The sequence below is a fragment of the Callithrix jacchus genome, chromosome 16 (genome assembly GCF_049354715.1).
Source record: "Callithrix jacchus isolate 240 chromosome 16, calJac240_pri, whole genome shotgun sequence".
Taxonomy (NCBI): Eukaryota; Metazoa; Chordata; class Mammalia; order Primates; family Cebidae; genus Callithrix; species Callithrix jacchus.
In genome coordinates this window covers 8,600,761-8,744,939 of record NC_133517.1, presented here as the reverse complement: position 1 = coordinate 8,744,939, position 144,179 = coordinate 8,600,761, and positions in this window count along the sequence as shown.

The window sequence follows — 144,179 nt, the reverse complement described above, 5'->3', positions numbered from 1 at the left end:
GATTTACAGCTATTTGGGAAATGCTTGCATTTGGCTGGGAAAAGGCGTTTTGCGCTTCTTCACAGAAAGGGTTTAGAAAATCCTGCAAACACACATCAGTTTAACTCAATAAGTTCAACGGACACATTGAAGGCCGTTCTGTTAGGTTGCTCCGTTTTGGTTTTAGAAGCAGATATTTCTCCAAACCGCGTTTACTTTCATTCACTCTGGCATATCAAAACCCAGCTCCGAGAAGCAACGTGCTTCTCACTCTCTGTATCTAGAGGCAGATTCAACTCCCTTAGCTAAGCGAACACCCAGCAAAGCTGTCTGAAGGATACGTTCGTTTTGTGTTTCAGACGGAGATTTACAGCTATTTGGGAAATGCTTGCTTTTGCCTGGGAAAATGCGTTTTGCGCTTCTTCACAGAAAGGGTTTACAAACTCCTGCAAACACACATCAGTTTAACTCTGTAAGTTGAACGCACACATTGAAGGCCGTTCTGTTAGGTTTCTCCGTTTTGGTTTTAGAAGCAGATATTTCTCCAAACCGCGTTTACTCCCATTCACTCTGGCATATCAAAACGCAGCTCCGAGAAACAACGTGCTTCTCACTCTCTGAATCTAGAGGCAGATTCAACTCCCTTAGCTAAGCGAACACCCAGCAGAGCAGTCTGAAGGATACGTTCGTTTTGTGTTTCAGACGGAGATTTACAGCTATTTGGGAAATGCTTGCATTTGGCTGGGAAAAGGCGTTTTGCGCTTCTTCACAGAAAGGGTTTAGAAACTCCTGCAAACACACATCAGTTTAACTCTGTAAGTTCAACGGACACATTGAAGGCCGTTCTGTTAGGTTGCTCCGTTTTGGTTTTAGAAGCAGATATTTCTCCAAACCGCGTTTACTCACATTCACTCTGGCATATCAAAACGCAGCTCCGAGAAGCAACGTGCTTCTCACTCTCTGAATCTAGAGGCAGATTCAACTCCCTTAGGTCAGCGAACACCCATAAGAGCAGTCTGAAGGATACGTTCGTTTTGTGTTTCAGACGGAGATTTACAGCTATTTGGGAAATGCTTGCATTTGGCTGGGAAAATGCGTTTTGCGCTTCTTCACAGAAAGGGTTTAGAAACTTTTGCAAACACACATCAGTTTAACTCTGTAAGTTGAACGTACACATTGAAGGCCGTTCTGTTAGGTTGCTCCGTTTTGGTTTTAGAAGCAGATATTTCTCCAAACCGCGTTTACTCCCATTCACTCTGGCATATCAAAACGCAGCTCCGAGAAGCAACGTGCTTCTCACTCTCTGAATCTAGAGGCAGATTCAACTCCCTTAGCTAAGCGAACACCCAGCAGAGCAGTCTGAAGGATACGTTCGTTTTGTGTTTCAGACGGAGATTTACAGCTATTTGGGAAATGCTTGCATTTGGCTTGGAAAATGCGTTTTGCGCTTCTTCACAGAAAGGGTTTAGAAACTCCTGCAAACACACATCAGTTTAACTCTGTAAGTTCAACGGACACATTGAAGGCCGTTCTGTTAGGTTGCTCCGTTTTGGTTGTAGAAGCAGATATTTCTCCAAACCGCGTTTACTCCCATTCACTCTGGCATATCAAAACGCAGCTCCGAGAAGCAACGTGCTTCTCACTCTCTAAATCTAGAGGCAGATTAACCTCCCTTAGCTAAGCGAACACCCAGCAGAGCAGTCTGAAGTATACGTTCGTTTTGTGTTTCAGACGGAGATTTACAGCTATTTGGGAAATGCTTGTTTTTCCTGGGAAAATGGGTTTTGCGCTTCTTCACAGAAAGGGTTTAGAAACTCCTGCAAACACACATCAGTTTAACTCTGTAAGTTGAACGCACACATTGAAGGCCGTTCTGTTAGGTTGCTCCGTTTTGGTTTTAGAAGCAGATATTTCTCCAAACCGCGTTTACTCCCATTCACTCTGGCATATCAAAACGCAGCTCCGAGAAGCAACGTGCTTCTCACTATCTGAATCTAGAGGCAAATTCAACTCCCTTAGGTCATCGTACACTCAGCAGAGCAGTCTGAAGGATACGTTCGTTTTGTGTTTCAGACGGAGATTTACAGCTATTTGGGAAATGCTTGCTTTTGCCTGGAAAAATGCGTTTTGCGCTTCTTCACAGAAAGGGTTTAGAAACTCCTGCAAACACACATCAGTTTAACTCTGTAAGTTGAAGGAACACATTGAAGGCCGTTCTGTTAGGTTGCTCCGTTTTGGTTTTAGAAGCAGATATTTCTCCAAACCGCGTTTACTCCCATTCACTCTGGCATATCAAAACGCAGCTCCGAGAAACAACGTGCTTCTCACTCTCTGAATCTAGATGCAGATTCAACTCCCTTAGGTCATCGTACACTCAGCAGAGCAGTCTGAAGGATACGTTCGTTTTGTGTTTCAGACGGAGATTTACAGCTATTTGGGAAATGCTTGCTTTTGCCTGGAAAAATGAGTTTTGCGCTTCTTCACAGAAAGGGTTTAGAAACTCCTGCAAACACACATCAGTTTAACTCTGTAAGTTGAAGGGACACATTGAAGGCCGTTCTGTTAGGTTGCTCCGTTTTGGTTTTAGAAGCAGATATTTCTCCAAACTGCGTTTACTTTCATTCACTCTGGCATATCAAAACGCAGCTCCGAGAAACAACGTGCTTCTCACTCTCTGAATCTAGAGGCAGATTAAACTCCCTTAGCTAAGCGAACACCAAGCAGAGCAGTCTGAAGGATACGTTCGTTTTGTGTTTCAGACGGAGATTTACAGCTATTTGGGAAATGCTTGCATTTGGCTGGGAAAAGGCGTTTTGCGCTTCTTCACAGAAAGGGTTTAGAAACTCCTGCAAACACACATCAGTTTAACTCTGTAAGTTCAACGGACACATTGAAGGCCGTTCTGTTAGGTTGCTCCGTTTTGGTTTTAGAAGCAGATATTTCTCCAAACCGCGTTTACTTTCATTCACTCTGGCATATCAAAACGCAGCTTTGAGAAGCAACGTGCTTCTCACTCTCTGTATCTAGAGGCAAATTCAACTTCCTTAGCTAAGCGAACACCCATCAGAGCTGTCTGAAGGATACGTTCGTTTTGTGTTTCAGACGGAGATTTACAGCTATTTGGGAAATGCTTGCATTTGGCTGGGAAAAGGCGTTTTGCGCTTCTTCACAGAAAGGGTTTAGAAACTCCTGCTAACACACCTCAGTTTAACTCTGGAAGTTGAACGCATACATTGAAGGTCGTTCTGTTAGGTTGCTCCGTTTTGGTTTTAGAAGCAGATATTTCTCCAAACCGCGTTTACTCCCATTCACTCTGGCATATCAAAACGCAGCTCCGAGAAGCAACGTGCTTCTCACTCTCTGTATCTAGAGGCAGATTCAACTTCCGTAGGTCAGCGAACACCCAGCAGAGCAGTCTGAAGGATACGTTCGTTTTGTGTTTCAGACGGAGATTTACAGCTATTTGGGAAATGCTTGCATTTGGCTGGGAAAATGCGTTTTGCGCTTCTTCACAGAAAGGATTTAGAAACTTTTGCAAACACACATCAGTTTAACTCTGTACGTTGAACGCACACATTGAAGGCCGTTCTGTTAGGTTGCTCCGTTTTGGTTTTAGAAGCAGATATTTCTCCAAACCGCGTTTACTCCCATTCACTCTGGCATATCAAAACGCAGCTTCGAGAAGCAACGTGCTTCTCACTCTCAGAATCTAGAGGCAGATTCAACTCCCTTAGCTAAGCGAACACCCAGCAGAGCAGTCTGAAGGATACGTTCGTTTTGTGTTTCAGACGGAGATTTACAGCTATTTGGGAAATGCTTGCATTTGGCTGGGAAAATGCGTTTTGCGCTTCTTCACAGAAAGTGTTTAGAAACTCCTGCAAACACACATCAGTTTAACTCTGTAAGTTCAACGGACACATTGAAGGCCGTTCTGTTAGGTTGCTCCGTTTTGGTTTTAGAAGCAGATATTTCTCCAAACCGCGTTTACTCCCATTCACTCTGGCATATCAAAACGCAGCTCCGAGAAGCAACGTGCTTCTCACTCTCTAAATCTAGAGGCAGATTCAACTCCCTTAGGTCATCGTACACTCAGCAGAGCAGTCTGGAGGATACGTTCGTTTTGTGTTTCAGACGGAGATTTACAGCTATTTGGGAAATGCTTGCTTTTGCCTGGGAAAATGCGTTTTGCGCTTCTTCACAGAAAGGGTTTAGAAACTCCTGCAAACACACATCAGTTTAACTCGGTAAGTTGAACGCACACATTGAAGGCCGTTCTGTTAGGTTGCTCCGTTTTGGTTTTAGAAGCAGATATTTCTCCAAACCGCGTTTACTTTCATTCACTCTGGCATATCAAAACCCAGCTCCGAGAAGCAACGTGCTTCTCACTCTCAAAATCTAGAGGCAGATTCAACTCCCTTAGCTAAGCGAACACCCAGCAGAGCAGTCTGAATGATACGTTCGTTTTGTGTTTCAGACGGAGATTTACAGCTATTTGGGAAATGCTTGCTTTAGCCTGGGAAAATGCGTTTTGCGCTTCTTCACAGAAAGGGTTTAGAAACTCCTGCAAACACACATCAGTTTAACTCTGTAAGTTGAACGCACACATTGAAGGCCGTTCCTTTAGGTTGCTCCGTTTTGGTTTTAGAAGCAGATATTTCTCCAAACCGCGTTTACTCGCATTCACTCTGGCATATCAAAACGCAGCTCCGAGAATGAACGTGCTTCTCACTCTCTGAATCTAGAGGCAGATTCAACTCCCTTAGGTCATCGTACACTCAGCAGAGCAGTCTGGAGGATACGTTCGTTTTGTGTTTCAGACGGAGATTTACAGCTATTTGGGAAATGCTTGCTTTTGCCTGGGAAAATGCGTTTTGCGCTTCTTCACAGAAAGGGTTTAGAAACTCCTGCAAACACACATCTGTTTAACTCTGTAAGTTCAACGGACACATTGAAGGCCGTTCTGTTAGGTTGCTCCGTTTTGGTTTTAGAAGCAGATATTTCTCCAAACCGCGTTTTCTTTCATTCACTCTGGCATATCTAAACGCAGCTCCGAGAAGCAACGTGCTTCTCACTCTCTGTTTCTAGAGGCAGATTCAACTCCCTTAGCTAAGCGAACACGCAGCAGAGCAATCTGAAGGATATGTTCGTTTTGTGTTTCAGACGGAGATTTACAACTATTTGGGAAATGCTTGCATTTGGCTGGGAAAATGCGTTTTGCGCTTCTTCACAGAAAGGGTTTAGAAACTCCTGCAAACACACATCAGTTTAACTCTGTAAGTTGTATGCACACATTGAAAGCCGTTCTGTTAGGTTGCTCCGTTTTGGTTTTAGAAGCAGATATTTCTCCAAACCGCGTTTACTCCCATTCACCCTGGCATATCAAAACGCAGCTCCGAGAAGCAACGTGCTTCTCACTCTGAATCTAGAGGCAGATTCAACTCTTTTAGGTCATCGTACACTCAGCAGAGCAGTCTGAAGGATACGTTCGTTTTGTGTTTCAGACGGAGATTTACAGCTATTTGGGAAATGCTTGCATTTGGCTGGGAAAATGCGTTTTGCGCTTCTTCACAGAAAGGATTTAGAAACTTTTGCAAACACACATCAGTTTAACTCTGTAAGTTGAACGCACACATTGAAGGCCGTTCTGTTAGGTTGCTCCGTTTTGGTTTTAGAAGCAGATATTTCTCCAAACCGCGTTTACTCCCATTCACTCTGTCATAACAAAACGCAGCTCCGAGAAGCAACGTGCTTCTCACTCTCTGAATCTAGAGGCAGATTCAACTCCCTTAGCTAAGCGAACACCCAGCAGAGCAGTCTGAAGGATACCTTCGTTTTGTGTTTCAGACGGAGATTTACAGCTATTTGGGAAATGCTTGCATTTGGCTGGGAAAATGCGTTTTGCGCTTCTTCACAGAAAGGGTTTAGAAACTCCTGCAAACACACATCAGTTTAACTCTGTAAGTTCAACGGACACATTGAAGGCCGTTCTGTTAGGTTGCTCCGTTTTGGTTTTAGAAGCAGATATTTCTCCAAACCGCGTTTACTTTCATTCACTCTGGCATATCAAAACCCAGCTCCGAGAAGCAACGTGCTTCTCACTCTCTGTATCTAGAGGCAGATTCAACTCCCTTAGCTAAGCGAACACCCAGCAAAGCTGTCTGAAGGTTACGTTCGTTTTGTGTTTCAGACGGAGATTTACAGCTATTTGGGAAATGCTTGCTTTTGCCTGGGAAAATGCGTTTTGCGCTTCTTCACAGAAAGGGTTTAGAAACTCCTGCAAACACACATCAGTTTAACTCTGTAAGTTGAACGCACACATTGAAGGCCGTTCCTTTAGGTTGCTCCGTTTTGGCTTTAGAAGCAGATATTTCTCCAAACCGCGTTTACTCCCATTCACTCTGGCATATCAAAACGCAGCTCCGAGAATGAACGTGCTTCTCACTCTCTGAATCTAGAGGCAGATTCAACTCCCTTAGGTCATCGTACACTCAGCAGAGCAGTCTGGAGGATACGTTCGTTTTGTGTTTCAGACGGAGATTTACAGCTATTTGGGAAATGCTTGCTTTTGCCTGGGAAAATGCGTTTTGCGCTTCTTCACAGAAAGGGTCTAGAAACTCCTGCAAACACACATCAGTTTAACTCTGTAAGTGGAACGCACACATTGAAGGCCGTTCTGTTAGGTTGCTCCGTTTTGGTTTTAGAAGCAGATATTTCTCCAAACCGCGTTTACTCACATTCACTCTGGCATATCAAAACGCAGCTCCGAGAAGCAACGTGCTTCTCACTCTCTGAATCTACAGGCAGATTCAACTCCCTTAGGTCAGCGAACACCCATCAGAGCAGTCTGAAGGATACGTTCGTTTTGTGTTTCAGACGGAGATTTACAGCTATTTGGGAAATGCTTGCATTTGGCTGGGAAAATGCGTTTTGCGCTTCTTCACAGAAAGGGTTTAGAAACTTTTGCAAACACACATCAGTTTAACTCTGTAAGTTGAACGCACACATTGAAGGCCGTTCTGTTAGGTTGCTCCGTTTTGGTTTTAGAAGCAGATATTTCTCCAAACCGCGTTTACTCCCATTCACTCTGGCATATCAAAACGCAGCTCCGAGAAGCAACGTGCTTCTCACTCTCTGAATCTAGAGGCAGATTCAACTCCCTTAGCTAAGCGAACACCCAGCAGAGCAGTCTGAAGGATACGTTCGTTTTGTGTTTCAGACGGAGATTTACAGCTATTTGGGAAATGCTTGCATTTGGCTGGGAAAAGGCGTTTTGCGCTTCTTCACAGAAAGGGTTTAGAAAATCCTGCAAACACACATCAGTTTAACTCTGTAAGTTCAACGGACACATTGAAGGCCGTTCTGTTAGGTTGCTCCGTTTTGGTTTTAGAAGCAGATATTTCTCCAAACCGCGTTTACTCACATTCACTCTGGCATATCAAAACGCAGCTCCGAGAAGCAACGTGCTTCTCACTCTCTGAATCTAGAGGCAGATTCAACTCCCTTAGGTCAGCGAACACCCATAAGAGCAGTCTGAAGGATACGTTCGTTTTGTGTTTCAGACGGAGATTTACAGCTATTTGGGAAATGCTTGCATTTGGCTGGGAAAATGCGTTTTGCGCTTCTTCACAGAAAGGATTTAGAAACTTTTGCAAACACACATCAGTTTAACTCTGTAAGTTGAACGCACACATTGAAGGCCGTTCTGTTAGGTTGCTCCGTTTTGGTTTTAGAAGCAGATATTTCTCCAAACCGCGTTTACTCCCATTCACTCTGGCATATCAAAACGCAGCTCCGAGAAGCAACGTGCTTCTCACTCTCTGAATCTAGAGGCAGATTCAACTCCCTTAGCTAAGCGAACACCCAGCAGAGCAGTCTGAAGGATACGTTCGTTTTGTGTTTCAGACGGAGATTTACAGCTATTTGGGAAATGCTTGCATTTGGCTGGGAAAATGCGTTTTGCGCTTCTTCACAGAAAGGGTTTAGAAACTCCTGCAAACACACATCAGTTTAACTCTGTAAGTTCAACGGACACATTGAAGGCCGTTCTGTTAGGTTGCTCCGTTTTGGTTTTAGAAGCAGATATTTCTCCAAACCGCGTTTACTCCCATTCACTCTGGCATATCAAAACGCAGCTCCGAGAAGCAACGTGCTTCTCACTCTCTAAATCTAGAGGCAGATTCAACTCCCTTAGCTAAGCGAACACCCAGCAGAGCAGTCTGAAGTATACGTTCGTTTTGTGTTTCAGACGGAGATTTACAGCTATTTGGGAAATGCTTGCTTTTTCCTGGGAAAATGGGTTTTGCGCTTCTTCACAGAAAGGGTTTAGAAACTCCTGCAAACACACATCAGTTTAACTCTGTAAGTTGAACGCACACATTGAAGGCCGTTCTGTTAGGTTGCTCCGTTTTGGTTTTAGAAGCAGATATTTCTCCAAACCGCGTTTACTCCCATTCACTCTGGCATATCAAAACGCAGCTCCGAGAAGCAACGTGCTTCTCACTCTCTGAAATTAGAGGCAAATTCAACTCCCTTAGGTCATCGTACACTCAGCAGAGCAGTCTGAAGGATACGTTCGTTTTGTGTTTCAGACGGAGATTTACAGCTATTTGGGAAATGCTTGCTTTTGCCTGGAAAAATGCGTTTTGCGCTTCTTCACAGAAAGGGTTTAGAAACTCCTGCAAACACACATCAGTTTAACTCTGTAAGTTGAAGGAACACATTGAAGGCCGTTCTGTTAGGTTGCTCCGTTTTGGTTTTAGAAGCAGATATTTCTCCAAACCGCGTTTACTCCCATTCACTCTGGCATATCAAAACGGAGCTCCGAGAAACAACGTGCTTCTCACTCTCTGAATCTAGAGGCAGATTCAACTCCCTTAGGTCATCGTACACTCAGCAGAGCAGTCTGAAGGATACGTTCGTTTTGTGTTTCAGACGGAGATTTACAGCTATTTGGGAAATGCTTGCATTTGGCTGGGAAAATGCGTTTTGCGCTTCTTCACAGAAAGGATTTAGAAACTTTTGCAAACACACATCAGTTTAACTCTGTAAGTTGAACGCACACATTGAAGGCCGTTCTGTTAGGTTGCTCCGTTTTGGTTTTAGAAGCAGATATTTCTCCAAACCGCGTTTACTCCCATTCACTCTGTCATAACAAAACGCAGCTCCGAGAAGCAACGTGCTTCTCACTCTCTGAATCTAGAGGCAGATTCAACTCCCTTAGCTAAGCGAACACCCAGCAGAGCAGTCTGAAGGATACCTTCGTTTTGTGTTTCAGACGGAGATTTACAGCTATTTGGGAAATGCTTGCATTTGGCTGGGAAAATGCGTTTTGCGCTTCTTCACAGAAAGGGTTTAGAAACTCCTGCAAACACACATCAGTTTAACTCTGTAAGTTCAACGGACACATTGAAGGCCGTTCTGTTAAGTTGCTCCGTTTTGGTTTTAGAAGCAGATATTTCTCCAAACCGCGTTTACTCCCATTCACTCTGGCATATCAAAACGCAGCTCCGAGAAGCAACGTGCTTCTCACTCTCAAAATCTAGAGGCAGGTTCAACTCCCTTAGCTAAGCGAACACCCAGCAGAGCAGTCTGAATGATACGTTCGTTTTGTGTTTCAGACGGAGATTTACAGCTATTTGGGAAATGCTTGCTTTTGCCTGGGAAAATGCGTTTTGCGCTTCTTCACAGAAAGGGTTTAGAAACTCCTGCAAACACACATCAGTTTAACTCTGTAAGTTGAACGCACACATTGAAGGCCGTTCCTTTAGGTTGCTCCGTTTTGGTTTTAGAAGCAGATATTTCTCCAAACCGCGTTTACTCGCATTCACTCTGGCATATCAAAACGCAGCTCCGAGAATGAACGTGCTTCTCACTCTCTGAATCTAGAGGCAGATTCAACTCCCTTAGGTCATCGTACACTCAGCAGAGCAGTCTGGAGGATACGTTCGTTTTGTGTTTCAGACGGAGATTTACAGCTATTTGGGAAATGCTTGCTTTTGCCTGGGAAAATGCGTTTTGCGCTTCTTCACAGAAAGGGTTTAGAAACTCCTGCAAACACACATCAGTTTAACTCTGTAAGTGGAACGCACACATTGAAGGCCGTTCTGTTAGGTTGCTCCGTTTTGGTTTTAGAAGCAGATATTTCTCCAAACCGCGTTTACTCACATTCACTCTGGCATATCAAAACGCAGCTCCGAGAAGCAACGTGCTTCTCACTCTCTGAATCTACAGGCAGATTCAACTCCCTTAGGTCAGCGAACACCCATCAGAGCAGTCTGAAGGATACGTTCGTTTTGTGTTTCAGACGGAGATTTACAGCTATTTGGGAAATGCTTGCATTTGGCTGGAAAAATGCGTTTTGCGCTTCTTCACAGAAAGGGTTTAGAAAATCCTGCAAACACACATCAGTTTAACTCGGTAAGTTGAACGCACACATTGAAGGCCGTTCTGTTAGGTTGCTCCGTTTTGGTTTTAGAAGCAGATATTTCTCCAAACCGCGTTTACTTTCATTCACTCTGGCATATCAAAACCCAGCTCCGAGAAGCAACGTGCTTCTCACTCTCTGTATCTAGAGGCAGATTCAACTCCCTTAGCTAAGCGAACACCCAGCAAAGCTGTCTGAAGGATACGTTCGTTTTGTGTTTCAGACGGAGATTTACAGCTATTTGGGAAATGCTTGCTTTTGCCTGGGAAAATGCGTTTTGCGCTTCTTCACAGAAAGGGTTTAGAAACTCCTGCAAACACACATCAGTTTAACTCTGTAAGTTGAACGCACACATTGAAGGCCGTTCCTTTAGGTTGCTCCGTTTTGGTTTTAGAAGCAGATATTTCTCCAAACGGCGTTTACTCCCATTCACTCTGGCATATCAAAACGCAGCTCCGAGAATGAACGTGCTTCTCACTCTCTGAATCTAGAGGCAGATTCAACTCCCTTAGGTCATCGTACACTCAGCAGAGCAGTCTGGAGGATACGTTCGTTTTGTGTTTCAGACGGAGATTTACAGCTATTTGGGAAATGCTTGCTTTTGCCTGGGAAAATGCGTTTTGCGCTTCTTCACAGAAAGGGTTTAGAAACTCCTGCAAACACACATCAGTTTAACTCTGTAAGTGGAACGCACACATTGAAGGCCGTTCTGTTAGGTTGCTCCGTTTTGGTTTTAGAAGCAGATATTCTCCAAACCGCGTTTACTCACATTCACTCTGGCATATCAAAACGCAGCTCCGAGAAGCAACGTGCTTCTCACTCTCTGAATCTACAGGCAGATTCAACTCCCTTAGGTCAGCGAACACCCATCAGAGCAGTCTGAAGGATACGTTCGTTTTGTGTTTCAGACGGAGATTTACAGCTATTTGGGAAATGCTTGCATTTGGCTGGGAAAATGCGTTTTGCGCTTCTTCACAGAAAGGGTTTAGAAACTTTTGCAAACACACATCAGTTTAACTCTGTAAGTTGAACGCACACATTGAAGGCCGTTCTGTTAGGTTGCTCCGTTTTGGTTTTAGAAGCAGATATTTCTCCAAACCGCGTTTACTCCCATTCACTCTGGCATATCAAAACGCAGCTCCGAGAAGCAACGTGCTTCTCACTCTCTGAATCTAGAGGCAGATTCAACTCCCTTAGCTAAGCGAACACCCAGCAGAGCAGTCTGAAGGATACGTTCGTTTTGTGTTTCAGACGGAGATTTACAGCTATTTGGGAAATGCTTGCATTTGGCTGGGAAAAGGCGTTTTGCGCTTCTTCACAGAAAGGGTTTAGAAAATCCTGCAAACACACATCAGTTTAACTCAATAAGTTCAACGGACACATTGAAGGCCGTTCTGTTAGGTTGCTCCGTTTTGGTTTTAGAAGCAGATATTTCTCCAAACCGCGTTTACTTTCATTCACTCTGGCATATCAAAACCCAGCTCCGAGAAGCAACGTGCTTCTCACTCTCTGTATCTAGAGGCAGATTCAACTCCCTTAGCTAAGCGAACACCCAGCAAAGCTGTCTGAAGGATACGTTCGTTTTGTGTTTCAGACGGAGATTTACAGCTATTTGGGAAATGCTTGCTTTTGCCTGGGAAAATGCGTTTTGCGCTTCTTCACAGAAAGGGTTTACAAACTCCTGCAAACACACATCAGTTTAACTCTGTAAGTTGAACGCACACATTGAAGGCCGTTCTGTTAGGTTTCTCCGTTTTGGTTTTAGAAGCAGATATTTCTCCAAACCGCGTTTACTCCCATTCACTCTGGCATATCAAAACGCAGCTCCGAGAAACAACGTGCTTCTCACTCTCTGAATCTAGAGGCAGATTCAACTCCCTTAGCTAAGCGAACACCCAGCAGAGCAGTCTGAAGGATACGTTCGTTTTGTGTTTCAGACGGAGATTTACAGCTATTTGGGAAATGCTTGCATTTGGCTGGGAAAAGGCGTTTTGCGCTTCTTCACAGAAAGGGTTTAAAAACTCCTGCAAACACACATCAGTTTAACTCTGTAAGTTCAACGGACACATTGAAGGCCGTTCTGTTAGGTTGCTCCGTTTTGGTTTTAGAAGCAGATATTTCTCCAAACCGCGTTTACTCACATTCACTCTGGCATATCAAAACGCAGCTCCGAGAAGCAACGTGCTTCTCACTCTCTGAATCTAGAGGCAGATTCAACTCCCTTAGGTCAGCGAACACCCATAAGAGCAGTCTGAAGGATACGTTCGTTTTGTGTTTCAGACGGAGATTTACAGCTATTTGGGAAATGCTTGCATTTGGCTGGGAAAATGCGTTTTGCGCTTCTTCACAGAAAGGGTTTAGAAACTTTTGCAAACACACATCAGTTTAACTCTGTAAGTTGAACGTACACATTGAAGGCCGTTCTGTTAGGTTGCTCCGTTTTGGTTTTAGAAGCAGATATTTCTCCAAACCGCGTTTACTCCCATTCACTCTGGCATATCAAAACGCAGCTCCGAGAAGCAACGTGCTTCTCACTCTCTGAATCTAGAGGCAGATTCAACTCCCTTAGCTAAGCGAACACCCAGCAGAGCAGTCTGAAGGATACGTTCGTTTTGTGTTTCAGACGGAGATTTACAGCTATTTGGGAAATGCTTGCATTTGGCTTGGAAAATGCGTTTTGCGCTTCTTCACAGAAAGGGTTTAGAAACTCCTGCAAACACACATCAGTTTAACTCTGTAAGTTCAACGGACACATTGAAGGCCGTTCTGTTAGGTTGCTCCGTTTTGGTTGTAGAAGCAGATATTTCTCCAAACCGCGTTTACTCCCATTCACTCTGGCATATCAAAACGCAGCTCCGAGAAGCAACGTGCTTCTCACTCTCTAAATCTAGAGGCAGATTCAACTCCCTTAGCTAAGCGAACACCCAGCAGAGCAGTCTGAAGTATACGTTCGTTTTGTGTTTCAGACGGAGATTTACAGCTATTTGGGAAATGCTTGTTTTTCCTGGGAAAATGGGTTTTGCGCTTCTTCACAGAAAGGGTTTAGAAACTCCTGCAAACACACATCAGTTTAACTCTGTAAGTTGAACGCACACATTGAAGGCCGTTCTGTTAGGTTGCTCCGTTTTGGTTTTAGAAGCAGATATTTCTCCAAACCGCGTTTACTCCCATTCACTCTGGCATATCAAAACGCAGCTCCGAGAAGCAACGTGCTTCTCACTATCTGAATCTAGAGGCAAATTCAACTCCCTTAGGTCATCGTACACTCAGCAGAGCAGTCTGAAGGATACGTTCGTTTTGTGTTTCAGACGGAGATTTACAGCTATTTGGGAAATGCTTGCTTTTGCCTGGAAAAATGCGTTTTGCGCTTCTTCACAGAAAGGGTTTAGAAACTCCTGCAAACACACATCAGTTTAACTCTGTAAGTTGAAGGAACACATTGAAGGCCGTTCTGTTAGGTTGCTCCGTTTTGGTTTTAGAAGCAGATATTTCTCCAAACCGCGTTTACTCCCATTCACTCTGGCATATCAAAACGCAGCTCCGAGAAACAACGTGCTTCTCACTCTCTGAATCTAGATGCAGATTCAACTCCCTTAGGTCATCGTACACTCAGCAGAGCAGTCTGAAGGATACGTTCGTTTTGTGTTTCAGACGGAGATTTACAGCTATTTGGGAAATGCTTGCTTTTGCCTGGAAAAATGAGTTTTGCGCTTCTTCACAGAAAGGGTTTAGAAACTCCTGCAAACACACATCAGTTTAACTCTGTAAGTTGAAGGGACACATTGAAGGCCGTTCTGTTAGGTTGCTCCGTTTTGGTTTTAGAAGCAGATATTTCTCCAAACTGCGTTTACTTTCATTCACTCTGGCATATCAAAACGCAGCTCCGAGAAACAACGTGCTTCTCACTCTCTGAATCTAGAGGCAGATTAAACTCCCTTAGCTAAGCGAACACCAAGCAGAGCAGTCTGAAGGATACGTTCGTTTTGTGTTTCAGACGGAGATTTACAGCTATTTGGGAAATGCTTGCATTTGGCTGGGAAAAGGCGTTTTGCGCTTCTTCACAGAAAGGGTTTAGAAACTCCTGCAAACACACATCAGTTTAACTCTGTAAGTTCAACGGACACATTGAAGGCCGTTCTGTTAGGTTGCTCCGTTTTGGTTTTAGAAGCAGATATTTCTCCAAACCGCGTTTACTTTCATTCACTCTGGCATATCAAAACGCAGCTTTGAGAAGCAACGTGCTTCTCACTCTCTGTATCTAGAGGCAAATTCAACTTCCTTAGCTAAGCGAACACCCAGCAGAGCTGTCTGAAGGATACGTTCGTTTTGTGTTTCAGACGGAGATTTACAGCTATTTGGGAAATGCTTGCATTTGGCTGGGAAAAGGCGTTTTGCGCTTCTTCACAGAAAGGGTTTAGAAACTCCTGCTAACACACCTCAGTTTAACTCTGGAAGTTGAACGCATACATTGAAGGTCGTTCTGTTAGGTTGCTCCGTTTTGGTTTTAGAAGCAGATATTTCTCCAAACCGCGTTTACTCCCATTCACTCTGGCATATCAAAACGCAGCTCCGAGAAGCAACGTGCTTCTCACTCTCTGTATCTAGAGGCAGATTCAACTTCCTTAGGTAAGCGAACACCCAGCAGAGCAGTCTGAAGGATACGTTCGTTTTGTGTTTCAGACGGAGATTTACAGCTATTTGGGAAATGCTTGCATTTGGCTGGGAAAATGCGTTTTGCGCTTCTTCACAGAAAGGATTTAGAAACTTTTGCAAACACACATCAGTTTAACTCTGTACGTTGAACGCACACATTGAAGGCCGTTCTGTTAGGTTGCTCCGTTTTGGTTTTAGAAGCAGATATTTCTCCAAACCGCGTTTACTCCCATTCACTCTGGCATATCAAAACGCAGCTTCGAGAAGCAACGTGCTTCTCACTCTCAGAATCTAGAGGCAGATTCAACTCCCTTAGCTAAGCGAACACCCAGCAGAGCAGTCTGAAGGATACGTTCGTTTTGTGTTTCAGACGGAGATTTACAGCTATTTGGGAAATGCTTGCATTTGGCTGGGAAAATGCGTTTTGCGCTTCTTCACAGAAAGGGTTTAGAAACTCCTGCAAACACACATCAGTTTAACTCTGTAAGTTCAACGGACACATTGAAGGCCGTTCTGTTAGGTTGCTCCGTTTTGGTTTTAGAAGCAGATATTTCTCCAAACCGCGTTTACTCCCATTCACTCTGGCATATCAAAACGCAGCTCCGAGAAGCAACGTGCTTCTCACTCTCAAAATCTAGAGGCAGGTTCAACTCCCTTAGCTAAGCGAACACCCAGCAGAGCAGTCTGAATGATACGTTCGTTTTGTGTTTCAGACGGAGATTTACAGCTATTTGGGAAATGCTTGCTTTTGCCTGGGAAAATGCGTTTTGCGCTTCTTCACAGAAAGGGTTTAGAAACTCCTGCAAACACACATCAGTTTAACTCTGTAAGTTGAACGCACACATTGAAGGCCGTTCCTTTAGGTTGCTCCGTTTTGGTTTTAGAAGCAGATATTTCTCCAAACCGCGTTTACTCGCATTCACTCTGGCATATCAAAACGCAGCTCCGAGAATGAACGTGCTTCTCACTCTCTGAATCTAGAGGCAGATTCAACTCCCTTAGGTCATCGTACACTCAGCAGAGCAGTCTGGAGGATACGTTCGTTTTGTGTTTCAGACGGAGATTTACAGCTATTTGGGAAATGCTTGCTTTTGCCTGGGAAAATGCGTTTTGCGCTTCTTCACAGAAAGGGTTTAGAAACTCCTGCAAACACACATCAGTTTAACTCTGTAAGTGGAACGCACACATTGAAGGCCGTTCTGTTAGGTTGCTCCGTTTTGGTTTTAGAAGCAGATATTTCTCCAAACCGCGTTTACTCACATTCACTCTGGCATATCAAAACGCAGCTCCGAGAAGCAACGTGCTTCTCACTCTCTGAATCTACAGGCAGATTCAACTCCCTTAGGTCAGCGAACACCCATCAGAGCAGTCTGAAGGATACGTTCGTTTTGTGTTTCAGACGGAGATTTACAGCTATTTGGGAAATGCTTGCATTTGGCTGGAAAAATGCGTTTTGCGCTTCTTCACAGAAAGGGTTTAGAAAATCCTGCAAACACACATCAGTTTAACTCGGTAAGTTGAACGCACACATTGAAGGCCGTTCTGTTAGGTTGCTCCGTTTTGGTTTTAGAAGCAGATATTTCTCCAAACCGCGTTTACTTTCATTCACTCTGGCATATCAAAACCCAGCTCCGAGAAGCAACGTGCTTCTCACTCTCTGTATCTAGAGGCAGATTCAACTCCCTTAGCTAAGCGAACACCCAGCAAAGCTGTCTGAAGGATACGTTCGTTTTGTGTTTCAGACGGAGATTTACAGCTATTTGGGAAATGCTTGCTTTTGCCTGGGAAAATGCGTTTTGCGCTTCTTCACAGAAAGGGTTTACAAACTCCTGCAAACACACATCAGTTTAACTCTGTAAGTTGAACGCACACATTGAAGGCCGTTCTGTTAGGTTTCTCCGTTTTGGTTTTAGAAGCAGATATTTCTCCAAACCGCGTTTACTCCCATTCACTCTGGCATATCAAAACGCAGCTCCGAGAAACAACGTGCTTCTCACTCTCTGAATCTAGAGGCAGATTCAACTCCCTTAGCTAAGCGAACACCCAGCAGAGCAGTCTGAAGGATACGTTCGTTTTGTGTTTCAGACGGAGATTTACAGCTATTTGGGAAATGCTTGCATTTGGCTGGGAAAAGGCGTTTTGCGCTTCTTCACAGAAAGGGTTTAGAAACTCCTGCAAACACACATCAGTTTAACTCTGTAAGTTCAACGGACACATTGAAGGCCGTTCTGTTAGGTTGCTCCGTTTTGGTTTTAGAAGCAGATATTTCTCCAAACCGCGTTTACTCACATTCACTCTGGCATATCAAAACGCAGCTCCGAGAAGCAACGTGCTTCTCACTCTCTGAATCTAGAGGCAGATTCAACTCCCTTAGGTCAGCGAACACCCATAAGAGCAGTCTGAAGGATACGTTCGTTTTGTGTTTCAGACGGAGATTTACAGCTATTTGGGAAATGCTTGCATTTGGCTGGGAAAATGCGTTTTGCGCTTCTTCACAGAAAGGGTTTAGAAACTTTTGCAAACACACATCAGTTTAACTCTGTAAGTTGAACGTACACATTGAAGGCCGTTCTGTTAGGTTGCTCCGTTTTGGTTTTAGAAGCAGATATTTCTCCAAACCGCGTTTACTCCCATTCACTCTGGCATATCAAAACGCAGCTCCGAGAAGCAACGTGCTTCTCACTCTCTGAATCTAGAGGCAGATTCAACTCCCTTAGCTAAGCGAACACCCAGCAGAGCAGTCTGAAGGATACGTTCGTTTTGTGTTTCAGACGGAGATTTACAGCTATTTGGGAAATGCTTGCATTTGGCTTGGAAAATGCGTTTTGCGCTTCTTCACAGAAAGGGTTTAGAAACTCCTGCAAACACACATCAGTTTAACTCTGTAAGTTCAACGGACACATTGAAGGCCGTTCTGTTAGGTTGCTCCGTTTTGGTTGTAGAAGCAGATATTTCTCCAAACCGCGTTTACTCCCATTCACTCTGGCATATCAAAACGCAGCTCCGAGAAGCAACGTGCTTCTCACTCTCTAAATCTAGAGGCAGATTCAACTCCCTTAGCTAAGCGAACACCCAGCAGAGCAGTCTGAAGTATACGTTCGTTTTGTGTTTCAGACGGAGATTTACAGCTATTTGGGAAATGCTTGTTTTTCCTGGGAAAATGGGTTTTGCGCTTCTTCACAGAAAGGGTTTAGAAACTCCTGCAAACACACATCAGTTTAACTCTGTAAGTTGAACGCACACATTGAAGGCCGTTCTGTTAGGTTGCTCCGTTTTGGTTTTAGAAGCAGATATTTCTCCAAACCGCGTTTACTCCCATTCACTCTGGCATATCAAAACGCAGCTCCGAGAAGCAACGTGCTTCTCACTATCTGAATCTAGAGGCAAATTCAACTCCCTTAGGTCATCGTACACTCAGCAGAGCAGTCTGAAGGATACGTTCGTTTTGTGTTTCAGACGGAGATTTACAGCTATTTGGGAAATGCTTGCTTTTGCCTGGAAAAATGCGTTTTGCGCTTCTTCACAGAAAGGGTTTAGAAACTCCTGCAAACACACATCAGTTTAACTCTGTAAGTTGAAGGAACACATTGAAGGCCGTTCTGTTAGGTTGCTCCGTTTTGGTTTTAGAAGCAGATATTTCTCCAAACCGCGTTTACTCCCATTCACTCTGGCATATCAAAACGCAGCTCCGAGAAACAACGTGCTTCTCACTCTCTGAATCTAGATGCAGATTCAACTCCCTTAGGTCATCGTACACTCAGCAGAGCAGTCTGAAGGATACGTTCGTTTTGTGTTTCAGACGGAGATTTACAGCTATTTGGGAAATGCTTGCTTTTGCCTGGAAAAATGAGTTTTGCGCTTCTTCACAGAAAGGGTTTAGAAACTCCTGCAAACACACATCAGTTTAACTCTGTAAGTTCAACGGACACATTGAAGGCCGTTCTGTTAGGTTGCTCCGTTTTGGTTTTAGAAGCAGATATTTCTCCAAACCGCGTTTACTCCCATTCACTCTGGCATATCAAAACGCAGCTCCGAGAAGCAACGTGCTTCTCACTCTCAAAATCTAGAGGCAGGTTCAACTCCCTTAGCTAAGCGAACACCCAGCAGAGCAGTCTGAATGATACGTTCGTTTTGTGTTTCAGACGGAGATTTACAGCTATTTGGGAAATGCTTGCTTTTGCCTGGGAAAATGCGTTTTGCGCTTCTTCACAGAAAGGGTTTAGAAACTCCTGCAAACACATCAGTTTAACTCTGTAAGTTCAACGGACACATTGAAGGCCGTTCTGTTAGGTTGCTCCGTTTTGGTTTTAGAAGCAGATATTTCTCCAAACCGCGTTTACTTTCATTCACTCTGGCATATCTAAACGCAGCTCCGAGAAGCAACGTGCTTCTCACTCTCTGTTTCTAGAGGCAGATTCAACTCCCTTAGCTAAGCGAACACCCAGCAGAGCAGTCTGAAGGATATGTTCGTTTTGTGTTTCAGACGGAGATTTACAACTATTTGGGAAATGCTTGCATTTGGCTGGGAAAATGCGTTTTGCGCTTCTTCACAGAAAGGGTTTAGAAACTCCTGCAAACACACATCAGTTTAACTCTGTAAGTGGAACGCACACATTGAAGGCCGTTCTGTTAGGTTGCTCCGTTTTGGTTTTAGAAGCAGATATTTCTCCAAACCGCGTTTACTCACATTCACTCTGGCATATCAAAACGCAGCTCCGAGAAGCAACGTGCTTCTCACTCTCTGAATCTACAGGCAGATTCAACTCCCTTAGGTCAGCGAACACCCATCAGAGCAGTCTGAAGGATACGTTCGTTTTGTGTTTCAGACGGAGATTTACAGCTATTTGGGAAATGCTTGCATTTGGCTGGAAAAATGCGTTTTGCGCTTCTTCACAGAAAGGGTTTAGAAAATCCTGCAAACACACATCAGTTTAACTCGGTAAGTTGAACGCACACATTGAAGGCCGTTCTGTTAGGTTGCTCCGTTTTGGTTTTAGAAGCAGATATTTCTCCAAACCGCGTTTACTTTCATTCACTCTGGCATATCAAAACCCAGCTCCGAGAAGCAACGTGCTTCTCACTCTCTGTATCTAGAGGCAGATTCAACTCCCTTAGCTAAGCGAACACCCAGCAGAGCTGTCTGAAGGATACGTTCGTTTTGTGTTTCAGACGGAGATTTACAGCTATTTGGGAAATGCTTGCTTTTGCCTGGGAAAATGCGTTTTGCGCTTCTTCACAGAAAGGGTTTAGAAACTCCTGCAAACACACATCAGTTTAACTCTGTAAGTTGAACGCACACATTGAAGGCCGTTCTGTTAGGTTGCTCCGTTTTGGTTTTAGAAGCAGATATTTCTCCAAACCGCGTTTACTCACATTCACTCTGGCATATCAAAACGCAGCTCCGAGAAGCAACCTGCTTCTCACTCTCTGAATCTAGAGGCAGATTCAACTCCCTTAGGTCAGCGAACACCCATCAGAGCAGTCTGAAGGATACGTTCGTTTTGTGTTTCAGACGGAGATTTACAGCTATTTGGGAAATGCTTGCTTTTTCCTGGGAAAATGCGTTTTGCGCTTCTTCACAGAAAGGGTTTAGAAACTTTTGCAAACAAACATCAGTTTAACTCTGTAAGTTGAACGCACACATTGAAGGCCGTTCTGTTAGGTTGCTCCGTTTTGGTTTTAGAAGCAGATATTTCTCCAAACCGCGTTTACTCCCATTCACTCTGGCATATCAAAACGCAGCTCCGAGAAGCAACGTGCTTCTCACTCTCTGAATCTAGAGGCAGATTCAACTCCCTTAGCTAAGCGAACACCCAGCAGAGCAGTCTGAAGGATACGTTCGTTTTGTGTTTCAGACGGAGATTTACAGCTATTTGGGAAATGCTTGCATTTGGCTGGGAAAATGCGTTTTGCGCTTCTTCACAGAAAGGGTTTAGAAACTCCTGCAAACACACATCAGTTTAACTCTCTAAGTTGAACGCACACATTGAAGGCCGTTCTGTTAGGTTGCTCCGTTTTGGTTTTAGAAGCAGATATTTCTCCAAACCGCGTTTACTCCCATTCACTCTGGCATATCAAAACGCAGCTCCGAGAAGCAACGTGCTTCTCACTCTCTGAATCTAGAGGCAGATTCAACTCCCTTAGCTAAGCGAACACCCAGCAGAGCAGTCTGAAGGATACGTTCGTTTTGTGTTTCAGACGGAGATTTACAGCTATTTGGGAAATGCTTGCATTTGGCTGGGAAAATGCGTTTTGCGCTTCTTCACAGAAAGGGTTTAGAAACTCCTGCAAACACACATCAGTTTAACTCTCTAAGTTGAACGCACACATTGAAGGCCGTTCTGTTAGGTTGCTCCGTTTTGGTTTTAGAAGCAGATATTTCTCCAAACCGCGTTTACTCCCATTCACTCTGGCATATCAAAACGCAGCTCCGAGAATGAACGTGCTTCTCACTCTCTGAATCTAGAGGCAGATTCAACTCCCTTAGGTCATCGTACACTCAGCAGAGCAGTCTGGAGGATACGTTCGTTTTGTGTTTCAGACGGAGATTTACAGCTATTTGGGAAATGCTTGCTTTTTCCTGGGAAAATGCGTTTTGCGCTTCTTCACAGAAAGGGTTTAGAAACTCCTGCAAACACACATCAGTTTAACTATGTAAGTTGAACGCACACATTGAAGGCCGTTCTGTTAGGTTGCTCCGTTTTGGTTTTAGAAGCAGATATTTCTCCAAACCGCGTTTATTCCCATTCACTCTGGCATATCAAAACGCAGCTCCGAGGAGCAACGTGCTTCTCACTCTCTGAATCTAGAGGCAGATTCAACTCCCTTAGGTCATCGTACACTCAGCAGAGCAGTCTGAAGGATACGTTCGTTTTGTGTTTCAGACGGAGATTTACAGCTATTTGGGAAATGCTTGCTTTTGCCTGGAAAAATGCGTTTTGCGCTTCTTCACAGAAAGGGTTTAGAAACTCCTGCAAACACACATCAGTTTAACTCTGTAAGTTGAAGGCACACATTGAAGGCCGTTCTGTTAGGTTGCTCCGTTTTGGTTTTAGAAGCAGATATTTCTCCAAACCGCGTTTACTCCCATTCACTCTGGCATATCAAAACGCAGCTCCGAGAAACAACGTGCTTCTCACTCTCTGAATCCAGAGGCAGATTCAAGTCCCTTAGCTAAGCGAACACCAAGCAGAGCAGTCTGAAGGATACGTTCGTTTTGTGTTGCAGACGGAAATTTACAGCTATTTGGGAAATGCTTGCATTTGGCTGGGAAAATGCGTTTTGCGCTTCTTCACAGAAAGGGTTTAGAAACTCCTGCAAACACACATCAGCTTAACTCTGTAGGTTGAACGCACACATTGAAGGCCGTTCTGTTAGGTTGCTCCGTTTTGGTTTTAGAAGCAGATATTTCTCCAAACCGCGTTTACTCCCATTCACTCTGTCATATCAAAACGCAGCTCCGAGAAGCAACGTGCTTCTCACTCTCTGAATCTAGAGGCAGATTCAACTCCCTTAGCTAAGCGAACACCCAGCAGAGCAGTCTGAAGGATACGTTCGTTTTCTGTTTCAGACGGAGATTTACAGCTATTTGGGAAATGCTTGCATTTGGCTGGGAAAATGCGTTTTGCGCTTCTTCACAGAAAGGGTTTAGAAACTCCTGCAAACACACATCAGTTTAACTCTGTAAGTTGAACGCACACATTGAAGGCCGTTCTTTTAGGTTGCTCCGTTTTGGTTTTAGAAGCAGATATTTCTCCAAACCGCGTTTACTCCCATTCACTCTGGCATATCAAAACGCAGCTCCGAGAAGCAACGTGCTTCACACTCTCTGAATCTAGAAGTAGATTCAATTCTTTTAGGTAAGCGAACACCCAGCAGAGCAGTCTGAAGGATACGTTCGTTTTGTGTTTCAGACCGAGATTTACAGCTATTTGGGAAATGCTTGCTTTTGCCTGGGAAAATGCGTTTTGCGCTTCTTCACAGAAAGGGTTTAGAAACTCCTGCAAACACACATCAGTTTAACTCTGTAAGTTGAACGCACACATTGAAGGCCGTTCTGTTAGGTTGCTCCGTTTTGGTTTTAGAAGCAGATATTTCTCCAAACCGCGTTTACGCCCATTCACTCTGGCATATCAAAACGCAGCTCCGAAAATGAACGTGCTTCTCACTCTCTGAATCTAGAGGCAGATTCAACTCCCTTAGGTCATCGTACACTCAGCAGAGCAGTCTGAAGGATACGTTCGTTTTGTGTTTCAGACGGAGATTTACAGCTATTTGGGAAATGCTTGCTTTTGCCTGGGAAAATGCGTTTTGCGCTTCTTCACAGAAAGGGTTTAGAAACTCCTGCAAACACACATCAGTTTAACTCTGTAAGTTGAAGGCACACATTGAAGGCCGTTCTGTTAGGTTGCTCCGTTTTTGTTTTAGAAGCAGATATTTCTCCAAACCGCGTTTACGCCCATTCACTCTGGCATATCAAAACGCAGCTCCGAGAAACAACGTGCTTCTCACTCTCTGAATCTAGAGGCAGATTCAACTCCCTTAGCTAAGCGAACACCAAGCAGAGCAGTCTGAAGGATACGTTCGTTTTGTGTTTCAGACGGAGATTTACAGCTATTTGGGAAATGCTTGCATTTGGCTGGGAAAAGGCGTTTTGCGCTTCTTCACAGAAAGGGTTTAGAAACTCCTGCAAACACACATCAGTTTAACTCTGTAAGTTCAACGGACACATTGAAGGCCGTTCTGTTAGGTTGCTCCGTTTAGGTTTTAGAAGCAGATATTTCTCCAAACCCCGTTTACTTTCATTCACTCTGGCATATCAGAACGCAGCTCCGAAAAGCAACGTGCTTCTCACTCTCTGTATCTAGAGGCAAATTCAAATCCCTTAGCTAAGCGAACACCCAGCAGAGCTGTCTGAAGGATACGTTCGTTTTGTGTTTCAGACGGAGATTTACAGCTATTTGGGAAATGCTTGCATTTGGCTGGGAAAAGGCGTTTTGCGCTTCTTCACAGAAAGGGTTTAGAAACTCCTGCTAACACACCTCAGTTTAACTCTGGAAGTTGAACGCATACATTGAAGGTCGTTCTGTTAGGTTGCTCCGTTTTGGTTTTAGAAGCAGATATTTCTCCAAACCGCGTTTACTCCCATTCACTCTGGCATATCAAAACGCAGCTCCGAGAAGCAACGTGCTTCTCACTCTCTGAATCTAGAGGCAGATTCAACTCCCTTAGCTAAGCGAACACCCATCAGAGCAGTCTGAAGGATACGTTCGTTTTTTGTTTCAGACGGAGATATACAGCTATTTGGGAAATGCTTGCATTTGGCTGGGAAAATGCGTTTTGCGCTTCTTCACAGAAAGGGTTTAGAAACTTTTGCAAACACACATCAGTTTAACTCTGTAAGTTGAACGCACACATTGAAGGCCGTTCTGTTAGGTTGCTCCGTTTTGGTTTTAGAAGCAGATATTTCTCCAAACCGCGTTTACTCCCATTCACTCTGGCATATCAAAACGCAGCTCCGAGAAGCAACGTGCTTCTCACTCTCTAAATCTAGAGGCAGATTCAACTCCCTTGGCTAAGCGAACACCCAGCAGAGCAGTCTGAAGTATACGTTCGTTTTGTGTTTCAGACGGAGATTTACAGCTATTTGGGAAATGCTTGCTTTTTCCTGAAAAAATGGGTTTTGCGCTTCTTCACAGAAAGGGTTTAGAAACTCCTGCAAACACACATCAGTTTAACTCTGTAAGTTGAACGCACACATTGAAGGCCGTTCTGTTAGGTGGCTCCGTTTTGGTTTTAGAAGCAGATATTTCTCCAAACCGCGTTTACTCCCATTCACTCTGGCATATCAAAACGCAGCTCCGAGAAGCAACGTGCTTCTCACTCTCTAAATCTAGAGGCAGGTTCAACTCCCTTAGCTAAGCGAACACCCAGCAGAGCAGTCTGAATGATACGTTCGTTTTGTGTTTCAGACGGAGATTTACAGCTATTTGGTAAATGCTTGCTTTTGCCTGGGAAAATGCGTTTTGCGCTTCTTCACAGAAAGGGTTTAGAAACTCCTGCAAACACACATCAGTTTAACTCTGTAAGTTGAACGCACACATTGAAGGCCGTTCTGTTAGGTTGCTCCGTTTTGGTTTTAGAAGCAGATATTGCTCCAAACCGCGTTTACTCCCATTCACTCTGGCATATCAAAACGCAGCTCCGAGAATGAACGTGCTTCTCACTCTCTGAATCTAGAGGCAGATTCAACTCCCTTAGGTCATCGTACACTCAGCAGAGCAGTCTGGAGGATACGTTCGTTTTGTGTTTCAGACGGAGATTTACAGCTATTTGGGAAATGCTTGCTTTTGCCTGGGAAAATGCGTTTTGCGCTTCTTCACAGAAAGGGTTTAGAAACTCCTGCAAACACACATCAGTTTAACTCTGTAAGTGGAACGCACACATTGAAGGCCGTTCTGTTAGGTTGCTCCGTTTTGGTTTTAGAAGCAGATATTTCTCCAAACCGCGTTTACTTTCATTCACTCTGGCATATCAAAACCCAGCTACGAGAAGCAACGTGCTTCTCACTCTCTGTATCTAGAGGCAGATTCAACTCCCTTAGCTAAGCGAACACCCAGCAAAGCTGTCTGAAGGATACGTTCGTTTTGTGTTTCAGACGGAGATTTACAGCTATTTGGGAAATGCTTGCATTTGGCTGGGAAAAGGCGTTTTGCGCTTCTTCACAGAAAGGGTTTAGAAACTCCTGCAAACACACATCAGTTTAACTCTGTAAGTTCAACGGACACATTGAAGGCCGTTCTGTTAGGTTGCTCCGTTTAGGTTTTAGAAGCAGATATTTCTCCAAACCCCGTTTACTTTCATTCACTCTGGCATATCAGAACGCAGCTCCGAAAAGCAACGTGCTTCTCACTCTCTGTATCTAGAGGCAAATTCAAATCCCTTAGCTAAGCGAACACCCAGCAGAGCTGTCTGAAGGATACGTTCGTTTTGTGTTTCAGACGGAGATTTACAGCTATTTGGGAAATGCTTGCATTTGGCTGGGAAAAGGCGTTTTGCGCTTCTTCACAGAAAGGGTTTAGAAACTCCTGCTAACACACCTCAGTTTAACTCTGGAAGTTGAACGCATACATTGAAGGTCGTTCTGTTAGGTTGCTCCGTTTTGGTTTTAGAAGCAGATATTTCTCCAAACCGCGTTTACTCCCATTCACTCTGGCATATCAAAACGCAGCTCCGAGAAGCAACGTGCTTCTCACTCTCTGAATCTAGAGGCAGATTCAACTCCCTTAGCTAAGCGAACACCCATCAGAGCAGTCTGAAGGATACGTTCGTTTTTTGTTTCAGACGGAGATATACAGCTATTTGGGAAATGCTTGCATTTGGCTGGGAAAATGCGTTTTGCGCTTCTTCACAGAAAGGGTTTAGAAACTTTTGCAAACACACATCAGTTTAACTCTGTAAGTTGAACGCACACATTGAAGGCCGTTCTGTTAGGTTGCTCCGTTTTGGTTTTAGAAGCAGATATTTCTCCAAACCGCGTTTACTCCCATTCACTCTGGCATATCAAAACGCAGCTCCGAGAAGCAACGTGCTTCTCACTCTCTAAATCTAGAGGCAGATTCAACTCCCTTGGCTAAGCGAACACCCAGCAGAGCAGTCTGAAGTATACGTTCGTTTTGTGTTTCAGACGGAGATTTACAGCTATTTGGGAAATGCTTGCTTTTTCCTGAAAAAATGGGTTTTGCGCTTCTTCACAGAAAGGGTTTAGAAACTCCTGCAAACACACATCAGTTTAACTCTGTAAGTTGAACGCACACATTGAAGGCCGTTCTGTTAGGTGGCTCCGTTTTGGTTTTAGAAGCAGATATTTCTCCAAACCGCGTTTACTCCCATTCACTCTGGCATATCAAAACGCAGCTCCGAGAAGCAACGTGCTTCTCACTCTCTAAATCTAGAGGCAGGTTCAACTCCCTTAGCTAAGCGAACACCCAGCAGAGCAGTCTGAATGATACGTTCGTTTTGTGTTTCAGACGGAGATTTACAGCTATTTGGTAAATGCTTGCTTTTGCCTGGGAAAATGCGTTTTGCGCTTCTTCACAGAAAGGGTTTAGAAACTCCTGCAAACACACATCAGTTTAACTCTGTAAGTTGAACGCACACATTGAAGGCCGTTCTGTTAGGTTGCTCCGTTTTGGTTTTAGAAGCAGATATTGCTCCAAACCGCGTTTACTCCCATTCACTCTGGCATATCAAAACGCAGCTCCGAGAATGAACGTGCTTCTCACTCTCTGAATCTAGAGGCAGATTCAACTCCCTTAGGTCATCGTACACTCAGCAGAGCAGTCTGGAGGATACGTTCGTTTTGTGTTTCAGACGGAGATTTACAGCTATTTGGGAAATGCTTGCTTTTGCCTGGGAAAATGCGTTTTGCGCTTCTTCACAGAAAGGGTTTAGAAACTCCTGCAAACACACATCAGTTTAACTCTGTAAGTGGAACGCACACATTGAAGGCCGTTCTGTTAGGTTGCTCCGTTTTGGTTTTAGAAGCAGATATTTCTCCAAACCGCGTTTACTTTCATTCACTCTGGCATATCAAAACCCAGCTACGAGAAGCAACGTGCTTCTCACTCTCTGTATCTAGAGGCAGATTCAACTCCCTTAGCTAAGCGAACACCCAGCAAAGCTGTCTGAAGGATACGTTCGTTTTGTGTTTCAGACGGAGATTTACAGCTATTTGGGAAATGCTTGCTTTTGCCTGGGAAAATGCGTTTTGCGCGTCTTCACAGAAAGGGTTTAGAAACTCCTGCAAACACACATCAGTTTAACTCTGTAAGTTGAACGAACACATTGAAGGCCGTTCTGTTAGGTTTCTCCGTTTTGGTTTTAGAAGCAGATATTTCTCCAAACCGCGTTTACTCCCATTCACTCTGGCATATCAAAACGCAGCTCCGAGAAACAACGTGCTTCTCACTCTCTGAATCTAGAGGCAGATTCAACTCCCTTAGCTAAGCGAACACCCAGCAGAGCAGTCTGAAGGATACGTTCGTTTTGTGTTTCAGACGAAGATTTACAGCTATTTGGGAAATGCTTGCATTTGGCTGGGAAAAGGCGTTTTGCGCTTCTTCACAGAAAGGGTTTAGAAACTCCTGCAAACACACATCAGTTTAACTCTGTAAGTTCAACGGACACATTGAAGGCCGTTCTGTTAGGTTGCTCCGTTTTGGTTTTAGAAGCAGATATTTCTCCAAACCGCGTTTACTCCCATTCACTCTGGCATATCAAAACGCAGCTCCGAGAAGCAACGTGCTTCTCACTCTCTGAATCTAGAGGCAGATTCAACTCCCTTAGGTCAGCGAACACCCATAAGAGCAGTCTGAAGGATACGTTCGTTTTGTGTTTCAGACGGAGATTTACAGCTATTTGGGAAATGCTTGCATTTGGCTGGGAAAATGCGTTTTGCGCTTCTTCACAGAAAGGGTTTAGAAACTTTTGCAAACACACATCAGTTTAACTCTGTAAGTTGAACGCACACATTGAAGGCCGTTCTGTTAGGTTGCTCCGTTTTGGTTTTAGAAGCAGATATTTCTCCAAACCGCGTTTACTCCCATTCACTCTGGCATATCAAAACGCAGCTCCGAGAAGCAACGTGCTTCTCACTCTCTGAATCTAGAGGCAGATTCAACTCCCTTAGCTAAGCGAACACCCAGCAGAGCAGTCTGAAGGATACGTTCGTTTTCTGTTTCAGACGGAGATTTACAGCTATTTGGGAAATGCTTGCATTTGGCTGGGAAAATGCGTTTTGCGCTTCTTCACAGAAAGGGTTTAGAAACTCCTGCAAACACACATCAGTTTAACTCTGTAAGTTCAACGGACACATTGAAGGCCGTTCTGTTAGGTTGCTCCGTTTTGGTTTTAGAAGCAGATATTTCTCCAAACCGCGTTTACTCCCATTCACTCTGGCATATCAAAACGCAGCTCCGAGAAGCAACGTGCTTCTCACTCTCTAAATCTAGAGGCAGATTCAACTCCCTTAGCTAAGCGAACACCCAGCAGAGCAGTCTGAAGTATACGTTCGTTTTGTGTTTCAGACGGAGATTTACAGCTATTTGGGAAATGCTTGCTTTTTCCTAGGAAAATGGGTTTTGCGCTTCTTCACAGAAAGGGTTTAGAAACTCCTGCAAACACACATCAGTTTAACTCTGTAAGTTGAACGCACACATTGAAGGCCGTTCTGTTAGGTTGCTCCGTTTTGGTTTTAGAAGCAGATATTTCTCCAAACCGCGTTTACTCCCATTCACTCTGGCATATCAAAACGCAGCTCCGAGAAGCAACGTGCTTCTCACTCTTTGAATCTAGAGGCAGATTCAACTCCCTTAGGTCATCGTACACTCAGCAGAGCAGTCTGAAGGATACGTTCGTTTTGTGTTTCAGACGGAGATTTAAAGCTATTTGGGAAATGCTTGCTTTTGCCTGAAAAAATGCGTTTTGCGCTTCTTCACAGAAAGGGTTTAGAAACTCCTGCAAACACACATCAGTTTAACTCTGTAAGTTGAAGGAACACATTGAAGGCCGTTCTGTTAGGTTGCTCCGTTTTGGTTTTAGAAGCAGATATTTCTCCAAACCGCGTTTACTCCCATTCACTCTGGCATATCAAAACGCAGCTCCGAGAAACAACGTGCTTCTCACTCTCTGAATCTAGAGGCAGATTCAACTCCCTTAGGTCAGCGAACACCCATCAGAGCAGTCTGAAGGATACGTTCGTTTTGTGTTTCAGACGGAGATTTACAGCTATTTGGGAAATGCTTGCATTTGGCTGGGAAAATGCGTTTTGCGCTTCTTCACAGAAAGGGTTTAGAAACTCCTGCAAACACACATCAGCTTAACTCTGTAAGTTGAACGCACACATTGAAGGCCGTTCTGTTAGGTTGCTCCGTTTTGGTTTTAGAAGCAGATATTTCTCCAAACCGCGTTTACTCCCATTCACTCTGTCATATCAAAACGCAGCTCCGAGAAGCAACGTGCTTCTCACTCTCTGAATCTAGAGGCAGTTTCAACTCCCTTAGCTAAGTGAACACCCAGCAGAGCAGTCTGAAGGATACGTTCGTTTTCTGTTTCAGACGGAGATTTACAGCTATTTGGGAAATGCTTGCATTTGGCTGGGAAAATGCGTTTTGCGCTTCTTCACAGAAAGGGTTTAGAAACTCCTGCAAACACACATCAGTTTAACTCTGTAAGTTGAACGCACACATTGAAGGTCGTTCTGTTAGGTTGCTCCGTTTTGGTTTTAGAAGCAGATATTTCTCCAAACCGCGTTTACTCCCATTCACTCTGGCATATCAAAACGCAGCTCCGAGAAGCAACGTGCTTCTCACTCTCTGTATCTAGAGGCAGATTCAACTTCCTTAGGTCAGCGAACACCCAGCAGAGCAGTCTGAAGGATACGTTCGTTTTGTGTTTCAGACGGAGATTTACAGCTATTTGGGAAATGCTTGCATTTGGCTGGGAAAATGCGTTTTGCGCTTCTTCACAGAAAGGATTTAGAAACTTTTGCAAACACACATCAGTTTAACTCTGTACGTTGAACGCACACATTGAAGGCCGTTCTGTTAGGTTGCTCCGTTTTGGTTTTAGAAGCAGATATTTCTCCAAACCGCGTTTACTCCCATTCACTCTGGCATATCAAAACGCAGCTTCGAGAAGCAACGTGCTTCTCATTCTCAGAATCTAGAGGCAGATTCAACTCCCTTAGCTAAGCGAACACCCAGCAGAGCAGTCTGAAGGATACGTTCGTTTTGTGTTTCAGACGGAGATTTACAGCTATTTGGGAAATGCTTGCATTTGGCTGGGAAAATGCGTTTTGCGCTTCTTCACAGGAAGGGTTTAGAAACTCCTGCAAACACACATCAGTTTAACTCTGTAAGTTCAACGGACACATTGAAGGCCGTTCTGTTAGGTTGCTCCGTTTTGGTTTTAGAAGCAGATATTTCTCCAAACCGCGTTTACTCCCATTCACTCTGGCATATCAAAACGCAGCTCCGAGAAGCAACGTGCTTCTCACTCTCTAAATCTAGAGGCAGATTCAACTCCCTTAGGTCATCGTACACTCAGCAGAGCAGTCTGGAGGATACGTTCGTTTTGTGTTTCAGACGGAGATTTACAGCTATTTGGGAAATGCTTGCTTTTGCCTGGGAAAATGCGTTTTGCGCTTCTTCACAGAAAGGGTTTAGAAACTCCTGCAAACACACATCAGTTTAACTCTGTAAGTTGAACGCACACATTGAAGGCCGTTCTGTTAGGTTGCTCCGTTTTGGTTTTAGAAGCAGATATTTCTCCAAACCGCGTTTACTCCCATTCACTCTGGCATATCAAAACGCAGCTCCGAGAAGCAACGTGCTTCTCACTCTTTGAATCTAGAGGCAGATTCAACTCCCTTAGGTCATCGTACACTCAGCAGAGCAGTCTGAAGGATACGTTCGTTTTGTGTTTCAGACGGAGATTTAAAGCTATTTGGGAAATGCTTGCTTTTGCCTGAAAAAATGCGTTTTGCGCTTCTTCACAGAAAGGGTTTAGAAACTCCTGCAAACACACATCAGTTTAACTCTGTAAGTTGAAGGAACACATTGAAGGCCGTTCTGTTAGGTTGCTCCGTTTTGGTTTTAGAAGCAGATATTTCTCCAAACCGCGTTTACTCCCATTCACTCTGGCATATCAAAACGCAGCTCCGAGAAACAACGTGCTTCTCACTCTCTGAATCTAGAGGCAGATTCAACTCCCTTAGGTCAGCGAACACCCATCAGAGCAGTCTGAAGGATACGTTCGTTTTGTGTTTCAGACGGAGATTTACAGCTATTTGGGAAATGCTTGCATTTGGCTGGGAAAATGCGTTTTGCGCTTCTTCACAGAAAGGGTTTAGAAACTCCTGCAAACACACATCAGCTTAACTCTGTAAGTTGAACGCACACATTGAAGGCCGTTCTGTTAGGTTGCTCCGTTTTGGTTTTAGAAGCAGATATTTCTCCAAACCGCGTTTACTCCCATTCACTCTGTCATATCAAAACGCAGCTCCGAGAAGCAACGTGCTTCTCACTCTCTGAATCTAGAGGCAGTTTCAACTCCCTTAGCTAAGTGAACACCCAGCAGAGCAGTCTGAAGGATACGTTCGTTTTCTGTTTCAGACGGAGATTTACAGCTATTTGGGAAATGCTTGCATTTGGCTGGGAAAATGCGTTTTGCGCTTCTTCACAGAAAGGGTTTAGAAACTCCTGCAAACACACATCAGTTTAACTCTGTAAGTTGAACGCACACATTGAAGGTCGTTCTGTTAGGTTGCTCCGTTTTGGTTTTAGAAGCAGATATTTCTCCAAACCGCGTTTACTCCCATTCACTCTGGCATATCAAAACGCAGCTCCGAGAAGCAACGTGCTTCTCACTCTCTGTATCTAGAGGCAGATTCAACTTCCTTAGGTCAGCGAACACCCAGCAGAGCAGTCTGAAGGATACGTTCGTTTTGTGTTTCAGACGGAGATTTACAGCTATTTGGGAAATGCTTGCATTTGGCTGGGAAAATGCGTTTTGCGCTTCTTCACAGAAAGGATTTAGAAACTTTTGCAAACACACATCAGTTTAACTCTGTACGTTGAACGCACACATTGAAGGCCGTTCTGTTAGGTTGCTCCGTTTTGGTTTTAGAAGCAGATATTTCTCCAAACCGCGTTTACTCCCATTCACTCTGGCATATCAAAACGCAGCTTCGAGAAGCAACGTGCTTCTCATTCTCAGAATCTAGAGGCAGATTCAACTCCCTTAGCTAAGCGAACACCCAGCAGAGCAGTCTGAAGGATACGTTCGTTTTGTGTTTCAGACGGAGATTTACAGCTATTTGGGAAATGCTTGCATTTGGCTGGGAAAATGCGTTTTGCGCTTCTTCACAGGAAGGGTTTAGAAACTCCTGCAAACACACATCAGTTTAACTCTGTAAGTTCAACGGACACATTGAAGGCCGTTCTGTTAGGTTGCTCCGTTTTGGTTTTAGAAGCAGATATTTCTCCAAACCGCGTTTACTCCCATTCACTCTGGCATATCAAAACGCAGCTCCGAGAAGCAACGTGCTTCTCACTCTCTAAATCTAGAGGCAGATTCAACTCCCTTAGGTCATCGTACACTCAGCAGAGCAGTCTGGAGGATACGTTCGTTTTGTGTTTCAGACGGAGATTTACAGCTATTTGGGAAATGCTTGCTTTTGCCTGGGAAAATGCGTTTTGCGCTTCTTCACAGAAAGGGTTTAGAAACTCCTGCAAACACACATCAGTTTAACTCTGTAAGTTGAACGCACACATTGAAGGCCGTTCTGTTAGGTTGCTCCGTTTTGGTTTTAGAAGCAGATATTTCTCCAAACCGCGTTTACTCCCATTCACTCTGGCATATCAAAACGCAGCTCCGAGAAGCAACGTGCTTCTCACTCTCTGAATCTAGAGGCAGATTCAACTCCCTTAGGTCAGCGAACACCCATCAGAGCAGTCTGAAGGATACGTTCGTTTTGTGTTTCAGACGGAGATATACAGCTATTTGGGAAATGCTTGCATTTGGCTGGGAAAAGGCGTTTTGCGCTTCTCCACAGAAAGGGTTTAGAAACTTTTGCAAACACACATCAGTTTAACTCTGTAAGTTGAACGCACACATTGAAGGCCGTTCTGTTAGGTTGCTCCGTTTTGGTTTTAGAAGCAGATATTTCTCCAAACCGCGTTTACTCCCATTCACTCTGGCATATCAAAACGCAGCTCCGAGAAGCAACGTGCTTCTCACTCTCTGAATCTAGAGGCAGATTCAACTCCCTTAGCTAAGCGAACACCCAGCAGAGCAGTCTGAAGGATTCGTTCGTTTTGTGTTTCAGACAGAGATTTACAGCTATTTGGGAAATGCTTGCATTTGGCTGGGAAAATGCGTTTTGCGCTTCTTCACAGAAAGGGTTTATAAACTCCTGCAAACACACATCAGTTTAAGTCTGTAAGTTCAACGGACACATTGAAGGCCGTTCTGTTAGGTTGCTCCGTTTTGGTTTTAGAAGCAGATATTTCTCCAAACCGCGTTTACTCCCATTCACTCTGGCATATCAAAACGCAGCTCCGAAAATGAACGTGCTTCTCACTCTCTGAATCTAGAGGCAGATTCAACTCCCTTAGGTCATCGTACACTCAGCAGAGCAGTCTGAAGGATACGTTCGTTTTGTGTTTCAGACGGAGATTTACAGCTATTTGGGAAATGCTTGCTTTTGCCTGGAAAAATGAGTTTTGCGCTTTTTCACAGAAAGGGTTTAGAAACTCCTGCAAACACACATCAGTTTAACTCTGTAAGTTGAAGGCACACATTGAAGGCCGTTCTGTTAGGTTGCTCCGTTTTGGTTTTAGAAGCAGATATTTCTCCAAACCGCGTTTACTCCCATTCACTCTGGCATATCAAAACGCAGCTCCGAGAAACAACGTGCTTCTCACTCTCTGAATCCAGAGGCAGATTCAAGTCCCTTAGCTAAGCGAACACCAAGCAGAGCAGTCTGAAGGATACGTTCGTTTTGTGTTTCAGACGGAGATTTACAGCTATTTGGGAAATGCTTGCATTTGGCTGGGAAAATGCGTTTTGCGCTTCTTCACAGAAAGGGTTTAGAAACTCCTGCAAACACACATCAGCTTAACTCTGTAAGTTGAACGCACACATTGAAGGCCGTTCTGTTAGGTTGCTCCGTTTTGGTTTTAGAAGCAGATATTTCTCCAAACCGCGTTTACTCCCATTCACTCTGTCATATCAAAACGCAGCTCCGAGAAGCAACGTGCTTCTCACTCTCTGAATCTAGAGGCAGATTCAACTCCCTTAGCTAAGCGAACACCCAGCAGAGCAGTCTGAAGGATACGTTCGTTTTCTGTTTCAGACGGAGATTTACAGCTATTTGGGAAATGCTTGCATTTGGCTGGGAAAATGCGTTTTGCGCTTCTTCACAGAAAGGGTTTAGAAACTCCTGGAAACACACATCATTTTAACTCTGTAAGTTGAACGCACACATTGAAGGCCGTTCTGTTAGGTTGCTCCGTTTTGGTTTTAGAAGCAGATATTTCTCCAAACCGCGTTTACTCCCATTCACTCTGGCATATCAAAACGCAGCTCCGAGAAGCAACGTGCTTCACACTCTCTGAATCTAGAAGTAGATTCAATTCTTTTAGGTAAGCGAACACCCAGCAGAGCAGTCTGAAGGATACGTTCGTTTTGTGTTTCAGACCGAGATTTACAGCTATTTGGGAAATGCTTGCTTTTGCCTGGGAAAATGCGTTTTGCGCTTCTTCACAGAAAGGGTTTAGAAACTCCTGCAAACACACATCAGTTTAACTCTGTAAGTTGAACGCACACATTGAAGGCCGTTCTGTTAGGTTGCTCCGTTTTGGTTTTAGAAGCAGATATTTCTCCAAACCGCGTTTACGCCCATTCACTCTGGCATATCAAAACGCAGCTCCGAAAATGAACGTGCTTCTCACTCTCTGAATCTAGAGGCAGATTCAACTCCCTTAGGTCATCGTACACTCAGCAGAGCAGTCTGAAGGATACGTTCGTTTTGTGTTTCAGACGGAGATTTACAGCTATTTGGGAAATGCTTGCATTTGGCTGGGAAAAGGCGTTTTGCGCTTCTTCACAGAAAGGGTTTAGAAACTCCTGCTAACACACCTCAGTTTAACTCTGGAAGTTGAACGCATACATTGAAGGTCGTTCTGTTAGGTTGCTCCGTTTTGGTTTTAGAAGCAGATATTTCTCCAAACCGCGTTTACTCCCATTCACTCTGGCATATCAAAACGCAGCTCCGAGAAGCAACGTGCTTCTCACTCTCTGAATCTAGAGGCAGATTCAACTCCCTTAGGTCAGCGAACACCCATCAGAGCAGTCTGAAGGATACGTTCGTTTTTTGTTTCAGACGGAGATATACAGCTATTTGGGAAATGCTTGCATTTGGCTGGGAAAATGCGTTTTGCGCTTCTTCACAGAAAGGGTTTAGAAACTTTTGCAAACACACATCAGTTTAACTCTGTACGTTGAACGCACACATTGAAGGCCGTTCTGTTAGGTTGCTCTGTTTTGGTTTTAGAAGCAGATATTTCTCCAAACCGCGTTTACTCCCATTCACCCTGGCATATCAAAACGCAGCTCCGAGAAGCAACGTGCTTCTCACTCTCTGAATCTATAGGCAGATTCAACTCCCTCAGGTCATCGTACACTCAGCAGAGCAGTCTGAAGGATACGTTCGTTTTGTGTTTCAGACGGAGATTTACAGCTATTTGGGAAATGCTTGCATTTGGCTGGGAAAATGCGTTTTGCGCTTCTTCACAGAAAGGATTTAGAAACTTTTGCAAACACACATCAGTTTAACTCTGTAAGTTGAACGCACACATTGAAGGCCGTTCTGTTAGGTTGCTCCGTTTTGGTTTTAGAAGCAGATATTTCTCCAAACCGCGTTTACTCCCATTCACTCTGGCATATCAAAACGCAGCTCCGAGAAGCAACGTGCTTCTCACTCTCTGAATCTAGAGGTAGATTCAATTCTTTTAGGTAAGCGAACACCCAGCAGAGCAGTCTGAAGGATACGTTCGTTTTGTGTTTCAGACCGAGATTTACAGCTATTTGGGAAATGCTTGCTTTATCTTGGGAAAATGCGTTTAGCGCTTCTTCACAGAAAGGGTTTAGAAACTCCTGCAAACACACATCAGTTTAGCTCTGTAAGTTGAACGCACACATTGAAGGCCGTTCTGTTAGGTTGCTCCGTTTTGGTTTTAGAAGCAGATATTTCTCCAAACCGCGTTTACGCCCATTCACTCTGGCATATCAAAACGCAGCTCCGAGAAGCAACGTGCTTCTTACTGTCTGAATCTAGAGGCAGATTCAACTCACTTAGGTCAACGAACACCCAGCAGAGCAGTCTGAAGGATACGTTCGTTTTGTGTTTCAGACGGAGATTTACAACTATTTGGGAAATGCTTGCATTTGGCGGGGAAAATGCGTTTTGCGCTTCTTCACAGAAAGGGTTTAGAAACTCCTGCAAACACACATCAGTTTAACTATGTAAGTTGAACGCACACATTGAAGGCCGTTCTGTTAGGTTGCTCCGTTTTGGTTTTAGAAGCAGATATTTCTCCAAACCGCGTTTACTCCCATTAACTCTGGCATATCAAAACGCAGCTCCGAGAATGAACGTGCTTTTCACTCTCTGAATCTAGAGGCAGATTCAACTCCCTTAGGTCATCGTACACTCAGCAGAGCAGTCTGGAGGATACGTTCGTTTTGTGTTTCAGACGGAGATTTACAGCTATTTGGGAAATGCTTGCTTTTGCCTGGGAAAATGCGTTTTGCGCTTCTTCACAGAAAGGGTTTAGAAACTCCTGCTAACACATCTCAGTTTAACTCTGAAAGTTGAACGCATACATTGAAGGTCGTTCTGTTAGGTTGCTCCGTTTTGGTTTTAGAAGCAGATATTTCTCCAAACCGCGTTTACTCCCATTCACACTGGCATATCAAAACGCAGCTCCGAGAAGCAACGTGCTTCTCACTCTCTGTATCCTGAGGCAGATTCCACTTCCTTAGGTCAGCGAACACCCAGCAGAGCAGTCTGAAGGATACGTTCGTTTTGTGTTTCAGACGGAGATTTACAGCTATTTGGGAAATGCTTGCATTTGGCTGGGAAAATGCGTTTTGCGCTTCTTCACAGAAAGGATTTAGAAATTTTTGCAAACACACATCAGTTTAACTCTGTACGTTGAACGCACACATTGAAGGCCGTTCTGTTAGGTTGCTCCGTTTTGGTTTTAGAAGCAGATATTTCTCCAAACCGCGTTTACTCCCATTCACTCTGGCATATCAAAACGCAGCTTCGAGAAGCAACGTGCTTCTCACTCTCAGAATCTAGAGGCAGATTCAACTCCCTTAGCTAAGCGAACACCCAGCAGAGCAGTCTGAAGGATACGTTCGTTGTGTTTTTCAGACGGAGATTTACAGCTATTTGGGAAATGCTTGCATTTGGCTGGGAAAATTCGTTTTGCGCTTCTCCACAGAAAGGGTTTAGAAACTCCTGCAAACACACATCAGTTTAACTCTGTAAGTTCAACGGACACATTGAAGGCCGTTCTGTTAGGTTGCTCCGTTTTGGTTTTAGAAGCAGATATTTCTCCAAACCGCGTTTACTCCCATTCACTCTGGCATATCAAAACGCAGCTCCGAGAAGCAACGTGCTTCTCACTCTCTAAATCTAGAGGCAGATTCAACTCCCTTAGGTCATCGTACACTCAGCAGAGCAGTCTGGAGGATACGTTCGTTTTGTGTTTCAGACGGAGATTTACAGCTATTTGGGAAATGCTTGCTTTTGCCTGGGAAAATGCGTTTTGCGCTTTTTCACAGAAAGGGTTTAGAAACTCCTGCAAACACACATCAGTTTAACTCTGTAAGTTGAACGCACACATTGAAGGCCGTTCTGTTAGGTTGCTCCGTTTTGGTTTTAGAAGCAGATATTTCTCCAAACCGCGTTTACTCCCATTCACTCTGGCATATCAAAACGCAGCTCCGAGAAGCAACGTGCTTCTCACTCTCTGAATCTAGAGGCAGATTCAACTTTCTTAGGTCAGCGAACACCCATCAGAGCAGTCTGAAGGATACGTTCGTTTTGTGTTTCAGACGGAGATATACAGCTATTTGGAAAATGCTTGCATTTGGCTGGGAAAATGCGTTTTGCGCTTCTTCACAGAAAGGGTTTAGAAACTTTTGCAAACACACATCAGTTTAACTCTGTAAGTTGAACGCACACATTGAAGGCCGTTCTGTTAGGTTGCTCCGTTTTGGTTTTAGAAGCAGATATTTCTCCAAACCGCGTTTACTCCCATTCACTCTGGCATATCAAAACGCAGCTCCGAGAAGCAACGTGCTTCTCACTCTCTGAATCTAGAGGCAGATTCAACTCCCTTAGCTAAGCGAACACCCAGCAGAGCAGTCTGAAGGATACGTTCGTTTTGTGTTTCAGACGGAGATTTACAGCTATTTGGGAAATGCTTGCATTTGGCTGGGAAAATGCGTTTTGCGCTTCTTCACAGAAAGGGTTTAGAAACTCCTGCAAACACACATCAGTTTAACTCTGTAAGTTCAACGGACACATTGAAGGCCGTTCTGTTAGGTTGCTCCGTTTTGGTTTTAGAAGCAGATATTTCTCCAAACCGCGTTTACTCCCATTCACTCTGGCATATCAAAACGCAGCTCCGAGAAGCAACGTGCTTCTCACTCTCTAAATCTAGAGGCAGATTCAACTTCCTTAGCTAAGCGAACACCCAGCAGAGCAGTCTTAAGGATACGTTCGTTTAGTGTTTCAGACGGAGATTTACAGCTATTTGGGAAATGCTTGCATTTGGCTGGGAAAAGGCGTTTTGCGCTTCTTCACAGAAAGGGTTTAGAAACTCCTGCAAACACACATCAGTTTAACTCTGTAAGTTGAACACACACATTGAAGGCCGTTCCTTTAGGTTGCTCCGTTTTGGTTTTAGAAGCAGATATTTCTCCAAACCGCGTTTACTCCCATTCACTCTGGCATATCAAAACGCAGCTCCTAGAAACAACGTGCTTCTCACTCTCTGAATCTAGAGGCAGATTCAACTCCCTTAGCTAAGCGAACACCCAGCAGAGCAGTCTGAAGGATACGTTCGTTTTGTGTTTCAGACGAAGATTTACAGCTATTTGGGAAATGCTTGCATTTGGCTGGGAAAGGCGTTTTGCGCTTCTTCACAGAAAGGGTTTAGAAACTCCTGCAAACACACATCAGTTTAACTCTGTAAGTTCAACGGACACATTGAAGGCCGTTCTCTTAGGTTGCTCCGTTTTGGTTTTAGAAGCAGATATTTCTCCAAACCGCGTTTACTCACATTCACTCTGGCATATCAAAACGCAGCTCCGAGAAGCAACGTGCTTCTCACTCTCTGAATCTAGAGGCAGATTCAACTCCCTTAGGTCAGCGAACACCCATAAGAGCAGTCTGAAGGATACGTTCGTTTTGTGTTTCAGACGGAGATTTACAGCTATTTGGGAAATGCTTGCATTTGGCTGGGAAAATGCGTTTTGCGCTTCTTCACAGAAAGGGTTTAGAAACTTTTGCAAACAAACATCAGTTTAACTCTGTAAGTTGAACGCACACATTGAAGGCCGTTCTGTTAGGTTGCTCCGTTTTGGTTTTAGAAGCAGATATTTCTCCAAACCGCGTTTACTCCCATTCACTCTGGCATATCAAAACGCAGCTCCGAGAAGCAACGTGCTTCTCACTCTCTGAATCTAGAGGCAGATTCAACTCCCTTAGCTAAGCGAACACCCAGCAGAGCAGTCTGAAGGATACGTTCGTTTTGTGTTTCAGACGGAGATTTACAGCTATTTGGGAAATGCTTGAATTTGGCTGGGAAAATGCGTTTTGCGCTTCTTCACAGAAAGGGTTTAGAAACTCCTGCAAACACACATCAGTTTAACTCTGTAAGTTCAACGGACACATTGAAGGCCGTTCTGTTAGGTTGCTCCGTTTTGGTTTTAGAAGCAGATATTTCTCCAAACCGCGTTTACTCCCATTCACTCTGGCATATCAAAACGCAGCTCCGAGAAGCAACGTGCTTCTCACTCTCTAAATCTAGAGGCAGATTCAACTCCCTTAGCTAAGCGAACACCCAGCAGAGCAGTCTGAAGTATACGTTCGTTTTGTGTTTCAGACGGAGATTTACAGCTATTTGGGAAATGCTTGCTTTTTTCTGAAAAAATGGGTTTTGCGCTTCTTCACAGAAAGGGTTTAGAAACTCCTGCAAACACACATCAGTTTAACTCTGTAAGTTGAACGCACACATTGAAGGCCGTTCTGTTAGGTTGCTCCGTTTTGGTTTTAGAAGCAGATATTTCTCCAAACCGCGTTTACTCCCATTCACTCTGGCATATCAAAACGCAGCTCCGAGAAGCAACGTGCTTCTCACTCTCTGTTTCTAGAGGCAGATTCAACTCCCTTAGCTAAGGGAACACCCAGCAGAGCAGTCTGAAGGATATGTTCGTTTTGTGTTTCAGACGGAGATTTACAACTATTTGGGAAATGCTTGCATTTGGCTGGGAAAATGCGTTTTGCGCTTCTTCACAGAAAGCGTTTAGAAACTCCTGCAAACACACATCAGTTAAACTCTGTAAGTTGTACGCACACATTGAAAGCCGTTCTGTTAGGTTGCTCCGTTTTGGTTTTAGAAGCAGATATTTCTCCAAACCGCGTTTACTCCCATTCACCCTGGCATATCAAAACGCAGCTCCGAGAAGCAACGTGCTTCTCACTCTGAATCTAGAGGCAGATTCAACTCCCTTAGGTCATCGTACACTCAGCAGAGCAGTCTGAAGGATACGTTCGTTTTGTGTTTCAGACGGAGATTTACAGTTATTTGGGAAATGCTTGCATTTGGCTGGGTAAATGCGTTTTGCGCTTCTTCACAGAAAGGATTTAGAAACTTTTGCAAACACACATCAGTTTAGCTCTGTAAGTTGAACGCACACATTGAAGGCCGTTCTGTTAGGTTGCTCCGTTTTGGTTTTAGAAGCAGATATTTCTCCAAACCGCGTTTACTCCCATTCACTCTGTCATAACAAAACGCAGCTCCGAGAAGCAACGTGCTTCTCACTCTCTGAATCTAGAGGCAGATTCAACTCCCTTAGCTAAGCGAACACCCAGCAGAGCAGTCTGAAGGATACCTTCGTTTTGTGTTTCAGACGGAGATTTACAGCTATTTGGGAAATGCTTGCATTTGGCTGGGAAAATGCGTTTTGCGCTTCTTCACAGAAAGGGTTTAGAAACTCCTGCAAACACACATCAGTTTAACTCTGTAAGTTCAACGGACACATTGAAGGCCGTTCTGTTAGGTTGCTCCGTTTTGGTTTTAGAAGCAGATATTTCTCCAAACCGCGTTTACTCCCATTCACTCTGGCATATCAAAACGCAGCTCCGAGAAGCAACGTGCTTCTCACTCTCAAAATCTAGAGGCAGGTTCAACTCCCTTAGCTAAGCGAACACCCAGCAGAGCAGTCTGAATGATACGTTCGTTTTGTGTTTCAGACGGAGATTTACAGCTATTTGGGAAATGCTTGCTTTTGCCTGGGAAAATGCGTTTTACGCTTCTTCACAGAAAGGGTTTAGAAACTCCTGCAAACACACATCAGTTTAACTCTGTAAGTTGAACGCACACATTGAAGGCCGTTCCTTCAGGTTGCTCCGTTTTGGTTTTAGAAGCAGATATTTCTCCAAACCGCGTTTACTCCCATTCACTCTGGCATATCAAAACGCAGCTCCGAGAATGAACGTGCTTCTCACTCTCTGAATCTAGAGGCAGATTCAACTCCCTTAGGTCATCGTACACTCAGCAGAGCAGTCTGGAGGATACGTTCGTTTTGTGTTTCAGACGGAGATTTACAGCTATTTGGGAAATGCTTGCTTTTGCCTGGGAAATTGCGTTTTGCGCTTCTTCACAGAAAGGGTTTAGAAACTCCTGCAAACACACATCAGTTTAACTCTGTAAGTTGAACGCACACATTGAAGGCCGTTCTGTTAGGTTGCTCCGTTTTGGTTTTAGAAGCAGATATTTCTCCAAACCGCGTTTACTCCCATTCACTCTGGCATATCAAAACGCAGCTCCGAGAAGCAACGTGCTTCTCACTCTCTGAATCTAGAGGCAGATTCAACTCCCTTAGCTAAGCGAACACCCAGCAGAGCAGTCTGAAGGATACGTTCGTTTTGTGTTTCAGACGGAGATTTACAGCTATTTGGGAAATGCTTGCATTTGGCTGGGAAAAGGCGTTTTGCGCTTCTTCACAGAAAGGGTTTAGAAACTCCTGCAAACACACATCAGTTTACCTCTGTAAGTTCAACGGACACATTGAAGGTCGTTCTCTTAGGTTGCTCCGTTTTGGTTTTAGAAGCAGATATTTCTCCAAACCGCGTTTACTCACATTCACTCTGGCATATCAAAACGCAGCTCCGAGAAGCAACGTGCTTCTCACTCTCTGAATCTAGAGGCAGATTCAACTCCCTTAGGTCAGCGAACACCCATAAGAGCAGTCTGAAGGATACGTTCGTTTTGTGTTTCAGACGGAGATTTACAGCTATTTGGGAAATGCTTGCATTTGGCTGGGAAAATGCGTTTTGCGCTTCTTCACAGAAAGGGTTTAGAAACTTTTGCAAACACACATCAGTTTAACTCTGTAAGTTGAACGCACACATTGAAGGCCGTTCTGTTAGGTTGCTCCGTTTTGGTTTTAGAAGCAGATATTTCTCCAAACCGCGTTTACTCCCATTCACTCTGGCATATCAAAACGCAGCTCCGAGAAGCAACGTGCTTCTCACTCTCTGAATCTAGAGGCAGATTCAACTCCCTTAGCTAAGCGAACACCCAGCAGAGCAGTCTGAAGGATACGTTCGTTTTGTGTTTCAGACGGAGATTTACAGCTATTTGGGAAATGCTTGCATTTGGCTGGGAAAATGCGTTTTGCGCTTCTTCACAGAAAGGGTTTAGAAACTCCTGCAAACACACATCAGTTTAACTCTGTAAGTTCAACGGACACATTGAAGGCCGTTCTGTTAGGTTGCTCCGTTTTGGTTTTAGAAGCAGATATTTCTCCAAACCGCGTTTACTCCCATTCACTCTGGCATATCAAAACGCAGCTCCGAGAAGCAACGTGCTTCTCACTCTCTAAATCTAGAGGCAGATTCAACTCCCTTAGCTAAGCGAACACCCAGCAGAGCAGTCTGAATGATACGTTCGTTTTGTGTTTCAGACGGAGATTTACAGCTATTTGGGAAATGCTTGCTTTTTCCTGAAAAAATGGGTTTTGCGCTTCTTCACAGAAAGGGTTTAGAAACTCCTGCAAACACACATCAGTTTAACTCTGTAAGTTGAACGCACACATTGAAGGCCGTTCTGTTAGGTTGCTCCGTTTTGGTTTTAGAAGCAGATATTTCTCCAAACCGCGTTTACTCCCATTCACTCTGGCATATCAAAACGCAGCTCCGAGAAGCAAGGTGCTTCTCACTCTCTGAATCTAGAGGCAGATTCAACTCCCTTAGCTAAGCGAACACCCAGCAGAGCAGTCTGAAGGATACGTTCGTTTTGTGTTTCAGACGGAGATTTACAGCTATTTGGGAAATGCTTGCATTTGGCTGGGAAAATGCGTTTTGCGCTTCTTCACAGAAAGGGTTTAGAAACTCCTGCAAACACACATCAGTTTAACTCTGTAAGTTCAACGGACACATTGAAGGCCGTTCTGTTAGGTTGCTCCGTTTTGGTTTTAGAAGCAGATATTTCTCCAAACCGCGTTTACTCCCATTCACTCTGGCATATAAAAACGCAGCTCCGAGAAGCAACGTGCTTCTCACTCTCTAAATCTAGAGGCAGATTCAACTCCCTTGGCTAAGCGAACACCCAGCAGAGCAGTCTGAAGGATACGTTCGTTTTGTGTTTCAGACGGAGATTTACAGCTATTTGGGAAATGCTTGCTTTTTCCTGAAAAAATGGGTTTTGCGCTTCTTCACAGAAAGGGTTTAGAAACTCCTGCAAACACACATCAGTTTAACTCTGTAAGTTGAACGCACACATTGAAGGCCGTTCTGTTAGGTTGCTCCGTTTTGGTTTTAGAAGCAGATATTTCTCCAAACCGCGTTTACTCCCATTCACTCTGGCATATCAAAACGCAGCTCCGAGAAGCAACGTGCTTCTCACTCTCTAAATCTAGAGGTAGGTTCAACTCCCTTAGCTAAGCGAACACCCAGCAGAGCAGTCTGAATGATACGTTCGTTTTGTGTTTCAGACGGAGATTTACAGCTATTTGGTAAATGCTTGCTTTTGCCTGGGAAAATGCGTTTTGCGCTTCTTCACAGAAAGGGTTTAGAAACTCCTGCAAACACACATCAGTTTAACTCTGTAAGTTGAACGCACACATTGAAGGCCGTTCTGTTAGGTTGCTCCGTTTTGGTTTTAGAAGCAGATATTTCTCCAAACCGCGTTTACTCCCATTCACTCTGGCATATCAAAACGCAGCTCCGAGAATGAACGTGCTTCTCACTCTCTGAATCTAGAGGCAGATTCAACTCCCTTAGGTCATCGTACACTCAGCAGAGCAGTCTGGAGGATACGTTCGTTTTGTGTTTCAGACGGAGATTTACAGCTATTTGGGAAATGCTTGCTTTTGCCTGGGAAAATGCGTTTTGCGCGTCTTCACAGAAAGGGTTTAGAAACTCCTGCAAACACACATCAGTTTAACTCTGTAAGTTGAACGAACACATTGAAGGCCGTTCTGTTAGGTTTCTCCGTTTTGGTTTTAGAAGCAGATATTTCTCCAAACCGCGTTTACTCCCATTCACTCTGGCATATCAAAACGCAGCTCCGAGAAACAACGTGCTTCTCACTCTCTGAATCTAGAGGCAGATTCAACTCCCTTAGCTAAGCGAACACCCAGCAGAGCAGTCTGAAGGATACGTTCGTTTTGTGTTTCAGACGAAGATTTACAGCTATTTGGGAAATGCTTGCATTTGGCTGGGTAAAGGCGTTTTGCGCTTCTTCACAGAAAGGGTTTAGAAACTCCTGCAAACACACATCAGTTTAACTCTGTAAGTTCAACGGACACATTGAAGGCCGTTCTGTTAGGTTGCTCCGTTTAGGTTTTAGAAGCAGATATTTCTCCAAACCCCGTTTACTTTCATTCACTCTGGCATATCAGAACGCAGCTCCGAGAAGCAACGTGCTTCTCACTCTCTGTATCTAGAGGCAAATTCAACTCCCTTAGCTAAGCGAACACCCAGCAGAGCTGTCTGAAGGATACGTTCGTTTTGTGTTTCAGACGGAGATTTACAGCTATTTGGGAAATGCTTGCATTTGGCTGGGAAAAGGCGTTTTGCGCTTCTTCACAGAAAGGGTTTAGAAACTCCTGCTAACACACCTCAGTTTAACTCTGGAAGTTGAACGCATACATTGAAGGTCGTTCTGTTAGGTTGCTCCGTTTTGGTTTTAGAAGCAGATATTTCTCCAAACCGCGTTTACTCCCATTCACTCTGGCATATCAAAACGCAGCTCCGAGAAGCAACGTGCTTCTCACTCTCTGAATCTAGAGGCAGATTCAACTCCCTTAGGTCAGCGAACACCCATCAGAGCAGTCTGAAGGATACGTTCGTTTTTTGTTTCAGACGGAGATATACAGCTATTTGGGAAATGCTTGCATTTGGCTGGGAAAATGCGTTTTGCGCTTCTTCACAGAAAGGGTTTAGAAACTTTTGCAAACACACATCAGTTTAACTCTGTAAGTTGAACGCACACATTGAAGGCCGTTCTGTTAGGTTGCTCCGTTTTGGTTTTAGAAGCAGATATTTCTCCAAACCGCGTTTACTCCCATTCACTCTGGCATATCAAAACGCAGCTCCGAGAAGCAACGTGCTTCTCACTCTCTGAATCTGGAGGCAGATTCAACTCCCTTAGGTCAGCGAACACCCAGCAGAACAGTCTGAAGGATACGTTCGTTTTGTGTTTCAGACGGAGATTTACAACTATTTGGGAAATGCTTGCATTTGGCTGGGAAAATGCGTTTTGCGCTTCTTCACAGAAAGGGTTTAGAAACTCCTGCAAACACACATCAGTTTAACTCTGTAAGTTGAACGCACACATTGAAGGCCGTTCTGTTAGGTTGCTCTGTTTTGGTTTTAGAAGCAGATATTTCTCCAAACCGCGTTTACTCCCATTCACCCTGGCATATCAAAACGCAGCTCCGAGAAGCAACGTGCTTCTCACTCTCTGAATCTATAGGCAGATTCAACTCCCTCAGGTCATCGTACACTTAGCAGAGCAGTCTGAAGGATACGTTCGTTTTGTGTTTCAGACGGAGATTTACAGCTATTTGGGAAATGCTTGCATTTGGCTGGGAAAATGCGTTTTGCGCTTCTTCACAGAAAGGATTTAGAAACTTTTGCAAACACACATCAGTTTAACTCTGTAAGTTGAACGCACACATTGAAGGCCGTTCTGTTAGGTTGCTCCGTTTTGGTTTTAGAAGCAGATATTTCTCCAAACCGCGTTTACTCCCATTCACTCTGGCATATCAAAACGCAGCTCCGAGAAGCAACGTGCTTCTCACTCTCTGAATCTAGAGGTAGATTCAATTCTTTTAGGTAAGCGAACACCCAGCAGAGCAGTCTGAAGGATACGTTCGTTTTGTGTTTCAGACCGAGATTTACATCTATTTGGGAAATGCTTGCTTTTGCTTGGGAAAATGCGTTTTGCGCTTCTTCACAGAAAGGGTTTAGAAACTCCTGCAAACACACATCAGTTTAACTCTGTAAGTTGAACGCACACATTGAAGGCCGTTCTGTTAGGTTGCTCCGTTTTGGTTTTAGAAGCAGATATTTCTCCAAACCGCGTTTACGCCCATTCACTCTGGCATATCAAAACGCAGCTCCGAGAAGCAACGTGCTTCTTACTGTCTGAATCTAGAGGCAGATTCAACTCACTTAGGTCAGCGAACACCCAGCAGAGCAGTCTGAAGGATACGTTCGTTTTGTGTTTCAGACGGAGATTTACAACTATTTGGGAAATGCTTGCATTTGGCGGGGAAAATGCGTTTTGCGCTTCTTCACAGAAAGGGTTTAGAAACTCCTGCAAACACACATCAGTTTAACTATGTAAGTTGAACGCACACATTGAAGGCCGTTCTGTTAGGTTGCTCCGTTTTGGTTTTAGAAGCAGATATTTCTCCAAACCGCGTTTACTCCCATTAACTCTGGCATATCAAAACGCAGCTCCGAGAATGAACGTGCTTTTCACTCTCTGAATCTAGAGGCAGATTCAACTCCCTTAGGTCATCGTACACTCAGCAGAGCAGTCTGGAGGATACGTTCGTTTTGTGTTTCAGACGGAGATTTACAGCTATTTGGGAAATGCTTGCTTTTGCCTGGGAAAATGCGTTTTGCGCTTCTTCACAGAAAGGGTTTAGAAACTCCTGCTAACACATCTCAGTTTAACTCTGAAAGTTGAACGCATACATTGAAGGTCGTTCTGTTAGGTTGCTCCGTTTTGGTTTTAGAAGCAGATATTTCTCCAAACCGCGTTTACTCCCATTCACTCTGGCATATCAAAACGCAGCTTCGAGAAGCAACGTGCTTCTCACTCTCAGAATCTAGAAGCAGATTCAACTCCCTTAGCTAAGCGAACACCCAGCAGAGCAGTCTGAAGGATACGTTCGTTTTGTGTTTCAGACGGAGATTTACAGCTATTTGGGAAATGCTTGCATTTGGCTGGGAAAATGCGTTTTGCGCTTCTCCACAGAAAGGGTTTAGAAACTCCTGCAAACACACATCAGTTTAACTCTGTAAGTTCAACGGACACATTGAAGGCCGTTCTGTTAGGTTGCTCCGTTTTGGTTTTAGAAGCAGATATTTCTCCAAACCGCGTTTACTCCCATTCACTCTGGCATATCAAAACGCAGCTCCGAGAAGCAACGTGCTTCTCACTCTCTAAATCTAGAGGCAGATTCAACTCCCTTAGGTCATCGTACACTCAGCAGAGCAGTCTGGAGGATACGTTCGTTTTGTGTTTCAGACGGAGATTTACAGCTATTTGGGAAATGCTTGCTTTTGCCTGGGAAAATGCGTTTTGCGCTTCTTCACAGAAAGGGTTTAGAAACTCCTGCAAACACACATCAGTTTAACTCTGTAAGTTGAACGCACACATTGAAGGCCGTTCTGTTAGGTTGCTCCGTTTTGGTTTTAGAAGCAGATATTTCTCCAAACCGCGTTTACTCCCATTCACTCTGGCATATCAAAACGCAGCTCCGAGAAGCAACGTGCTTCTCACTCTCTGAATCTAGAGGCAGATTCAACTTTCTTAGGTCAGCGAACACCCATCAGAGCAGTCTGAAGGATACGTTCGTTTTGTGTTTCAGACGGAGATATACAGCTATTTGGAAAATGCTTGCATTTGGCTGGGAAAATGCGTTTTGCGCTTCTTCACAGAAAGGGTTTAGAAACTTTTGCAAACACACATCAGTTTAACTCTGTAAGTTGAACGCACACATTGAAGGCCGTTCTGTTAGGTTGCTCCGTTTTGGTTTTAGAAGCAGATATTTCTCCAAACCGCGTTTACTCCCATTCACTCTGGCATATCAAAACGCAGCTCCGAGAAGCAACGTGCTTCTCACTCTCTGAATCTAGAGGCAGATTCAACTCCCTTAGCTAAGCGAACACCCAGCAGAGCAGTCTGAAGGATACGTTCGTTTTGTGTTTCAGACGGAGATTTACAGCTATTTGGGAAATGCTTGCATTTGGCTGGGAAAATGCGTTTTGCGCTTCTTCACAGAAAGGGTTTAGAAACTCCTGCAAACACACATCAGTTTAACTCTGTAAGTTCAACGGACACATTGAAGGCCGTTCTGTTAGGTTGCTCCGTTTTGGTTTTAGAAGCAGATATTTCTCCAAACCGCGTTTACTCCCATTCACTCTGGCATATCAAAACGCAGCTCCGAGAAGCAACGTGCTTCTCACTCTCTAAATCTAGAGGCAGATTCAACTTCCTTAGCTAAGCGAACACCCAGCAGAGCAGTCTTAAGGATACGTTCGTTTAGTGTTTCAGACGGAGATTTACAGCTATTTGGGAAATGCTTGCTTTTTCCTGGGAAAATGCGTTTTGCGCTTCTTCACAGAAAGGGTTTAGAAACTCCTGCAAACACACATCAGTTTAACTCTGTAAGTTGAACGCACACATTGAAGGCCGTTCTGTTAGGTTGCTCCGTTTTGGTTTTAGAAGCAGATATTTCTCCAAACCGCGTTTACTCCCATTCACTCTGGCATATCAAAACGCAGCTCCGAACATGAACGTGCTTCTCACTCTCTGAATCTAGAGGCAGATTCAACTCCCTTAGGTCATCGTACACTCAGCAGAGCAGTCTGAAGGATACGTTCGTTTTGTGTTTCAGACGGAGATTTACAGCTATTTGGGAAATGCTTGCTTTTGCCTGGGAAAATGCGTTTTGCGCTTCTTCACAGAAAGGGTTTAGAAACTCCTGCAAACACACATCAGTTTAACTCTGTAAGTTGAAGGCACACATTGAAGGCCGTTCTGTTAGGTTGCTCCGTTTTGGTTTTAGAAGCAGATATTTCTCCAAACCGCGTTTACTCCCATTCACTCTGGCATATCAAAACGCAGCTCCGAGAAACAACGTGCTTCTCACTCTCTGAATCTAGAGGCAGATTCAACTCCCTTAGCTAAGCGAACACCAAGCAGAGCAGTCTGAAGGATAAGTTCGTTTTGTGTTTCAGACGGAGATTTACAGCTATTTGGGAAATGCTTGCATTTGGCTGGGAAAAGGCGTTTTGCGCTTCTTCACAGAAAGGGTTTAGAAACTCCTGCAAACACACATCAGTTTAACTCTGTAAGTTCAACGGACACATTGAAGGCCGTTCTGTTAGGTTGCTCCGTTTAGGTTTTAGAAGCAGATATTTCTCCAAACCGCGTTTACTTTCATTCACTCTGGCATATCAGAACGCAGCTCCGAGAAGCAACGTGCTTCTCACTCTCTGTATCTAGAGGCAAATTCAACTCCCTTAGCTAAGCGAACACCCAGCAGAGCTGTCTGAAGGATCCGTTCGTTTTGTGTTTCAGACGGAGATTTACAGCTATTTGGGAAATGCTTGCATTTGGCTGGGAAAAGGCGTTTTGCGCTTCTTCACAGAAAGGGTTTAGAAACTCCTGCTAACACACCTCAGTTTAACTCTGGAAGTTGAACGCATACATTGAAGGTCGTTCTGTTAGGTTGCTCCGTTTTGGTTTTAGAAGCAGATATTACTCCAAACCGCGTTTACTCCCATTCACTCTGGCATATCAAAACGCAGCTCCGAGAAGCAACGTGCTTCTCAATCTCTGTATCTAGAGGCAGATTCAACTTCCTTAGGTCAGCGAACACCCAGCAGAGCAGTCTGAAGGATACGTTCGTTTTGTGTTTCAGACGGAGATTTACAGCTATTTGGGAAATGCTTGCATTTAACTGGGAAAATGCGTTTTGCGCTTCTTCACAGAAAGGGTTTAGAAACTTTTGCAAACACACATCAGTTTAACTCTGTACGTTGAACGCACACATTGAAGGCCGTTCTGTTAGGTTGCTCCGTTTTGGTTTTAGAAGCAGATATTTCTCCAAACCGCGTTTACTCCCATTCACTCTGGCATATCAAAACGCAGCTTCGAGAAGCAACGTGCTTCTCACTCTCAGAATCTAGAGGCAGATTCAACTCCCTTAGCTAAGCGAACACCCAGCAGAGCAGTCTGAAAGATACGTTCGTTTTGTGTTCCAGACGGAGATTTACAGCTATTTGGGAAATGCTTGCATTTGGCTGGGAAAATGCGTTTTGCGCTTCTTCACAGAAAGGGTTTAGAAACTCCTGCAAACACACATCAGTTTAACTCTGTAAGTTCAACCGACACATTGAAGGCCGTTCTGTTAGGTTGCTCCGTTGTGGTTTTAGAAGCAGATATTTCTCCAAACCGCGTTTACTCCCATTCACTCTGGCATATCAAAACGCAGCTCCGAGAAGCAACGTGCTTCTCACTCTCTAAATCTAGAGGCAGATTCAACTCCCTTAGGTCATCGTACACTCAGCAGAGCAGTCTGGAGGATACGTTCGTTTTGTGTTTCAGACGGAGATTTACAGCTATTTGGGAAATGCTTGCTTTTGCCTGGGAAAATGCGTTTTGCGCTTCTTCACAGAAAGGGTTTAGAAACTCCTGCAAACACACATCAGTTTAACTCTGTAAGTTGAACGCACACATTGAAGGCCGTTCTGTTAGGTTGCTCCGTTTTGGTTTTAGAAGCAGATATTTCTCCAAACCGCGTTTACTCCCATTCACTCTGGCATATCAAAACGCAGCTCCGAGAAGCAACGTGCTTCTCACTCTCTGAATCTAGAGGCAGATTCAACTCCCTTAGGTCAGCGAACACCCATCAGAGCAGTCTGAAGGATACGTTCGTTTTTTGTTTCAGACGGAGATATACAGCTATTTGGGAAATGCTTGCATTTGGCTGGGAAAATGCGTTTTGCGCTTCTTCACAGAAAGGGTTTAGAAACTTTTGCAAGCACACATCAGTTTAACTCTGTAAGTTGAACGCACACATTGAAGGCCGTTCTGTTAGGTTGCTCCGTTTTGGTTTTAGAAGCAGATATTTCTCCAAACCGCGTTTACTCCCATTCACTCTGGCATATCAAAACGCAGCTCCGAGAAGCAACGTGCTTCTCACTCTCTAAATCTAGAGGCAGATTCAACTCCCTTAGCTAAGCGAACACCCAGCAGAGCAGTCTGAAGGATACGTTCGTTTAGTGTTTCAGACGGAGATTTACAGCTATTTGGGAAATGCTTGCTTTTTCCTGGGAAAATGCGTTTTGCGCTTCTTCACAGAAAGGGTTTAGAAACTCCTGCAAACACACATCAGTTTAACTCTGTAAGTTGAACGCACACATTGAAGGCCGTTCTGTTAGGTTGCTCCGTTTTGGTTTTAGAAGCAGATATTTCTCCAAACCGCGTTTACTCCCATTCACTCTGGCATATCAAAACGCAGCTCCGAAAATGAACGTGCTTCTCACTCTCTGAATCTAGAGGCAGATTCAACTCTTTTAGGTCATCGTACACTCAGCAGAGCAGTCTGAAGGATACGTTCGTTTTGTGTTTCAGACGGAGATTTACAGCTATTTGGGAAATGCTTGCTTTTGCCTGGAAAAATGAGTTTTGCGCTTCTTCACAGAAAGGGTTTAGAAACTCCTGCAAACACACATCAGTTTAACTCTGTAAGTTGAAGGCACACATTGAAGGCCGTTCTGTTAGGTTGCTCCGTTTTGGTTTTAGAAGCAGATATTTCTCCAAACCGCGTTTACTCCCATTCACTCTGGCATATCAAAACGCAGCTCCGAGAAACAACGTGCTTCTCACTCTCTGAATCTAGAGGCAGATTCAACTCCCTTAGCTAAGCGAACACCAAGCAGAGCAGTCTGAAGGATACGTTCGTTTTGTGTTTCAGACGGAGATTTACAGCTATTTGGGAAATGCTAGCATTTGGCTGGGAAAAGGCGTTTTGCGCTTCTTCACAGAAAGGGTTTAGAAACTCCTGCAAAAACCCATCAGTTTAACTCTGTAAGTTCAACGGACACATTGAAGGCCGTTCTGTTAGGTTGCTCCGTTTTGGTTTTAGAAGCAGATATTTCTCCAAACCGCGTTTACTTTCATTCACTCTGGCATATCAAAACGCAGCTCCGAGAAGCAACGTGCTTCTCACTCTCTGTATCTAGAGGCAAATTCAACTCCCTTAGCTAAGCGAACACCCAGCAGAGCTGTCTGAAGGATACGTTCGTTTTGTGTTTCAGACGGAGATTTACAGCTATTTGGGAAATGCTTGCTTTTGCCTGGGAAAATTCGTTTTGCGCTTCTTCACAGAAAGGGTTTAGAAACTCCTGCAAACACACATCAGTTTAACTCTGTAAGTTGAACGCACACATTGAAGGCCGTTCTGTTAGGTTGCTCCGTTTTGGTTTTAGAAGCAGATATTTCTTCAAACCGCGATTACTCCCATTCACTCTGGCATATCAAAACGCAGCTCCGAGAATAAACGTGTTTCTCACTCTCTGAATCTAGAGGCAGATTCAACTCCCTTAGGTCATCGAACACTCAGCAGAGCAGTCTGAAGGATACGTTCGTTTTTTGTTTCAGACGGAGATTTACAGCTATTTGGGAAATGCTTGCTTTTGCCTGGGAAAATGCGTTTTGCCCTTTTTCACAGAAAGCGTTTAGAAATTCCTGCAAACACACATCAGTTTAACTCTGTAAGTTGAACGCACACATTGAAGGCCGTTCTGTTAGGTTGCTCCGTTTTGGTTTTAGAAGCAGATATTTCTCCAAACCGCGTTTACTCCCATTCACTCTGGCATATCAAAACGCAGCTCCGAGAAGCAACGTGCTTCTCACTCTCTGAATCTGGAGGCAGATTCAACTCCCTTAGGTCAGCGAACACCCAGCAGAACAGTCTGAAGGATACGTTCGTTTTGTGTTTCAGACGGAGATTTACAACTATTTGGGAAATGCTTGCATTTGGCTGGGAAAATTCGTTTTGCGCTTCTTCACAGAAAGGGTTTAGAAACTCCTGCAAACACACATCAGTTTAACTCTGTAAGTTGAACGCACACATTGAAGGCCGTTCTGTTAGGTTGCTCCGTTTTGGTTTTAGAAGCAGATATTTCTCCAAACCGCGTTTACTCCCATTCACCCTGGCATATCAAAACGCAGCTCCGAGAAGCAACGTGCTTTTCACTCTCTGAATCTGTAGGCAGATTCAACTCCCTCAGGTCATCGTACACTCAGCAGAGCAGTCTGAAGGATACGTTCGTTTTGTGTTTCAGACGGAGATTTACAGCTATTTGGGAAATGCTTGCATTTGGCTGGGAAAATGCGTTTTGCGCTTCTTCACAGAAAGGATTTAGAAACTTTTGCAAACACACATCAGTTTAACAATGTAAGTTGAACGCACACATTGAAGGCCGTTCTGTTAGGTTGCTCCGTTTTGGTTTTAGAAGCAGATATTTCTCCAAACCGCGTTTACTCCCATTCACTCTGGCATATCAAAACGCAGCTCCGAGAAGCAACGTGCTTCTCACACTCTGAATCTAGAGGCAGATTCAACTCCCTTAGCTAAGCGAACACCCAGCAGACCAGTCTGAATGATACGTTCGTTTTGTGTTTCAGACGGAGATTTACAGCTATTTGGGAAATGCTTGCTTTTTCCTGGGAAAATGCGTTTTGCGCTTCTTCACAGAAAGGGTTTAGAAACTCCTGCAAACACACATCAGTTTAACTCTGTAAGTTGAACGCACACATTGAAGGCCGTTCTGTTAGGTTGCTCCGTTTTGGTTTTAGAAGCAGATATTTCTCCAAACCGCGTTTACTCCCATTCACTCTGGCATATCAAAACGCAGCTCCGAAAATGAACGTGCTTCTCACTCTCTGAATCTAGAGGCAGATTCAACTCCCTTAGGTCATCGTACACTCAGCAGAGCAGTCTGAAGGATACGTTCGTTTTGTGTTTCAGACGGAGATTTACAGCTATTTGGGAAATGCTTGCTTTTGCCTGGGAAAATGCGTTTTGCGCTTCTTCACAGAAAGGGTTTAGAAACTCCTGCAAACACACATCAGTTTAACTCTGTAAGTTGAACGCACACATTGAAGGCCGTTCTGTTAGGTTGCTCCGTTTTGGTTTTAGAAGCAGATATTTCTCCAAACCGCGTTTACTCCCATTCACTCTGGCATATCAAAACGCAGCTCCGAGAAGCAACGTGCTTCTCACTCTCTGAATCTAGAGGCAGATTTAACTCCCTTAGCTAAGCGAACACCCAGCAGAGCAGTCTGAATGATACGTTCGTTTTGTGTTTCAGACGGAGATTTACAGCTATTTGGGAAATGCTTGCATTTGGCTGGGAAAATGCGTTTTGCGCTTCTTCACAGAAAGGGTTTAGAAACTCCTGCAAACACACATCAGTTTAACTCTGTAAGTTCAACGGACACATTGAAGGCCGTTCTGTTAGGTTGCTCCGTTTTGGTTTTAGAAGCAGATATTTCTCCAAACCGCGTTTACTCCCATTCACTCTGGCATATCAAAACGCAGCTCCGAGAAGCAACGTGCTTCTCACTCTCTGAATCTAGAGGCAGATTCAACTCCCTTAGCTAAGCGAACACCAAGCAGAGCAGTCTGAAGGATACGTTCGTTTTGTGTTTCAGACGGAGATTTACAGCTATTTGGGAAATGCTTGCATTTGGCTGGGAAAAGGCGTTTTGCGCTTCTTCACAGAAAGGGTTTAGAAACTCCTGCAAAAACCGATCAGTTTAACTCTGTAAGTTCAACGGACACATTGAAGGCCGTTCTGTTAGGTTGCTCCGTTTTGGTTTTAGAAGCAGATATTTCTCCAAACCGCGTTTACTTTCATTCACTCTGGCATATCAAAACGCAGCTCCGAGAAGCAACGTGCTTCTCACTCTCTGTATCTAGAGGCAAATTCAACTCCCTTAGCTAAGCGAACACCCAGCAGAGCTGTCTGAAGGATACGTTCGTTTTGTGTTTCAGACGGAGATTTACAGCTATTTGGGAAATGCTTGCTTTTGCCTGGGAAAATTCGTTTTGCGCTTCTTCACAGAAAGGGTTTAGAAACTCCTGCAAACACACATCAGTTTAACTCTGTAAGTTGAACGCACACATTGAAGGCCGTTCTGTTAGGTTGCTCCGTTTTGGTTTTAGAAGCAGATATTTCTTCAAACCGCGTTTACTCCCATTCACTCTGGCATATCAAAACGCAGCTCCGAGAATAAACGTGTTTCTCACTCTCTGAATCTAGAGGCAGATTCAACTCCCTTAGGTCATCGAACACTCAGCAGAGCAGTCTGAAGGATACGTTCGTTTTTTGTTTCAGACGGAGATTTACAGCTATTTGGGAAATGCTTGCTTTTGCCTGGGAAAATGCGTTTTGCCCTTCTTCACAGAAAGCGTTTAGAAATTCCTGCAAACACACATCAGTTTAACTCTGTAAGTTGAACGCACACATTGAAGGCCGTTCTGTTAGGTTGCTCCGTTTTGGTTTTAGAAGCAGATATTTCTCCAAACCGCGTTTACTCCCATTCACTCTGGCATATCTAAACGCAGCTCCGAGAAGCAACGTGCTTCTCACTCTCTGAATCTGGAGGCAGATTCAACTCCCTTAGGTCAGCGAACACCCAGCAGAACAGTCTGAAGGATACGTTCGTTTTGTGTTTCAGACGGAGATTTACAACTATTTGGGAAATGCTTGCATTTGGCTGGGAAAATGCGTTTTGCGCTTCTTCACAGAAAGGGTTTAGAAACTCCTGCAAACACACATCAGTTTAACTCTGTAAGTTGAACGCACACATTGAAGGCCGTTCTGTTAGGTTGCTCCGTTTTGGTTTTAGAAGCAGATATTTCTCCAAACCGCGTTTACTCCCTTTCACCCTGGCATATCAAAACGCAGCTCCGAGAAGCAACGTGCTTCTCACGCTCTATTTCTAGAGGCAGATTCAACTCCCTTAGCTAAGCGAACACCCAGCAGAGCAGTCAGAAGGATACGTTCGTTTTGTGTTTCAGACGGAGATTTACAACTATTTGCGAAATGCTTGCATTTGGCTGGGAAAATGCGTTTTGCGCTTCTTCACAGAAAGGGTTTAGAAACTCCTGCAAACACACATCAGTTTAACTCTGTAAGTTGTACGCACACATTGAAAGCCGTTCTGTTAGGTTGCTCCGTTTTGGTTTTAGAAGCAGATATTTCTCCAAACCGCGTTTACTCCCATTCACCCTGGCATATCAAAACGCAGCTCCGAGAAGCAACGTGCTTCTCACTCTGAATCTAGAGGCAGATTTAACTCCCTTAGGTCATCGTACACTCAGCAGAGCAGTCTGAAGGATACGTTCGTTTTGTGTTTCAGACGGAGATTTACAGCTATTTGGGAAATGCTTGCATTTGGCTGGGAAAATGCGTTTTGCGCTTCTTCCCAGAAAGGATTTAGAAACTTTTGCAAACACACATCAGTTTAACTCTGTAAGTTGAACGGACACATTGAAGGCCGTTCTTTTAGGTTGTTCCGTTTTGGTTTTAGAAGCAGATATTTCTCCAAACCGCGTTTACTCCCATTCACTCTGTCATAACAAAACGCAGCTCCGAGAAGCAACGTGCTTCTCACTCTCTGAATCTAGAGGCAGATTCAACTCCCTTAGCTAAGCGAACACCCCGCAGAGCAGTCTGAAGGATACCTTCGTTTTGCTTTTCAGACGGAGATTTACAGCTATTTGGGAAATGCTTGCATTTGGCTGAAAAAATGCGTTTTGCGCTTCTTCACAGAAAGGGGTTAGAAACTCCTGCAAACACACATCAGTTTAACTCTGTAAGTTCAACGGACACATTGAAGGCCGTTCTGTTAGGTTGCTCCGTTTTGGTTTTAGAAGCAGATATTTCTCCAAACCGCGTTTACTCCCATTCACTCTGGCATATCAAAACGCAGCTCCGAGAAGCAACGTGCTTCTCACTCTGAATCTAGAGGCAGATTCAACTCCCTTAGGTCATCGTACACTCAGCAGAGCAGTCTGAATGATACGTTCGTTTTGTGTTTCAGACGGAGATTTACAGCTATTTGGGAAATGCTTGCTTTTGCCTGGGAAAATGCGTTTTGCGCTTCTTCACAGAAAGGGTTTAGAAACTCCTGCAAACACACATCAGTTTAACTCTGTAAGTTGAACGCACACATTGAAGGCCGTTCCTTCAGGTTGCTCCGTTTTGGTTTTAGAAGCAGATATTTCTCCAAACCGCGTTTACTCCCATTCACTCTGGCATATCAAAACGCAGCTCCGAGAATGAACGTGCTTCTCACTCTCTGAATCTAGAGGCAGATTCAACTCCCTTAGGTCATCGTACACTCAGCAGAGCAGTCTGGAGGATACGTTCGTTTTGTGTTTCAGACGGAGATATACAGCTATTTGGGAAATGCTTGCTTTTGCCTGGAAAAATGCGTTTTGCGCTTCTTCACAGAAAGGGTTTAGAAACTCCTGCAAACACACATCAGTTTAACTCTGTAAGTGGAACGCACACATTGAAGGCCGTTCTGTTAGGTTGCTCCGTTTTGGTTTTAGAAGCAGATATTTCTCCAAACCGCGTTTACTCCCATTCACTCTGGCATATCAAAACGCAGCTCCGAAAATGAACGTGCTTCTCACTCTCTGAATCTAGAGGCAGATTCAACTCCCTTAGGTCATCGTACACTCAGCAGAGCAGTCTGAAGGATACGTTCGTTTTGTGTTTCAGACGGAGATTTACAGCTATTTGGGAAATGCTTGCTTTTGCCTGGGAAAATGCGTTTTGCGCTTCTTCACAGAAAGTTTTTAGAAACTCCTGCAAACACACATCAGTTTAACTCTGTAAGTTGAACGGACACATTGAAGGCCGTTCTGTTAGGTTGCTCCGTTTTGGTTTTAGAAGCAGATATTTCTCCAAACCGCGTTTACTCCCATTCACTCTGGCATATCAAAACGCAGCTCCGAGAAGCAACGTCCATCTCACTCTCTGAATCTAGAGGCAGATTTAACTCCCTTAGCTAAGCGAACACCCAGCAGAGCAGTCTGAAGGATACGTTCGTTTTGTGTTTCAGACGGAGATTTACAGCTATTTGGGAAATGCTTGCATTTGGCTGGGAAAATGCGTTTTGCGCTTCCTCACAGAAAGGGTTTAGAAACTCCTGCAAACACACATCAGTTTAACTCTGTAAGTTCAACGGACACATTGAAGGCCGTTCTGTTAGGTTGCTCCGTTTTGGTTTTAGAAGCAGATATTTCTCCAAACCGCGTTTACTCCCATTCACTCTGGCATATCAAAACGCAGCTCCGAGAAGCAACGTGCTTCTCACTCTCTGAATCTAGAGGCAGATTTAACTCCCTTAGCTAAGCGAACACCCAGCAGAGCAGTCTGAAGGATACGTTCGTTTTGTGTTTCAGACGGAGATTTACAGCTATTTGGGAAATGCTTGCATTTGGCTGGGAAAATGCGTTTTGCGCTTCTTCACAGAAAGGGTTTAGAAACTCCTGCAAACACACATCAGTTTAACTCTGTAAGTTCAACGGACACATTGAAGGCCGTTCTGTTAGGTTGCTCCGTTTTGGTTTTAGAAGCAGATATTTCTCCAAACCGCGTTTACTCCCATTCACTCTGGCATATCAAAACGCAGCTCCGAGAAGCAACGTGCTTCTCACTCTCTGAATCCAGAGGCAGATTCAACTCCCTTAGCTAAGCGAACACCAAGCAGAGCAGTCTGAAGGATACGTTCGTTTTGTGTTTCAGACGGAGATTTACAGCTATTTGGGAAATGCTTGCATTTGGCTGGGAAAAGGCGTTTTGCGCTTCTTCACAGAAAGGGTTTAGAAACTCCTGCAAAAACCCATCAGTTTAACTCTGTAAGTTCAACGGACACATTGAAGGCCGTTCTGTTAGGTTGCTCCGTTTTGGTTTTAGAAGCAGATATTTCTCCAAACCGCGTTTACTTTCATTCACTCTGGCATATCAAAACGCAGCTCCGAGAAGCAACGTGCTTCTCACTCTCTGTATCTAGAGGCAAATTCAACTCCCTTAGCTAAGCGAACACCCAGCAGAGCTGTCTGAAGGATACGTTCGTTTTGTGTTTCAGACGGAGATTTACAGCTATTTGGGAAATGCTTGCTTTTGCCTGGGAAAATTCGTTTTGCGCTTCTTCACAGAAAGGGTTTAGAAACTCCTGCAAACACACATCAGTTTAACTCTGTAAGTTGAACGCACACATTGAAGGCCGTTCTGTTAGGTTGCTCCGTTTTGGTTTTAGAAGCAGATATTTCTTCAAACCGCGTTTACTCCCATTCACTCTGGCATATCAAAACGCAGCTCCGAGAATAAACGTGTTTCTCACTCTCTGAATCTAGAGGCAGATTCAACTCCCTTAGGTCATCGAACACTCAGCAGAGCAGTCTGAAGGATACGTTCGTTTTTTGTTTCAGACGGAGATTTACAGCTATTTGGGAAATGCTTGCTTTTGCCTGGGAAAATGCGTTTTGCCCTTCTTCACAGAAAGCGTTTAGAAATTCCTGCAAACACACATCAGTTTAACTCTGTAAGTTGAACGCACACATTGAAGGCCGTTCTGTTAGGTTGCTCCGTTTTGGTTTTAGAAGCAGATATTTCTCCAAACCGCGTTTACTCCCATTCACTCTGGCATATCAAAACGCAGCTCCGAGAAGCAACGTGCTTCTCACTCTCTGAATCTGGAGGCAGATTCAACTCCCTTAGGTCAGCGAACACCCAGCAGAACAGTCTGAAGGATACGTTCGTTTTGTGTTTCAGACGGAGATTTACAACTATTTGGGAAATGCTTGCATTTGGCTGGGAAAATGCGTTTTGCGCTTCTTCACAGAAAGGGTTTAGAAACTCCTGCAAACACACATCAGTTTAACTCTGTAAGTTGAACGCACACATTGAAGGCCGTTCTGTTAGGTTGCTCCGTTTTGGTTTTAGAAGCAGATATTTCTCCAAACCGCGTTTACTCCCATTCACCCTGGCATATCAAAACGCAGCTCCGAGAAGCAACGTGCTTCTCACGCTCTGTTTCTAGAGGCAGATTCAACTCCCTTAGCTAAGCGAACCCCCAGCAGAGCAGTCTGAAGGATATGTTCGTTTTGTGTTTCAGACGGAGATTTACAACTATTTGGGAAATGCTTGCATTTGGCTGGGAAAATGCGTTTTGCGCTTCTTCACAGAAAGGGTTTAGAAACTCCTGCAAACACACATCAGTTTAACTCTGTAAGTTGTACGCACACATTGAAAGCCGTTCTGTTAGGTTGCTCCGTTTTGGTTTTAGAAGCAGATATTTCTCCAAACCGCGTTTACTCCCATTCACCCTGGCATATCAAAACGCAGCTCCGAGAAGCAACGTGCTTCTCACTCTGAATCTAGAGGCAGATTCAACTCCCTTAGGTCATCGTAAACTCAGCAGAGCAGTCTGAAGGATACGTTCGTTTTGTGTTTCAGACGGAGATTTACAGCTATTTGGGAAATGCTTGCATTTGGCTGGGAAAATGCGTTTTGCGCTTCTTCCCAGAAAGGATTTAAAAACTTTTGCAAACACACATCAGTTTAACTCTGTAAGTTGAACGCACACATTGAAGGCCGTTCTTTTACGTTGCTCCGTTTTGGTTTTAGAAGCAGATATTTCTCCAAACCGCGTTTACTCCCATTCACTCTGTCATAACAAAACGCAGCTCCGAGAAGCAACGTGCTTCTCACTCTCTGAATCTAGAGGCAGATTCAACTCCCTTAGCTAAGCGAACACCCAGCAGAGCAGTCTGAAGGATACCTTCGTTTTGTGTTTCAGACGGAGATTTACAGCTATTTGGGAAATGCTTGCATTTGGCTGGGAAAATGCGTTTTGCGCTTCTTCACAGAAAGGGGTTAGAAACTCCTGCAAACACACATCAGTTTAACTCTGTAAGTTCAACGGACACATTGAAGGCCGTTCTGTTAGGTTGCTCCGTTTTGGTTTTAGAAGCAGATATTTCTCCAAACCGCGTTTACTCCCATTCACTCTGGCATATCAAAACGCAGCTCCGAGAAGCAACGTGCTTCTCACTCTGAATCTAGAGGCAGATTCAACTCCCTTAGGTCATCGTACACTCAGCAGAGCAGTCTGAATGATACGTTCGTTTTGTGTTTCAGACGGAGATTTACAGCTATTTGGGAAATGCTTGCTTTTGCCTGGGAAAATGCGTTTTGCGCTTTTTCACAGAAAGGGTTTAGAAACTCCTGCAAACACACATCAGTTTAACTCTGTAAGTTGAACGCACACATTGAAAACCGTTCCTTCAGGTTGCTCCGTTTTGGTTTTAGAAGCAGATATTTCTCCAAACCGCGTTTACTCCCATTCACTCTGGCATATCAAAACGCAGCTCCGAGAATGAACGTGCTTCTCACTCTCTGAATCTAGAGGCAGATTCAACTCCCTTAGGTCATCGTACACTCAGCAGAGCAGTCTGGAGGATACGTTCGTTTTGTGTTTCAGACGGAGATTTACAGCTATTTGGGAAATGCTTGCTTTTGCCTGGGAAAATGCGTTTTGCGCTTCTTCACAGAAAGGGTTTAGAAACTCCTGCAAACACACATCAGTTTAACTCTGTAAGTTGAACGCACACATTGAAGGCCGTTCCTTTAGGTTGCTCCGTTTTGGTTTTAGAAGCAGATATTTCTCCAAACCGCGTTTACTCCCATTCACTCTGGCATATCAAAACGCAGCTCCGAGAATGAACGTGCTTCTCACTCTCTGAATCTAGAGGCAGATTCAACTCCCTTAGGTCATCGTACACTCAGCAGAGCAGTCTGGAGGATACGTTCGTTTTGTGTTTCAGACGGAGATTTACAGCTATTTGGGAAATGCTTGCTTTTGCCTGGGAAAATGCGTTTTGCGCTTCTTCACAGAAAGGGTTTAGAAACTCCTGCAAACACACATCAGTTTAACTCTGTAAGTGGAACGCACACATTGAAGGCCGTTCTGTTAGGTTGCTCCGTTTTGGTTTTAGAAGCAGATATTTCTCCAAACCGCGTTTACTCACATTCACTCTGGCATATCAAAACGCAGCTCCGAGAAGCAACGTGCTTCTCACTCTCTGAATCTACAGGCAGATTCAACTCCCTTAGGTCAGCGAACACCCATCAGAGCAGTCTGAAGGATACGTTCGTTTTGTGTTTCAGACGGAGATTTACAGCTATTTGGGAAATGCTTGCATTTGGCTGGGAAAATGCGTTTTGCGCTTCTTCACAGAAAGGGTTTAGAAACTTTTGCAAACACACATCAGTTTAACACTGTAAGTTGAACGCACACATTGAAGGCCGTTCTGTTAGGTTGCTCCGTTTTGGTTTTAGAAGCAGATATTTCTCCAAACCGCGTTTACTCCCATTCACTCTGGCATATCAAAACGCAGCTCCGAGAAGCAACGTGCTTCTCACTCTCTGAATCTAGAGGCAGATTCAACTCCCTTAGCTAAGCGAACACCCAGCAGAGCAGTCTGAAGGATACGTTCGTTTTGTGTTTCAGACGGAGATTTACAGCTATTTGGGAAATGCTTGCATTTGGCTGGGAAAAGGCGTTTTGCGCTTCTTCACAGAAAGGGTTTAGAAAATCCTGCAAACACACATCAGTTTAACTCGGTAAGTTCAACGGACACATTGAAGGCCGTTCTGTTAGGTTGCTCCGTTTTGGTTTTAGAAGCAGATATTTCTCCAAACCGCGTTTACTTTCATTCACTCTGGCATATCAAAACCCAGCTACGAGAAGCAACGTGCTTCTCACTCTCTGTATATAGAGGCAGATTCAACTCCCTTAGCTAAGCGAACACCCAGCAAAGCTTTCTGAAGGATACGTTCGTTTTGTGTTTCAGACGGAGATTTACAGCTATTTGGGAAATGCTTGCTTTTGCCTGGGAAGATGCGTTTTGCGCGTCTTCACAGAAAGGGTTTAGAAACTCCTGCAAACACACATCAGTTTAACTCTGTAAGTTGAACGCACACATTGAAGGCCGTTCTGTTAGGTTTCTCCGTTTTGGTTTTAGAAGCAGATATTTCTCCAAACCGCGTTTACTCCCATTCACTCTGGCATATCAAAACGCAGCTCCGAGAAACAACGTGCTTCTCACTCTCTGAATCTAGAGGCAGATTCAACTCCCTTAGCTAAGCGAACACCCAGCAGAGCAGTCTGCAGGATACGTTCGTTTTGTGTTTCAGACGGAGATTTACAGCTATTTGGGAAATGCTTGCATTTGGCTGGGAAAAGGCGTTTTGCGCTTCTTCACAGAAAGGGTTTAGAAACTCCTGCAAACACACATCAGTTTAACTCTGTAAGTTCAACGGACACATTGAAGGCCGTTCTGTTAGGTTGCTCCGTTTTGGTTTTAGAAGCAGATATTTCTCCAAACCGCGTTTACTCACATTCACTCTGGCATATCAAAACGCAGCTCCGAGAAGCAACGTGCTTCTCACTCTCTGAATCTAGAGGCAGATTCAACTCCCTTAGGTCAGCGAACACCCATCAGAGCAGTCTGAAGGATACGTTCGTTTTGTGTTTCAGACGGAGATTTACAGGTATTTGGGAAATGCTTGCTTTTGCCTGGGAAAATGCCTTTTTCGCTTCTTCACAGAAAGTGTTTAGAAACTCCTGCAAACACACATTAGTTTAATTCTGTAAGTTGAACGCACACATTGAAGGCCGTTCTGTTAGGTTGCTCCGTTTTGGTTTTAGAAGAAGATATTTCTCCAAACCGCGTTTACTTTCATTCAGTCTGGCATATCAAAACGCAGCTCCGAGAAGCAACGTGCTTCTCACTCTCTGTATCTAGAGGCAGATTCAACTCCCTTAGCTAAGCCAACACCCAACAGAGCTGTCTGAAGGATACGTTCGTTTTGTGTTTCAGACGGAGATTTACAGCTATTTGGGAAATGCTTGCTTTTGCCTGGGAAAATGCGTTTTGCGCTCCTTCACAGAAAGGGTTTAGAAACTCCTGCAAACACACATCAGTTTAACTCTGTAAGCTGAACGCACACATTGAAGGCCGTTCTGTTAGGTCGCTCCGTTTTGGTTTTAGAAGCAGATATTTCTCCAAACCGCGTTTACTTCCATTCACTCTGGCATATCAAAACGCAGCTCCGAGAATAAACGTGTTTCTCACTCTCTGAATCTAGAGGCAGATTCAACTCCCTTAGGTCATCGAACACTCAGCAGAGCAGTCTGAAGGATACGTTCGTTTTTTGTTTCAGACGGAGATTTACAGCTATTTGGGAAATGCTTGCTTTTGCCTGGGAAAATGCGTTTTGTCCTTCTTCACAGAAAGGGTTTAGAAATTCCTGCAAACACACATCAGTTTAACTCTGTAAGTTGAACGCACACATTGAAGGCCGTTCTGTTAGGTTGCTCGGTTTTGGTTTTAGAAGCAGATATTTCTCCAAACCGCCTTTACTCCCATTCACTCTGGCATATCAAAACGCAGCTCCGAGAAGCAACGTGCTTCTCACTCTCTGAATCTAGAGGCAGATTCAACTCCCTTAGGTCAGCGAACACCCAGCAGAGCAGTCTGAAGGATACGTTCGTTTTGTGTTTCAGACGGAGATTTACAACTATTTGGGAAATGCTTGCATTTGGCTGGGAAAAGGCGTTTTGCGCTTCTTCACAGAAAGGGTTTAGAAACTCCTGCAAACACACATCAGTTTAACTCTGTAAGTTGAACGCACACATTGAAGGCCGTTCTGTTAGGTTGCTCCGTTTTGGTTTTAGAAGCAGATATTTCTCCAAACCGCGTTTACTCCCATTCACTCTGGCATATCAAAACGCAGCTCCGAGAAGCAACGTGCTTCTCACTCTCTGAATCTAGAGGCAGATTCAACTCCCTTAGGTCATCGTACACTCAGCACAGCAGTCTGAAGGATACGTTCGTTTTGTGTTTCAGACGGAGATTTACAGCTATTTGGGAAATGCTTGCTTTTGCCTGGAAAAATGCGTTTTGCGCTTCTTCACAGAAAGGGTTTAGAAACTCCTGCAAACACACATCAGTTTAACTCTGTAAGTTGAAGGAACACATTGAAGGCCGTTCTGTTAGGTCGCTCCGTTTTGGTTTTAGAAGCAGATATTTCTCCAAACCGCGTTTACTCCCATTCACTCTGGCATATCAAAAGGCAGCTCCGAGAAACAACGTGCTTCTCACTCTCTGAATCTAGAGGCAGATTCAACTCCCTTAGCTAAGCGAACACCCAGCAGAGCAGTCTGAAGGATACGTTCGTTTTGTGTTTCAGACGGAGATTTACAGCTATTTGGGAAATGCTTGCTTTTGCCTGGGAAAATGCGTTTTGCGCTTCTTCACAGAAAGGGCTTAGAAACTCCTGCAAACACACATCAGTTTAACTTTGTAAGTTGAACGCACACATTGAAGGCCGTTCTGTTAGGTTGCTCCGTTTTGGTTTTAGAAGCAGATATTTCTCCAAACCGCGTTTACTCCCATTCACTCTGGCATATTAAAACGCAGCTCCGAGAATAAACGTGTTTCTCACTCTCTGAATCTAGAGGCAGATTCAACTCCCTTAGGTCATCGAACACTCAGCAGAGCAGTCTGAAGGATACGTTCGTTTTGTGTTTCAGACGGAGATTTACAGCTATTTGGGAAATGCTTGCTTTTGCCTGGGAAAATGCGTTTTGCCCTTCTTCACAGAAAGGGTTTAGAAATTCCTGCAAACACACATCAGTTTAACTCTGTAAGTTGAACGCACACATTGAAGGCCGTTCTGTTAGGTTGCTCCGTTTTGGTTTTAGAAGCAGATATTTCTCCAAACCGCGTTTACTCCCATTCACTCTGGCATATCAAAACGCAGCTCCGAGAAGCAACGTGCTTCTCACTCTCTAAATCTACAGGCAGATTCAACACCCTCAGCTAAGCGAACACCCAGCAGAGCAGTCTGAAGGATACGTTCGTTTTGTGTTTCAGACGGAGATTTACAGCTATTTGGGAAATGCTTGCATTTGGCTGGGAAAAGGCGTTTTGCGCTTCTTCACAGAAAGGGTTTAGAAACTCCTGCAAACACACATCAGTTTAACTCTGTAAGTTCAACGGACACATTGAAGGCCGTTCTGTTAGGTTGCTCCGTTTTGGTTTTAGAAGCAGATATTTCTCCAAACCGCGTTTACTCACATTCACTCTGGCATATCAAAACGCAGCTCCGAGAAGCAACGTGCTTCTCACTCTCTGAATCTAGAGGCAGATTCAACTCCCTTAGGTCAGCGAACACCCATCAGAGCAGTCTGAAGGATACGTTCGTTTTGTGTTTCAGACGGAGATTTACAGGTATTTGGGAAATGCTTGCTTTTGCCTGGGAAAATGCCTTTTTCGCTTCTTCACAGAAAGTGTTTAGAAACTCCTGCAAACACACATTAGTTTAATTCTGTAAGTTGAACGCACACATTGAAGGCCGTTCTGTTAGGTTGCTCCGTTTTGGTTTTAGAAGCAGATATTTCTCCAAACCGCGTTTACTCCCATTCACTCTGGCATATCAAAACGCAGCTCCGAGAAACAACGTGCTTCTCACTCTCTGAATCTAGAGGCAGATTCAACTCCCTTAGCTAAGCGAACACCCAGCAGAGCAGTCTGAAGGATACGTTCGTTTTGTGTTTCAGACGGAGATTTACAGCTATTTGGGAAATGCTTGCATTTGGCTGGGAAAAGGCGTTTTGCGCTTCTTCACAGAAAGGGTTTAGAAACTCCTGCAAACACACATCAGTTTAACTCTGTAAGTTCAACGGACACATTGAAGGCCGTTCTGTTAGGTTGCTCCGTTTTGGTTTTAGAAGCAGATATTTCTCCAAACCGCGTTTACTCACATTCACTCTGGCATATCAAAACGCAGCTCCGAGAAGCAACGTGCTTCTCACTCTCTGAATCTAGAGGCAGATTCAACTCCCTTAGGTCAGCGAACACCCATCAGAGCAGTCTGAAGGATACGTTCGTTTTGTGTTTCAGACGGAGATTTACAGGTATTTGGGAAATGCTTGCTTTTGCCTGGGAAAATGCCTTTTTCGCTTCTTCACAGAAAGTGTTTAGAAACTCCTGCAAACACACATTAGTTTAATTCTGTAAGTTGAACGCACACATTGAAGGCCGTTCTGTTAGGTTGCTCCGTTTTGGTTTTAGAAGCAGATATTTCTCCAAACCGCGTTTACTCCCATTCACTCTGGCATATCAAAACGCAGCTCCGAGAAGCAACGTGCTTCTCACTCTCTGAATCTAGAGGCAGATTCAACTCCCTTAGCTAAGCGAACACCCAGCAGAGCAGTCTGAAGGATACGTTCGTTTTGTGTTTCAGACGGAGATTTACAGCTATTTGGGAAATGCTTGCATTTGGCTGGGAAAAGGCGTTTTGCGCTTCTTCACAGAAAGGGTTTAGAAAATCCTGCAAACACACATCAGTTTAACTCGGTAAGTTCAACGGACACATTGAAGGCCGTTCTGTTAGGTTGCTCCGTTTTGGTTTTAGAAGCAGATATTTCTCCAAACCGCGTTTACTTTCATTCACTCTGGCATATCAAAACCCAGCTACGAGAAGCAAGGTGCTTCTCACTCTCTGTATATAGAGGCAGATTCAACTCCCTTAGCTAAGCGAACACCCAGCAAAGCTTTCTGAAGGATACGTTCGTTTTGTGTTTCAGACGGAGATTTACAGCTATTTGGGAAATGCTTGCTTTTGCCTGGGAAGATGCGTTTTGCGCGTCTTCACAGAAAGGGTTTAGAAACTCCTGCAAACACACATCAGTTTAACTCTGTAAGTTGAACGCACACATTGAAGGCCGTTCTGTTAGGTTTCTCCGTTTTGGTTTTAGAAGCAGATATTTCTCCAAACCGCGTTTACTCCCATTCACTCTGGCATATCAAAACGCAGCTCCGAGAAACAACGTGCTTCTCACTCTCTGAATCTAGAGGCAGATTCAACTCCCTTAGCTAAGCGAACACCCAGCAGAGCAGTCTGCAGGATACGTTCGTTTTGTGTTTCAGACGGAGATTTACAGCTATTTGGGAAATGCTTGCATTTGGCTGGGAAAAGGCGTTTTGCGCTTCTTCACAGAAAGGGTTTAGAAACTCCTGCAAACACACATCAGTTTAACTCTGTAAGTTCAACGGACACATTGAAGGCCGTTCTGTTAGGTTGCTCCGTTTTGGTTTTAGAAGCAGATATTTCTCCAAACCGCGTTTACTCACATTCACTCTGGCATATCAAAACGCAGCTCCGAGAAGCAACGTGCTTCTCACTCTCTGAATCTAGAGGCAGATTCAACTCCCTTAGGTCAGCGAACACCCATCAGAGCAGTCTGAAGGATACGTTCGTTTTGTGTTTCAGACGGAGATTTACAGGTATTTGGGAAATGCTTGCTTTTGCCTGGGAAAATGCCTTTTTCGCTTCTTCACAGAAAGTGTTTAGAAACTCCTGCAAACACACATTAGTTTAATTCTGTAAGTTGAACGCACACATTGAAGGCCGTTCTGTTAGGTTGCTCCGTTTTGGTTTTAGAAGAAGATATTTCTCCAAACCGCGTTTACTTTCATTCAGTCTGGCATATCAAAACGCAGCTCCGAGAAGCAACGTGCTTCTCACTCTCTGTATCTAGAGGCAGATTCAACTCCCTTAGCTAAGCCAACACCCAACAGAGCTGTCTGAAGGATACGTTCGTTTTGTGTTTCAGACGGAGATTTACAGCTATTTGGGAAATGCTTGCTTTTGCCTGGGAAAATGCGTTTTGCGCTCCTTCACAGAAAGGGTTTAGAAACTCCTGCAAACACACATCAGTTTAACTCTGTAAGCTGAACGCACACATTGAAGGCCGTTCTGTTAGGTCGCTCCGTTTTGGTTTTAGAAGCAGATATTTCTCCAAACCGCGTTTACTTCCATTCACTCTGGCATATCAAAACGCAGCTCCGAGAATAAACGTGTTTCTCACTCTCTGAATCTAGAGGCAGATTCAACTCCCTTAGGTCATCGAACACTCAGCAGAGCAGTCTGAAGGATACGTTCGTTTTTTGTTTCAGACGGAGATTTACAGCTATTTGGGAAATGCTTGCTTTTGCCTGGGAAAATGCGTTTTGTCCTTCTTCACAGAAAGGGTTTAGAAATTCCTGCAAACACACATCAGTTTAACTCTGTAAGTTGAACGCACACATTGAAGGCCGTTCTGTTAGGTTGCTCGGTTTTGGTTTTAGAAGCAGATATTTCTCCAAACCGCCTTTACTCCCATTCACTCTGGCATATCAAAACGCAGCTCCGAGAAGCAACGTGCTTCTCACTCTCTGAATCTAGAGGCAGATTCAACTCCCTTAGGTCAGCGAACACCCAGCAGAGCAGTCTGAAGGATACGTTCGTTTTGTGTTTCAGACGGAGATTTACAACTATTTGGGAAATGCTTGCATTTGGCTGGGAAAAGGCGTTTTGCGCTTCTTCACAGAAAGGGTTTAGAAACTCCTGCAAACACACATCAGTTTAACTCTGTAAGTTGAACGCACACATTGAAGGCCGTTCTGTTAGGTTGCTCCGTTTTGGTTTTAGAAGCAGATATTTCTCCAAACCGCGTTTACTCCCATTCACTCTGGCATATCAAAACGCAGCTCCGAGAAGCAACGTGCTTCTCACTCTCTGAATCTAGAGGCAGATTCAACTCCCTTAGGTCATCGTACACTCAGCACAGCAGTCTGAAGGATACGTTCGTTTTGTGTTTCAGACGGAGATTTACAGCTATTTGGGAAATGCTTGCTTTTGCCTGGAAAAATGCGTTTTGCGCTTCTTCACAGAAAGGGTTTAGAAACTCCTGCAAACACACATCAGTTTAACTCTGTAAGTTGAAGGAACACATTGAAGGCCGTTCTGTTAGGTCGCTCCGTTTTGGTTTTAGAAGCAGATATTTCTCCAAACCGCGTTTACTCCCATTCACTCTGGCATATCAAAAGGCAGCTCCGAGAAACAACGTGCTTCTCACTCTCTGAATCTAGAGGCAGATTCAACTCCCTTAGCTAAGCGAACACCCAGCAGAGCAGTCTGAAGGATACGTTCGTTTTGTGTTTCAGACGGAGATTTACAGCTATTTGGGAAATGCTTGCTTTTGCCTGGGAAAATGCGTTTTGCGCTTCTTCACAGAAAGGGCTTAGAAACTCCTGCAAACACACATCAGTTTAACTTTGTAAGTTGAACGCACACATTGAAGGCCGTTCTGTTAGGTTGCTCCGTTTTGGTTTTAGAAGCAGATATTTCTCCAAACCGCGTTTACTCCCATTCACTCTGGCATATTAAAACGCAGCTCCGAGAATAAACGTGTTTCTCACTCTCTGAATCTAGAGGCAGATTCAACTCCCTTAGGTCATCGAACACTCAGCAGAGCAGTCTGAAGGATACGTTCGTTTTGTGTTTCAGACGGAGATTTACAGCTATTTGGGAAATGCTTGCTTTTGCCTGGGAAAATGCGTTTTGCCCTTCTTCACAGAAAGGGTTTAGAAATTCCTGCAAACACACATCAGTTTAACTCTGTAAGTTGAACGCACACATTGAAGGCCGTTCTGTTAGGTTGCTCCGTTTTGGTTTTAGAAGCAGATATTTCTCCAAACCGCGTTTACTCCCATTCACTCTGGCATATCAAAACGCAGCTCCGAGAAGCAACGTGCTTCTCACTCTCTAAATCTACAGGCAGATTCAACACCCTCAGCTAAGCGAACACCCAGCAGAGCAGTCTGAAGGATACGTTCGTTTTGTGTTTCAGACGGAGATTTACAGCTATTTGGGAAATGCTTGCATTTGGCTGGGAAAAGGCGTTTTGCGCTTCTTCACAGAAAGGGTTTAGAAACTCCTGCAAACACACATCAGTTTAACTCTGTAAGTTCAACGGACACATTGAAGGCCGTTCTGTTAGGTTGCTCCGTTTTGGTTTTAGAAGCAGATATTTCTCCAAACCGCGTTTACTCACATTCACTCTGGCATATCAAAACGCAGCTCCGAGAAGCAACGTGCTTCTCACTCTCTGAATCTAGAGGCAGATTCAACTCCCTTAGGTCAGCGAACACCCATCAGAGCAGTCTGAAGGATACGTTCGTTTTGTGTTTCAGACGGAGATTTACAGGTATTTGGGAAATGCTTGCTTTTGCCTGGGAAAATGCCTTTTTCGCTTCTTCACAGAAAGTGTTTAGAAACTCCTGCAAACACACATTAGTTTAATTCTGTAAGTTGAACGCACACATTGAAGGCCGTTCTGTTAGGTTGCTCCGTTTTGGTTTTAGAAGCAGATATTTCTCCAAACCGCGTTTACTCCCATTCACTCTGGCATATCAAAACGCAGCTCCGAGAAACAACGTGCTTCTCACTCTCTGAATCTAGAGGCAGATTCAACTCCCTTAGCTAAGCGAACACCCAGCAGAGCAGTCTGAAGGATACGTTCGTTTTGTGTTTCAGACGGAGATTTACAGCTATTTGGGAAATGCTTGCATTTGGCTGGGAAAAGGCGTTTTGCGCTTCTTCACAGAAAGGGTTTAGAAACTCCTGCAAACACACATCAGTTTAACTCTGTAAGTTCAACGGACACATTGAAGGCCGTTCTGTTAGGTTGCTCCGTTTTGGTTTTAGAAGCAGATATTTCTCCAAACCGCGTTTACTCACATTCACTCTGGCATATCAAAACGCAGCTCCGAGAAGCAACGTGCTTCTCACTCTCTGAATCTAGAGGCAGATTCAACTCCCTTAGGTCAGCGAACACCCATCAGAGCAGTCTGAAGGATACGTTCGTTTTGTGTTTCAGACGGAGATTTACAGGTATTTGGGAAATGCTTGCTTTTGCCTGGGAAAATGCCTTTTTCGCTTCTTCACAGAAAGTGTTTAGAAACTCCTGCAAACACACATTAGTTTAATTCTGTAAGTTGAACGCACACATTGAAGGCCGTTCTGTTAGGTTGCTCCGTTTTGGTTTTAGAAGAAGATATTTCTCCAAACCGCGTTTACTTTCATTCAGTCTGGCATATCAAAACGCAGCTCCGAGAAGCAACGTGCTTCTCACTCTCTGTATCTAGAGGCAGATTCAACTCCCTTAGCTAAGCCAACACGCAACAGAGCTGTCTGAAGGATACGTTCGTTTTGTGTTTCAGACGGAGATTTACAGCTATTTGGGAAATGCTTGCTTTTGCCTGGGAAAATGCGTTTTGCGCTCCTTCACAGAAAGGGTTTAGAAACTCCTGCAAACACACATCAGTTTAACTCTGTAAGCTGAACGCACACATTGAAGGCCGTTCTGTTAGGTCGCTCCGTTTTGGTTTTAGAAGCAGATATTTCTCCAAACCGCGTTTACTTCCATTCACTCTGGCATATCAAAACGCAGCTCCGAGAATAAACGTGTTTCTCACTCTCTGAATCTAGAGGCAGATTCAACTCCCTTAGGTCATCGAACACTCAGCAGAGCAGTCTGAAGGATACGTTCGTTTTTTGTTTCAGACGGAGATTTACAGCTATTTGGGAAATGCTTGCTTTTGCCTGAAAAAATGCGTTTTGTCCTTCTTCACAGAAAGGGTTTAGAAATTCCTGCAAACACACATAAGTTTAACTCTGTAAGTTGAACGCACACATTGAAGGCCGTTCTGTTAGGTTGCTCGGTTTTGGTTTTAGAAGCAGATATTTCTCCAAACCGCCTTTACTCCCATTCACTCTGGCATATCAAAACGCAGCTCCGAGAAGCAACGTGCTTCTCACTCTCTGAATCTAGAGGCAGATTCAACTCCCTTAGGTCAGCGAACACCCAGCAGAGCAGTCTGAAGGATACGTTCGTTTTGTGTTTCAGACGGAGATTTACAACTATTTGGGAAATGCTTGCATTTGGCTGGGAAAAGGCGTTTTGCGCTTCTTCACAGAAAGGGTTTAGAAACTCCTGCAAACACACATCAGTTTAACTCTGTAAGTTGAACGCACACATTGAAGGCCGTTCTGTTAGGTTGCTCCGTTTTGGTTTTAGAAGCAGATATTTCTCCAAACCGCGTTTACTCCCATTCACTCTGGCATATCAAAACGCAGCTCCGAGAAGCAACGTGCTTCTCACTCTCTGAATCTAGAGGCAGATTCAACTCCCTTAGGTCATCGTACACTCAGCACAGCAGTCTGAAGGATACGTTCGTTTTGTGTTTCAGACGGAGATTTACAGCTATTTGGGAAATGCTTGCTTTTGCCTGGAAAAATGCGTTTTGCGCTTCTTCACAGAAAGGGTTTAGAAACTCCTGCAAACACACATCAGTTTAACTCTGTAAGTTGAAGGAACACATTGAAGGCCGTTCTGTTAGGTCGCTCCGTTTTGGTTTTAGAAGCAGATATTTCTCCAAACCGCGTTTACTCCCATTCACTCTGGCATATCAAAAGGCAGCTCCGAGAAACAACGTGCTTCTCACTCTCTGAATCTAGAGGCAGATTCAACTCCCTTAGCTAAGCGAACACCCAGCAGAGCAGTCTGAAGGATACGTTCGTTTTGTGTTTCAGACGGAGATTTACAGCTATTTGGGAAATGCTTGCTTTTGCCTGGGAAAATGCGTTTTGCGCTTCTTCACAGAAAGGGCTTAGAAACTCCTGCAAACACACATCAGTTTAACTTTGTAAGTTGAACGCACACATTGAAGGCCGTTCTGTTAGGTTGCTCCGTTTTGGTTTTAGAAGCAGATATTTCTCCAAACCGCGTTTACTCCCATTCACTCTGGCATATTAAAACGCAGCTCCGAGAATAAACGTGTTTCTCACTCTCTGAATCTAGAGGCAGATTCAACTCCCTTAGGTCATCGAACACTCAGCAGAGCAGTCTGAAGGATACGTTCGTTTTGTGTTTCAGACGGAGATTTACAGCTATTTGGGAAATGCTTGCTTTTGCCTGGGAAAATGCGTTTTGCCCTTCTTCACAGAAAGGGTTTAGAAATTCCTGCAAACACACATCAGTTTAACTCTGTAAGTTGAACGCACACATTGAAGGCCGTTCTGTTAGGTTGCTCCGTTTTGGTTTTAGAAGCAGATATTTCTCCAAACCGCGTTTACTCCCATTCACTCTGGCATATCAAAACGCAGCTCCGAGAAGCAACGTGCTTCTCACTCTCTAAATCTACAGGCAGATTCAACACCCTCAGCTAAGCGAACACCCAGCAGAGCAGTCTGAAGGATACGTTCGTTTTGTGTTTCAGACGGAGATTTACAGCTATTTGGGAAATGCTTGCTTTTTCCTGGGAAAATGCGTTTTGCGCTTCTTCACAGAAAGGGTTTAGAAACTCCTGCAAACACACATCAGTTTAACTCTGTAAGTTCAACGGACACATTGAAGGCCGTTTTGTTAGGTCGCTCCGTTTTGGTTTTAGAAGCAGATATTTCTCCAAACCGCGTTTACTCCCATTCACTCTGGCATATCAAAACGCAGCTCCGAGAAGCAACGTGCTTCTCACTCTCTAAATCTAGAGGCAGATTCAACTCCCTTAGCTAAGCGAACACCCAGCAGAGCAGTCTGAATGATACGTTCGTTTTGTGTTTCAGACGGAGATTTACAGCTATTTGGGAAATGCTTGCTTTTGCCTGGGAAATTGCGTTTTGCGCTTCTTCACAGAAAGGGTTTAGAAACTCCTGCAAACACACATCAGTTTAACTCTGTAAGTTGAACGCAAACATTGAAGGCCGTTCGGTTAGGTTGCTCCGTTTTGGTTTTAGAAGCAGATATTTCTCCAAACCGCGTTTACTCCCATTCACTCTGGCATATCAAAACGCAGCTCCGAGAAGCAACGTGCTTCTCACTCTCTGTATCTAGAGGCAGATTCAACTCCCTTAGCTAAGCGAACACCCAGCAGAGCAGTCTGGATGATACGTTCGTTTTGTGTTTCAGACGGAGATTTACAGCTATTTGGGAAATGCTTGCTTTTGCCTGGGAAATTGCGTTTTGCGCTTCTTCACAGAAAGGGTTTAGAAACTCCTGCAAACACACATCAGTTTAACTCTGTAAGTTGAACGCACACATTGAAGGCCGTTCGGTTAGGTTGCTCCGTTTTGGTTTTAGAAGCAGATATTTCTCCAAACCGCGTTTACTCCCATTCACTCTGGCATATCAAAACGCAGCTCCGAGAATGAACGTGCTTGCCACTCTCTGAATCCAGAGGCAGATTCAACTCCCTTAGGTCATCGTACACTCAGCAGAGCAGTCTGAAGGATACGTTCGTTTTGTGTTTCAGACGGAGATTTACAGCTATTTGGGAAATGCTTGCATTGGGCTGAAAAAATGCGTTTTGCGCTTCTTCACAGAAAGGGTTTAGAAACTCCTGCAAACAGACATCAGTTTAACTCTGTAAGTTGAACGCACACATTGAAGGCCGTTCTGTTAGGTTGCTCCGTTTTGGTTTTAGAAGCAGATATTTCTCCAAACCGCGTTTACTCCCATTCACTCTGGCATATCAAAACGCAGCTCCGAGAAGCAACGTGCTTCTCACTCTCTAAATCTAGAGGCAGATTCAACACCCTCAGCTAAGCGAACACCCAGCAGAGCTGTCTGAAGGATACGTTCGTTTTGTGTTTCAGACGGAGATTTACAGCTATTTGGGAAATGCTTGCTTTTGCCTGGGAAAATGCGTTTTGCGCTTCTTCACAGAAAGGGTTTAGAAACTCCTGCAAACACACATCAGTTTAACTCTGTAAGTTCAACGGACACATTGAAGGCCGTTTTGTTAGGTCGCTCCGTTTTGGTTTTAGAAGCAGATATTTCTCCAAACCGCGTTTACTCCCATTCACTCTGGCATATCAAAACGCAGCTCCGAGAAGCAACGTGCTTCTCACTCTCTAAATCTAGAGGCAGATTCAACTCCCTTAGCTAAGCGAACACCCAGCAGAGCAGTCTGGAGGATACGTTCGTTTTGTGTTTCAGACGGAGATTTACAGCTATTTGGGAAATGCTTGCTTTTGCCTGGGAAAATGCGTTTTGCGCTTCTTCACAGAAAGGGTTTAGAAACTCCTGCAAACACACATCAGTTTAACTCTGTAAGTTGAACGCACACATTGAAGGCCGTTCCTTCAGGTTGCTCCGTTTTGGTTTTAGAAGCAGATATTTCTCCAAACCGCGTTTACTCCCATTCACTCTGGCATATCAAAACGCAGCTCCGAGAATGAACGTGCTTCTCACTCTCTGAATCTAGAGGCAGATTCAACTCCCTTAGGTCATCGTACACTCAGCAGAGCAGTCTGGAGGATACGTTCGTTTTGTGTTTCAGACGGAGATTTACAGCTATTTGGGAAATGCTTGCTTTTGCCTGGTAAAATGCGTTTTGCGCTTCTTCACAGAAAGGGTTTAGAAACTCCTGCAAACACACATCAGTTTAACTCTGTAAGTGGAACGCACACATTGAAGGCCGTTCGGTTAGGTTGCTCCGTTTTGGTTTTAGAAGCAGATATTTCTCCAAACCGCGTTTACTCCCATTCACTCTGGCATATCAAAACGCAGCTCCGAAAATGAACGTGCTTCTCACTCTCTGAATCTAGAGGCAGATTCAACTCCCTTAGGTCATCGTACACTCAGCAGAGCAGTCTGAAGGATACGTTCGTTTTGTGTTTCAGACGGAGATTTACAGCTATTTGGGAAATGCTTGCTTTTGCCTGGGAAAATGCGTTTTGCGCTTCTTCACAGAAAGTTTTTAGAAACTCCTGCAAACACACATCAGTTTAACTCTGTAAGTTGAACGGACACATTGAAGGCCGTTCTGTTAGGTTGCTCCGTTTTGGTTTTAGAAGCAGATATTTCTCCAAACCGCGTTTACTCCCATTCACTCTGGCATATCAAAACGCAGCTCCGAGAAGCAACGTGCTTCTCACTCTCTGAATCTAGAGGCAGATTTAACTCCCTTAGCTAAGCGAACACCCAGCAGAGCAGTCTGAAGGATACGTTCGTTTTGTGTTTCAGACGGAGATTTACAGCTATTTGGGAAATGCTTGCATTTGGCTGGGAAAATGCGTTTTGCGCTTCTTCACAGAAAGGGTTTAGAAACTCCTGCAAACACACATCAGTTTAACTCTGTAAGTTCAACGGACACATTGAAGGCCGTTCTGTTAGGTTGCTCCGTTTTGGTTTTAGAAGCAGATATTTCTTTAAACCGCGTTTACTTTCATTCACTCTGGCATATCAAAACGCAGCTCCGAGAAGCAACGTGCTTCTCACTCTCTGTATCTAGAGGCAAATTCAACTCCCTTAGCTAAGCGAACACCCAGCAGAGCTGTCTGAAGGATACGTTCGTTTTGTGTTTCAGACGGAGATTTACAGCTATTTGGGAAATGCTTGCTTTTGCCTGGGAAAATTCGTTTTGCGCTTCTTCACAGAAAGGGTTTAGAAACTCCTGCAAACACACATCAGTTTAACTCTGTAAGTTGAACGCACACATTGAAGGCCGTTCTGTTAGGTTGCTCCGTTTTGGTTTTAGAAGCAGATATTTCTTCAAACCGCGTTTACTCCCATTCACTCTGGCATATCAAAACGCAGCTCCGAGAATAAACGTGTTTCTCACTCTCTGAATCTAGAGGCAGATTCAACTCCCTTAGGTCATCGAACACTCAGCAGAGCAGTCTGAAGGATACGTTCGTTTTTTGTTTCAGACGGAGATTTACAGCTATTTGGGAAATGCTTGCTTTTGCCTGGGAAAATGCGTTTTGCCCTTCTTCACAGAAAGCGTTTAGAAATTCCTGCAAACACACATCAGTTTAACTCTGTAAGTTGAACGCACACATTGAAGGCCGTTCTGTTAGGTTGCTCCGTTTTGGTTTTAGAAGCAGATATTTCTCCAAACCGCGTTTACTCCCATTCACTCTGGCATATCAAAACGCAGCTCCGAGAAGCAACGTGCTTCTCACTCTCTGAATCTGGAGGCAGATTCAACTCCCTTAGGTCAGCGAACACCCAGCAGAACAGTCTGAAGGATACGTTCGTTTTGTGTTTCAGACGGAGATTTACAACTATTTGGGAAATGCTTGCATTTGGCTGGGAAAATGCGTTTTGCGCTTCTTCACAGAAAGGGTTTAGAAACTCCTGCAAACACACATCAGTTTAACTCTGTAAGTTGAACGCACACATTGAAGGCCGTTCTGTTAGGTTGCTCCGTTTTGGTTTTAGAAGCAGATATTTCTCCAAACCGCGTTTACTCCCATTCACCCTGGCATATCAAAACGCAGCTCCGAGAAGCAACGTGCTTCTCACGCTCTGTTTCTAGAGGCAGATTCAACTCCCTTAGCTAAGCGAACCCCCAGCAGAGCCATCTGAAGGATATGTTCGTTTTGTGTTTCAGACGGAGATTTACAACTATTTGGGAAATGCTTGCATTTGGCTGGGAAAATGCGTTTTGCGCTTCTTCACAGAAAGGGTTTAGAAACTCCTGCAAACACACATCAGTTTAACTCTGTAAGTTGAACGCACACATTGAAGGCCGTTCCTTCAGGTTGCTCCGTTTTGGTTTTAGAAGCAGATATTTCTCCAAACCGCGTTTACTCCCATTCACTCTGGCATATCAAAACGCAGCTCCGAGAATGAACGTGCTTCTCACTCTCTGAATCTAGAGGCAGATTCAACTCCCTTAGGTCATCGTACACTCAGCAGAGCAGTCTGGAGGATACGTTCGTTTTGTGTTTCAGACGGAGATTTACAGCTATTTGGGAAATGCTTGCTTTTGCCTGGGAAAATGCGTTTTGCGCTTCTTCACAGAAAGGGTTTAGAAACTCCTGCAAACACACATCAGTTTAACTCTGTAAGTTGAACGCACACATTGAAGGCCGTTCCTTTAGGTTGCTCCGTTTTGGTTTTAGAAGCAGATATTTCTCCAAACCGCGTTTACTCCCATTCACTCTGGCATATCAAAACGCAGCTCCGAGAATGAACGTGCTTCTCACTCTCTGAATCTAGAGGCAGATTCAACTCCCTTAGGTCATCGTACACTCAGCAGAGCAGTCTGGAGGATACGTTCGTTTTGTGTTTCAGACGGAGATTTACAGCTATTTGGGAAATGCTTGCTTTTGCCTGGGAAAATGCGTTTTGCGCTTCTTCACAGAAAGGGTTTAGAAACTCCTGCAAACACACATCAGTTTAACTCTGTAAGTGGAACGCACACATTGAAGGCCGTTCTGTTAGGTTGCTCCGTTTTGGTTTTAGAAGCAGATATTTCTCCAAACCGCGTTTACTCACATTCACTCTGGCATATCAAAACGCAGCTCCGAGAAGCAACGTGCTTCTCACTCTCTGAATCTACAGGCAGATTCAACTCCCTTAGGTCAGCGAACACCCATCAGAGCAGTCTGAAGGATACGTTCGTTTTGTGTTTCAGACGGAGATTTACAGCTATTTGGGAAATGCTTGCATTTGGCTGGGAAAATGCGTTTTGCGCTTCTTCACAGAAAGGGTTTAGAAACTTTTGCAAACACACATCAGTTTAACTCTGTAAGTTGAACGCACACATTGAAGGCCGTTCTGTTAGGTTGCTCCGTTTTGGTTTTAGAAGCAGATATTTCTCCAAACCGCGTTTACTCCCATTCACTCTGGCATATCAAAACGCAGCTCCGAGAAGCAACGTGCTTCTCACTCTCTAAATCTAGAGGCAGATTCAACACCCTCAGCTAAGCGAACACCCAGCAGAGCTGTCTGAAGGATACGTTCGTTTTGTGTTTCAGACGGAGATTTACAGCTATTTGGGAAATGCTTGCTTTTGCCTGGGAAAATGCGTTTTGCGCTTCTTCACAGAAAGGGTTTAGAAACTCCTGCAAACACACATCAGTTTAACTCTGTAAGTTCAACGGACACATTGAAGGCCGTTTTGTTAGGTCGCTCCGTTTTGGTTTTAGAAGCAGATATTTCTCCAAACCGCGTTTACTCCCATTCACTCTGGCATATCAAAACGCAGCTCCGAGAAGCAACGTGCTTCTCACTCTCTAAATCTAGAGGCAGATTCAACTCCCTTAGCTAAGCGAACACCCAGCAGAGCAGTCTGAATGATACGTTCGTTTTGTGTTTCAGACGGAGATTTACAGCTATTTGGGAAATGCTTGCTTTTGCCTGGGAAATTGCGTTTTGCGCTTCTTCACAGAAAGGGTTTAGAAACTCCTGCAAACACACATCAGTTTAACTCTGTAAGTTGAACGCACACATTGAAGGCCGTTCGGTTAGGTTGCTCCGTTTTGGTTTTAGAAGCAGATATTTCTCCAAACCGCGTTTACTCCCATTCACTCTGGCATATCAAAACGCAGCTCCGAGAATGAACGTGCTTCCCACTCTCTGAATCCAGAGGCAGATTCAACTCCCTTAGGTCATCGTACACTCAGCAGAGCAGTCTGAAGGGTACGTTCGTTTTGTGTTTCAGACGGAGATTTACAGCTATTTGGGAAATGCTTGCATTGGGCTGGGAAAATGCGTTTTGCGCTTCTTCACAGAAAGGGTTTAGAAACTCCTGCAAACACACATCAGTTTAACTCTGTAAGTTGAACGCACACATTGAAGGCCGTTCTGTTAGGTTGCTCCGTTTTGGTTTTAGAAGCAGATATTTCTCCAAACCGCGTTTACTCCCATTCACTCTGGCATATCAAAACGCAGCTCCGAGAATGAACGTGCTTCCCACTCTCTGAATCTAGAGGCAGATTCAACTCCCTTAGGTCATCGTACACTCAGCAGAGCAGTCTGAAGGATACGTTCGTTTTGTGTTTCAGACGGAGATTTACGGCTATTTGGGAAATGCTTGCTTTTGCCTGGGAAAATGCGTTTTGCGCTTCTTCACAGAAAGGGTTTAGAAACTCCTGCAAACACACATCAGTTTAACTCTGTAAGTTGAAGGCACACATTGAAGGCCGTTCTGTTAGGTTGCTCCGTTTTGGTTTTAGAAGCAGATATTTCTCCAAACCGCGTTTACTCCCATTCACTCTGGCATATCAAAACGCAGCCCCGAGAAGCAACGTGCTTCTCATTCTATGAATCTAGAGGCAGATTCAACTCCCTTAGGTCAGCGAACACCCATCAGAGCAGTCTGAAGGATACGTTCGTTTTGTGTTTCAGACGGAGATTTACAGCTATTTGGGAAATGCTTGCATTTGGCTGGGTAAATGCGTTTTGCGCTTCTTCACAGAAAGGGTTTAGAAACTCCTGCAAACACACATCAGCTTAACTCTGTAAGTTGAACGCACACATTGAAGGCCGTTCTGTTAGGTTGCTCCGTTTTGGTTTTAGAAGCAGATATTTCTCCAAACCGCGTTTACTCCCATTCACTCTGTCATATCAAAACGCAGCTCTGAGAAGCAACGTGCTTCTCACTCTCTGAATCTAGAGGCAGATTCAACTCCCTTAGCTAAGCGAACACCCAGCAGAGCAGTCTGAAGGATACGTTCGTTTTCTGTTTCAGACGGAGATATACAGCTATTTGGGAAATGCTTGCTTTTGCCTGGGAAAATGCGTTTTGCGCTTCTTCACAGAAAGGCTTTAGAAACTCCTGCTAACACACCTCAGTTTAACTCTGGAAGTTGAACGCATACATTGAAGGTCGTTCTGTTAGGTTGCTCCGTTTTGGTTTTAGAAGCAGATATTTCTCCAAACCGCGTTTACTCCCATTCACTCTGGCATATCAAAACGCAGCTCCGAGAAGCAACGTGCTTCTCACTCTCTGTATCTAGAGGCAGATTCAACTTCCTTAGGTCAGCGAACACCCAGCAGAGCAGTCTGAAGGATACGTTCGTTTTGTGTTTCAGACGGAGATTTACAGCTATTTGGGAAATGCTTGCTTTTGCCTGGGAAAATGCGTTTTGCCCTTCTTCACAGAAAGGGTTTAGAAATTCCTGCAAACACACATCAGTTTAACTCTGTAAGTTGAACGCACACATTGAAGGCCGTTCTGTTAGGTTGCTCCGTTTTGGTTTTAGAAGCAGATATTTCTCCAAACCGCGTTTACTCCCATTCACTCTGGCATATCAAAACGCAGCTCCGAGAAGCAACGTGCTTCTCACTCTCTAAATCTAGAGGCAGATTCAACACCCTCAGCTAAGCGAACACCCAGCAGAGCTGTCTGAAGGATACGTTCGTTTTGTGTTTCAGACGGAGATTTACAGCTATTTGGGAAATGCTTGCTTTTGCCTGGGAAAATGCGTTTTGCGCTTCTTCACAGAAAGGGTTTAGAAACTCCTGCAAACACACATCAGTTTAACTCTGTAAGTTCAACGGACACATTGAAGGCCGTTTTGTTAGGTCGCTCCGTTTTGGTTTTAGAAGCAGATATTTCTCCAAACCGCGTTTAATCCCATTCACTCTGGCATATCAAAACGCAGCTCCGAGAATCAACGTGCTTCTCACTCTCTGAATCTAGAGGCAGATTCAACTCCCTTAGCTAAGCGAACACCCAGCAGAGCAGTCTGAATGATACGTTCGTTTTGTGTTTCAGACGGAGATTTACAGCTATTTGGAAAATGCTTGCTTTTGCCTGGGAAATTGCGTTTTGCGCTTCTTCACAGAAAGGGTTTAGAAACTCCTGCAAACACACATCAGTTTAACTCTGTAAGTTGAACGCAAACATTGAAGGCCGTTCGGTTAGGTTGCTCCGTTTTGGTTTTAGAAGCAGATATTTCTCCAAACCGCGTTTACTTTCATTCAGTCTGGCATATTAAAACGCAGCTCCGAGAAGCAACGTGCTTCTCACTCTCTGTATCTAGAGGCAGATTCAACTCCCTTAGCTAAGCGAACACCCAGCAGAGCTGTCTGAAGGATACGTTCGTTTTGTGTTTCAGACGGAGATTTACAGCTATTTGGGAAATGCTTGCTTTTGCCTGGGAAAATGCGTTTTGCGCTTCTTCACAGAAAGAATTTAGAAACTCCTGCAAACACACATCAGTTTAGCTCTGTAAGTTCAACGGACACATTAAAGGCCGTGCTGTTAGGTTGCTCCGTTTTGGTTTTAGAAGCAGATATTTCTCCAAACCGCGTTTACTCCCATTCACTCTGGCATATCAAAACGCAGCTCCGAGAAGCAACGTGCTTCTCACTCTTTGAATCTGGAGGCAGATTCAACTCCCTTAGATCAGCGAACACCCAGCAGAACAGTCTGAATGATACGTTCGTTTTGTGTTTCAGACGGAGATTTACAGCTATTTGGGAAATGCTTGCATTTGGCTGGGAAAATGCGTTTTGCGCTTCTTCACAGAAAGGATTTAGAAACTTTTGCAAACACACATCAGTTTAACTCTGTAAGTTGAACGCACACATTGAAGGCCGTTCTGTTAGGTTGCTCCGTTTTGGTTTTAGAAGCAGATATTTCTCCAAACCGCGTTTACTCCCATTCACTCTGGCATATCAAAACGCAGCTCCGAGAAGCAACGTGCTTCTCACTCTCTAAATCTAGAGGCAGATTCAACACCCTCAGCTAAGCCAACACCCAACAGAGCTGTCTGAAGGATACGTTCGTTTTGTGTTTCAGACGGAGATTTACAGCTATTTGGGAAATGCTTGCTTTTGCCTGGGAAAATGCGTTTTGCGCTCCTTCACAGAAAGGGTTTAGAAACTCCTGCAAACACACATCAGTTTAAGTCTGTAAGCTGAACGCACACATTGAAGGCCGTTCTGTTAGGTCGCTCCGTTTTGGTTTTAGAAGCAGATATTTCTCCAAACCGCGTTTACTTCCATTCACTCTGGCATATCAAAACGCAGCTCCGAGAATAAACGTGTTTCTCACTCTCTGAATCTAGAGGCAGATTCAACTCCCTTAGGTCATCGAACACTCAGCAGAGCAGTCTGAAGGATACGTTCGTTTTTTGTTTCAGACGGAGATTTACAGCTATTTGGGAAATGCTTGCTTTTGCCTGGGAAAATGCGTTTTGTCCTTCTTCACAGAAAGGGTTTAGAAATTCCTGCAAACACACATCAGTTTAACTCTGTAAGTTGAACGCACACATTGAAGGCCGTTCTGTTAGGTTGCTCCGTTTTGGTTTTAGAAGCAGATATTTCTCCAAACCGCGTTTACTCCCATTCACTCTGGCATATCAAAACGCAGCTCCGAGAAGCAACGTGCTTCTCACTCTCTGAATCTAGAGGCAGATTCAACTCCCTTAGGTCAGCGAACACCCAGCAGAGCAGTCTGAAGGATACGTTCGTTTTGTGTTTCAGACGGAGATTTACAACTATTTGGGAAATGCTTGCATTTGGCTGGGAAAAGGCGTTTTGCGCTTCTTCACAGAAAGGGTTTAGAAACTCCTGCAAACACACATCAGTTTAACTCTGTAAGTTGAACGCACACATTGAAGGCCGTTCTGTTAGGTTGCTCCGTTTTGGTTTTAGAAGCAGATATTTCTCCAAACCGCGTTTACTCCCATTCACTCTGGCATATCAAAACGCAGCTCCGAGAATGAACGTGCTTCTCACTCTCTGAATCTAGAGGCAGATTCAACTCCCTTAGGTCATCGTACACTCAGCACAGCAGTCTGAAGGATACGTTCGTTTTGTGTTTCAGACGGAGATTTACAGCTATTTGGGAAATGCTTGCTTTTGCCTGGAAAAATGCGTTTTGCGCTTCTTCACAGAAAGGGTTTAGAAACTCCTGCAAACACACATCAGTTTAACTCTGTAAGTTGAAGGAACACATTGAAGGCCGTTCTGTTAGGTCGCTCCGTTTTGGTTTTAGAAGCAGATATTTCTCCAAACCGCGTTTACTCCCATTCACTCTGGCATATCAAAAGGCAGCTCCGAGAAACAACGTGCTTCTCACTCTCTGAATCTAGAGGCAGATTCAACTCCCTTAGCTAAGCGAACACCCAGCAGAGCAGTCTGAAGGATACGTTCGTTTTGTGTTTCAGACGGAGATTTACAGCTATTTGGGAAATGCTTGCTTTTGCCTGGGAAAATGCGTTTTGCGCTTCTTCACAGAAAGGGCTTAGAAACTCCTGCAAACACACATCAGTTTAACTTTGTAAGTTGAACGCACACATTGAAGGCCGTTCTGTTAGGTTGCTCCGTTTTGGTTTTAGAAGCAGATATTTCTCCAAACCGCGTTTACTCCCATTCACTCTGGCATATTAAAACGCAGCTCCGAGAATAAACGTGTTTCTCACTCTCTGAATCTAGAGGCAGATTCAACTCCCTTAGGTCATCGAACACTCAGCAGAGCAGTCTGAAGGATACGTTCGTTTTGTGTTTCAGACGGAGATTTACAGCTATTTGGGAAATGCTTGCTTTTGCCTGGGAAAATGCGTTTTGCCCTTCTTCACAGAAAGGGTTTAGAAATTCCTGCAAACACACATCAGTTTAACTCTGTAAGTTGAACGCACACATTGAAGGCCGTTCTGTTAGGTTGCTCCGTTTTGGTTTTAGAAGCAGATATTTCTCCAAACCGCGTTTACTCCCATTCACTCTGGCATATCAAAACGCAGCTCCGAGAAGCAACGTGCTTCTCACTCTCTAAATCTAGAGGCAGATTCAACACCCTCAGCTAAGCGAACACCCAGCAGAGCTGTCTGAAGGATACGTTCGTTTTGTGTTTCAGACGGAGATTTACAGCTATTTGGGAAATGCTTGCTTTTGCCTGGGAAAATGCGTTTTGCGCTTCTTCACAGAAAGGGTTTAGAAACTCCTGCAAACACACATCAGTTTAACTCTGTAAGTTCAACGGACACATTGAAGGCCGTTCTGTTAGGTTGCTCCGTTTTGGTTTTAGAAGCAGATATTTCTCCAAACCGCGTTTACTCCCATTCACTCTGGCATATCAAAACGCAGCTCCGAGAAGCAACGTGCTTCTCACTCTCTAAATCTAGAGGCAGATTCAACTCCCTTAGCTAAGCGAACACCCAGCAGAGCAGTCTGAAGGATACGTTCGTTTAGTGTTTCAGACGGAGATTTACAGCTATTTGGGAAATGCTTGCTTTTTCCTGGGAAAATGCGTTTTGCGCTTCTTCACAGAAAGGGTTTAGAAACTCCTGCAAACACACATCAGTTTAACTCTGTAAGTTGAACGCACACATTGAAGGCCGTTCTGTTAGGTTGCTCCGTTTTGGTTTTAGAAGCAGATATTTCTCCAAACCGCGTTTACTCCCATTCACTCTGGCATATCAAAACGCAGCTCCGAAAATGAACGTGCTTCTCACTCTCTGAATCTAGAGGCAGATTCAACTCCCTTAGGTCATCGTACACTCAGCAGAGCAGTCTGAAGGATACGTTCGTTTTTTGTTTCAGACGGAGATTTACAGCTATTTGGGAAATGCTTGCTTTTTCCTGGGAAAATGCGTTTTGCGCTTCTTCACAGAAAGGGTTTAGAAACTCCTGCAAACACACATCAGTTTAACTCTGTAAGTTGAAGGCACACATTGAAGGCCGTTCTGTTAGGTTGCTCCGTTTTTGTTTTAGAAGCAGATATTTCTCCAAACCGCGTTTACTCCCATTCACTCTGGCATATCAAAACGCAGCTCCGAGAAGCAACGTGCTTCTCACTCTCTGAATCTGGAGGCAGATTCAACTCCCTTAGGTCAGCGAACACCCAGCAGAACAGTCTGAAGGATACGTTCGTTTTGTGTTTCAGACGGAGATTTACAACTATTTGGGAAATGCTTGCATTTGGCTGGGAAAATGCGTTTTGCGCTTCTTCACAGAAAGGGTTTAGAAACTCCTGCAAACACACATCAGTTTAACTCTGTAAGTTGAACGCACACATTGAAGGCCGTTCTGTTAGGTTGCTCCGTTTTGGTTTTAGAAGCAGATATTTCTCCAAACCGCGTTTACTCCCATTCACCCTGGCATATCAAAACGCAGCTCCGAGAAGCAACGTGCTTCTCACTCTCTGAATCTATAGGCAGATTCAACTCCCTCAGGTCATCGTACACTCAGCAGAGCAGTCTGAAGGATACGTTCGTTTTGTGTTTCAGACGGAGATTTACAGCTATTTGGGAAATGCTTGCATTTGGCTGGGAAAATGCGTTTTGCGCTTCTTCACAGAAAGGATTTAGAAACTTTTGCAAACACACATCAGTTTAACTCTGTAAGTTGAACGCACACATTGAAGGCCGTTCTGTTAGGTTGCTCCGTTTTGGTTTTAGAAGCAGATATTTCTCCAAACCGCGTTTACTCCCATTCACTCTGGCATATCAAAACGCAGCTCCGAGAAGCAACGTGCTTCTCACTCTCTGAATCTAGAGGTAGATTCAATTCTTTTAGGTAAGCGAACACCCAGCAGAGCAGTCTGAAGGATACGTTCGTTTAGTATTTCAGACCGAGATTTACAGCTATTTGGGAAATGCTTGCTTTTGCTTGGGAAAATGCGTTTTGCGCTTCTTCACAGAAAGGGTTTAGAAACTCCTGCAAACACACATCAGTTTAACTCTGTAAGTTGAACGCACACATTGAAGGCCGTTCTGTTAGGTTGCTCCGTTTTGGTTTTAGAAGCAGATATTTCTCCAAACCGCGTTTACGCCCATTAACTCTGGCATATCAAAACGCAGCTCCGAGAAGCAACGTGCTTCTCACTCTCTGAATCTAGAGGCAGATTCAACTCACTTAGGTCAGCGAACACCCAGCAGAGCAGTCTGAAGGATACGTTCGTTTTGTGTTTCAGACGGAGATTTACAGCTATTTGGGAAATGCTTGCTTTTGCCTGGGAAAATGCGTTTTGCGCTTCTTCACAGAAAGGGTTTAGAAACTCCTGCTAACACATCTCAGTTTAACTCTGGAAGTTGAACGCATACATTGAAGGTCGTTCTGTTAGGTTGCTCCGTTTTGGTTTTAGAAGCAGATATTTCTCCAAACCGCGTTTACTCCCATTCACTCTGGCATATCAAAACGCAGCTCCGAGAAGCAACGTGCTTCTCACTCTCTGAATCTGGAGGCAGATTCAACTCCCTTAGGTCAGCGAACACCCAGCAGAACAGTCTGAATGATACGTTCGTTTTGTGTTTCAGACGGAGATTTACAGCTATTTGGGAAATGCTTGCATTTGGCAGGGAAAATGCGTTTTGCGCTTCTTCACAGAAAGGATTTAGAAACTTTTGCAAACACACATCAGTTTAACTCTGTAAGTTGAACGAACACATTGAAGGCCGTTCTGTTAGGTTGCTCCGTTTTGGTTTTAGAAGCAGATATTTCTCCAAACCGCGTTTACTCCCATTCACTCTGGCATATCAAAACGCAGCTCCGAGAAGCAACGTGCTTCTCACTCTCTGAATCTAGAAGTAGATTCAATTCTTTTAGGTAAGCGAACACCCAGCCGAGCAGTCTGAAGGATACGTTCGTTTTGTGTTTCAGACCGAGATTTACAGCTATTTGGGAAATGCTTGCTTTTGCCTGGGAAAATGCGTTTTGCGCTTCTTCACAGAAAGGGTTTAGAAACTCCTGCAAACACACATCAGTTTAACTCTGTAAGTTGAACGCACACATTGAAGGCCGTTCTGTTAGGTTGCTCCGTTTTGGTTTTAGAAGCAGATATTTCTCCAAACCGCGTTTACGCCCATTCACTCTGGCATATCAAAACGCAGCTCCGAGAAGCAACGTGCTTCTCACTCTCTGAATCTAGAGGCAGATACAACTCACTTAGGTCAGCGAACACCCAGCAGAGCAGTCTGAAGGATACGTTCGTTTTGTGTTTCAGACGGAGATTTACAACTATTTGGGAAATGCTTGCATTTGGCGGGGAAAATGCGTTTTGCGCTTCTTCACAGAAAGGGTTTAGAAACTCCTGCAAACACACATCAGTTTAACTATGTAAGTTGAACGCACACATTGAAGGCCGTTCTGTTAGGTTGCTCCGTTTTGGTTTTAGAAGCAGATATTTCTCCAAACCGCGTTTACTCCCATTAACTCTGGCATATCAAAACGAAGCTCCGAGAATGAACGTGCTTTTCACTCTCTGAATCTAGAGGCAGATTCAACTCCCTTAGGTCATCGTACACTCAGCAGAGCAGTCTGGAGGATACGTTCGTTTTGTGTTTCAGACGGAGATTTACAGCTATTTGGGAAATGCTTGCTTTTGCCTGGGAAAATGCGTTTTGCGCTTCTTCACAGAAAGGGTTTAGAAACTCCTGCTAACACATCTCAGTTTAACTCTGGAAGTTGAACGCATACATTGAAGGTCGTTCTGTTAGGTTGCTCCGTTTTGGTTTTAGAAGCAGATATTTCTCCAAACCGCGTTTACTCCCATTCACTCTGGCATATCAAAACGCAGCTCCGAGAATGAACGTGCTTCTCACTCTCTGAATCTAGAGGCAGATTCAACTCCCTTAGGTCATCGTACACTCAGCACAGCAGTCTGAAGGATACGTTCGTTTTGTGTTTCAGACGGAGATTTACAGCTATTTGGGAAATGCTTGCATTTGGCTGGGAAAATGCGTTTTGCGCTTCTTCACAGAAAGGATTTAGAAACTTTTGCAAACACACATCAGTTTAACTCTGTACGTTGAACGCACACATTGAAGGCCGTTCTGTTAGGTTGCTCCGTTTTGGTTTTAGAAGCAGATATTTCTCCAAACCGCGTTTACTCCCATTCACTCTGGCATATCAAAACGCAGCTTCGAGAAGCAACGTGCTTCTCACTCTCAGAATCTAGAGGCAGATTCAACTCCCTTAGCTAAGCGAACACCCAGCAGAGCAGTCTGAATGATACGTTCGTTTTGTGTTTCAGACGGAGATTTACAGCTATTTGGGAAATGCTTGCATTTGGCTGGGAAAATGCGTTTTGCGCTTCTCCACAGAAAGGGTTTAGAAACTTCTGCAAACACACATCAGTTTAACTCTGTAAGTTGAACGCACACATTGAAGGCCGTTCTGTTAGGTTGCTCCGTTTTGGTTTTAGAAGCAGATATTTCTCCAAACCGCGTTTACTCCCATTCACTCTGGCATATCAAAACGCAGCTCCGAGAAGCAACGTGCTTCTCACTCTCTGAATCTAGAGGCAGATTCAACTCCCTTAGGTCATCGTACACTCAGCAGAGCAGTCTGGAGGATACGTTCGTTTTGTGTTTCAGACGGAGATTTACAGCTATTTGGGAAATGCTTGCTTTTGCCTGGGAAAATGCGTTTTGCGCTTCTTCACAGAAAGGGTTTAGAAACTCCTGCAAACACACATCAGTTTAACTCTGTAAGTTGAACGCACACATTGAAGGCCGTTTTGTTAGGTTGCTCCGTTTTGGTTTTAGAAGCAGATATTTCTCCAAACCGCGTTTACTCCCATTCACTCTGGCATATCAAAACGCAGCTCCGAGAAGCAACGTGCTTCTCACTCTCTGAATCTAGAGGCAGATTCAACTCCCTTAGCTAAGCGAACACCCAGCAGAGCAGTCTGAAGGATACGTTCGTTTTATGTTTCAGACGGAGATTTACAGCTATTTGGGAAATGCTTGCATTTGGCTGGGAAAATGCGTTTTGCGCTTCTTCACAGAAAGGGTTTAGAAACTCCTGCAAACACACATCAGTTTAACTCTGTAAGTTCAACGGACACATTGAAGGCCGTTCTGTTAGGTTGCTCCGTTTTGGTTTTAGAAGCAGATATTTCTCCAAACCGCGTTTACTCCCATTCACTCTGGCATATCAAAACGCAGCTCCGAGAAGCAACGTGCTTCTCACTCTCTAAATCTAGAGGCAGATTCAACTCCCTTAGCTAAGCGAACACCCAGCAGAGCAGTCTGAAGGATACGTTCGTTTAGTGTTTCAGACGGAGATTTACAGCTATTTGGGAAATGCTTGCTTTTTCCTGGGAAAATGCGTTTTGCGCTTCTTCACAGAAAGGGTTTAGAAACTCCTGCAAACACACATCAGTTTAACTCTGTAAGTTGAACGCACACATTGAAGGCCGTTCTGTTAGGTTGCTCCGTTTTGGTTTTAGAAGCAGATATTTCTCCAAACCGCGTTTACTCCCATTCACTCTGGCATATCAAAACGCAGCTCCGAAAATGAACGTGCTTCTCACTCTCTGAATCTAGAGGCAGATTCAACTCCCTTAGGTCATCGTACACTCAGCAGAGCAGTCTGAAGGATACGTTCGTTTTTTGTTTCAGACGGAGATTTACAGCTATTTGGGAAATGCTTGCTTTTTCCTGGGAAAATGCGTTTTGCGCTTCTTCACAGAAAGGGTTTAGAAACTCCTGCAAACACACATCAGTTTAACTCTGTAAGTTGAACGCACACATTGAAGGCCGTTCTGTTAGGTTGCTCCGTTTTTGTTTTAGAAGCAGATATTTCTCCAAACCGCGTTTACTCCCATTCACTCTGGCATATCAAAACGCAGCTCCGAGAAGCAACGTGCTTCTCACTCTCTGAATCTGGAGGCAGATTCAACTCCCTTAGGTCAGCGAACACCCAGCAGAACAGTCTGAAGGATACGTTCGTTTTGTGTTTCAGACGGAGATTTACAACTATTTGGGAAATGCTTGCATTTGGCTGGGAAAATGCGTTTTGCGCTTCTTCACAGAAAGGGTTTAGAAACTCCTGCAAACACACATCAGTTTAACTCTGTAAGTTGAACGCACACATTGAAGGCCGTTCTGTTAGGTTGCTCCGTTTTGGTTTTAGAAGCAGATATTTCTCCAAACCGCGTTTACTCCCATTCACCCTGGCATATCAAAACGCAGCTCCGAGAAGCAACGTGCTTCTCACTCTCTGAATCTATAGGCAGATTCAACTCCCTCAGGTCATCGTACACTCAGCAGAGCAGTCTGAAGGATACGTTCGTTTTGTGTTTCAGACGGAGATTTACAGCTATTTGGGAAATGCTTGCATTTGGCTGGGAAAATGCGTTTTGCGCTTCTTCACAGAAAGGATTTAGAAACTTTTGCAAACACACATCAGTTTAACTCTGTAAGTTGAACGCACACATTGAAGGCCGTTCTGTTAGGTTGCTCCGTTTTGGTTTTAGAAGCAGATATTTCTCCAAACCGCGTTTACTCCCATTCACTCTGGCATATCAAAACGCAGCTCCGAGAAGCAACGTGCTTCTCACTCTCTGAATCTAGAGGTAGATTCAATTCTTTTAGGTAAGCGAACACCCAGCAGAGCAGTCTGAAGGATACGTTCGTTTAGTGTTTCAGACCGAGATTTACAGCTATTTGGGAAATGCTTGCTTTTGCTTGGGAAAATGCGTTTTGCGCTTCTTCACAGAAAGGGTTTAGAAACTCCTGCAAACACACATCAGTTTAACTCTGTAAGTTGAACGCACACATTGAAGGCCGTTCTGTTAGGTTGCTCCGTTTTGGTTTTAGAAGCAGATATTTCTCCAAACCGCGTTTACGCCCATTAACTCTGGCATATCAAAACGCAGCTCCGAGAAGCAACGTGCTTCTCACTCTCTGAATCTAGAGGCAGATTCAACTCACTTAGGTCAGCGAACACCCAGCAGAGCAGTCTGAAGGATACGTTCGTTTTGTGTTTCAGACGGAGATTTACAGCTATTTGGGAAATGCTTGCATTTGCCTGGGAAAATGCGTTTTGCGCTTCTTCACAGAAAGGGTTTAGAAACTCCTGCTAACACATCTCAGTTTAACTCTGGAAGTTGAACGCATACATTGAAGGTCGTTCTGTTAGGTTGCTCCGTTTTGGTTTTAGAAGCAGATATTTCTCCAAACCGCGTTTACTCCCATTCACTCTGGCATATCAAAACGCAGCTCCGAGAAGCAACGTGCTTCTCACTCTCTGAATCTGGAGGCAGATTCAACTCCCTTAGGTCAGCGAACACCCAGCAGAACAGTCTGAATGATACGTTCGTTTTGTGTTTCAGACGGAGATTTACAGCTATTTGGGAAATGCTTGCATTTGGCAGGGAAAATGCGTTTTGCGCTTCTTCACAGAAAGGATTTAGAAACTTTTGCAAACACACATCAGTTTAACTCTGTAAGTTGAACGAACACATTGAAGGCCGTTCTGTTAGGTTGCTCCGTTTTGGTTTTAGAAGCAGATATTTCTCCAAACCGCGTTTACTCCCATTCACTCTGGCATATCAAAACGCAGCTCCGAGAAGCAACGTGCTTCTCACTCTCTGAATCTAGAAGTAGATTCAATTCTTTTAGGTAAGCGAACACCCAGCAGAGCAGTCTGAAGGATACGTTCGTTTTGTGTTTCAGACCGAGATTTACAGCTATTTGGGAAATGCTTGCTTTTGCCTGGGAAAATGCGTTTTGCGCTTCTTCACAGAAAGGGTTTAGAAACTCCTGCAAACACACATCAGTTTAACTCTGTAAGTTGAACGCACACATTGAAGGCCGTTCTGTTAGGTTGCTCCGTTTTGGTTTTAGAAGCAGATATTTCTCCAAACCGCGTTTACGCCCATTCACTCTGGCATATCAAAACGCAGCTCCGAGAAGCAACGTGCTTCTCACTCTCTGAATCTAGAGGCAGATACAACTCACTTAGGTCAGCGAACACCCAGCAGAGCAGTCTGAAGGATACGTTCGTTTTGTGTTTCAGACGGAGATTTACAACTATTTGGGAAATGCTTGCATTTGGCGGGGAAAATGCGTTTTGCGCTTCTTCACAGAAAGGGTTTAGAAACTCCTGCAAACACACATCAGTTTAACTATGTAAGTTGAACGCACACATTGAAGGCCGTTCTGTTAGGTTGCTCCGTTTTGGTTTTAGAAGCAGATATTTCTCCAAACCGCGTTTACTCCCATTAACTCTGGCATATCAAAACGAAGCTCCGAGAATGAACGTGCTTTTCACTCTCTGAATCTAGAGGCAGATTCAACTCCCTTAGGTCATCGTACACTCAGCAGAGCAGTCTGGAGGATACGTTCGTTTTGTGTTTCAGACGGAGATTTACAGCTATTTGGGAAATGCTTGCTTTTGCCTGGGAAAATGCGTTTTGCGCTTCTTCACAGAAAGGGTTTAGAAACTCCTGCTAACACATCTCAGTTTAACTCTGGAAGTTGAACGCATACATTGAAGGTCGTTCTGTTAGGTTGCTCCGTTTTGGTTTTAGAAGCAGATATTTCTCCAAACCGCGTTTACTCCCATTCACTCTGGCATATCAAAACGCAGCTCCGAGAAGCAACGTGCTTCTCACTCTCTGTATCTAGAGGCAGATTCAACTTCCTTAGGTCAGCGAACACCCAGCAGAGCAGTCTGAAGGATACGTTCGTTTTGTGTTTCAGACGGAGATTTACAGCTATTTGGGAAATGCTTGCATTTGGCTGGGAAAATGCGTTTTGCGCTTCTTCACAGAAAGGATTTAGAAACTTTTGCAAACACACATCAGTTTAACTCTGTACGTTGAACGCACACATTGAAGGCCGTTCTGTTAGGTTGCTCCGTTTTGGTTTTAGAAGCAGATATTTCTCCAAACCGCGTTTACTCCCATTCACTCTGGCATATCAAAACGCAGCTTCGAGAAGCAACGTGCTTCTCACTCTCAGAATCTAGAGGCAGATTCAACTCCCTTAGCTAAGCGAACACCCAGCAGAGCAGTCTGAATGATACGTTCGTTTTGTGTTTCAGACGGAGATTTACAGCTATTTGGGAAATGCTTGCATTTGGCTGGGAAAATGCGTTTTGCGCTTCTCCACAGAAAGGGTTTAGAAACTTCTGCAAACACACATCAGTTTAACTCTGTAAGTTGAACGCACACATTGAAGGCCGTTCTGTTAGGTTGCTCCGTTTTGGTTTTAGAAGCAGATATTTCTCCAAACCGCGTTTACTCCCATTCACTCTGGCATATCAAAACGCAGCTCCGAGAAGCAACGTGCTTCTCACTCTCTAAATCTAGAGGCAGATTCAACTCCCTTAGGTCATCGTACACTCAGCAGAGCAGTCTGGAGGATACGTTCGTTTTGTGTTTCAGACGGAGATTTACAGCTATTTGGGAAATGCTTGCTTTTGCCTGGGAAAATGCGTTTTGCGCTTCTTCACAGAAAGGGTTTAGAAACTCCTGCAAACACACATCAGTTTAACTCTGTAAGTTGAACGCACACATTGAACTCCGTTTTGTTAGGTTGCTCCGTTTTGGTTTTAGAAGCAGATATTTCTCCAAACCGCGTTTACTCCCATTCACTCTGGCATATCAAAACGCAGCTCCGAGAAGCAACGTGCTTCTCACTCTCTGAATCTAGAGGCAGATTCAACTCCCTTAGCTAAGCGAACACCCAGCAGAGCAGTCTGAAGGATACGTTCGTTTTATGTTTCAGACGGAGATTTACAGCTATTTGGGAAATGCTTGCATTTGGCTGGGAAAATGCGTTTTGCGCTTCTTCACAGAAAGGGTTTAGAAACTCCTGCAAACACACATCAGTTTAACTCTGTAAGTTCAACGGACACATTGAAGGCCGTTCTGTTAGGTTGCTCCGTTTTGGTTTTAGAAGCAGATATTTCTCCAAACCGCGTTTACTCCCATTCACTCTGGCATATCAAAACGCAGCTCCGAGAAGCAACGTGCTTCTCACTCTCTAAATCTAGAGGCAGATTCAACTCCCTTAGCTAAGCGAACACCCAGCAGAGCAGTCTGAAGGATACGTTCGTTTAGTGTTTCAGACGGAGATTTACAGCTATTTGGGAAATGCTTGCTTTTTCCTGGGAAAATGCGTTTTGCGCTTCTTCACAGAAAGGGTTTAGAAACTCCTGCAAACACACATCAGTTTAACTCTGTAAGTTGAACGCACACATTGAAGGCCGTTCTGTTAGGTTGCTCCGTTTTGGTTTTAGAAGCAGATATTTCTCCAAACCGCGTTTACTCCCATTCACTCTGGCATATCAAAACGCAGCTCCGAAAATGAACGTGCTTCTCACTCTCTGAATCTAGAGGCAGATTCAACTCCCTTAGGTCATCGTACACTCAGCAGAGCAGTCTGAAGGATACGTTCGTTTTTTGTTTCAGACGGAGATTTACAGCTATTTGGGAAATGCTTGCTTTTTCCTGGGAAAATGCGTTTTGCGCTTCTTCACAGAAAGGGTTTAGAAACTCCTGCAAACACACATCAGTTTAACTCTGTAAGTTGAAGGCACACATTGAAGGCCGTTCTGTTAGGTTGCTCCGTTTTTGTTTTAGAAGCAGATATTTCTCCAAACCGCGTTTACTCCCATTCACTCTGGCATATCAAAACGCAGCTCCGAGAAGCAACGTGCTTCTCACTCTCTGAATCTGGAGGCAGATTCAACTCCCTTAGGTCAGCGAACACCCAGCAGAACAGTCTGAAGGATGCGTTTGTTTTGTGTTTCAGACGGAGATTTACAACTATTTGGGAAATGCTTGCATTTGGCTGGGAAAATGCGTTTTGCGCTTCTTCACAGAAAGGGTTTAGAAACTCCTGCAAACACACATCAGTTTAACTCTGTAAGTTGAACGCACACATTGAAGGCCGTTCTGTTAGGTTGCTCCGTTTTGGTTTTAGAAGCAGATATTTCTCCAAACCGCGTTTACTCCCATTCACCCTGGCATATCAAAACGCAGCTCCGAGAAGCAACGTGCTTCTCACTCTCTGAATCTATAGGCAGATTCAACTCCCTCAGGTCATCGTACACTCAGCAGAGCAGTCTGAAGGATACGTTCGTTTTGTGTTTCAGACGGAGATTTACAGCTATTTGGGAAATGCTTGCATTTGGCTGGGAAAATGCGTTTTGCGCTTCTTCACAGAAAGGATTTAGAAACTTTTGCAAACACACATCAGTTTAACTCTGTAAGTTGAACGCACACATTGAAGGCCGTTCTGTTAGGTTGCTCCGTTTTGGTTTTAGAAGCAGATATTTCTCCAAACCGCGTTTACTCCCATTCACTCTGGCATATCAAAACGCAGCTCCGAGAAGCAACGTGCTTCTCACTCTCTGAATCTAGAGGTAGATTCAATTCTTTTAGGTAAGCGAACACCCAGCAGAGCAGTCTGAAGGATACGTTCGTTTAGTGTTTCAGACCGAGATTTACAGCTATTTGGGAAATGCTTGCTTTTGCTTGGGAAAATGCGTTTTGCGCTTCTTCACAGAAAGGGTTTAGAAACTCCTGCAAACACACATCAGTTTAACTCTGTAAGTTGAACGCACACATTGAAGGCCGTTCTGTTAGGTTGCTCCGTTTTGGTTTTAGAAGCAGATATTTCTCCAAACCGCGTTTACGCCCATTAACTCTGGCATATCAAAACGCAGCTCCGAGAAGCAACGTGCTTCTCACTCTCTGAATCTAGAGGCAGATTCAACTCACTTAGGTCAGCGAACACCCAGCAGAGCAGTCTGAAGGATACGTTCGTTTTGTGTTTCAGACGGAGATTTACAGCTATTTGGGAAATGCTTGCATTTGCCTGGGAAAATGCGTTTTGCGCTTCTTCACAGAAAGGGTTTAGAAACTCCTGCTAACACATCTCAGTTTAACTCTGGAAGTTGAACGCATACATTGAAGGTCGTTCTGTTAGGTTGCTCCGTTTTGGTTTTAGAAGCAGATATTTCTCCAAACCGCGTTTACTCCCATTCACACTGGCATATCAAAACGCAGCTCCGAGAAGCAACGTGCTTCTCACTCTCTGTATCTAGAGGCAGATTCAACTTCCTTAGGTCAGCGAACACCCAGCAGAGCAGTCTGAAGGATACGTTCGTTTTGTGTTTCAGACGGAGATTTACAGCTATTTGGGAAATGCTTGCATTTGGCTGGGAAAATGCGTTTTGCGCTTCTTCACAGAAAGGATTTAGAAACTTTTGCAAACACACATCAGTTTAACTCTGTACGTTGAATGCACACATTGAAGGCCGTTCTGTTAGGTTGCTCCGTTTTGGTTTTAGAAGCAGATATTTCTCCAAACCGCGTTTACTCCCATTCACTCTGGCATATCAAAACGCAGCTTCGAGAAGCAACGTGCTTCTCACTCTCAGAATCTAGAGGCAGATTCAACTCCCTTAGCTAAGCGAACACCCAGCAGAGCAGTCTGAAGGATACGTTCGTTTTGTGTTTCAGACGGAGATTTACAGCTATTTGGGAAATGCTTGCATTTGGCTGGGAAAATGCGTTTTGCGCTTCTCCACAGAAAGGGTTTAGAAACTCCTGCAAACACACATCAGTTTAACTCTGTAAGTTCAACGGACACATTGAAGGCCGTTCTGTTAGGTTGCTCCGTTTTGGTTTTAGAAGCAGATATTTCTCCAAACCGCGTTTACTCCCATTCACTCTGGCATATCAAAACGCAGCTCCGAGAAGCAACGTGCTTCTCACTCTCTAAATCTAGAGGCAGATTCAACTCCCTTAGGTCATCGTACACTCAGCAGAGCAGTCTGGAGGATACGTTCGTTTTGTGTTTCAGACGGAGATTTACAGCTATTTGGGAAATGCTTGCTTTTGCCTGGGAAAATGCGTTTTGCGCTTCTTCACAGAAAGGGTTTACAAACTCCTGCAAACACACATCAGTTTAACTCTGTAAGTTGAACGCACACATTAAAGGCCGTTCCTTTAGGTTGCTCCGTTTTGGTTTTAGAAGCAGATATTTCTCCAAACCGCGTTTACTCCCATTCACTCTGGCATATCAAAACGCAGCTCCGAGAAGCAACGTGCTTCTCACTCTCTGAATCTAGAGGCAGATTCAACTCCCTTAGGTCAGCGAACACCCAGCAGAGCAGTCTGAATGATACGTTCGTTTTTTGTTCCAGACGGAGATATACAGCTATTTGGGAAATGCTTGCATTTGGCTGGGAAAATGCGTTTTGCGCTTCTTCACAGAAAGGGTTTAGAAACTTTTGCAAACACACATCAGTTTAACTCTGTAAGTTGAACGCACACATTGAAGGCCGTTCTGTTAGGTTGCTCCGTTTTGGTTTTAGAAGCAGATATTTCTCCAAACCGCGTTTACTCCCATTCACTCTGGCATATCAAAACGCAGCTCCGAGAAGCAACGTGCTTCTCACTCTCTAAATCTAGAGGCAGATTCAACTCCCTTAGCTAAGCGAACACCCAGCAGAGCAGTCTGAAGGATACGTTCGTTTAGTGTTTCAGACGGAGATTTACAGCTATTTGGGAAATGGTTGCTTTTGCCTGGGAAAATGCGTTTTGCGCTTCTTCACAGAAAGGGTTTAGAAACTCCTGCAAACACACATCAGTTTAACTCTGTAAGTTGAACGCACACATTGAAGGCCGTTCTGTTAGGTTGCTCCGTTTTGGTTTTAGAAGCAGATATTTCTCCAAACCGCGTTTACTTCCATTCACTCTGGCATATCAAAACGCAGCTCCGAAAATGAACGTGCTTCTCACTCTCTGAATCTAGAGGCAGATTCAACTCCCTTAGGTCATCGTACACTCAGCAGAGCAGTCTGAAGGATACGTTCGTTTTGTGTTTCAGACGGAGATTTACAGCTATTTCGGAAATGCTTGCTTTTGCCTGGAAAAATGAGTTTTGCGCTTCTTCACAGAAAGGGTTTAGAAACTCCGGCAAACACACATCAGTTTAACTTTGTAAGTTGAAGGCACACATTGAAGGCCGTTCTGTTAGGTTGCTCCGTTTTGGTTTTAGAAGCAGATATTTCTCCAAACCGCGTTTACTCCCATTCACTCTGGCATATCAAAACGCAGCTCCGAGAAACAACGTGCTTCTCACTCTCTGAATCTAGAGGCAGATTCAACTCCCTTAGCTAAGCGAACACCAAGCAGAGCAGTCTGAAGGATACGTTCGTTTTGTGTTTCAGACGGAGATTTACAGCTATTTGGGAAATGCTTGCATTTGGCTGGGAAAAGGCGTTTTGCGCTTCTTCACAGAAAGGGTTTAGAAACTCCTGCAAAAACCCATCAGTTTAACTCTGTAAGTTCAACGGACACATTGAAGGCCGTTCTGTTAGGTTGCTCCGTTTTGGTTTTAGAAGCAGATATTTCTCCAAACCGCGTTTACTTTCATTCACTCTGGCATATCAAAACGCAGCTCCGAGAAGCAACGTGCCTCTCACTCTCTGTATCTAGAGGCAAATTCAACTCCCTTAGCTAAGCGAACACCCAGCAGAGCTGTCTGAAGGATACGTTCGTTTTGTGTTTCAGACGGAGATTTACAGCTATTTGGGAAATGCTTGCTTTTGCCTGGGAAAATTCGTTTTGCGCTTCTTCACAGAAAGGGTTTAGAAACTCCTGCAAACACACATCAGTTTAACTCTGTAAGTTGAACGCACACATTGAAGGCCGTTCTGTTAGGTTGCTCCGTTTTGGTTTTAGAAGCAGATATTTCTTCAAACCGCGATTACTCCCATTCACTCTGGCATATCAAAACGCAGCTCCGAGAATAAACGTGTTTCTCACTCTCTGAATCTAGAGGCAGATTCAACTCCCTTAGGTCATCGAACACTCAGCAGAGCAGTCTGAAGGATACGTTCGTTTTTTGTTTCAGACGGAGATTTACAGCTATTTGGGAAATGCTTGCTTTTGCCTGGGAAAATGCGTTTTGCCCTTCTTCACAGGAAGCGTTTAGAAATTCCTGCAAACACACATCAGTTTACCTCTGTAAGTTGAACGCACACATTGAAGGCCGTTCTGTTAGGTTGCTCCGTTTTGGTTTTAGAAGCAGATATTTCTCCAAACCGCGTTTACTCCCATTCACTCTGGCATATCAAAACGCAGCTCCGAGAAGCAACGTGCTTCTCACTCTCTGAATCTGGAGGCAGATTCAACTCCCTTAGGTCAGCGAACACCCAGCAGAGCAGTCTGAAGGATACGTTCGTTTTGTGTTTCAGACGGAGATTTACAACTATTTGGGAAATGCTTTCATTTGGCTGGGAAAATGCGTTTTGCGCTTCTTCACAGAAAGGGTTTAGAAACTCCTGCAAACACACATCAGTTTAACTCTGTAAGTTGAACGCACACATTGAAGGCCGTTCTGTTAGGTTGCTCCGTTTTGGTTTTAGAAGCAGATATTTCTCCAAACCGCGTTTACTCCCATTCACCCTGGCATATCAAAACGCAGCTCCGAGAAGCAACGTGCTTCTCACTCTCTGAATCTATAGGCAGATTCAACTCCCTCAGGTCATCGTACACTCAGCAGAGCAGTCTGAAGGATACGTTCGTTTTGTGTTTCAGACGGAGATTTACAGCTATTTGGGAAATGCTTGCATTTGGCTGGGAAAATGCGTTTTGCGCTTCTTCACAGAAAGGATTTAGAAACTTTTGCAAACACACATCAGTTTAACTCTGTAAGTTGAACGCACACATTGAAGGCCGTTCTGTTAGGTTGCTCCGTTTTGGTTTTAGAAGCAGATATTTCTCCAAACCGCGTTTACTCCCATTCACTCTGGCATATCAAAACGCAGCTCCGAGAAGCAACGTGCTTCTCACACTCTGAATCTAGAGGAAGATTCAACTCCCTTAGCTAAGCGAACACCCAGCAGACCAGTCTGAAGGATACGTTCGTTTTGTGTTTCAGACGGAGATTTACAGCTATTTGGGAAATGCTTGCTTTTTCCTGGGAAAATGCGTTTTGCGCTTCTTCACAGAAAGGGTTTAGAAACTCCTGCAAACACACATCAGTTTAACTCTGTAAGTTGAACGAACACATTGAAGGCCGTTCTGTTAGGTTGCTCCGTTTTGGTTTTAGAAGCAGATATTTCTCCAAACCGCGTTTACTCCCATTCACTCTGGCATATCAAAACGCAGCTCCGAAAATGAACGTGCTTCTCACTCTCTGAATCTAGAGGCAGATTCAACTCCCTTAGGTCATCGTACACTCAGCAGAGCAGTCTGAAGGATACGTTCGTTTTGTGTTTCAGACGGAGATTTACAGCTATTTGGGAAATGCTTGCTTTTGCCTGGGAAAATGCGTTTTGCGCTTCTTCACAGAAAGGGTTTAGAAACTCCTGCAAACACACATCAGTTTAACTCTGTAAGTTGAAGGCACACATTGAAGGCCGTTCTGTTAGGTTGCTCCGTTTTGGTTTTAGAAGCAGATATTTCTCCAAACCGCGTTTACTCCCATTCACTCTGGCATATCAAAACGCAGCTCCGAGAAGCAACGTGCTTCTCACTCTCTGAATCTAGAGGCAGATTTAACTCCCTTAGCTAAGCGAACACCCAGCAGAGCAGTCTGAAGGATACGTTCGTTTTGTGTTTCAGACGGAGATTTACAGCTATTTGGGAAATGCTTGCATTTGGCTGGGAAAATGCGTTTTGCGCTTCTTCACAGAAAGGGTTTAGAAACTCCTGCAAACACACATCAGTTTAACTCTGTAAGTTCAACGGACACATTGAAGGCCGTTCTGTTAGGTTGCTCCGTTTTGGTTTTAGAAGCAGATATTTCTCCAAACCGCGTTTACTCCCATTCACTCTGGCATATCAAAACGCAGCTCCGAGAAGCAACGTGCTTCTCACTCTCTAAATCTAGAGGCAGATTCAACTCCCTTAGCTAAGCGAACACCCAGCAGAGCAGTCTGAAGGATACGTTCGTTTTGTGTTTCAGACGGAGATTTACAGCTATTTGGGAAATGCTTGCTTTTTCCTGGGAAAATGCGTTTTGCGCTTCTTCACAGAAAGGGTTTAGAAACTCCTGCAAACACATATCAGTTTAACTCTGTAAGTTGAACGCACACATTGAAGGCCGTTCTGTTAGGTTGCTCCGTTTTGGTTTTAGAAGCAGATATTTATCCAAACCGCGTTTACTCCCATTCACTCTGGCATATCAAAACGCAGCTCCGAAAATGAACGTGCTTCTCACTCTCTGAATCTAGAGGCAGATTCAACTCCCTTAGGTCATCGTACACTCAGCAGAGCAGTCTGAAGGATACGTTCGTTTTGTGTTTCAGACGGAGATTTACAGCTATTTGGGAAATGCTTGCTTTTGCCTGGGAAAATGCGTTTTGCGCTTCTTCACAGAAAGGGTTTAGAAACTCCTGCAAACACACATCAGTTTAACTCTGTAAGTTGAACGCACACATTGAAGGCCGTTCTGTTAGGTTGCTCCGTTTTGGTTTTAGAAGCAGATATTTCTCCAAACCGCGTTTACTCCCATTCACTCTGGCATATCAAAACGCAGCTCCGAGAAGCAACGTGCTTCTCACTCTCTGAATCTAGAGGCAGATTTAACTCCCTTAGCTAAGCGAACACCCAGCAGAGCAGTCTGAAGGATACGTTCGTTTTGTGTTTCAGACGGAGATTCACAGCTATTTGGGAAATGCTTGCATTTGGCTGGGAAAATGCGTTTTGCGCTTCTTCACAGAAAGGGTTTAGAAACTCCTGCAAACACACATCAGTTTAACTCTGTAAGTTCAACGGACACATTGAAGGCCGTTCTGTTAGGTTGCTCCGTTTTGGTTTTAGAAGCAGATATTTCTCCAAACCGCGTTTACTCCCATTCACTCTGGCATATCAAAACGCAGCTCCGAGAAGCAACGTGCTTCTCACTCTCTTTTTCTAGAGGCAGATTTCACTCCCTTAGCTAAGCGAACACCCAGCAGAGCTGTCTGAAGGATACGTTCGTTTTGTGTTTCAGACGGAGATTTACAGCTATTTGGGAAATGGTTGCTTTTGCCTGGGAAAATGCGTTTTGCGCTTCTTCACAGAAAGGGTTTAGAAACTCCTGCAAACACACATCAGTTTAACTCTGTAAGTCGAACGCACACATTGAAGGCCGTTCTGTTAGGTTGCTCCGTTTTGGTTTTAGAAGCAGATATTTCTCCAAACCGCGTTTACTCCCATTCACTCTGGCATATCAAAACGCAGCTCCGAAAATGAACGTGCTTCTCACTCTCTGAATCTAGAGGCAGATTCAACTCCCTTAGGTCATCGTACACTCAGCAGAGCAGTCTGAAGGATACGTTCGTTTTGTGTTTCAGACGGAGATTTACAGCTATTTGGGAAATGCTTGCTTTTGCCTGGAATAATGCGTTTTGCGCTTCTTCACAGAAAGGGTTTAGAAACTCCTGCAAACACACATCAGTTTAACTCTGTAAGTTGAACGCACACATTGAAGGCCGTTCTGTTAGGTTGCTCCGTTTTGGTTTTAGAAGCAGATATTTCTCCAAACCGCGTTTACTCACATTCACTCTGGCATATCAAAACGCAGCTCCGAGAAACAACGTGCTTCTCACTCTCTGAATCTAGGGGCAGATTCAACTCCCTTAGCTAAGCGAACACCCAGCAGAGCAGTCTTAAGGATACGTTCGTTTTGTGTTTCAGACGGAGATTTACAGCTATTTGGGAAATGCTTGCATTTGGCTGGGAAAAGGCGTTTTGCGCTTCTTCACAGAAAGGGTTTAGAAACTCCTGCAAACACACATCAGTTTAACTCTGTAAGTTCAACGGACACATTGAAGGCCGTTCTGTTAGGTTGCTCCGTTTTGGTTTTAGAAGCAGATATTTCTCCAAACCGCGTTTACTTTCATTCACTCTGGCATATCAAAACGCAGCTCCGAGAAGCAACGTGCTTCTCACTCTCTGTTTCTAGAGGCAGATTCAACTCCCTTAGCTAAGCGAACACCCAGCAGAGCAGTCTGAAGGATATGTTCGTTTTGTGTTTCAGACGGAGATTTACAACTATTTGGGAAATGCTTGCATTTGGCTGGGAAAATGCGTTTTGCGCTTCTTCACAGAAAGGGTTTAGAAACTCCTGCAAACACACATCAGTTTAACTCTGTAAGTTGTACGCACACATTGAAAGCCGTTCTGTTAGGTTGCTCCGTTTTGGTTTTAGAAGCAGATATTTCTCCAAACCGCGTTTACTCCCATTCACCCTGGCATATCAAAACGCAGCTCCGAGAAGCAACGTGCTTCTCACTCTGAATCTAGAGGCAGATTCAACTCCCTTAGGTCATCGTACACTCAGCAGAGCAGTCTGAAGGATACGTTCGTTTTGTGTTTCAGACGGAGATTTACAGCTATTTGGGAAATGCTTGCATTTGGCTGGGAAAATGCGTTTTGCGCTTCTTCACAGAAAGGATTTAAAACTTTTGCAAACACACATCAGTTTAACTCTGTAAGTTGAACGCACACATTGAAGGCCGTTCTGTTAGGTTGCTCCGTTTTGGTTTTAGAAGCAGATATTTCTCCAAACCGCGTTTACTCCCATTCACTCTGTCATAACAAAACGCAGCTCCGAGAAGCAACGTGCTTCTCACTCTCTGAATCTAGAGGCAGATTCAACTCCCTTAGCTAAGCGAACACCCAGCAGAGCAGTCTGAAGGATACCTGCGTTTTGTGTTTCAGACGGAGATTTACAGCTATTTGGGAAATGCTTGCATTTGGCTGGGAAAATGCGTTTTGCGCTTCTTCACAGAAAGGGTTTAGAAACTCCTGCAAACACACATCAGTTTAACTCTGTAAGTTCAACGGACACATTGAAGGCCGTTCTGTTAGGTTGCTCCGTTTTGGTTTTAGAAGCAGATATTTCTCCAAACCGCGTTTACTCCCATTCACTCTGGCATATCAAAACGCAGCTCCAAGAAGCAACGTGCTTCTCACTCTCAAAATCTAGAGGCAGGTTCAACTCCCTTAGCTAAGCGAACACCCAGCAGAGCAGTCTGAATGATACGTTCGTTTTGTGTTTCAGACGGAGATTTACAGCTATTTGGGAAATGCTTGCTTTTGCCTGGGAAAATGCGTTTTGCGCTTCTTCACAGAAAGGGTTTAGAAACTCCTGCAAACACACATCAGTTTAACTCTGTAAGTTGAACGCACACATTGAAGGCCGTTCCTTTAGGTTGCTCCGTTTTGGTTTTAGAAGCAGATATTTCTCCAAACCGCGTTTACTCCCATTCACTCTGGCATATCAAAACGCAGCTCCGAGAATGAACGTGCTTCTCACTCTCTGAATCTAGAGGCAGATTCAACTCCCTTAGGTCATCGTACACTCAGCAGAGCAGTCTGGAGGATACGTTCGTTTTGTGTTTCAGACGGAGATTTACAGCTATTTGGGAAATGCTTGCTTTTGCCTGGGAAAATGCGTTTTGCGCTTCTTCACAGAAAGGGTTTAGAAACTCCTGCAAACACACATCAGTTTAACTCTGTAAGTGGAACGCACACATTGAAGGCCGTTCTGTTAGGTTGCTCCGTTTTGGTTTTAGAAGCAGATATTTCTCCAAACCGCGTTTACTCCCATTCACTCTGTCATAACAAAACGCAGCTCCGAGAAGCAACGTGCTTCTCACTCTCTGAATCTAGAGGCAGATTCAACTCCCTTAGGTCAGCGAACACCCAGCAGAGCAGTCTGAATGATACGTTCGTTTTTTGTTCCAGACGGAGATATACAGCTATTTGGGAAATGCTTGCATTTGGCTGGGAAAATGCGTTTTGCGCTTCTTCACAGAAAGGGTTTAGAAACTTTTGCAAACACACATCAGTTTAACTCTGTAAGTTGAACGCACACATTGAAGGCCGTTCTGTTAGGTTGCTCCGTTTTGGTTTTAGAAGCAGATATTTCTCCAAACCGCGTTTACTCCCATTCACTCTGGCATATCAAAACGCAGCTCCGAGAAGCAACGTGCTTCTCACTCTCTAAATCTAGAGGCAGATTCAACTCCCTTAGCTAAGCGAACACCCAGCAGAGCAGTCTGAAGGATACGTTCGTTTAGTGTTTCAGACGGAGATTTACAGCTATTTGGGAAATGCTTGCTTTTTCCTGGGAAAATGCGTTTTGCGCTTCTTCACAGAAAGGGTTTAGAAACTCCTGCAAACACACATCAGTTTAACTCTGTAAGTTGAACGCACACATTGAAGGCCGTTCTGTTAGGTTGCTCCGTTTTGGTTTTAGAAGCAGATATTTCTCCAAACCGCGTTTACTTCCATTCACTCTGGCATATCAAAACGCAGCTCCGAAAATGAACGTGCTTCTCACTCTCTGAATCTAGAGGCAGATTCAACTCCCTTAGGTCATCGTACACTCAGCAGAGCAGTCTGAAGGATACGTTCGTTTTGTGTTTCAGACGGAGATTTACAGCTATTTCGGAAATGCTTGCTTTTGCCTGGAAAAATGAGTTTTGCGCTTCTTCACAGAAAGGGTTTAGAAACTCCGGCAAACACACATCAGTTTAACTCTGTAAGTTGAAGGCACACATTGAAGGCCGTTCTGTTAGGTTGCTCCGTTTTGGTTTTAGAAGCAGATATTTCTCCAAACCGCGTTTACTCCCATTCACTCTGGCATATCAAAACGCAGCTCCGAGAAACAACGTGCTTCTCACTCTCTGAATCTAGAGGCAGATTCAACTCCCTTAGCTAAGCGAACACCAAGCAGAGCAGTCTGAAGGATACGTTCGTTTTGTGTTTCAGACGGAGATTTACAGCTATTTGGGAAATGCTTGCATTTGGCTGGGAAAAGGCGTTTTGCGCTTCTTCACAGAAAGGGTTTAGAAACTCCTGCAAAAACCCATCAGTTTAACTCTGTAAGTTCAACGGACACATTGAAGGCCGTTCTGTTAGGTTGCTCCGTTTTGGTTTTAGAAGCAGATATTTCTCCAAACCGCGTTTACTTTCATTCACTCTGGCATATCAAAACGCAGCTCCGAGAAGCAACGTGCCTCTCACTCTCTGTATCTAGAGGCAAATTCAACTCCCTTAGCTAAGCGAACACCCAGCAGAGCTGTCTGAAGGATACGTTCGTTTTGTGTTTCAGACGGAGATTTACAGCTATTTGGGAAATGCTTGCTTTTGCCTGGGAAAATTCGTTTTGCGCTTCTTCACAGAAAGGGTTTAGAAACTCCTGCAAACACACATCAGTTTAACTCTGTAAGTTGAACGCACACATTGAAGGCCGTTCTGTTAGGTTGCTCCGTTTTGGTTTTAGAAGCAGATATTTCTTCAAACCGCGATTACTCCCATTCACTCTGGCATATCAAAACGCAGCTCCGAGAATAAACGTGTTTCTCACTCTCTGAATCTAGAGGCAGATTCAACTCCCTTAGGTCATCGAACACTCAGCAGAGCAGTCTGAAGGATACGTTCGTTTTTTGTTTCAGACGGAGATTTACAGCTATTTGGGAAATGCTTGCTTTTGCCTGGGAAAATGCGTTTTGCCCTTCTTCACAGGAAGCGTTTAGAAATTCCTGCAAACACACATCAGTTTACCTCTGTAAGTTGAACGCACACATTGAAGGCCGTTCTGTTAGGTTGCTCCGTTTTGGTTTTAGAAGCAGATATTTCTCCAAACCGCGTTTACTCCCATTCACTCTGGCATATCAAAACGCAGCTCCGAGAAGCAACGTGCTTCTCACTCTCTGAATCTGGAGGCAGATTCAACTCCCTTAGGTCAGCGAACACCCAGCAGAGCAGTCTGAAGGATACGTTCGTTTTGTGTTTCAGACGGAGATTTACAACTATTTGGGAAATGCTTTCATTTGGCTGGGAAAATGCGTTTTGCGCTTCTTCACAGAAAGGGTTTAGAAACTCCTGCAAACACACATCAGTTTAACTCTGTAAGTTGAACGCACACATTGAAGGCCGTTCTGTTAGGTTGCTCCGTTTTGGTTTTAGAAGCAGATATTTCTCCAAACCGCGTTTACTCCCATTCACTCTGGCATATCAAAACGCAGCTCCGAGAAGCAACGTGCTTCTCACTCTCTAAATCTAGAGGCAGATTCAACTCCCTTAGGTCATCGTACACTCAGCAGAGCAGTCTGGAGGATACGTTCGTTTTGTGTTTCAGACGGAGATTTACAGCTATTTGGGAAATGCTTGCTTTTGCCTGGGAAAATGCGTTTTGCGCTTCTTCACAGAAAGGGTTTAGAAACTCCTGCAAACACACATCAGTTTAACTCTGTAAGTTGAACGCACACATTGAAGGCCGTTCTGTTAGGTTGCTCCGTTTTGGTTTTAGAAGCAGATATTTCTCCAAACCGCGTTTACTCCCATTCACTCTGGCATATCAAAACGCAGCTCCGAGAAGCAACGTGCTTCTCACTCTCTGAATCTAGAGGCAGATTCAACTCCCTTAGCTAAGCGAACACCCAGCAGAGCAGTCTGAAGGATACGTTCGTTTTATGTTTCAGACGGAGATTTACAGCTATTTGGGAAATGCTTGCATTTGGCTGGGAAAATGCGTTTTGCGCTTCTTCACAGAAAGGGTTTAGAAACTCCTGCAAACACACATCAGTTTAACTCTGTAAGTTCAACGGACACATTGAAGGCCGTTCTGTTAGGTTGCTCCGTTTTGGTTTTAGAAGCAGATATTTCTCCAAACCGCGTTTACTCCCATTCACTCTGGCATATCAAAACGCAGCTCCGAGAAGCAACGTGCTTCTCACTCTCTAAATCTAGAGGCAGATTCAACTCCCTTAGCTAAGCGAACACCCAGCAGAGCAGTCTGAAGGATACGTTCGTTTAGTGTTTCAGACGGAGATTTACAGCTATTTGGGAAATGCTTGCTTTTTCCTGGGAAAATGCGTTTTGCGCTTCTTCACAGAAAGGGTTTAGAAACTCCTGCAAACACACATCAGTTTAACTCTGTAAGTTGAAGGCACACATTGAAGGCCGTTCTGTTAGGTTGCTCCGTTTTTGTTTTAGAAGCAGATATTTCTCCAAACCGCGTTTACTCCCATTCACTCTGGCATATCAAAACGCAGCTCCGAGAAGCAACGTGCTTCTCACTCTCTGAATCTGGAGGCAGATTCAACTCCCTTAGGTCAGCGAACACCCAGCAGAACAGTCTGAAGGATACGTTCGTTTTGTGTTTCAGACGGAGATTTACCACTATTTGGGAAATGCTTGCATTTGGCTGGGAAAATGCGTTTTGCGCTTCTTCACAGAAAGGGTTTAGAAACTCCTGCAAACACACATCAGTTTAACTCTGTAAGTTGAACGCACACATTGAAGGCCGTTCTGTTAGGTTGCTCCGTTTTGGTTTTAGAAGCAGATATTTCTCCAAACCGCGTTTACTCCCATTCACCCTGGCATATCAAAACGCAGCTCCGAGAAGCAACGTGCTTCTCACTCTCTGAATCTATAGGCAGATTCAACTCCCTCAGGTCATCGTACACTCAGCAGAGCAGTCTGAAGGATACGTTCGTTTTGTGTTTCAGACGGAGATTTACAGCTATTTGGGAAATGCTTGCATTTGGCTGGGAAAATGCGTTTTGCGCTTCTTCACAGAAAGGATTTAGAAACTTTTGCAAACACACATCAGTTTAACTCTGTAAGTTGAACGCATACATTGAAGGCCGTTCTGTTAGGTTGCTCCGTTTTGGTTTTAGAAGCAGATATTTCTCCAAACCGCGTTTACTCCCATTCACTCTGGCATATCAAAACGCAGCTCCGAGAAGCAGCGTGCTTCTCACTCTCTGAATCTAGAGGTAGATTCAATTCTTTTAGGTAAGCGAACACCCAGCAGAGCAGTCTGAAGGATACGTTCGTTTAGTGTTTCAGACCGAGATTTACAGCTATTTGGGAAATGCTTGCTTTTGCTTGGGAAAATGCGTTTTGCGCTTCTTCACAGAAAGGGTTTAGAAACTCCTGCAAACACACATCAGTTTAACTCTGTAAGTTGAACGCACACATTGAAGGCCGTTCTGTTAGGTTGCTCCGTTTTGGTTTTAGAAGCAGATATTTCTCCAAACCGCGTTTACGCCCATTAACTCTGGCATATCAAAACGCAGCTCCGAGAAGCAACGTGCTTCTCACTCTCTGAATCTAGAGGCAGATTCAACTCACTTAGGTCAGCGAACACCCAGCAGAGCAGTCTGAAGGATACGTTCGTTTTGTGTTTCAGACGGAGATTTACAGCTATTTGGGAAATGCTTGCATTTGCCTGGGAAAATGCGTTTTGCGCTTCTTCACAGAAAGGGTTTAGAAACTCCTGCTAACACATCTCAGTTTAACTCTGGAAGTTGAACGCATACATTGAAGGTCGTTCTGTTAGGTTGCTCCGTTTTTGTTTTAGAAGCAGATATTTCTCCAAACCGCGTTTACTCCCATTCACACTGGCATATCAAAACGCAGCTCCGAGAAGCAACGTGCTTCTCACTCTCTGTATCTAGAGGCAGATTCAACTTCCTTAGGTCAGCGAACACCCAGCAGAGCAGTCTGAAGGATACGTTCGTTTTGTGTTTCAGACGGAGATTTACAGCTATTTGGGAAATGCTTGCATTTGGCTGGGAAAATGCGTTTTGCGCTTCTTCACAGAAAGGATTTAGAAACTTTTGCAAACACACATCAGTTTAACTCTGTACGTTGAATGCACACATTGAAGGCCGTTCTGTTAGGTTGCTCCGTTTTGGTTTTAGAAGCAGATATTTCTCCAAACCGCGTTTACTCCCATTCACTCTGGCATATCAAAACGCAGCTTCGAGAAGCAACGTGCTTCTCACTCTCAGAATCTAGAGGCAGATTCAACTCCCTTAGCTAAGCGAACACCCAGCAGAGCAGTCTGAAGGATACGTTCGTTTTGTGTTTCAGACGGAGATTTACAGCTATTTGGGAAATGCTTGCATTTGGCTGGGAAAATGCGTTTTGCGCTTCTCCACAGAAAGGGTTTAGAAACTCCTGCAAACACACATCAGTTTAACTCTGTAAGTTCAACGGACACATTGAAGGCCGTTCTGTTAGGTTGCTCCGTTTTGGTTTTAGAAGCAGATATTTCTCCAAACCGCGTTTACTCCCATTCACTCTGGCATATCAAAACGCAGCTCCGAGAAGCAACGTGCTTCTCACTCTCTAAATCTAGAGGCAGATTCAACTCCCTTAGGTCATCGTACACTCAGCAGAGCAGTCTGGAGGATACGTTCGTTTTGTGTTTCAGACGGAGATTTACAGCTATTTGGGAAATGCTTGCTTTTGCCTGGGAAAATGCGTTTTGCGCTTCTTCACAGAAAGGGTTTAGAAACTCCTGCAAACACACATCAGTTTAACTCTGTAAGTTGAACGCACACATTAAAGGCCGTTCCTTTAGGTTGCTCCGTTTTGGTTTTAGAAGCAGATATTTCTCCAAACCGCGTTTACTCCCATTCACTCTGGCATATCAAAACGCAGCTCCGAGAAGCAACGTGCTTCTCACTCTCTGAATCTAGAGGCAGATTCAACTCCCTTAGGTCAGCGAACACCCAGCAGAGCAGTCTGAATGATACGTTCGTTTTTTGTTCCAGACGGAGATATACAGCTATTTGGGAAATGCTTGCATTTGGCTGGGAAAATGCGTTTTGCGCTTCTTCACAGAAAGGGTTTAGAAACTTTTGCAAACACACATCAGTTTAACTCTGTAAGTTGAACGCACACATTGAAGGCCGTTCTGTTAGGTTGCTCCGTTTTGGTTTTAGAAGCAGATATTTCTCCAAACCGCGTTTACTCCCATTCACTCTGGCATATCAAAACGCAGCTCCGAGAAGCAACGTGCTTCTCACTCTCTAAATCTAGAGGCAGATTCAACTCCCTTAGCTAAGCGAACACCCAGCAGAGCAGTCTGAAGGATACGTTCGTTTAGTGTTTCAGACGGAGATTTACAGCTATTTGGGAAATGCTTGCTTTTTCCTGGGAAAATGCGTTTTGCGCTTCTTCACAGAAAGGGTTTAGAAACTCCTGCAAACACACATCAGTTTAACTCTGTAAGTTGAACGCACACATTGAAGGCCGTTCTGTTAGGTTGCTCCGTTTTGGTTTTAGAAGCAGATATTTCTCCAAACCGCGTTTACTTCCATTCACTCTGGCATATCAAAACGCAGCTCCGAAAATGAACGTGCTTCTCACTCTCTGAATCTAGAGGCAGATTCAACTCCCTTAGGTCATCGTACACTCAGCAGAGCAGTCTGAAGGATACGTTCGTTTTGTGTTTCAGACGATTTACAGCTATTTCGGAAATGCTTGCTTTTGCCTGGAAAAATGAGTTTTGCGTTTCTTCACAGAAAGGGTTTAGAAACTCCGGCAAACACACATCAGTTTAACTCTGTAAGTTGAAGGCACACATTGAAGGCCGTTCTGTTAGGTTGCTCCGTTTTGGTTTTAGAAGCAGATATTTCTCCAAACCGCGTTTACTCCCATTCACTCTGGCATATCAAAACGCAGCTCCGAGAAACAACGTGCTTCTCACTCTCTGAATCTAGAGGCAGATTCAACTCCCTTAGCTAAGCGAACACCAAGCAGAGCAGTCTGAAGGATACGTTCGTTTTGTGTTTCAGACGGAGATTTACAGCTATTTGGGAAATGCTTGCATTTGGCTGGGAAAAGGCGTTTTGCGCTTCTTCACAGAAAGGGTTTAGAAACTCCTGCAAAAACCCATCAGTTTAACTCTGTAAGTTCAACGGACACATTGAAGGCCGTTCTGTTAGGTTGCTCCGTTTTGGTTTTAGAAGCAGATATTTCTCCAAACCGCGTTTACTTTCATTCACTCTGGCATATCAAAACGCAGCTCCGAGAAGCAACGTGCCTCTCACTCTCTGTATCTAGAGGCAAATTCAACTCCCTTAGCTAAGCGAACACCCAGCAGAGCTGTCTGAAGGATACGTTCGTTTTGTGTTTCAGACGGAGATTTACAGCTATTTGGGAAATGCTTGCTTTTGCCTGGGAAAATTCGTTTTGCGCTTCTTCACAGAAAGGGTTTAGAAACTCCTGCAAACACACATCAGTTTAACTCTGTAAGTTGAACGCACACATTGAAGGCCGTTCTGTTAGGTTGCTCCGTTTTGGTTTTAGAAGCAGATATTTCTTCAAACCGCGATTACTCCCATTCACTCTGGCATATCAAAACGCAGCTCCGAGAATAAACGTGTTTCTCACTCTCTGAATCTAGAGGCAGATTCAACTCCCTTAGGTCATCGAACACTCAGCAGAGCAGTCTGAAGGATACGTTCGTTTTTTGTTTCAGACGGAGATTTACAGCTATTTGGGAAATGCTTGCTTTTGCCTGGGAAAATGCGTTTTGCCCTTCTTCACAGGAAGCGTTTAGAAATTCCTGCAAACACACATCAGTTTACCTCTGTAAGTTGAACGCACACATTGAAGGCCGTTCTGTTAGGTTGCTCCGTTTTGGTTTTAGAAGCAGATATTTCTCCAAACCGCGTTTACTCCCATTCACTCTGGCATATCAAAACGCAGCTCCGAGAAGCAACGTGCTTCTCACTCTCTGAATCTGGAGGCAGATTCAACTCCCTTAGGTCAGCGAACACCCAGCAGAGCAGTCTGAAGGATACGTTCGTTTTGTGTTTCAGACGGAGATTTACAACTATTTGGGAAATGCTTTCATTTGGCTGGGAAAATGCGTTTTGCGCTTCTTCACAGAAAGGGTTTAGAAACTCCTGCAAACACACATCAGTTTAACTCTGTAAGTTGAACGCACACATTGAAGGCCGTTCTGTTAGGTTGCTCCGTTTTGGTTTTAGAAGCAGATATTTCTCCAAACCGCGTTTACTCCCATTCACCCTGGCATATCAAAACGCAGCTCCGAGAAGCAACGTGCTTCTCACTCTCTGAATCTATAGGCAGATTCAACTCCCTCAGGTCATCGTACACTCAGCAGAGCAGTCTGAAGGATACGTTCGTTTTGTGTTTCAGACGGAGATTTACAGCTATTTGGGAAATGCTTGCATTTGGCTGGGAAAATGCGTTTTGCGCTTCTTCACAGAAAGGATTTAGAAACTTTTGCAAACACACATCAGTTTAACTCTGTAAGTTGAACGCACACATTGAAGGCCGTTCTGTTAGGTTGCTCCGTTTTGGTTTTAGAAGCAGATATTTCTCCAAACCGCGTTTACTCCCATTCACTCTGGCATATCAAAACGCAGCTCCGAGAAGCAACGTGCTTCTCACACTCTGAATCTAGAGGCAGATTCAACTCCCTTAGCTAAGCGAACACCCAGCAGACCAGTCTGAAGGATACGTTCGTTTTGTGTTTCAGACGGAGATTTACAGCTATTTGGGAAATGCTTGCTTTTTCCTGGGAAAATGCGTTTTGCGCTTCTTCACAGAAAGGGTTTAGAAACTCCTGCAAACACACATCAGTTTAACTCTGTAAGTTGAACGAACACATTGAAGGCCGTTCTGTTAGGTTGCTCCGTTTTGGTTTTAGAAGCAGATATTTCTCCAAACCGCGTTTACTCCCATTCACTCTGGCATATCAAAACGCAGCTCCGAAAATGAACGTGCTTCTCACTCTCTGAATCTAGAGGCAGATTCAACTCCCTTAGGTCATCGTACACTCAGCAGAGCAGTCTGAAGGATACGTTCGTTTTGTGTTTCAGACGGAGATTTACAGCTATTTGGGAAATGCTTGCTTTTGCCTGGGAAAATGCGTTTTGCGCTTCTTCACAGAAAGGGTTTAGAAACTCCTGCAAACACACATCAGTTTAACTCTGTAAGTTGAAGGCACACATTGAAGGCCGTTCTGTTAGGTTGCTCCGTTTTGGTTTTAGAAGCAGATATTTCTCCAAACCGCGTTTACTCCCATTCACTCTGGCATATCAAAACGCAGCTCCGAGAAGCAACGTGCTTCTCACTCTCTGAATCTAGAGGCAGATTTAACTCCCTTAGCTAAGCGAACACCCAGCAGAGCAGTCTGAAGGATACGTTCGTTTTGTGTTTCAGACGGAGATTTACAGCTATTTGGGAAATGCTTGCATTTGGCTGGGAAAATGCGTTTTGCGCTTCTTCACAGAAAGGGTTTAGAAACTCCTGCAAACACACATCAGTTTAACTCTGTAAGTTCAACGGACACATTGAAGGCCGTTCTGTTAGGTTGCTCCGTTTTGGTTTTAGAAGCAGATATTTCTCCAAACCGCGTTTACTCCCATTCACTCTGGCATATCAAAACGCAGCTCCGAGAAGCAACGTGCTTCTCACTCTCTAAATCTAGAGGCAGATTCAACTCCCTTAGCTAAGCGAACACCCAGCAGAGCAGTCTGAAGGATACGTTCGTTTTGTGTTTCAGACGGAGATTTACAGCTATTTGGGAAATGCTTGCTTTTTCCTGGGAAAATGCGTTTTGCGCTTCTTCACAGAAAGGGTTTAGAAACTCCTGCAAACACATATCAGTTTAACTCTGTAAGTTGAACGCACACATTGAAGGCCGTTCTGTTAGGTTGCTCCGTTTTGGTTTTAGAAGCAGATATTTATCCAAACCGCGTTTACTCCCATTCACTCTGGCATATCAAAACGCAGCTCTGAAAATGAACGTGCTTCTCACTCTCTGAATCTAGAGGCAGATTCAACTCCCTTAGGTCATCGTACACTCAGCAGAGCAGTCTGAAGGATACGTTCGTTTTGTGTTTCAGACGGAGATTTACAGCTATTTGGGAAATGCTTGCTTTTGCCTGGGAAAATGCGTTTTGCGCTTCTTCACAGAAAGGGTTTAGAAACTCCTGCAAACACACATCAGTTTAACTCTGTAAGTTGAACGCACACATTGAAGGCCGTTCTGTTAGGTTGCTCCGTTTTGGTTTTAGAAGCAGATATTTCTCCAAACCGCGTTTACTCCCATTCACTCTGGCATATCAAAACGCAGCTCCGAGAAGCAACGTGCTTCTCACTCTCTGAATCTAGAGGCAGATTTAACTCCCTTAGCTAAGCGAACACCCAGCAGAGCAGTCTGAAGGATACGTTCGTTTTGTGTTTCAGACGGAGATTCACAGCTATTTGGGAAATGCTTGCATTTGGCTGGGAAAATGCGTTTTGCGCTTCTTCACAGAAAGGGTTTAGAAACTCCTGCAAACACACATCAGTTTAACTCTGTAAGTTCAACGGACACATTGAAGGCCGTTCTGTTAGGTTGCTCCGTTTTGGTTTTAGAAGCAGATATTTCTCCAAACCGCGTTTACTCCCATTCACTCTGGCATATCAAAACGCAGCTCCGAGAAGCAACGTGCTTCTCACTCTCTTTTTCTAGAGGCAGATTTCACTCCCTTAGCTAAGCGAACACCCAGCAGAGCTGTCTGAAGGATACGTTCGTTTTGTGTTTCAGACGGAGATTTACAGCTATTTGGGAAATGGTTGCTTTTGCCTGGGAAAATGCGTTTTGCGCTTCTTCACAGAAAGGGTTTAGAAACTCCTGCAAACACACATCAGTTTAACTCTGTAAGTTGAACGCACACATTGAAGGCCGTTCTGTTAGGTTGCTCCGTTTTGGTTTTAGAAGCAGATATTTCTCCAAACCGCGTTTACTTTCATTCACTCTGGCATATCAAAACGCAGCTCCGAAAATGAACGTGCTTCTCACTCTCTGAATCTAGAGGCAGATTCAACTCCCTTAGGTCATCGTACACTCAGCAGAGCAGTCTGAAGGATACGTTCGTTTTGTGTTTCAGACGGAGATTTACAGCTATTTGGGAAATGCTTGCTTTTGCCTGGAATAATGCGTTTTGCGCTTCTTCACAGAAAGGGTTTAGAAACTCCTGCAAACACACATCAGTTTAACTCTGTAAGTTGAACGCACACATTGAAGGCCGTTCTGTTAGGTTGCTCCGTTTTGGTTTTAGAAGCAGATATTTCTCCAAACCGCGTTTACTCACATTCACTCTGGCATATCAAAACGCAGCTCCGAGAAACAACGTGCTTCTCACTCTCTGAATCTAGGGGCAGATTCAACTCCCTTAGCTAAGCGAACACCCAGCAGAGCAGTCTTAAGGATACGTTCGTTTTGTGTTTCAGACGGAGATTTACAGCTATTTGGGAAATGCTTGCATTTGGCTGGGAAAAGGCGTTTTGCGCTTCTTCACAGAAAGGGTTTAGAAACTCCTGCAAACACACATCAGTTTAACTCTGTAAGTTCAACGGACACATTGAAGGCCGTTCTGTTAGGTTGCTCCGTTTTGGTTTTAGAAGCAGATATTTCTCCAAACCGCGTTTACTTTCATTCACTCTGGCATATCAAAACGCAGCTCCGAGAAGCAACGTGCTTCTCACTCTCTGTTTCTAGAGGCAGATTCAACTCCCTTAGCTAAGCGAACACCCAGCAGAGCAGTCTGAAGGATATGTTCGTTTTGTGTTTCAGACGGAGATTTACAACTATTTGGGAAATGCTTGCATTTGGCTGGGAAAATGCGTTTTGCGCTTCTTCACAGAAAGGGTTTAGAAACTCCTGCAAACACACATCAGTTTAACTCTGTAAGTTGTACGCACACATTGAAAGCCGTTCTGTTAGGTTGCTCCGTTTTGGTTTTAGAAGCAGATATTTCTCCAAACCGCGTTTACTCCCATTCACCCTGGCATATCAAAACGCAGCTCCGAGAAGCAACGTGCTTCTCACTCTGAATCTAGAGGCAGATTCAACTCCCTTAGGTCATCGTACACTCAGCAGAGCAGTCTGAAGGATACGTTCGTTTTGTGTTTCAGACGGAGATTTACAGCTATTTGGGAAATGCTTGCATTTGGCTGGGAAAATGCGTTTTGCGCTTCTTCACAGAAAGGATTTAAAACTTTTGCAAACACACATCAGTTTAACTCTGTAAGTTGAACGCACACATTGAAGGCCGTTCTGTTAGGTTGCTCCGTTTTGGTTTTAGAAGCAGATATTTCTCCAAACCGCGTTTACTCCCATTCACTCTGTCATAACAAAACGCAGCTCCGAGAAGCAACGTGCTTCTCACTCTCTGAATCTAGAGGGAGATTCAACTCCCTTAGCTAAGCGAACACCCAGCAGAGCAGTCTGAAGGATACCTGCGTTTTGTGTTTCAGACGGAGATTTACAGCTATTTGGGAAATGCTTGCATTTGGCTGGGAAAATGCGTTTTGCGCTTCTTCACAGAAAGGGTTTAGAAACTCCTGCAAACACACATCAGTTTAACTCTGTAAGTTCAACGGACACATTGAAGGCCGTTCTGTTAGGTTGCTCCGTTTTGGTTTTAGAAGCAGATATTTCTCCAAACCGCGTTTACTCCCATTCACTCTGGCATATCAAAACGCAGCTCCGAGAAGCAACGTGCTTCTCACTCTCAAAATCTAGAGGCAGGTTCAACTCCCTTAGCTAAGCGAACACCCAGCAGAGCAGTCTGAATGATACGTTCGTTTTGTGTTTCAGACGGAGATTTACAGCTATTTGGGAAATGCTTGCTTTTGCCTGGGAAAATGCGTTTTGCGCTTCTTCACAGAAAGGGTTTAGAAACTCCTGCAAACACACATCAGTTTAACTCTGTAAGTTGAACGCACACATTGAAGGCCGTTCCTTTAGGTTGCTCCGTTTTGGTTTTAGAAGCAGATATTTCTCCAAACCGCGTTTACTCCCATTCACTCTGGCATATCAAAACGCAGCTCCGAGAATGAACGTGCTTCTCACTCTCTGAATCTAGAGGCAGATTCAACTCCCTTAGGTCATCGTACACTCAGCAGAGCAGTCTGGAGGATACGTTCGTTTTGTGTTTCAGACGGAGATTTACAGCTATTTGGGAAATGCTTGCTTTTGCCTGGGAAAATGCGTTTTGCGCTTCTTCACAGAAAGGGTTTAGAAACTCCTGCAAACACACATCAGTTTAACTCTGTAAGTGGAACGCACACATTGAAGGCCGTTCTGTTAGGTTGCTCCGTTTTGGTTTTAGAAGCAGATATTTCTCCAAACCGCGTTTACTCCCATTCACTCTGTCATAACAAAACGCAGCTCCGAGAAGCAACGTGCTTCTCACTCTCTGAATCTAGAGGCAGATTCAACTCCCTTAGCTAAGCGAACACCCAGCAGAGCAGTCTGAAGGATACCTGCGTTTTGTGTTTCAGACGGAGATTTACAGCTATTTGGGAAATGCTTGCATTTGGCTGGGAAAATGCGTTTTGCGCTTCTTCACAGAAAGGGTTTAGAAACTTTTGCAAACACACATCAGTTTAACTCTGTAAGTTGAACGCACACATTGAAGGCCGTTCTGTTAGGTTGCTCCGTTTTGGTTTTAGAAGCAGATATTTCTCCAAACCGCGTTTACTCCCATTCACTCTGGCATATCAAAACGCAGCTCCGAGAAGCCACCTGCTTCTCACTCTCTGAATCTAGAGGCAGATTCAACTCCCTTAGCTAAGCGAACACCCAGCAGAGCAGTCTGAAGGATACGTTCGTTTTGTGTTTCAGACGGAGATTTACAGCTATTTGGGAAATGCTTGCATTTGGCTGGGAAAAGGCGTTTTGCGCTTCTTCACAGAAAGGGTTTAGAAACTCCTGCAAACACACATCAGTTTAACTCTGTAAGTTCAACGGACACATTGAAGGCCGTTCTGTTAGGTTGCTCCGTTTTGGTTTTAGAAGCAGATATTTCTCCAAACCGCGTTTACTCACATTCACTCTGGCATATCAAAACGCAGCTCCGAGAAGCAACGTGCTTCTCACTCTCTGAATCTAGAGGCAGATTCAACTCCCTTAGCTAAGCGAACACCCAGCAGAGCAGTCTGAAGGATACGTTCGTTTTGTGTTTCAGACGGAGATTTACAGCTATTTGGGAAATGCTTGCATTTGGCTGGGAAAAGGCGTTTTGCGCTTCTTCACAGAAAGGGTTTAGAAACTCCTGCAAACACACATCAGTTTAACTCTGTAAGTTCAACAAACACATTGAAGGCCGTTCTGTTAGGTTGCTCCGTTTTGGTTTTAGAAGCAGATATTTCTCCAAACCGCGTTTACTTTCATTCACTCTGGCATATCAAAACGCAGCTCCGAGAAGCAACGTGCTTCTCACTCTCTGTTTCTAGAGGCAGATTCCACTCCCTTAGCTAAGCGAACACCCAGAAGAGCTGTCTGAAGGATACGTTCGTTTTGTGTTTCAGACGGAGATTTACAGCTATTTGGGAAATGGTTGCTTTTGCCTGGGAAAATGCGTTTTGCGCTTCTTCACAGAAAGGGTTTAGAAACTCCTGCAAACACACATCAGTTTAACTCTGTAAGTTGAACGGACACATTGAAGGCCGTTCTGTTAGGTTGCTCCGTTTTGGTTTTAGAAGCAGATATTTCTCCAAACCGCGTTTACTCCCATTCACTCTGGCATATCAAAACGCAGCTCCGAAAATGAACGTGCTTCTCACTCTCTGAATCTAGAGGCAGATTCAACTCCCTTAGGTCATCGTACACTCAGCAGAGCAGTCTGAAGGATACGTTCGTTTTGTGTTTCAGACGGAGATTTACAGCTATTTGGGAAATGCTTGCTTTTGCCTGGAAAAATTCGTTTTGCGCTTCTTCACAGAAAGGGTTTAGAAACTCCTGCAAACACACATCAGTTTAACTCTGTAAGTTGAACGCACACATTGAAGGCCGTTCTGTTAGGTTGCTCCGTTTTGGTTTTAGAAGCAGATATTTCTCCAAACCGCGTTTACTCCCATTCACTCTGGCATATCAAAACGCAGCTGCGAGAAACAACGTGCTTCTCACTCTCTGAATCTAGAGGCAGATTCAACTCCCTTAGCTAAGCGAACACCCAGCAGAGCAGTCTGAAGGATATGTTCGTTTTGTGTTTCAGACGGAGATTTACAACTATTTGGGATATGCTTGCATTTGGCTGGGAAAATGCGTTTTGCGCTTCTTCACAGAAAGGGTTTAGAAACTCCTGCAAACACACATCAGTTTAACTCTGTAAGTTGTACGCACACATTGAAAGCCGTTCTGTTAGGTTGCTCCGTTTTGGTTTTAGAAGCAGATATTTTTCCAAACCGCGTTTACTCCCATTCACCCTGGCATATCAAAACGCAGCTCCGAGAAGCAACGTGCTTCTCACTCTGAATCTAGAGGCAGATTCAACTCCCTTAGGTCATCGTACACTCAGCAGAGCAGTCTGAAGGATACGTTCGTTTTGTGTTTCAGACGGAGATTTACAGCTATTTGGGAAATGCTTGCATTTGGCTGGGAAAATGCGTTTTGCGCTTCTTCACAGAAAGGATTTAGAAACTTTTGCAAACACACATCAGTTTAACTCTGTAAGTTGAACGCACACATTGAAGGCCGTTCTGTTAGGTTGCTCCGTTTTGGTTTTAGAAGCAGATATTTCTCCAAACCGCGTTTACTCCCATTCACTCTGTCATAACAAAACGCAGCTCCGAGAAGCAACGTGCTTCTCACTCTCAGAATCTAGAGGCAGATTCAACTCCCTTAGCTAAGCGAACACCCAGCAGAGCAGTCTGAAGGATACCTTCGTTTTGTGTTTCAGACGGAGATTTACAGCTATTTGGGAAATGCTTGCATTTGGCTGGGAAAATGCGTATTGCGCTTCTTCACAGAAAGGGTTTAGAAACTCCTGCAAACACACATCAGTTTAACTCTGTAAGTTGAACGCACACATTGAAGGCCGTTCTGTTAGGTTGCTCCGTTTTGGTTTTAGAAGCAGATATTTCTCCAAACCGCGTTTACTTTCATTCACTCTGGCATATCAAAACGCAGCTCCGAGAAACAACGTGCTTCTCACTCTCTGAATCTAGAGGCAGATTCAACTCCCTTAGCTAAGCGAACACCCAGCAGAGCAGTCTGAAGGATATGTTCGTTTTGTGTTTCAGACGGAGATTTACAACTATTTGGGAAATGCTTGCATTTGGCTGGGAAAATGCGTTTTGCGCTTCTTCACAGAAAGGGTTTAGAAACTCCTGCAAACACACATCAGTTTAACTCTGTAAGTTGTACGCACACATTGAAAGCCGTTCTGTTAGGTTGCTCCGTTTTGGTTTTAGAAGCAGATATTTCTCCAAACCGCGTTTACTCCCATTCACCCTGGCATATCAAAACGCAGCTCCGAGAAGCAACGTGCTTCTCACTCTGAATCTAGAGGCAGATTCAACTCCCTTAGGTCATCGTACACTCAGCAGAGCAGTCTGAAGGATACGTTCGTTTTGTGTTTCAGACGGAGATTTACAGCTATTTGGGAAATGCTTGCTTTTGCCTGGGAAAATGCGTTTTGCGCTTCTTCACAGAAAGGATTTAGAAACTTTTGCAAACACACATCAGTTTAACTCTGTAAGTGGAACGCACACATTGAAGGCCGTTCTGTTAGGTTGCTCCGTTTTGGTTTTAGAAGCAGATATTTCTCCAAACCGCGTTTACTCCCATTCACTCTGTCATAACAAAACGCAGCTCCGAGAAGCAACGTGCTTCTCACTCTCTGAATCTAGAGGCAGATTCAACTCCCTTAGCTAAGCGAACACCCAGCAGAGCAGTCTGAAAGATACCTTCGTTTTGTGTTTCAGACGGAGATTTACAGCTATTTGGGAAATGCTTGCATTTGGCTGGGAAAATGCGTTTTGCGCTTCTTCACAGAAAGGGTTTAGAAACTCCTGCAAACACACATCAGTTTAACTCTGTAAGTTCAACGGACACATTGAAGGCCGTTCTGTTAGGTTGCTCCGTTTTGGTTTTAGAAGCAGATATTTCTCCAAACCGCGTTTACTCCCATTCACTCTGGCATATCAAAACGCAGCTCCGAGAAGCAACGTGCTTCTCACTCTCAAAATCTAGAGGCAGGTTCAACTCCCTTAGCTAAGCGAACACCCAGCAGAGCAGTCTGAATGATACGTTCGTTTTGTGTTTCAGACGGAGATTTACAGCTATTTGGGAAATGCTTGCTTTTGCCTGGGAAAATGCGTTTTGCGCTTCTTCACAGAAAGGGTTTAGAAACTCCTGCAAACACACATCAGTTTAACTCTGTAAGTTGAACGCACACATTGAAGGCCGTTCCTTTAGGTTGCTCCGTTTTGGTTTTAGAAGCAGATATTTCTCCAAACCGCGTTTACTCGCATTCACTCTGGCATATCAAAACGCAGCTCCGAGAATGAACGTGCTTCTCACTCTCTGAATCTAGAGGCAGATTCAACTCCCTTAGGTCATCGTGCACTCAGCAGAGCAGTCTGGAGGATACGTTCGTTTTGTGTTTCAGACGGAGATTTACAGCTATTTGGGAAATGCTTGCTTTTGCCTGGGAAAATGCGTTTTGCGCTTCTTCACAGAAAGGGTTTAGAAATTCCTGCAAACACATATCAGTTTAACTCTGTAAGTGGAACGCACACATTGAAGGCCGTTCTGTTAGGTTGCTCCGTTTTGGTTTTAGAAGCAGATATTTCTCCAAACCGCGTTTACTCACATTCACTCTGGCATATCAAAACGCAGCTCCGAGAAGCAACGTGCTTCTCACTCTCTGAATCTACAGGCAGATTCAACTCCCTTAGGTCAGCGAACACCCATCAGAGCAGTCTGAAGGATACGTTCGTTTTGTGTTTCAGACGGAGATTTACAGCTATTTGGGAAATGCTTGCATTTGGCTGGAAATATGCGTTTTGCGCTTCTTCATAGAAAGGGTTTAGAAACTTTTGCAAACACACATCAGTTTAACTCTGTAAGTTGAACGCACACATTGAAGGCCGTTCTGTTAGGTTGCTCCGTTTTGGTTTTAGAAGCAGATATTTCTCCAAACCGCGTTTACTCCCATTCACTCTGGCATATCAAAACGCAGCTCCGAGAAGCAACGTGCTTCTCACTCTCTGAATCTAGAGGCAGATTCAACTCCCTTAGCTAAGGGAACACCCAGCAGAGCAGTCTGAAGGATACGTTCGTTTTGTGTTTCAGACGGAGATTTACAGCTATTTGGGAAATGCTTGCATTTGGCTGGGAAAAGGCGTTTTGCGCTTCTTCACAGAAAGGGTTTAGAAAATCCTGCAAACACACATCAGTTTAACTCGGTAAGTTCAACGGACACATTGAAGGCCGTTCTGTTAGGTTGCTCCGTTTTGGTTTTAGAAGCAGATATTTCTCCAAATTGCGTTTACTTTCATTCACTCTGGCATATCAAAACCCAGCTCCGAGAAGCAACGTGCTTCTCACTCTCTGTATCTAGAGGCAGATTCAACTCCCTTAGCTAAGCGAAAACCCAGCAAAGCTGTCTGAAGGATACGTTCGTTTTGTGTTTCAGACGGAGATTTACAGCTATTTGGGAAATGCTTGCTTTTGCCTGGGAAAATGCGTTTTGCGCTTCTTCACAGAAAGGGTTTAGAAACTCCTGCAAACACACATCAGTTTAACTCTGTAAGTTGAACGCACACATTGAAGGCCGTTCCTTTAGGTTGCTCCGTTTTGGTTTTAGAAGCAGATATTTCTCCAAACCGCGTTTACTCCCATTCACTCTGGCATATCAAAACGCAGCTCCGAGAATGAACGTGCTTCTCACTCTCTGAATCTAGAGGCAGATTCAACTCCCTTAGGTCATCGTACACTCAGCAGAGCAGTCTGGAGGATACGTTCGTTTTGTGTTTCAGACGGAGATTTACAGCTATTTGGGAAATGCTTGCTTTTGCCTGGGAAAATGCGTTTTGCGCTTCTTCACAGAAAGGGTTTAGAAACTCCTGCAAACACACATCAGTTTAACTCTGTAAGTGGAACGCACACATTGAAGGCCGTTCTGGTAGGTTGCTCCGTTTTGGTTTTAGAAGCAGATATTTCTCCAAACCGCGTTTACTCACATTCACTCTGGCATATCAAAACGCAGCTCCGAGAAGCAACGTGCTTCTCACTCTCTGAATCTACAGGCAGATTCCACTCCCTTAGGTCAGCGAACACCCATCAGAGCAGTCTGAAGGATACGTTCGTTTTGTGTTTCAGACGGAGATTTACAGCTATTTGGGAAATGCTTGCATTTGGCTGGGAAAATGCGTTTTGCGCTTCTTCACAGAAAGGGTTTAGAAACTTTTGCAAACACACATCAGTTTAACTCTGTAAGTTGAACGCACACATTGAACGCCGTTCTGTTAGGTTGCTCCGTTTTGGTTTTAGAAGCAGATATTTCTCCAAACCGCGTTTACTCCCATTCACTCTGGCATATCAAAACGCAGCTCCGAGAAGCAACGTGCTTCTCACTCTCTGAATCTAGAGGCAGATTCAACTCCCTTAGCTAAGCGAACACCCAGCAGAGCAGTCTGAAGGATACGTTCGTTTTGTGTTTCAGACGGAGATTTACAGCTATTTGGGAAATGCTTGCATTTGGCTGGGAAAAGGCGTTTTGCGCTTCTTCACAGAAAGGGTTTAGAAAATCCTGCAAACACACATCAGTTTAACTCGGTAAGTTCAACGGACACATTGAAGGCCGTTCTGTTAGGTTGCTCCGTTTTGGTTTTAGAAGCAGATATTTCTCCAAACTGCGTTTACTTTCATTCACTCTGGCATATCAAAACCCAGCTCCGAGAAGCAACGTGCTTCTCACTTTCTGTATCTAGAGGCAGATTCAACTCCCTTAGCTAAGCGAACACCCAGAAGAGCTGTCTGAAGGATACGTTCGTTTTGTGTTTCAGACGGAGATTTACAGCTATTTGGGAAATGCTTGCTTTTGCCTGGGAAAATGCGTTTTGCGCTTCTTCACAGAAAGGGTTTAGAAACTCCTGCAAAAACACATCAGTTTAACTCTGTAAGTTGAACGCACACATTGAAGGCCGTTCCTTTAGGTTGCTCCGTTTTGGTTTTAGAAGCAGATATTTCTCCAAACCGCGTTTACTCCCATTCACTCTGGCATATCAAAACGCAGCTCCGAGAATGAACGTGCTTCTCACTCTCTGAATCTAGAGGCAGATTCAACTCCCTTAGGTCATCGTACACTCAGCAGAGCAGTCTGGAGGATACGTTCGTTTTGTGTTTCAGACGGAAATTTACAGCTATTTGGGAAATGCTTGCTTTTGCCTGGGAAAATGCGTTTTGCGCTTCTTCACAGAAAGGGTTTAGAAACTCCTGCAAACACACATCAGTTTAACTCTGTAAGTGGAACGCACACATTGAAGGCCGTTCTGTTAGGTTGCTCCGTTTTGGTTTTAGAAGCAGATATTTCTCCAAACCGCGTTTACTCACATTCACTCTGGCATATCAAAACGCAGCTCCGAGAAGCAACGTGCTTCTCACTCTCTGAATCTACAGGCAGATTCAACTCCCTTAGGTCAGCGAACACCCATCAGAGCAGTCTGAAGGATACGTTCGTTTTGTGTTTCAGACGGAGATTTACAGCTATTTGGGAAATGCTTGCATTTGGCTGGGAAAATGCGTTTTGCGCTTCTTCACAGAAAGGGTTTAGAAACTTTTGCAAACACACATCAGTTTAACTCTGTAAGTTGAACGCACACATTGAAGGCCGTTCTGTTAGGTTGCTCCGTTTTGGTTTTAGAAGCAGATATTTCTCCAAACCGCGTTTACTCCCATTCACTCTGGCATATCAAAACGCAGCTCCGAGAAGCAACGTGCTTCTCACTCTCTGAATCTAGAGGCAGATTCAACTCCCTTAGCTAAGCGAACACCCAGCAGAGCAGTCTGAAGGATACGTTCGTTTTGTGTTTCAGACGGAGATTTACAGCTATTTGGGAAATGCTTGCATTTGGCTGGGAAAAGGCGTTTTGCGCTTCTTCACAGAAAGGGTTTAGAAAATCCTGCAAATACACATCAGTTTAACTCGGTAAGTTCAACGGACACATTGAAGGCCGTTCTGTGAGGTTGCTCCGTTTTGGTTTTAGAAGCAGATATTTCTCCAAACCGCGTTTACTTTCATTCACTCTGGCATATCAAAACCCAGCTCCGAGAAGCAACGTGCTTCTCACTCTCTGTATCTAGAGGCAGATTCAACTCCCTTAGCTAAGCGAACACCCAGCAAAGCTGTCTGAAGGATACGTTCGTTTTGTGTTTCAGACGGAGATTTACAGCTATTTGGGAAATGCTTGCTTTTGCCTGGGAAAATGCGTTTTGCGCTTCTTCACAGAAAGGGTTTAGAAACTCCTGCAAACACACATCAGTTTAACTCTGTAAGTTGAAGGCACACATTGAAGGCCGTTCTGTTAGGTTGCTCCGTTTTGGTTTTAGAAGCAGATATTTCTCCAAACCGCGTTTACTCCCATTCACTCTGGCATATCAAAACGCAGCTCCGAGAAGCAACGTGCTTCTCACTCTCTGAATCTAGAGGCAGATTCAACTCCCTTAGCTAAGCGAACACCCAGCAGAGCAGTCTGAAGGATACGTTCGTTTTGTGTTTCAGACGGAGATTTACAGCTATTTGGGAAATGCTTGCATTTGGCTGGGAAAAGGCGTTTTGCGCTTCTTCACAGAAAGGGTTTAGAAACTCCTGCAAACACACATCAGTTTAACTCTGTAAGTTCAACGGACACATTGAAGGCCGTTCTGTTAGGTTGCTCCGTTTTGGTTTTAGAAGCAGATATTTCTCCAAACCGCGTTTACTTTCATTCACTCTGGCATATCAAAACGCAGCTCCGAGAAGCAACGTGCTTCTCACTCTCTGTTTCTAGAGGCAGATTCAACTCCCTTAGCTAAGCGAACACCCAGCAGAGCAGTCTGAAGGATATGTTCGTTTTGTGTTTCAGACGGAGATTTACAACTATTTGGGAAATGCTTGCATTTGGCTGGGAAAATGCGTTTTGCGCTTCTTCACAGAAAGGGTTTAGAAACTCCTGCAAACACACATCAGTTTAACTCTGTAAGTTGTACGCACACATTGAAAGCCGTTCTGTTAGGTTGCTCCGTTTTGGTTTTAGAAGCAGATATTTCTCCAAACCGCGTTTACTCCCATTCACCCTGGCATATCAAAACGCAGCTCCGAGAAGCAACGTGCTTCTCACTCTGAATCTAGAGGCAGATTCAACTCCCTTAGGTCATCGTACACTCAGCAGAGCAGTCTGAAGGATACGTTCGTTTTGTGTTTCAGACGGAGATTTACAGCTATTTGGGAAATGCTTGCATTTGGCTGGGAAAATGCGTTTTGCGCTTCTTCACAGAAAGGATTTAGAAACTTTTGCAAACACACATCAGTTTAACTCTGTAAGTGGAACGCACACATTGAAGGCCGTTCTGTTAGGTTGCTCCGTTTTGGTTTTAGAAGCAGATATTTCTCCAAACCGCGTTTACTCCCATTCACTCTGTCATAACAAAACGCAGCTCCGAGAAGCAACGTGCTTCTCACTCTCTGAATCTAGAGGCAGATTCAACTCCCTTAGCTAAGCGAACACCCAGCAGAGCAGTCTGAAGGATACCTTCGTTTTGTGTTTCAGACGGAGATTTACAGCTATTTGGGAAATGCTTGCATTTGGCTGGGAAAATGCGTTTTGCGCTTCTTCACAGAAAGGGTTTAGAAACTCCTGCAAACACACATCAGTTTAACTCTGTAAGTTCAACGGACACATTGAAGGCCGTTCTGTTAGGTTGCTCCGTTTTGGTTTTAGAAGCAGATATTTCTCCAAACCGCGTTTACTCCCATTCACTCTGGCATATCAAAACGCAGCTCCGAGAAGCAACGTGCTTCTCACTCTCAAAATCTAGAGGCAGGTTCAACTCCCTTAGCTAAGCGAACACCCAGCAGAGCAGTCTGAATGATACGTTCGTTTTGTGTTTCAGACGGAGATTTACAGCTATTTGGGAAATGCTTGCTTTTGCCTGGGAAAATGCGTTTTGCGCTTCTTCACAGAAAGGGTTTAGAAACTCCTGCAAACACACATCAGTTTAACTCTGTAAGTTGAACGCACACATTGAAGGCCGTTCCTTTAGGTTGCTCCGTTTTGGTTTTAGAAGCAGATATTTCTCCAAACCGCGTTTACTCGCATTCACTCTGGCATATCAAAACGCAGCTCCGAGAATGAACGTGCTTCTCACTCTCTGAATCTAGAGGCAGATTCAACTCCCTTAGGTCATCGTGCACTCAGCAGAGCAGTCTGGAGGATACGTTCGTTTTGTGTTTCAGACGGAGATTTACAGCTATTTGGGAAATGCTTGCTTTTGCCTGGGAAAATGCGTTTTGCGCTTCTTCACAGAAAGGGTTTAGAAATTCCTGCAAACACATATCAGTTTAACTCTGTAAGTGGAACGCACACATTGAAGGCCGTTCTGTTAGGTTGCTCCGTTTTGGTTTTAGAAGCAGATATTTCTCCAAACCGCGTTTACTCACATTCACTCTGGCATATCAAAACGCAGCTCCGAGAAGCAACGTGCTTCTCACTCTCTGAATCTACAGGCAGATTCAACTCCCTTAGGTCAGCGAACACCCATCAGAGCAGTCTGAAGGATACGTTCGTTTTGTGTTTCAGACGGAGATTTACAGCTATTTGGGAAATGCTTGCATTTGGCTGGAAATATGCGTTTTGCGCTTCTTCATAGAAAGGGTTTAGAAACTTTTGCAAACACACATCAGTTTAACTCTGTAAGTTGAACGCACACATTGAAGGCCGTTCTGTTAGGTTGCTCCGTTTTGGTTTTAGAAGCAGATATTTCTCCAAACCGCGTTTACTCCCATTCACTCTGGCATATCAAAACGCAGCTCCGAGAAGCAACGTGCTTCTCACTCTCTGAATCTAGAGGCAGATTCAACTCCCTTAGCTAAGGGAACACCCAGCAGAGCAGTCTGAAGGATACGTTCGTTTTGTGTTTCAGACGGAGATTTACAGCTATTTGGGAAATGCTTGCATTTGGCTGGGAAAAGGCGTTTTGCGCTTCTTCACAGAAAGGGTTTAGAAAATCCTGCAAACACACATCAGTTTAACTCGGTAAGTTCAACGGACACATTGAAGGCCGTTCTGTTAGGTTGCTCCGTTTTGGTTTTAGAAGCAGATATTTCTCCAAATTGCGTTTACTTTCATTCACTCTGGCATATCAAAACCCAGCTCCGAGAAGCAACGTGCTTCTCACTCTCTGTATCTAGAGGCAGATTCAACTCCCTTAGCTAAGCGAAAACCCAGCAAAGCTGTCTGAAGGATACGTTCGTTTTGTGTTTCAGACGGAGATTTACAGCTATTTGGGAAATGCTTGCTTTTGCCTGGGAAAATGCGTTTTGCGCTTCTTCACAGAAAGGGTTTAGAAACTCCTGCAAACACACATCAGTTTAACTCTGTAAGTTGAACGCACACATTGAAGGCCGTTCCTTTAGGTTGCTCCGTTTTGGTTTTAGAAGCAGATATTTCTCCAAACCGCGTTTACTCCCATTCACTCTGGCATATCAAAACGCAGCTCCGAGAATGAACGTGCTTCTCACTCTCTGAATCTAGAGGCAGATTCAACTCCCTTAGGTCATCGTACACTCAGCAGAGCAGTCTGGAGGATACGTTCGTTTTGTGTTTCAGACGGAGATTTACAGCTATTTGGGAAATGCTTGCTTTTGCCTGGGAAAATGCGTTTTGCGCTTCTTCACAGAAAGGGTTTAGAAACTCCTGCAAACACACATCAGTTTAACTCTGTAAGTGGAACGCACACATTGAAGGCCGTTCTGGTAGGTTGCTCCGTTTTGGTTTTAGAAGCAGATATTTCTCCAAACCGCGTTTACTCACATTCACTCTGGCATATCAAAACGCAGCTCCGAGAAGCAACGTGCTTCTCACTCTCTGAATCTACAGGCAGATTCCACTCCCTTAGGTCAGCGAACACCCATCAGAGCAGTCTGAAGGATACGTTCGTTTTGTGTTTCAGACGGAGATTTACAGCTATTTGGGAAATGCTTGCATTTGGCTGGGAAAATGCGTTTTGCGCTTCTTCACAGAAAGGGTTTAGAAACTTTTGCAAACACACATCAGTTTAACTCTGTAAGTTGAACGCACACATTGAACGCCGTTCTGTTAGGTTGCTCCGTTTTGGTTTTAGAAGCAGATATTTCTCCAAACCGCGTTTACTCCCATTCACTCTGGCATATCAAAACGCAGCTCCGAGAAGCAACGTGCTTCTCACTCTCTGAATCTAGAGGCAGATTCAACTCCCTTAGCTAAGCGAACACCCAGCAGAGCAGTCTGAAGGATACGTTCGTTTTGTGTTTCAGACGGAGATTTACAGCTATTTGGGAAATGCTTGCATTTGGCTGGGAAAAGGCGTTTTGCGCTTCTTCACAGAAAGGGTTTAGAAAATCCTGCAAACACACATCAGTTTAACTCGGTAAGTTCAACGGACACATTGAAGGCCGTTCTGTTAGGTTGCTCCGTTTTGGTTTTAGAAGCAGATATTTCTCCAAACTGCGTTTACTTTCATTCACTCTGGCATATCAAAACCCAGCTCCGAGAAGCAACGTGCTTCTCACTTTCTGTATCTAGAGGCAGATTCAACTCCCTTAGCTAAGCGAACACCCAGAAGAGCTGTCTGAAGGATACGTTCGTTTTGTGTTTCAGACGGAGATTTACAGCTATTTGGGAAATGCTTGCTTTTGCCTGGGAAAATGCGTTTTGCGCTTCTTCACAGAAAGGGTTTAGAAACTCCTGCAAAAACACATCAGTTTAACTCTGTAAGTTGAACGCACACATTGAAGGCCGTTCCTTTAGGTTGCTCCGTTTTGGTTTTAGAAGCAGATATTTCTCCAAACCGCGTTTACTCCCATTCACTCTGGCATATCAAAACGCAGCTCCGAGAATGAACGTGCTTCTCACTCTCTGAATCTAGAGGCAGATTCAACTCCCTTAGGTCATCGTACACTCAGCAGAGCAGTCTGGAGGATACGTTCGTTTTGTGTTTCAGACGGAGATTTACAGCTATTTGGGAAATGCTTGCTTTTGCCTGGGAAAATGCGTTTTGCGCTTCTTCACAGAAAGGGTTTAGAAACTCCTGCAAACACACATCAGTTTAACTCTGTAAGTGGAACGCACACATTGAAGGCCGTTCTGTTAGGTTGCTCCGTTTTGGTTTTAGAAGCAGATATTTCTCCAAACCGCGTTTACTCACATTCACTCTGGCATATCAAAACGCAGCTCCGAGAAGCAACGTGCTTCTCACTCTCTGAATCTACAGGCAGATTCAACTCCCTTAGGTCAGCGAACACCCATCAGAGCAGTCTGAAGGATACGTTCGTTTTGTGTTTCAGACGGAGATTTACAGCTATTTGGGAAATGCTTGCATTTGGCTGGGAAAATGCGTTTTGCGCTTCTTCACAGAAAGGGTTTAGAAACTTTTGCAAACACACATCAGTTTAACTCTGTAAGTTGAACGCACACATTGAAGGCCGTTCTGTTAGGTTGCTCCGTTTTGGTTTTAGAAGCAGATATTTCTCCAAACCGCGTTTACTCCCATTCACTCTGGCATATCAAAACGCAGCTCCGAGAAGCAACGTGCTTCTCACTCTCTGAATCTAGAGGCAGATTCAACTCCCTTAGCTAAGCGAACACCCAGCAGAGCAGTCTGAAGGATACGTTCGTTTTGTGTTTCAGACGGAGATTTACAGCTATTTGGGAAATGCTTGCATTTGGCTGGGAAAAGGCGTTTTGCGCTTCTTCACAGAAAGGGTTTAGAAAATCCTGCAAATACACATCAGTTTAACTCGGTAAGTTCAACGGACACATTGAAGGCCGTTCTGTGAGGTTGCTCCGTTTTGGTTTTAGAAGCAGATATTTCTCCAAACCGCGTTTACTTTCATTCACTCTGGCATATCAAAACCCAGCTCCGAGAAGCAACGTGCTTCTCACTCTCTGTATCTAGAGGCAGATTCAACTCCCTTAGCTAAGCGAACACCCAGCAAAGCTGTCTGAAGGATACGTTCGTTTTGTGTTTCAGACGGAGATTTACAGCTATTTGGGAAATGCTTGCTTTTGCCTGGGAAAATGCGTTTTGCGCTTCTTCACAGAAAGGGTTTAGAAACTCCTGCAAACACACATCAGTTTAACTCTGTAAGTTGAAGGCACACATTGAAGGCCGTTCTGTTAGGTTGCTCCGTTTTGGTTTTAGAAGCAGATATTTCTCCAAACCGCGTTTACTCCCATTCACTCTGGCATATCAAAACGCAGCTCCGAGAAGCAACGTGCTTCTCACTCTCTGAATCTAGAGGCAGATTCAACTCCCTTAGCTAAGCGAACACCCAGCAGAGCAGTCTGAAGGATACGTTCGTTTTGTGTTTCAGACGGAGATTTACAGCTATTTGGGAAATGCTTGCATTTGGCTGGGAAAAGGCGTTTTGCGCTTCTTCACAGAAAGGGTTTAGAAACTCCTGCAAACACACATCAGTTTAACTCTGTAAGTTCAACGGACACATTGAAGGCCGTTCTGTTAGGTTGCTCCGTTTTGGTTTTAGAAGCAGATATTTCTCCAAACCGCGTTTACTTTCATTCACTCTGGCATATCAAAACGCAGCTCCGAGAAGCAACGTGCTTCTCACTCTCTGTTTCTAGAGGCAGATTCAACTCCCTTAGCTAAGCGAACACCCAGCAGAGCAGTCTGAAGGATATGTTCGTTTTGTGTTTCAGACGGAGATTTACAACTATTTGGGAAATGCTTGCATTTGGCTGGGAAAATGCGTTTTGCGCTTCTTCACAGAAAGGGTTTAGAAACTCCTGCAAACACACATCAGTTTAACTCTGTAAGTTGTACGCACACATTGAAAGCCGTTCTGTTAGGTTGCTCCGTTTTGGTTTTAGAAGCAGATATTTCTCCAAACCGCGTTTACTCCCATTCACCCTGGCATATCAAAACGCAGCTCCGAGAAGCAACGTGCTTCTCACTCTGAATCTAGAGGCAGATTCAACTCCCTTAGGTCATCGTACACTCAGCAGAGCAGTCTGAAGGATACGTTCGTTTTGTGTTTCAGACGGAGATTTACAGCTATTTGGGAAATGCTTGCATTTGGCTGGGAAAATGCGTTTTGCGCTTCTTCACAGAAAGGATTTAGAAACTTTTGCAAACACACATCAGTTTAACTCTGTAAGTTGAACGCACACATTGAAGGCCGTTCTGTTAGGTTGCTCCGTTTTGGTTTTAGAAGCAGATATTTCTCCAAACCGCGTTTACTCCCATTCACTCTGTCATAACAAAACGCAGCTCCGAGAAGCAACGTGCTTCTCACTCTCTGAATCTAGAGGCAGATTCAACTCCCTTAGCTAAGCGAACACCCAGCAGAGCAGTCTGAAGGATACCTTCGTTTTGTGTTTCAGACGGAGATTTACAGCTATTTGGGAAATGCTTGCATTTGGCTGGGAAAATGCGTTTTGCGCTTCTTCACAGAAAGGGTTTAGAAACTCCTGCAAACACACATCAGTTTAACTCTGTAAGTTCAACGGACACATTGAAGGCCGTTCTGTTAGTTTGCTCCGTTTTGGTTTTAGAAGCAGATATTTCTCCAAACCGCGTTTACTCCCATTCACTCTGGCATATCAAAACGCAGCTCCGAGAAGCAACGTGCTTCTCACTCTCAAAATCTAGAGGCAGGTTCAACTCCCTTAGCTAAGCGAACACCCAGCAGAGCAGTCTGAATGATACGTTCGTTTTGTGTTTCAGACGGAGATTTACAGCTATTTGGGAAATGCTTGCTTTTGCCTGGGAAAATGCGTTTTGCGCTTCTTCACAGAAAGGGTTTAGAAACTCCTGCAAACACCCATCAGTTTAACTCTGTAAGTTGAACGCACACATTGAAGGCCGTTCCTTTAGGTTGCTCCGTTTTGGTTTTAGAAGCAGATATTTCTCCAAACCGCGTTTACTCCCATTCACTCTGGCATATCAAAACGCAGCTCCGAGAATGAACGTGCTTCTCACTCTCTGAATCTAGAGGCAGATTCAACTCCCTTAGGTCATCGTACACTCAGCAGAGCAGTCTGGAGGATACGTTCGTTTTGTGTTTCAGACGGAGATTTACAGCTATTTGGGAAATGGTTGCTTTTGCCTGGGAAAATGCGTTTTGCGCTTCTTCACAGAAATGGTTTAGAAACTCCTGCAAACACACATCAGTTTAACTCTGTAAGTGGAACGCACACATTGAAGGCCGTTCTGTTAGGTTGCTCCGTTTTGGTTTTAGAAGCAGATATTTCTCCAAACCGCGTTTACTCACATTCACTCTGGCATATCAAAACGCAGCTCCGAGAAGCAACGTGCTTCTCACTCTCTGAATCTACAGGCAGATTCAACTCCCTTAGGTCAGCGAACACCCATCAGAGCAGTCTGAAGGATACGTTCGTTTTGTGTTTCAGACGGAGATTTACAGCTATTTGGGAAATGCTTGCATTTGGCTGGGAAAATGCGTTTTGCGCTTCTTCACAGAAAGGGTTTAGAAACTTTTGCAAACACACATCCGTTTAACTCTGTAAGTTGAACGCACACATTGAAGGCCGTTCTGTTAGGTTGCTCCGTTTTGGTTTTAGAAGCAGATATTTCTCCAAACCGCGTTTACTCCCATTCACTCTGGCATATCAAAACGCAGCTCCGAGAAGCAACGTGCTTCTCACTCTCTGAATCTAGAGGCAGATTCAACTCCCTTAGCTAAGCGAACACCCAGCAGAGCAGTCTGAAGGATACGTTCGTTTTGTGTTTCAGACGGAGATTTACAGCTATTTGGGAAATGCTTGCATTTGGCTGGGAAAAGGCGTTTTGCGCTTCTTCACAGAAAGGGTTTAGAAAATCCTGCAAACACACATCAGTTTAACTCGGTAAGTTCAACGGACACATTGAAGGCCGTTCTGTTAGGTTGCTCCGTTTTGGTTTTAGAAGCAGATATTTCTCCAAACCGCGTTTACTTTCATTCACTCTGGCATATCAAAACCCAGCTCCGAGAAGCAACGTGCTTCTCACTCTCTGTATCTAGAGGCAGATTCAACTCCCTTAGCTAAGCGAACACCCAGCAAAGCTGTCTGAAGGATACGTTCGTTTTGTGTTTCAGACGGAGATTTACAGCTATTTGGGAAATGCTTGCTTTTGCCTGGGAAAATGCGTTTTGCGCTTCTTCACAGAAAGGGTTTAGAAACTCCTGCAAACACACATCAGTTTAACTCTGTAAGTTGAACGCACACATTGAAGGCCGTTCTGTTAGGTTTCTCCGTTTTGGTTTTAGAAGCAGATATTTCTCCAAACCGCGTTTACTCCCATTCACTCTGGCATATCAAAACGCAGCTCCGAGAAACAACGTGCTTCTCACTCTCTGAATCTAGAGGCAGATTCAACTCCCTTAGCTAAGCGAACACCCAGCAGAGCAGTCTGCAGGATACGTTCGTTTTGTGTTTCAGACGGAGATTTACAGCTATTTGGGAAATGCTTGCATTTGGCTGGGAAAAGGCGTTTTGCGCTTCTTCACAGAAAGGGTTTAGAAACTCCTGCAAACACACATCAGTTTAACTCTGTAAGTTCAACGGACACATTGAAGGCCGTTCTGTTAGGTTGCTCCGTTTTGGTTTTAGAAGCAGATATTTCTCCAAACCGCGTTTACTCACATTCACTCTGGCATATCAAAACGCAGCTCCGAGAAGCAACGTGCTTCTCACTCTCTGAATCTAGAGGCAGATTCAACTCCCTTAGCTAAGCGAACACCCAGCAGAGCAGTCTGAAGGATACGTTCGTTTTGTGTTTCAGACGGAGATTTACAGCTATTTGGGAAATGCTTGCATTTGGCTGGGAAAAGGCGTTTTGCGCTTCTTCACAGAAAGGGTTTAGAAACTCCTGCTAACACACCTCAGTTTAACTCTGGAAGTTGAACGCATACATTGAAGGTCGTTCTGTTAGGTTGCTCCGTTTTGGTTTTAGAAGCAGATATTTCTCCAAACCGCGTTTACTCACATTCACTCTGGCATATCAAAACGCAGCTCCGAGAAGCAACGTGCTTCTCACTCTCTGTATCTAGAGGCAGATTCAACTTCCTTAGGTCAGCGAACACCCAGCAGAGAAGTCTGAAGGATACGTTCGTTTTGTGTTTCAGACGGAGATTTACAGCTATTTGGGAAATGCTTGCATTTGGCTGGGAAAATGCGTTTTGCGCTTCTTCACAGATAGGATTTAGAAACTTTTGCAAACACACATCAGTTTAACTCTGTACGTTGAACGCACACATTGAAGGCCGTTCTGTTAGGTTGCTCCGTTTTGGTTTTAGAAGCAGATATTTCTCCAAACCGCGTTTACTCCCATTCACTCTGGCATATCAAAACGCAGCTTCGAGAAGCAACGTGCTTCTCACTCTCAGAATCTAGAGGCAGATTCAACTCCCTTAGCTAAGCGAACACCCAGCAGAGCAGTCTGAAGGATACGTTCGTTTTGTGTTTAAGACGGAGATTTACAGCTATTTGGGAAATGCTTGCATTTGGCTGGGAAAATGCGTTTTGCGCTTCTTCACAGTAAGGGTTTAGAAACTCCTGCAAACACACATCAGTTTAACTCTGTAAGTTCAACGGACACATTGAAGGCCGTTCTGTTAGGTTGCTCCGTTTTGGTTTTAGAAGCAGATATTTCTCCAAACCGCGTTTACTCCCATTCACTCTGGCATATCAAAACGCAGCTCCGAGAAGCAACGTGCTTCTCACTCTCTAAATCTAGAGGCAGATTCAACTCCCTTAGGTCATCGTACACTCAGCAGAGCAGTCTGGAGGATACGTTCGTTTTGTGTTTCAGACGGAGATTTACAGCTATTTGGGAAATGCTTGCTTTTGCCTGGGAAAATGCGTTTTGCGCTTGTTCACAGAAAGGGTTTAGAAACTCCTGCAAACACACATCAGTTTAACTCTGTAAGTTGAACGCACACATTGAAGGCCGTTCTGTTAGGTTGCTCCGTTTTGGTTTTAGAAGCAGATATTTCTCCAAACCGCGTTTACTCCCATTCACTCTGGCATATCAAAACGCAGCTCCGAGAAGCAACGTGCTTCTCACTCTCTGAATCTAGAGGCAGATTCAACTCCCTTAAATCAGCGAACACCCATCAGAGCAGTCTGAAGGATACGTTCGTTTTGTGTTTCAGACGGAGATATACAGCTATTTGGGAAATGCTTGCATTTGGCTGGGAAAATGCGTTTTGCGCTTCTTCACAGAAAGGGTTTAGAAACTTTTGCAAACACACATCAGTTTAACTCTGTAAGTGGAACGCACACATTGAAGGCCGTTCTGTTAGGTTGCTCCGTTTTGGTTTTAGAAGCAGATATTTCTCCAAACCGCGTTTACTCCCATTCACTCTGGCATATCAAAACGCAGCTCCGAGAAGCAACGTGCTTCTCACTCTCTGAATCTAGAGGCAGATTCAACTCCCTTAGCTAAGCGAACACCCAGCAGAGCAGTCTGAAGGATACGTTCGTTTTGTGTTTCAGACGGAGATTTACAGCTATTTGGGAAATGCTTGCATTTGGCTGGGAAAATGCGTTTTGCGCTTCTTCACAGAAAGGGTTTAGAAACTCATGCAAACACACATCAGTTTAACTCTGTAAGTTGAACGCACACATTGAAGGCCGTTCTGTTAGGTTGCTCCGTTTTGGTTTTAGAAGCAGATATTTCTCCAAACCGCGTTTACTCCCATTCACTCTGGCATATCAAAACGCAGCTCCGAGAAGCAACGTGCTTCTCACTCTCTGAATCTAGAGGCAGATTCAACTCCCTTAGGTCATCGTACACTCAGCAGAGCAGTCTGAAGGATACGTTCGTTTTGTGTTTCAGACGGAGATTTACAGCTATTTGGGAAATGCTTGCTTTTGCCTGGAAAAATGCGTTTTGCGCTTCTTCACAGAAAGGGTTTAGAAACTCCTGCAAACACACATCAGTTTAACTCTGTAAGTTGAACGCACACATTGAAGGCCGTTCTGTTAGGTTGCTCCGTTTTGGTTTTAGAAGCAGATATTTCTCCAAACCGCGTTTACTCCCATTCACTCTGGCATATCAAAACGCAGCTCCGAGAAACAACGTGCTTCTCACTCTCTGAATCTAGAGGCAGATTCAACTCCCTTAGCTAAGCGAACACCCAGCAGAGCAGTCTGAAGGATACGTTCGTTTTGTGTTTCAGACGGAGATTTACAGCTATTTGGGAAATGCTTGCATTTGGCTGGGAAAAGGCGTTTTGCGCTTCTTCACAGAAAGGGTTTAGAAACTCCTGCAAACACACATCAGTTTAACTCTGTAAGTTCAACGGACACATTGAAGGCCGTTCTGTTAGGTTGCTCCGTTTTGGTTTTAGAAGCAGATATTTCTCCAAACCGCGTTTACTTTCATTCACTCTGGCATATCAAAACGCAGCTCCGAGAAGCAACGTGCTTCTCACTCTCTGTTTCTAGAGGCAGATTCAACTCCCTTAGCTAAGCGAACACCCAGCAGAGCAGTCTGAAGGATATGTTCGTTTTGTGTTTCAGACGGAGATTTACAACTATTTGGGAAATGCTTGCATTTGGCTGGGAAAATGCGTTTTGCGCTTCTTCACAGAAAGGGTTTAGAAACTCCTGCAAACACACATCAGTTTAACTCTGTAAGTTGTACGCACACATTGAAAGCCGTTCTGTTAGGTTGCTCCGTTTTGGTTTTAGAAGCAGATATTTCTCCAAACCGCGTTTACTCCCATTCACCCTGGCATATCAAAACGCAGCTCCGAGAAGCAACGTGCTTCTCACTCTGAATCTAGAGGCAGATTCAACTCCCTTAGGTCATCGTACACTCAGCAGAGCAGTCTGAAGGATACGTTCGTTTTGTGTTTCAGACGGAGATTTACAGCTATTTGGGAAATGCTTGCATTTGGCTGGGAAAATGCGTTTTGCGCTTCTTCACAGAAAGGATTTAGAAACTTTTGCAAACACACATCAGTTTAACTCTGTAAGTTGAACGCACACATTGAAGGCCGTTCTGTTAGGTTGCTCCGTTTTGGTTTTAGAAGCAGATATTTCTCCAAACCGCGTTTACTCCCATTCACTCTGTCATAACAAAACGCAGCTCCGAGAAGCAACGTGCTTCTCACTCTCTGAATCTAGAGGCAGATTCAACTCCCTTAGCTAAGCGAACACCAAGCAGAGCAGTCTGAAGGATACATTCGTTTTGTGTTTCAGACGGAGATTTACAGCTATTTGGGAAATGCTTGCATTTGGCTGGGAAAATGCGTTTTGCGCTTCTTCACAGAAAGGGTTTAGAAACTCCTGCAAACACACATCAGTTTAACTCTGTAAGTTCAACGGACACATTGAAGGCCGTTCTGTTAGGTTGCTCCGTTTTGGTTTTAGAAGCAGATATTTCTCCAAACCGCGTTTACTCCCATTCACTCTGGCATATCAAAACGCAGCTCCGAGAAGCAACGTGCTTCTCACTCTCTGAATCTAGAGGCAGATTCAACTCCCTTAGGTCATCGTACACTCAGCAGAGCAGTCTGGAGGATACGTTCGTTTTGTGTTTCAGACGGAGATTTACAGCTATTTGGGAAATGCTTGCTTTTGCCTGGGAAAATGCGTTTTGCGCTTCTTCACAGAAAGGGTTTAGAAACTCCTGCAAACACACATCTGTTTAACTCTGTAAGTTCAACGGACACATTGAAGGCCGTTCTGTTAGGTTGCTCCGTTTTGGTTTTAGAAGCAGATATTTCTCCAAACCGCGTTTTCTTTCATTCACTCTGGCATATCTAAACGCAGCTCCGAGAAGCAACGTGCTTCTCACTCTCTGTTTCTAGAGGCAGATTCAACTCCCTTAGCTAAGCGAACACCCAGCAGAGCAGTCTGAAGGATATGTTCGTTTTGTGTTTCAGACGGAGATTTACAACTATTTGGGAAATGCTTGCATTTGGCTGGGAAAATGCGTTTTGCGCTTCTTCACAGAAAGGGTTTAGAAACTCCTGCAAACACACATCAGTTTAACTCTGTAAGTTGTATGCACACATTGAAAGCCGTTCTGTTAGGTTGCTCCGTTTTGGTTTTAGAAGCAGATATTTCTCCAAACCGCGTTTACTCCCATTCACCCTGGCATATCAAAACGCAGCTCCGAGAAGCAACGTGCTTCTCACTCTGAATCTAGAGGCAGATTCAACTCTTTTAGGTCATCGTACACTCAGCAGAGCAGTCTGAAGGATACGTTCGTTTTGTGTTTCAGACGGAGATTTACAGCTATTTGGGAAATGCTTGCATTTGGCTGGGAAAATGCGTTTTGCGCTTCTTCACAGAAAGGATTTAGAAACTTTTGCAAACACACATCAGTTTAACTCTGTAAGTTGAACGCACACATTGAAGGCCGTTCTGTTAGGTTGCTCCGTTTTGGTTTTAGAAGCAGATATTTCTCCAAACCGCGTTTACTCCCATTCACTCTGTCATAACAAAACGCAGCTCCGAGAAGCAACGTGCTTCTCACTCTCTGAATCTAGAGGCAGATTCAACTCCCTTAGCTAAGCGAACACCCAGCAGAGCAGTCTGAAGGATACGTTCGTTTTGTGTTTCAGACGGAGATTTACAGCTATTTGGGAAATGCTTGCATTTGGCTGGGAAAAGGCGTTTTGCGCTTCTTCACAGAAAGGGTTTAGAAAATCCTGCAAACACACATCAGTTTAACTCTGTAAGTTCAACGGACACATTGAAGGCCGTTCTGTTAGGTTGCTCCGTTTTGGTTTTAGAAGCAGATATTTCTCCAAACCGCGTTTACTTTCATTCACTCTGGCATATCAAAACCCAGCTCCGAGAAGCAACGTGCTTCTCACTCTCTGTATCTAGAGGCAGATTCAACTCCCTTAGCTAAGCGAACACCCAGCAAAGCTGTCTGAAGGATACGTTCGTTTTGTGTTTCAGACGGAGATTTACAGCTATTTGGGAAATGCTTGCTTTTGCCTGGGAAAATGGGTTTTGCGCTTCTTCACAGAAAGGGTTTAGAAACTCCTGCAAACACACATCAGTTTAACTCTGTAAGTTGAACGCACACATTGAAGGCCGTTCTGTTAGGTTGCTCCGTTTTGGTTTTAGAAGCAGATATTTCTCCAAACCGCGTTTACTCCCATTCACTCTGGCATATCAAAACGCAGCTCCGAGAAGCAACGTGCTTCTCACTATCTGAATCTAGAGGCAAATTCAACTCCCTTAGGTCATCGTACACTCAGCAGAGCAGTCTGAAGGATACGTTCGTTTTGTGTTTCAGACGGAGATTTACAGCTATTTGGGAAATGCTTGCTTTTGCCTGGAAAAATGCGTTTTGCGCTTCTTCACAGAAAGGGTTTAGAAACTCCTGCAAACACACATCAGTTTAACTCTGTAAGTTGAAGGAACACATTGAAGGCCGTTCTGTTAGGTTGCTCCGTTTTGGTTTTAGAAGCAGATATTTCTCCAAACCGCGTTTACTCCCATTCACTCTGGCATATCAAAACGCAGCTCCGAGAAACAACGTGCTTCTCACTCTCTGAATCTAGATGCAGATTCAACTCCCTTAGGTCATCGTACACTCAGCAGAGCAGTCTGAAGGATATGTTCGTTTTGTGTTTCAGACGGAGATTTACAGCTATTTGGGAAATGCTTGCTTTTGCCTGGAAAAATGAGTTTTGCGCTTCTTCACAGAAAGGGTTTAGAAACTCCTGCAAACACACATCAGTTTAACTCTGTAAGTTGAAGGGACACATTGAAGGCCGTTCTGTTAGGTTGCTCCGTTTTG